The following is a 144,179-nucleotide window of genomic DNA, read 5'->3' on the forward strand; positions in this document are numbered from 1 at the left end:
TCAGAGACAGCAGTTGCTGACTTGGAGCTTCCCAGCTATTACAGCAGGGGAGAAAGGCCTAAAACATAACTCAGCACCAGAAACAGTGTGTGTCTTTAAACCAAAAATCTTTGCCTTTATTCCAACTGTTGTGCTGAGACATAATCTTTCTCTCCCTGTTAATTACCATTTTTACAACAAGCTCACATTTCTAAGCAGCTCTGTAGGCCAAGGTTGCAGAGAGATATTAGACACAATTTTCACATTGTGCCAAGAAGAATAACTGCTGCTGGGCAAAAAGCCTGAAGGACTCTTTTGACATCCCAATTTTAACCCGGGTTTAAAGTTTCGGTGGCTAGAAAGAATTATAATCTGCCAATATAGCAAATTAGCCTCAAAGACATTGGAGGACATAACATGAATTTTTACATTGCCCCTATTCATATTTGCCCTACATCTAAATATAAAAGAAGCTCTATACTTAGGAAAAAAAAAAAAAAAAACCAAAACCAAAACATACATAAAACCACAACGAAACGATCAAAACAAAGATTTTGGTTTTTAATCTTAAAAAGTTTTTTTTTAAAATTTCTATATTATGGTACGAAATAATTCAAAGATAGAAATTTTGATTTATGCGAGACTAAAGTTTTGAACCAGAAGGAAGCAGGAGTTTGGCCGGGGGGACCCGGGGCCAGGCAGGACGTCCGCGTTTCCAGCAGGTCCCGCCAGGGGGCGGTGCGAGACAGGGGAGCCCTCCGGGCCCGCGGTGCGGCGGGAGCGCGGCTGGCTCAGGGATCGCTGGGAACGGGGCGGGTTAGGGGCCAAAGGAAGGCTGGACACCGGTGGGTTGTTTTTTTGGTTTTTTGTTTTGTTTTGTTTTGGTTTTTTTTGTGTGGTTTTTTTTTTTTTTTTTTTTTTTTTTGTTTTTGTTTTTGTTTTTGTTTTTTCGTTCAGTTCAGGATCGCAAGAATTGACTAAATGTTCAAAAAAAAAGTTTCACTCAGACTTGGTTCATTGTAATCATTCTTTTCTTAGCTCAGGAATTAATTTCTGAGAATGCTAAACTAGTGACTTCTGAAGGGTTCCCGCCTGAAAGTAATGATTGAAATACATTTTAAAGTCTTTCTAGAATATAAACTTGTCTTAACATTTTCAGACAAACTGATCAACAATATTTTGTTTGGTTTTGTTTTTCCCATAAAGGCCAAGATAAGTTGACAGAATGCTTGATTGGCTATCAGCTTGGATTATCTACAAAATCAATCTGCTTTCAAGAGAGAGAGTACATCTCAGAAAGTTAGTCCTTGTTTTTAACTCATGTGTCAGGATTTCTGCATGTCAAAGAATTACAGAATATGCTGAGTTGGAAGGGACCCTCAAGGATCATCAAGTCCAACCCCTGGCCCTGCACAGGACACCCCAAGAGTCACACCGTGTGCCTGACAGCATTGTTCAAATGCTTCTTGAACTCTGTGAGGCTTGGTGCTGTGACCACTTCCCTGGAGAATCTTTACCAGTGCCCAACCATCTTCTGGGTAAAGAGCCATTTTCTAACATCCAACCTAAACCTTTCCTGACACAACTTGAATCCATTCTCTTCAGTCCTGTCACCAGAGAGAAGAGATCAGTGCCTGCCCTTCCTCTATCCCTCATGAGGAAGTTTAACTGCAGCGAGGTCTCTCCTCAGTCTCTTCTCCTCCAGGCTGAACAGACCGAGTGACCTCAGCTGCTCCTCATACAGCTTCCTCTCAAGGATGCTATCTAATGGTTTCATCTCTTTTTTATATTGTAGCATCCAAAACATCCCCCAGCACTCGAGAAGAGGCCACCCCAGTGCAGAGCAAAGTGTGACAATCTCCTGCCTTTCCTGGCTGGTGATGCTGTGCCTGATGCACCCCAGGACACATTCACCATTTATATGGTGTAGTAATTTGGCTAGTATCCCAGGGTTTTCAATGTCTATTAGTATAACTAATAAATTGTCATTAATTGTTTTCTTGGTTCTTTCCTGTCATTCATATTACTCTATTAAAATGTTCTGGTTCTTCTGGGAACAACATGTTGCATACTTTTGTCAATAAACATACAACACAAACATTTTTCATTAAAAGTGTCAGTCTGTTGCACAGAAAGTGAGTGATTACTTGTAATTGATTTGGTCAACTCCTTCTGAGAAATATGACAGAGCAATTGTTTAAATAACAATTTCAATTTTAGAGACCCTATGTCAAGCCTTAGTGTTTTCCTCTGGAGATTGTGTTTACCAGCAGCAAAAAAGTATTAGATCACTTGAGATCTAATTATCTCTAGAAGCATTGAAATTCCTTTACAGTAAGTTAATAGAAAAAACGTCAACTGGTAATGATACTTGAGGACATGTTCCCATCTGATGTCACTTCTAGAAAAGGCACTGAATGCATTTGGGAGGAAAAAAACCAAACAAGTTCTAAGGTAAATAAGCATAGGTAATACGTGGGGTCACTGGTGGATGTAAGCAGCAGAAGTTTAAACACTTTCTTATTGCTCTTTTTAGGATAATCAGAGGAGGCCCTCCACTTGTACTGTAGATACAAGTTAATGTTGCAGTAAATAAATTAACAAAAAGTCAAGAATTCCATAAAAAAATTAAGACTTCCATTAGTCTTAAGTTATTGTAGCAGTCATGAAACAGTAAGTTATAACCATAGTAAATAGAATATCTAATTAATTTAGAAAATTCATTTAGATATTTACATGATATTTCCAAGCACAGTTTGATAATTACAAAATATCCATTGCTCAACACTATCCATTTAAATATTTACATTAATGTATTTTAGGAATGTCTTGGGAATGCTCCTGTAACATGTAATTCCAACTCTTTATTTCCAGCATGGGTTATTTGTAAACTACAGTTTGTGGTTGTTATATTGATTGGCTTCTTAAACCCACAAAAGACTTTCCAGAACATGTACTCTGCCTGTTCACCCCCACAAAAAAAGACATGTACACACCCATATTAATTTGTCGCTAATATTTGATTTTCAGAAAACGTCACTGATAATAAGACTTATCCTGAATGACTGTCCTGAAGGAAATGTAGAATACAGCATAAGATAGTAGACAAAAAAGTGCAAACTAAACTCCAATCCATTAATACAGACATAAGTGAAGGATGGTGGTAAAGTTTGGGATTTTCTTGTTTGCCTGATTATTTGGTTTTGTGCAGGGAAGGTGATAAAATACAGGAAGTGAAAATAAAAAGTAGAAAGATGCTCTTGAATGGTGGAAAATATTTTCCAACTGCTAGGGAATGGAAACTTCCTTTTGTTCTCAGTCTTTATATGGCGTAAGTTGTTTGTAACTAACTTGGACACAAACACTCAAAAGACAACAATTTTGAAACAGCAAAACCATAGTAAGAGGACATAATGAAGGCTATTTCCAGCTCTAAATCTTCTGATTTTGCACTTCAGCAGCTGGGGTCTTCTCCTTCATTGTGCTGGGAGACTTGACATATAGGAAAATGAACGATGTCCTCTTCTTGTGTCCATTTTGAAGGCTTTTAAGATCAGTCTCAATGAAGTGAACAGTATAAAGAGATATCACCAAAGGTACGGGTGATTTTTGAACATCAAATCACAGAAGATAAAACTATCTGTAAAAGAAACATAGCACAGAGATGAAAACTCCTTATTGAAAGCCATGCACTGCATGAGGGATATGCACAAACTTATCCAATATTGCTACAGGCATTTCTAGCAAACTGCTATCTCTATAGAAAATACATTTTAGAATTTCCAGTAGGTGGAAGGAACCCTCAACATGGAGTTGCTCTTAACAGTGGTGCATCCTTCAGAATTGTGAGGGTTTTTTATGCAAGAAAAATGCACGCAGGTCTGTACAAAATATTAATGGTACAAAGAGATAATGATGTGATTAATGTTTCAATAGGGGTTATACTTCTGTAAATGTAATCTGATTTGTTCTTGAAACAACCATATTGAGGCATTTTTTAATGTGATCATTATACTGACATAGATTTTCAGTTCGCCTTTTCAGTTTGGGTTTTTGTTTGTTTGTCTTTTTACCTTATTTTCTATTTGCTGTCATAATAAGCAGTGTTCCTTGCTCAGTATTAAAAACTTTTCTGGATCAACAAAGTTAATTAAGTCAAAATCAGATTTAGTACTGAAATAACCTGGACTTTAAATCATGGCTAAAGGTGGAACAAATAATGGATAAATGTAGGAAATGGGAATTATCTCAGTTGAAAGGGCTTCATTTGAAAGATAATCTCTAAAAGTATCTCATTTATGTGAGATTTAATGTTTGGATAGTCTCAATAATAAGTGTACCTCCATTATGAATTTTGTGCAAAGTTATGGAGTGCACATATGCTGTGCTGCACCATTAGTGGTTTTGCTTGCTAGATCTTACTCTAACTCATTTGTTTGCCTTTTTCACCAACTTTTGGAAACTATTCTCTTTTTATCAAGCAGGGTTACATTTGACACTTCTGGCAATCTATTGAAGGAAGACATGGCTATGAAAGAGGTTGTATTAAAAGACAGATTCAACTTTTCTCAATGTAAAACTTTGGTGGTACCCATTGTATCTACTGAATCTGGGATGGATAGCCAGCCTTAAAACTCAAAATTAGAAAAATCAAAATAATTGACATCTTATAAGCCAGTGTAAACTTTTATTTGGAAGTGAAAGGCGACTAAGATAACCATTTGGGGACTATGATTACTAAATATGGAATGATATTCCAGTCTGCAAGTTTCAGTGCTTCCTCCCAAAGCTGAAGGTCCACAAGTCCTCCAGTTACCCCGATATAATTTCTTCTGTAGGTTAGCCCTTCCCGTGCTTCAGATTGTGAACCAGTAATTGCTTCCAAGGCTGAGATTTTGCACAGGTGAGTGCACTAGTGTGATTTGCCAAATGATCAACAGGTTTGTATCTTATTCCTGTATCTTAGTACCAACAGGTCAATTTTTTTTTTCCACTTTCTGAGATCAAAACTCCCAATCTTGCAGAGACAGGGTTTTTGCTAGCAGCGATTCTCTATGTGGTTCTAGAATCTGGTTGCCTTACCCTCAACTTTTCCTCCAGGCATATGAATTCCTGTCAGGTGGTTTTCAAAATAGCTTGGCTATTGAAAGATTAGCATTCAATATCTGTTACATAGTGGTCTTCCATACAGAGCATAATTTGGCAAAATACTTGAATTTTCTTTCTGTCTTCAACTGGCTGGTTTATGCATATTTTTCATTTTGGAGTTTAATTGCTAAAATTCTCAAGATTTAAATTTGCTGAATTATTAAATAATACTGCAGGGCAATGCAGTTTTTTTATGGTCTGTCCATTAAAAAAAAACGATGGCAGTTTTATCAATGTTTTAAGTAATTATTCATACTGAGACCCAAACAGCTAGCTATTAATGTGAACATTCTGTCATACTGAAGCAAGGACATTGATGGCTGTGTATTTGTCGGAATGCAGAAAAAAAATTTATGGAACCATTTTTATACAAGGCACTTTCCCCTTCAGCAGGATTTTAGTTGAAGTTTTGTTCTATTATTTATTTGCATAATGTAATAATCTGTTGCAGTGCAATTAAAAAGACAGATTGGATTGAACATATATTTGGAAGAATAGGATATATCACTTTCTACTGCTGTAAAAATTCTGTTTAATTAGCACTGAAATTGGCAGCACTTACCTTTCTACCTAAATTACTGTAGGCAACTAAAATGCAATGTTTCCATACCTGTAAAATGTTCAGTATAATCAGGAAGGAGCAAGCTGTGCTTTAGGGTTTTCAGACTCTCCTACAGATGTAGCTGAATGCACTCACAAATAAAATCGTTACCAGTATCAAAGTAGCAGATTACAGAACTGGCAATAGTTTCAGATTTGTTAAAAGACAACACAGCTATTCAATAATTAAGAGCTGAATGCATTACTTTCTTGTTCTGAAAACAAATCCGTTATTTTAATGTTCGATGTGCTCAGTGGAGGCAGGCTGTGGTCTATGTGTGTTTACGTAAGAGAAAGCAAGAGGAAGACTCACTAGGGACAGAAACATTAAAGCCCACATGTTCGCAACAGCTGCACAAGCTGGAAAATTGTTAGAAGCTGGGCATTATCAGTCTAGCAACGTCACCTGCCTGAAAGCCCAGGGTGCATGGTTTTAATGTCACAGTCAAATTGATGCATATGCTGCTGTCTCAATGATTGTTGTGGAGATGCAGCCTGTTGCACCCTTCATCTTTCAAATGATTTTAATGCAATGAATAAGAACTTTCTGCTCAGGAACTCCTACAGAGTTTCAGTGGGATGACTTCCAAGACAGAAGACTGCTTTGCTGAGAAAGGCTGGCAATTGTTGTGATGAAGAATAAATTAGGAGCAAAAAGGTGGGAAAAGCTGAGGGATAAGATAATATTTCTTTACAAAAAATAGTTTCCTTACTTTTTGATAATTTGCCGTCATCTAGCGTATAGACTTCTATCTAGACACGAGGAGTTTTAGTCAGGGGGAGCTGCACTGAAGGAGTTTGCCACCAAAGCACTATGACTTTGTATGAGAGATATCCATCTGCTTGTCTGATCCTTCCAGCCACCACTAACTCTTCCTGCTGACCCTACCTCTTCCATCAGCTGCAGGACATGGATTAATTCCTATGGAATACCTCTTGTGGACCGCCCTTGACACAGCTCAGGGACCTCAGTGGAAGCAGTATGGTGCCCAATTATCAAGCATGAGTAGCTCATTGGTCCATAGTAACAATCAAATTTATTTCAGTAGAGCATGGAATAAAATATGTTTCTAACTTGTCATTACAACATTATAAAATTGTTTCTATTGACACATTCTAAAGCTCTGTCTCCATTTGTCTTTGAGAGGCTTGGAATTAAGTACTGTGTTCCTGCTATGAAATTCACACCCTTTTGATGGGCTCTGAACTGGAGCTCTTCCTGGGGCTGGCTAGAGAATTCTTCAAGGTAACTTGAACTGTGCAGCTTTGAAATAGGTTTTTGTAGTAGGAACCTGACAAGTATCACATTTCTACTTTGTGCACTTTTATTTTAAAGTATAACTACAGTCAGATACTAATATGCCAAACATCCATGCCTTTCTCCTGTCACCTGTGAAGAAGAATTTTCCTGATACAGAAAACTAGTTTTGTTTTTTTTTTTTTTTTCATTCCCAGAAAACAAAACTATGGGTTCTAACTTGAGTTTACCTGGGAAAATTCAAAATTGGTAAGAATAGTAGATTCTAACAGAGATGTCACTTGAAGGGAAAAAACTTGTACTTGTGGGGGTCTTTTTCTGTGTTAAAAACCATGTTAAAATAAGACACTGCCAGGGCTAAATTTATCCTCCCATCAGAAATTGTAAGCCACTATATTTTATTTATAAAATAAAGAGGAGTTGATTGTCTTCCATTTTCATTTGTTTAATGTCTTTGTTCACCGCTCTGATTCCACATGCATTAAGTGTCTCAGAGTTAAGGGGGATGAGTGTATTAGTGAAAAGCAAACAGACTGAACTAACACGGTAGACTTCAGTGACAGGTATGGTTTCATACAGAGGATGTAGGAGCCTAAACAGAAATTAAGTAGATGTTAAGGGTAAAATCTAGTTGCATTAATTGCACATGGTGAGACTGCCTATATTTACAGGTGACTAGGGTCATTTGGTGCACTTAGGATATTCATGGGACTGTGAGAAAGAACAGATATATAGGCAATGCACAGCCCTTTGACAAGACTTTCCTTTAAGTTCAACTAAAGTTCCTATGTTAGTTGGCTTAAATCCAGCTTCAGTTTAAGCTCACCTGAAAGTGAGCTTAAACCAAAGGATTGATCCAGCAGGCTCAAACAGACAGTTACTGCTATTTGTGATGCCTTAGGGCATTTCAGACATGTGCATGTGTCTGACAGATGTGACACAGGACAAACAGGATGTCTACACTGTTCTGGAGCATCTGGATACCACGCACTGGGCCCAAGAATATCTCAAACTAAATGCCTTTTATAGATAACGGAATTTGATGCTTATTGTCCCCCAAAAGCTTTGAAAATAATCACCCACAATAATATATTGTAATATAGCAAAAGAAGGCCACACTTAACCCAGGAATTTTCATGCGAATTGCTCTACAATAAAAACGGGATTTTGTTAACAGATGGGTCATTTTCCCATTGTTATTTTTACGTTGTTCCAAATCATGTTCCCTTCAATTGCAGGGTACTTTACAATCTTCATTGCCAATGAAAACTCACAAATATCAAGTAAGATAGTTTTGCACTGCCCAGTTCTGCACAGCAGGGTGCTTCACATAGCCAACAGATCAACACTTGCCCACATGCCACTGCTATTCCACCAGACAGGGACAGAAACAACTTTATGAGATTCCTTTGAGCTCACTAAACAGAATGTTTTAATCTACTGTCATTTGTACTTTCATTCTCAGCACTGACGATGTGGAAATTAATGACCCATATGCAGACAGAGCTTAAGCAAAGGCTGGCGGTTGCTGCAAGAGCCCCTGAACACTGGAGCACTTCTGTCACTTGCAGTCTGTGGGGGAAAAGGGGTAAACAGTTACATTCCAAAGGAGGCCAGGCAGAAAAGAATTTTAGCATAAAGTCTATGACTCCATGTCTTAACACGGACCTCACCTTAGCTAATTCAGTTTGTGTTTCCTTTGGGCTCCTGTTTACGTGATTGGTACTTATGGAGATTTTCAATGTAATTTTAGCCAGATTCTCCCATCAATTAGAATATTATAAATGGAGCATGACTTCCAACCTACTAACTTGGTGGTGTAAAATAAGCAAAAACAAGGAGAGAAATCAATTCTAGATTGCCTGCATGCCTTCTATCCATTTACTACTATGCCATTAAATCCCCTCTGATTTTGTTTTGTTTATTCTTCTAGTTAGTATCCTTTCAGTTAAAGAATTCATTTTGGCCTTGTTTGTTATTCTTAGGCTCTTGGAATAATCTAAAATAACTGACTTCAGTATTGTATAAATGAACTGGTTTATAAGCCGGTTCCACTGAGTAATTTTCATTAATGTAAATACTTGATACAAATTAAGTGTTCTTCCCTTATAAGGTTTGATTTACAGTTCTAAATTACTTCAGATTTACCCAGCAGGATATTTAATAATAATAATAATAATAATAATAATAAACAAGAAGAATGGAAATCAATGAGTTTTCAGTTAAAATAGGTAAACAAAGAACTTTGAAGGTTGAGAAAATAATGGGAAATATTAAATTGAAAAAAATCAATACTAATAGTGTGACACTTTTGAAGAGGTGCTAAGTGTATACAAACATTTATAGGGCAAAATATGTACTATGGAGAAAGCTTTATAACAGTGCCAATCTGGAAAGCACAGGACAAAGTTTGTGAGTGTATGGAGACAGAATTCCTCACTGAAGAAATCCAGTTATGGTGAAAGAAAAAAAAATTAGAAAGTGTTATAATCTCACTTGTTTTTAGGAAACACAGCAAAACCTTAAACAGAAAAGATTCCACGTTTCATCTAAGAATCACAGTGCTTTGTACTAACAAATATTAATCCATGCCACCCCCAACCTGTATTGCAGGAATCTGAAGAAAAACAGTAAACCAAATCAAAAGAATCTCAGAAGTTAAAAAGCACACAGACTCAAAAACAAAGATGCCAAAGAAAAGAAAATGCCAGGGACTCTGGATTCCTTCAGGAACTTCTTTGCTGTTTTTTTTTTTTTTTTTTTTGTTTGTTTGTGGTTTTTTTTTGTTTTTTTGTTTTTGGTTTTTTTTTTTTGTTTGTTTTGGTTTGGTTTTTTTTTTTTTTAATCTGAAAGATGACCAGATATTGTGGTAATGGAGTATAAAAATATATTAAGAGTTATTTTCAAAATAGTAGCAGTGACACTGGCTAAACAAAATGCAAATCTGATTATCGGAACTTTCACAAAGGTTGCTGTTTCTACCATCAAAAAGAAAACAAAACAAGGCAAGCATGCGCTAGAAAACTCTCCTGGAATATCTTGTAGGGGAAAATTCCTTGACAGACTTTAGGACAGAGGGTATGACCTTAAGAGTCAACTTTCAAAGGCTTTCAGCTTTGGCTGTAAATTGAGTATGTTGCCTGCAGGCACAAACAGAATCTATGCGTGCAGATAAGATTTTGCAATGTTCTCAGATCACTGCTGGGTCAGTCACTCACTCGCATGTAGTAGATCTGCAAAAGACCATTAAGGACTCTTGTAAAGTTGCTATGACAAGTCATTTCCTTCTCTAATTCAAGCATTTCTACAACAGACCATGCTAATCTATGAACAGCTTATAGCATTAACATGTTCAGGAATGTTCCACCCCCTAAATCCAGCAAGACACTGTTTTCTATCAGCAAGAGCAGATGGCATTAAGCACTGAGTTTATTCCACCAGCAGGCTCATAGCTTTGCAGTACTGGGAAAGTAATGTCATTATATATTTCTAATGCCAACTTTAATTTCATTGTGACTCTATCTTCAACTTACCTCTTTCATTATAATTTCCCCAACACTTTTTCTTTTTTTCTCCTGGTCTTTCATGCTGGTCCTTCTCTTTCTTTCTGCAAAAATCCTAGCTCCTACTCCAGCCAAAAGTATCTGCTCTGAGTCTGCAAAAGGCTGCAGTTTTTACTGCACTTTCTGGCATCCTTATACTGAGGGTTTATTTTCATAAGTAGTTGATCTGGAAGAATTCAAACTCTTTATTCAGCTTTCTTAAATAGAAACTTCAAATTTCAATTTCCTGCTGTTATGGAGAAGCACTACAAGATAAACTGGCACGCTTGCCATTAGCTGGAGAGGAAGGGTGCATGAACAGAAGTTGGAATGCTTTATTCACAGAGGATATTCTTTCTTGTGATGCTAAAGTGGCTCCTTTAATTAGTTTTGGGAGGCTTCTCCCATCACCTAGAACAGATGCAAGAAGGTAGCCTGAGATTTTCAGCAGTGGGTGGCAGCGATGTGTGCAAAGGAGACACAAAAGCTGTGCAGAGCATGAATACACAACACTTCCTAAAAAGCATGCCCCACCCAAGTTTCCTGAAATATACTTAAACACCCCAAAAATCAACTATCTTTTCTGAAAACTCTCATCACCACCTTTTAACATCCTCACAGTGTGTCACTCTGAATAAGCAATCAAAGGGAGCTCTGAATAAGCACTTGGAGGGAGCTCTGAATGGCCACCCCCTTTCTCCTCCTAGTGGAACCTTCTTCCATACCCACTGAAATTTGTCAAGTCACTTACGCAGTGATCAAAATTAACACAAGAACCCCAGTGTGTTTTGTTGCATTAAAGGAGCTGCCACTATAATTTTAAATAACCAAATTCAGGTGGTCTTTTGTTTCAAGCCTCCAGCAACCACTGCCAAATCCATGTTGCAGAAATAACCTCTTGATTCAAGCACACATCCTTGCCTTTCCTTTATCCTTGATGCCACCATTTCTTTCCTGCAACTCAACACATAGATTCTGTTTTCTTTGTATTCAGTCTTGTATTAAAATGCATTGAGAAATCACTGTGTAGCTATAATTATTTTTTTTTTCTCTTGCCCTCAAAAGACATGCTCAGGGTGCAGTGAGGGCTGAGTGCTCCTCAAGTGTTATAAATGCACTAAACAATGCCAAAACCATAGAATTAAGATGAAATCTTAGCTAGAAGCTTAATGCAAAAATGAGGGAAGTGTAGAAAAGATCATCAAGTATCTGTGTTGGAGCAGACCAAGTCATAACTACAGTATCTGTAGATTTTTTTTAATTAGCAAAGAAAAATAATTTTTTCACATCATTTTATTAAACATAACATATCCAAATATGCTAGTGGTTATTTTTTTAAGCAAACACACAGCCCCATCAATTTTTCATGTTTCTCTTTTTTTTTTTTTTTTTTGTATCATTACAGTGGAAGTTGTAATATGGGACAGAAATGTATCATCAGTAGACAGAGGAGAGGAGGAGGCTGCTATGACTTTTGCTAAATCGCACAGACACAGCACACATAGCAAAGTGTACAGCCAGTGTTTAACAAGTATGCAGCACTGGCCAAACACTGTCCTCCTTGGTGGAAAAAGTGGGAACTTTATGGCCAGCTCAGAAGTTCAGTCTCTCTGATCTGTCAGAGGTTCATATGGCTTAATGGACCCTGTGCAGCTGCCTGCTTGCTTTCTTCAGAGGGCTGTGGGTTTCTGTTCTTTGTACTTAACAGACACAGGCTGAATGGTCAATGGCAAGGAAGGTTTTATTGTTATACATTCGTGATGTAAGCATTATTTCTGACACATATAATGGAAAATTAAAATGTTTTCTGTACACTTATATGGTGTGTGACTAGGAATATGAGGCACTATTGTGCTGTGCTGAAGCAAAGGCCTAAAGCAATGGAAACACCTATTTCTTCTTAGTATTTCTGCCACCATCACATCATTATATTACTAGATAGACCTGCTGTTGCTCCTGCTGGTAGTGTCCTACTCAGTACATGCATAATCAGAGTGGGTCTAATGATTTGTAGCGAGATCAGAGGCCACAGGCACTGGCATACAGACTGATGATGTTTCCTGTACTGTGCACTTTGTTGGGCAGAGCTCATTACCAAAGGAGAAAACCTCCAGCCCTGCTGGGCGGACAGGGATCCTGTTCTGGTTTCCTGCAACCAGCTTCCTATTGCAGGCATCTAGAGAACACACAGGATTTAAATTGTGAATGGCCTCATTTATCCTTTGAGTAAATAATAAAGTTCCACAGTTTAAAACTCACATGGCTGACTCTTGGTTTTTCCCCACTGAAAAAAAATAGCAAGGAAAGGAATTCACTGTGCTCAGACCCGTTGATTGGACTGAAAAGCAACTCAGCTAACACTGCAGCACCATCTCCTCAGGTCCATCAGACTTGTTAAGTGCCATCTGAAGGTCTGCTCAGGAGCACTGAGAGCAAAAGCCTTTACAACTATCTGTTCCCACTGAAAATAACTGAAAAAATTTTGCAGCCTAGGTGGGAAAAATAGTAGGGATATGAATGAAATTAACTCTGACTTGTCTAGCAGTAATTTAGTAATTCTAAAGAATAAGAATTTCTCTCAAAATTATTTTCCACTGTCCCCCCCCCAGTCTGACTCAAACATTCATTAGCTAAATAACTGCTTTAGATTTAGTGTTTTGTCCTAAAGATCTAGGAAACTTCAGACTTTGTGGCTTTTTGGCCTCTCCAACTTTGTACAGACTAATTCAATCCAATAATCTTCAAAATACTTCAAGTAACTCTTATTGACCACACAGTAAGCTATATTTTCATGTAAAATTAGTTTCATTTTCCTGACTGTTAATAAAATCATTTAAAGCAACCTTCAGTAATGTAGTGAAAACAGGTCTATTGATTGACTTCCTGTAACACAAGTTATCAATTGTCACACATGTGGAGAGGGAAAAACAGTACAGTAAAGAAAAATGCCTGATCAGGAGGAATACATCTAAGATTCAACAAGCAGAGTATCACTTTTACAAAGCACATCCATCCACAATTCTTCAATTGACTGTAAAGAATTAATAAACTTTTTTAAAATACAGTTTCAGCCTTTTAAGAAGGATTTAGTCAGTGAGGCACCTTGCCACTGTACTGCAACCCTCTTGCTGCTTTGGTGTCTGCAGACACATTTTTCTGTCTGATTTTATGCTTGTCTCTTCTCCCTCACTTCAGCAGTCCACCAGACCACAACCACAGGCACAATGGGGAAATGTTCCTAAGATGTGGTTTCTGAAATTTGTCTCAGTTTTTTTTTTTTTTTTTTTTCCTTGGCTTATTCATTTCCATGCTCTGAGCCAATCCTGTTCCCAGTAAATGATAGTTGTGTGAATACATCTGAGTGCTGAATTTGGCTATTTCTGTTCAGCTGGTTTCATAATGACTTTTTCTGACTCAGCACTCATTCTGGCAAATAAATTCAAATTCTACTAAGTAGGGTTGCCACTTAGCAAATATTTTTTTATTAGTAAATGGATTTATTCCTACTACTTTGATTCTGTTTTCTTTTTCTCTGACATTTAAAATCAAATCCTCATTTTTAAGAACCCTCTAGAGTCTACACTAGATTAAATTTTCAGGTGTAAGTAACATATTGTTCAACCTCAACAGAGCTCAGTTGTGCCTGGTGCCTACTCTAAGCAATTTAAAGAGTTACTTACAAGATAAGAACAGCCTTTCAAAAGGAAAAAAAAATTCTAAACATATCCTTTACAGAATGCAGACACTGACAGTTGTGCAAAGGCTATATGATAAAAAATGCTTGGGAGATCCTTGCTGCAGCCCTGCTACAGAAGACTCAGTGCTGGGGTTGGACTGGGTGCTCCTGTGATGTCAAACAGAACAGGTCCCAGGGCAGATGCACTGGTGGCATTCCACTGCCACCAGCCTCCAGGTAAACACAATCTTCTAACTACTCTCTGTCCTTTGAGCCCAACCATCCAGCTGCTTTTTAACCAACTATCTGTCCATGCATTCGCAGTGTAATGATTCAACTTAGTTCCATGAAGTTTAAAGGAGACTCTGCTGGAAGCCTTGCTAAAGTCAAGGTAAATGGCACGCACTGCTGTCAGCTTGGTAAGGTATGATTGATCAAGCCCCAGAAAATCCATGCTATCTGTTGCCAATAATTTCCTTCTTCACCTACCTCAAAATGTTCTTCAAGAGGACTTGCTCCATGGTCTTCCCTGGGATCAGCATTCTGGAGACTACTCTAACTGGTAGAAATTGTTCCAACTTCCATGTAAAATGGATTGCATTTCATGCTCCTCTCTACTATTAGATAGATTTGAAATCTTCACAGTGGATACAACATTAATTAATCACTGAACTTCATTTTAAGTTGGTGTCTTCAAGAGCCCCATTCATTAAATTCTACTTCTTTCATAAGATTTTTGTCCATTGCTTGACAGCAGATTTTAAGGCTTAGTTTATAAAATCCCATCAAAGCTACTGAAATCTATAAACATAGGTGAAGGAAGCTTTTTTTTCCCCCCAGGAGATAAGTGATGACCATAATTAATTCATTTGAATTCAGTATAAAACAATGCCTTTATTTTCATTCATTATTAGAATGATACATTTATTTTTACACTCTTAACTGTCTGTTGTTAAAGAACCCTGAGTTATGGTTTGAAAAGTTAAATACAAAAAAAGGTTAGAAAATACATTGCTTTGTGTATTAAATCTGTGTTTGGGGTATATGCCCGATCCTAGCATATGAGTGCCCACTAAGATGTTCGAAAGTTGGTTTTGCAAGAAAAATTCACTTGACAATTCAAAATTCCAACTCAGAAAATACATATTTTTTAAGCATATTGGTTCTTGCTTTCTCCTATTATTTTTATTCTGTGATTGTAAACTGACAGGGACTGTTGTTTCTGTGTTTAGACAGCACCTGGGCACTGCAGCCCTGGTGAGTGACTGAGGCTCCTGGCAAGAGTGAAAGGCAAGGATCTGTAACATATATCTAGTTGCTAAGTTCTGAGACACTTCTAGCTTGTGTGTCACTGCCAAAAACTGCTTTTCCAAACCTTATTTCCTTCCTTCCCTTCTCCATACACATGTAGTTTAATATGATGAAATGGGGATTGCAATAATCTGGTTTGTCTGGGAGACAATTAACAAGAACTCAGCTTTTCTTTTCTCTCTTCCTGCTCTCTATATCACACTTCAGGGAAACACACAAAATTTGGGGGTCCTGCAGCAGCTTTGGAGATAGAGATAATTCCAGACTTGACTGTGTATTTTGGCATTGCATATTGATTCCATTAGAAAGAATAACTATTTTTTGCCTTGGCTTCTGAATCAGCCCAGCCACAAAGTTTCAAGGTCTGTGAATATTTCAGCTTGCTATCATAGTCTTTTCTTGTGGTCCATGTGCTAAAGAAGACCAGTGACAGTATGAGGCATTTTCATCTCAGCAGAAGCTTACCAGAATTTAACAGGACAAAGAAGAAATATTTCATCAAATATAAGTACTCCTCCTCTCAAAATCCTCCTGCAAATTTTTATATATATATATAAAGAGTCTTGTAGAAAAAAATGCAAGAATGCTATTAATGCAAAGTGTACAAAAGCCAAGATTTAGCTGAATTTCAAGATAGTAAAAGGGATGTAACCTCCTAATTACATCTCTGAAGACTATCTGCAGACTTATCAGCCAACAAAAAATGAGGATGTGCTTTAAGAACTGTGTCCAGTTTTCAACTCCATAACTCAAAAAAGACATGCACAGACTTGGGAGGATCCACATGAGTGCCACAAAGATGATTCAGTTCCTGGAGAACCTGACTTACAAGGAAAACTGAAGGAATTAGTTTCTCTCATGAGAAGACTCATGTGGCCTCGTCAAATTTTCTAGTACTTAAAGGGCAGTTAAAAAGCAGACAGAAGGTCACAAGGACACACATGGAGAGGACAAGGGACAATGAGCTCAAGCTTCATAAGGACAGGTTTCATCTTGATATAAGAAGTAATTTTTTCACAGTGAGAACAATCAGGAATTGGAACAATCTCCGAGTTATGTGATAGTCTCCATCATCGTAGGTTTTAAGATACCACTGGAAAGGGTACTAGATAATGTCATTAGGGCTCCATTTCACATGAAAGTTTGAACCAGATGAACTTTATACCTTTTCCAACTTAGGCTCTTTTATTATTCTATGACCCATCTACTACATTTTGTTAGCATTTGGATATGCATTATTAATCAGTTTACTTTTGATGGGTTCTTTTTTGTTTGGTTGCTTTTTGTTTTGTTGTGGGGAGGAGTGTTTTGTTGGGATTTTTTGTTGTGGCTTTCTTTTTTTTTTTTTTTTTTTTTTTAATTCAGGAATTCCATCCAAGCCTGAAATTTAGAAGCAGATGGGACAATTTACCATTCGCTTGCCTGAACAAGATAACATCAGAGATCTCTCCAAAATGTTTTATTATCTCCTTCGTCTCATCCTCCTTACAATTCTCCTGGATTCTGAATCAGATTTGATAAATTATTTGAGGATTTTGTTTTGACATGAACAATTGTCTTCTGCCATGGCTCCAATTCATAGTCAACACTGAACAAATGGCACATCTGCCTCACACTGTGATTTTTTGGCTGTCTAAAATAGCAAAATTATCATGGTGCAGTGACCTCTTTTTTTTTCTGTGATGAAGGATCATGCTGATGTTTTTTAATAAACTAAATTGTCAGGAATAAGAAATTGCAAAAAAAAATTCTACAGTTGAGAAATCACAGTAAAATGAGAGGAAAGGATTATAAATACCAACCAACAAAATGTAATTTGTGGATCAGCTTGCATAGATTTCATACTGTCTTCATTTGACGTAACTTTTTTAGATCCCCAAGGATCTAAAAACACTATAAATTCTAATTATCAAAAAAAAAAAAAAAAAAAGACTCCAGAGGATATTCTGATTTATTCCTAAAGGCTGGAAAAACTGCATCCTGAGGTCAGAAGTAACTGTCAAAAAAAAAAAAAAAGAATTACAGAGAAAAGATCTTGTGTAACATAAGCCAGGAACTCATGAATAATTGGGTATGCATAGTTAGGATATATGTACCAAGAAGAAAATTAGGAGTTCCAAGATATGTGAAATAATTTCTTCAATAGCTCATTAAAAATATTAATATATCACACCCACCTTGTTATACAAATTTACCAGTCAAATATTGAATTTTTAATAGGACAATTGGGTTAATAGGTTGAGAATTTTTAAACTACTTTCAAAAAGTAGAAAAACATTACTAAATTAAGAAGTTCAATGAAGAGTAACAGAAATGGTCAGAATGTTGGGACTAATTATAAGGTACAATTAAAAGTGTTGAATACCTCAAATTAGCAAGGGGCTGACTGAAGGACAATGTAACCAGTCATAGACATTTCTTTAAAATGTTAACCTCAATATGATATGGATAAAGTAAAACTGGAAAAAAATTGAGTAAATATCAGTAAAAATTAAGAATAAGCATTTCCTGGTTTTCTTTATGAAAAATTAAGGAAACTGCATTCCACAGGGCTATTTGGTACATGAAGCATTATTGTAAAAGTGCAGATGTATTGTATGAATCAGTTGGCCACTTTCTTATTTAAAAAAAGTTTTTTTTTAGCAGAAAGCGATCAAAAATTCATAATATTGTGATCACTGAAAAAGTAATATTTCCAGTAGCTCAAGAAACAAGTCAAGAAAGAGTTTCTCAATGCTGCTGTAGTTACCATTTACTACAACAGTGAACAAGTGTTTTGGCGAATGAGGGTGAGCCATGGCATTCTCCTGGATTCCTGGATAAGGTTGCTACAGAAAGAAATTCTGACCAACACAGCCACGGTCTCACGGCCAGTACCAAAACCTCCATGAAATTATTGAAGTCTTTCCATGGACTTATATAGACTCTGACATCTGCCAGAGTGAAGTGAACTTAGGGAGATAGCACCCAAAGTTCAAGAAAGCCCAGAGGACAAGGTCCTGACCTTTCTATGTCTAACCAAGGGAAAGGAGAAAAAAAAAAGAAAAAAAAAAAAGAGAAGAACAGTAAGGGAAGAGGGCAGGCAGAGGCACAAAGGAGAATAGGAACTCTGGGCTATATACCTCTTGGAGAAACTGATAGGGAAGGGAAGAGACATGATCAAAGGAAGCTGGGTCAAGGAAGAAGGAGGAAGATGAACCTGGCACAGGAGAGGGAAATGAATAACACAGTTGGAAGCCCCTTCATGGCGCTCTGATTAAAGCTGCAAGGGTTCAACATCCTCCAAGTACCTCTCCCACTTTGTTATTCTTATTGCAATTTCCAAGAAAACTGAAAGCAAAGAAGACAAAGAGAAAAGCTTTTCCACTGGTGGCAAGAAGCAAGTATGCTAGTCATGAGAAAAAGAGAGAATGCAAATCACAGAACAATAAATTACAGTTTCTTGCATTCATAAGTTAACACTGAAGATAAAGTTTTAGCTCAGAAATACACTTTGTGGTCAAAGTGAAAGACACCTAATCCAAAAAGATCATTATCTACAGGTGTGGTAAAAATGGTCCTCTGTTTTTGAGCATGAAGCAGAATGGGTGGCCTTAGAAAGGGATTATGAGATGGGGAATAAAAGAACATCCACATCAGAAAACAGATGAAATCCGTAATAAGAATAAGCCTACATTATAAATATTTTAACCTAAGACTGCACTAAGCCTTAAAATTTTTCATCCTGGGAGATGGTGAGCAGACCAGCTTTGACTATTTATGAAGACACAGTTTCTCACCCAGGCACGGGTCATGGTCCAGATGGCAGGTGCTTCTCAGAGCTTTCACCAGCAGTGACTTGAGTGCAAGGGTTTTGCCTCTATTCCCCTGCCAGCCAGTCCAATCACAAATATTTATTCAAATGGGATAAACAGTAGAAACAATTTTTGGAAGAAAAAGAAATTCAGTTTATTAGGACTATGGAAACTCAATGCTAGATATTTAAAAGAATAATCAAGTCACTTAAGTCCAGCCATAACATTTAGATTCTATTTAATCCTAATGTATTTTTGTAACTGATTTTTGATGAATCAGACTTCTAAAATTTTTTACATAAACTGTTCTTTAGACTTATATGCAAATACTATCCTTTGTAAACTGAAATGTTGGCATATATTGCTGCCACAGTTTACAAGTAGCCTAACTATTTACCCTTCAGATTACTCCTAGATTTTTTGATTGTAAATAGCATTCAAAGAAAAGAAAGTGCTACCTTTTGGTATACTACTACAATAAACCCTTAGAGATCACAAAAATTCCCTCTGTTAACATTCTTGCAAGAAGGCTAATCTGAACCTGATGGGTTAGCTCAATTTTGTTCTGACTGTTTGCTTAACATATGCATTAAGAACAGTTTGGGAAATTACCTACATTATATATGAGCTACTTCAAAGACTCCTAGAGTTTGTCAAAAGTCATGTCATCTTGCAATGTTCCTAGTTGATGAAAATGGTATTCTTACCTCCAGCTGAAGTGAGACACCTGAATAGCACAAAATTCAAAACAGGCAACAAAGCAATCTCTTAAAGGCTTGCTGATCTCCCATACCAGGTCTGTTCTAGAAAAAGGGAAAGAACTTTTCATTTTCTCATGTGCCCTGCCTGCTACAGCAATGTGTACTTCCTAAACTTCAAGACACTTGCTTCTATCTACTCCCATAAAAGCTTCCACACTTACATGCTTGCCCTTGTGCTACAGATATTTTCATCCCTGTCCAGTAAACTGGAGTGGTAAAAAAAGTCAGAGAGGCTACAGAAAACAAAAGTCACAGGATAACAGGATAACCTGTGAGACAACAATTTAAATATAGTGAAGGGCCCAAAAATGGTCTGTTAGAGCAAAAAGTCTCTAACCTCACCTTTTAAGAGGAGCAGAGATTGAAACTTTATCTTGCATCACCTCAGATTTCCAAGAGATCTTCCCACACTCTACATTGCGGGTGACAGTGAGAGCGGTACTTTCAGTGAAACATTGATAATGTTCATTCTGAATTTTGGTGCAGTCTATAATTACAATCTCCTTCAGAGGCTTTCAGGTCTACTTAACTTAATTTATGTATTTTTCAAAGTAAAGAATCACAAAACACTTCTTCTGAGTACAACATCCTGCTTAACATACAGAAATACATAAACCCCTCCAATAACACATTGCTACATTAGGCACCACACTGCAGGTCCAACATCATGAAACACAATTTTTAGCTAGTACATATAAACACCCTCAAATATCACATTTGAAATGCAAACATACAGGATAAGGCATCATGAAATAATATACTATGTCTCTATCTAACATAATGTAACACAAAGACAAAGCAATACTTTATTTTTCTCATCAGCCAATTAAATCTTGTTCAAACAGGCACTATACATAGGATTTAAGGAGTGAAACATTTTCAAGAGTTCAGACAAAGCTCTATACAATACTAAAATTTAGATAACAAATGTAACAAGGTTTACCTGGGGACACTTTTAGTTCATTCCCACATATGTTCCTTAAATGTACTTTGTCCCTTGGTGGTGCAGAAGCAAATTAACAACATGGGAAATCTACTAAGGAAAACAGAAGGTGTACATTAATTTCACACCTAATTATTAACTAATTTTCTCAGCCTCTGCCAGAGTAATCAGCACTTGAACAGCTTCACTTGTTCCCAATGAGCCTCTGCAGTGCCTGTGTTTAAAATTCCATGGGGGCACAGTTGCAGCAGGATGAATAGTAATGATTGCAGGGAGCTTGAGCCTGGTTTGGGTACTCTTTCCATGGGGCCAGCACTACATTCCTTTATAGTACCAAGAATGACTAGGACACTAATGGTAGAGCAGATAGATGTAATTTCTTTCTGGTAGATGTGCTACATTAGCATAAGACTGAAGGGGAGGATGATGCAGGTGAAGTAGCGCCATTGGTTTTGTGCTGCTGTAAAATTTTAACAGTATTAAGACAAAGTCTGTGTTATTCACCCTGGAAAAATTATTTAAGATAAATGAATCTGCATGATGTACTATGAACTAAGGCTTTGGTGCTCTGATACAAACAATATGTAGTGTTGGGATATGACAGGTTCAATTAACATTAAATAAAACACAAATCACCTTTGACAGACAGATAATGTGAAAGGCTGACAGGAATTTTTCTACATGCTGCCTCCTTTGCCGATAAAACTTCTAAACATACAGCACAGTTCCTTATATGTTTGATCCAGATTGTCTTTCACTTCCTTCTGTACCCCATGCAGGTTTTAATTTGCTGTAACATCTGTCTGATAAAAAGTCTTACATTTATACAAAATAAGTGAAAATTTGAAAAAAAAAAGTGCTTATATAAAGATACAATCATCTTCTACATCCTATCATTATGTTATCCTAGGTAACAGAAATTGATATATAACCTAGAAAACATAACCTAGAAAATTGATATATAACCTATTGACCTAGATAAAGAGGCACGTGTGAAAAATGGAAGGCATTTAGGACCAGATTCCTAAGGTCTGAGAGTAAAATTAGGATGCAGCCTCCTGTTTGGCTCTTTACACTTGTCTCACAGTGCCCACTGCCAGTATCTAACTCAGCTCTAGAAACAGGGAACTCAAAACAAACCTGCTTCTAGGAGAATTTTTTAGTGGCTGAGAAGCAGTCTAGGCTGAGCAGGGCTTTCCTCTTCTGCTGAAGATTTGTGAAGGAGGTAGCGATTTGCCAAAGAGGGAGGGAAATCCAACAAGTGGAAAATTGACTCTGGAGAGACACTTGGGTAGGAGTGAGTTGTGGGACTGTCTCTATTGTCAGGACTGATCATCCATTTTATATTAAACAGTGTCTGGAGAAAAGTACAAACACTCCCACATCAGTACTTGCTACAGTCAAGCTTCATTGCTGTGTCAGTTTTCAAGGAATTTGTAATTCCTTTGGGAAAGGAATGCTTTCCTTTCCTTCCCTTCCTTTCCCTCCTCTGTGGAGCTCACAAAATAGAAAGCTGAGAGAGGAAGGTTTGCCTAAAAAATGCAATTTCAATGGTTCCTTTTGGCTCTTAGGTCTATTCTGGAATTAAATCAACAAAATGAGAGCCATGCAGTCTATTTCTGCAGAGGTCAGCTCATCTCACTAAGCTTAGGATCATATCATAGAACAACAGAAAATTAATTTAGTCTCTAAATTTACTCTCTTAGCTAAGTATTAAGTCTTTGATGGATAAGAATTGGGATGTCGTGGTTAACATGCAAAAAAAAAATCTGCATGGGGTAAATGACAGAAAGAATAAAAGGTTCTGGTCTGCAAAGTGAGATTCTTGGCATTTATTGCCTTCAGAAACAATTGAGAATGTGCAATAACACTCAGGAGTGATCTTCAAGTAACCTCTGAGGCAAAGCATTACAAATATAAACTAATTTTAAAAGACAAGTGTAAAAACCATAAAATCCTAGCAGAGCTTATTTACTGTTTTATAACAAGATCTATGCTTCTATAAAACTTTGTGGAATTGCGCCTAATTTACCACAGGTTATTTCTTGAATAAAAATTAGGAAGAAAGGGAGTAATAATTTCTCTATAATTTTATATTATTTTCATCACAGTAGGTAATCTACCTATAATAAAAATCCACTATAATAAAAATCTGTTTTGTAATACTATGTTTATTGTATTGAGTTATATGCAATATAATACACATCAATACCATATGATGCATAAGCAGTAAAATAAAGATATCAAACAATGGCATTACAATTATTTAGTGCAATAAACACTATAAAGCATCAGAGTAGCTAGCAAAATTATTCTAAAAACTAAGCAGGTATTTTTAAAGTGTTCTGACAGCTTTGCCAAGAACTACTCATCTGTGAGTATATCCTCTTTCCTCCTTAAAACTGGGGTTGAATCTTCCACTGGTGTATTTTGATAGCATAAATCAAGTTAATCAACCTACAACAGCCTAGAGTCTACATCCACATGAATTCTTCCCTTCGCCTACTGCATTATTTTCCAATGCAAACTCAGGAACCTCAGATAGGCAAAAAAGAGTGCACCAAAAGGGAATCAGACTTTAAAATAGTAATTATCACATTCTTAGCATACTTTTTGTATTACAGGAGTGCTCAAAGGATTCCAAGCAGAATAATCAGTCTCCAGTCAAATCACAAGTCCACAAAATCCATCTGACAGATGACAAAGGGATGAAGATTACACTCAGCCTTATCAAAACAGAATATGCTCCCATTTGCTTTGACTGTAAAGCCAGTTATGAAGTTCCAACCCCCATCAAGAGTTACTTTTACTCCAGAATTACAGTTCTTTCCCCCACAGTAGCACTGATTTGCACACTGCAGGTCTGGTATAGTAAACAAGACCATTCACAAGTCTGGGAAAAAGATACCTTCTGAATCAAGAGACCTGAGTCTCATCTTGTGAATTCAAATAAACTTCTAACCCAGGAGAACAGGGACTCAGCATGTGTTTGTTCTGGGAACTGCCCCAGAGAGGTGCAGAAAAAAAAGAATTGAAAAGATGAATTTTCTGAAGAGGAGAAGAGGGATCTGGAAAGGCTGGACTGATGGACCAAGGCCAGTTTTCTGAGGTTCAACAAGGCCAAGTGCCAAATTGTGCCCTTGGGTCACAACAACCCAGCAGTACAGGCTGTATGATAAAATATGCATTACAAAATTTGTTGCAGTCAGTGAGCAGGTGTATCAAAATGCATAAGTGTTTGTCTTATTCTTCAATGAAAGGAATTCGACTGACAAAATCATGTCTCTATTGGAATTCCACTCACATCATGAGGGCACTAAAAAAATACCAGTGAAAATATTAAATATTCTTCTTGTTCCATGGAGATTATTTTTCATGTCAGAGAAATGTATTTGCAAATTTACTGAATCAAATTCATCCTTAACACTAATATTCACTGGAATTATATTGAGATGATGGTGGCATATTAACTTCAATAATCAAAAACTATAACACTTTTTTTTTTTTAAGAAATTAGATTAATTATCTTAAGGAATGTGTGTCACCAATAAGATTACATTGCACAACAGATTCTGTTATGCAACAATCTTAAAATAAATTTTTAATTAAAAGACAATATTTTGTGTATGAAGGCATTCAGGACTGGTGTTTTTCTTCATCCATTTTTCTTTCAGACACCGTATTTGTTCACAGAATCTCCAAAAACTTTTCTCAGATGTAAAATTCTGTTAGGATCACAGACATTATCTAAGCGAAATGAAAGAAAAAAGTAAAAACAAGTGTTTTCTGGAATTTAAATAAACACTGTTGTTACCAAGCAATGCTTTGACTATTTCTTTAAAACATCACTTTGAGGACGAGGTCACAGTTTGCTAGGACACAAAACATTTGAAAAACAAAGCACACAGTTCATGTTACTGAAAGTACACAAAGGAATAAAAGCATGGCAAAGGATGGGCCAAATTCTGTCTTCCTGAGTCTGTGTTATGAAGAGTACAGCTTCATATGAGCAGCAAAGAGCACAATTTGCTTACTTTTCAAGCATTTTACAACATACCAAAAATGAACTGAACAAAGTTATCTGTGCGTCACATCTGGTCAGATTAATCTGTACTTGTAGAAGAGACTCTTACAAGAAGACTATAACTTATATTAACAAGAGAATATAAAACAACAGCTTACACAGCAAATTCTCCAGTACTTGACTCCCTGCAAATATTAAGATTACAGACAGCACTTGGTTGATGATCCAGGAAGGAAACTGTATTGTGTTTGATGCTGGGATTCAGAACTATAGCAGGATAAGCCATTGGGTAAGGAGAGTAGTTTATCTGGACTGGTAAAATTTCCAGAAGACAAATGGGAAACAGGAAAGAGAAGGTGGGGTCGCTCAACACTTAAACCACAAGCAACAAAATTACTTTTGTTAGTAATTAGGCTTTGTAGTTAGTGTTAGGCTTTGTAGAAATAATGGTGTAATAAAGGAAGTGATATCAATGACACATTTTAGGGAAATCTAAGAGGGAGCAGAAATGCAAAGAGGAATACCAGTCAGTGTCTGCAAAAGAATACCACATCAACAGCTCAGAGGAGCTGATGAATGAATTCTGAAATGTCAATGTGACAAGCACAGGAATGAATGCTGATCTTGAGAGGAAATCTTAAGGAAGTTACTTTAGCAGTACTTTACTAAGGATGACCATAAATTGAGCAATTATGAAAATATTCAACTTCAGGATATCAAAGTACTGTTTTGAGGGGTAGCACAGTCATTGGTAAAGACAAGAAGAAAGATGGACAATTCTAAGGCACGGAAATATTTATATACAACTACTAAAAGGGCCACCAGGTTTTCTGAGCAACCTCCTTAAAAAGCACAGTGTAATAAATTCTGTCAGTATAATTTAAAATTGTAGCATTTGTGTTCCATGCATATTTAAGAGTGGAGATTACTTTTAAGGAAAAGAAAAACTCTTCCTTACTTTTCTCTTGGGATGAAACATTCAGATCTGAAGGCATGCAAGGATTAGGATTTTCATTTGGACCAGTGAAAACTCACAAGGAAGCCCTGTTTTGCACTTTCTTTAGAAGCATGGTCATTGTCAGCTATACAACTGACAGAATCACAGAATAAGGATAGAAGGGACCACTGGAAGTCATCCGGTCCAACCTCCCAGCTCAAGTCAGGTCATGGCAGAGGATTGTGTCCAGATGGTTCTTGAACATCTCCAGTGAAGGAGACTCCACAATCTCTCAGGGCAACCTGTTCCAGTGCATGGCCACCTGCACAGTAAAGAAGTTCTTCCTTATATTCAGGTGGAATTTTCTGTGCATCAGTTTCTGCCCATTGTCTCTTGTCCTGTTGCTTGGCACCACTGAGCCAAGCATGGCTCTATCGTCTTGACACTCCTCTTCAGATACTGACAGACATTGATGAGGTGCCTTCTCAGGTAACTCTTCTCGAGGCGGAGCAGGCCCAGCTCCTTCTGCCTTTCTTTTTGAAAGAGATGCTCCAGTCCCCTCATCATCTTCATAGCCCTCTTCTGGACCTGCTACAGGAGATCCATGACTCTCTTGTACTGAGGAGTCCTGCAGCAAAGCGGCATTTCTGGGACAGCAGTACTGATACTTGAGCCCTTGTCCTGGATGCATTGTGAGAGCAGCCCTGGAGCTGACAGAAGACTTGCAGGCAAAAAATCACCTGACATAATGCAGTTCTGTTAGCAAAAGACAAAGGGGAGGAAAGCCCTGCTGCAGAGACGTCTTTGCGGGCTTCCATGATCATCCATTTAAATTGGAGTGGGATCTGCTACTCCCTGACCAGGCAACTGCTAGCAAAATGAGAGGAGACAAAGTTCTCTAAATTATTTCATATTTCTAATGTTGATGCAACTACCTTGCCTCAGTAGCAGAAGCATTTCACAACAATGCATTGTACCACATCTGAAGCAAAAGGAGAAATGTTAAAGTTTCTTTTTTAATTGAAACCCTGCAATGCTGTGAGATAGTTTGCCTGCCTGACTCCAGCAGTGATTTTAAATTATTAAGATCAAATGGAGGAATGGTACTGAAAGAAACCCTACAGATAGGCTATAATCTTCCTTCAGTGATCACATATAACATTTGTAGTGTTTTGAACTGCTAATGTAGTGTCCACAAATGAGCTTACAGTCCACTTCAGAAAAAAAAAGCATACAATACAGGCTTCAATGAAGACAATGAAATGTATAATTTTAACTGCAAGCAATGGTAAATTTTTAATTAAAAATATTTAATACTTTAGGAATCCTCCTTTAATTTACTAATTTTTATCATACAAAAGAATAAGCAATTCTGACACTCCAGGTCAACATAGTTTCTTCATATTTTCTAGTGATATTGTACATCCTATGTCTACAACAACAATATCTACATCATCAAATTTTTATTTAAACATATTATTAATATCCATAAATACAAATACATTTACATTGAAAGAAATGCTGTATTATAGGTCAATAGGTTCAAAAGTCAGACATTCTCGCAAGTCCTGAATATTGCTGCCACCTTCAGGAAACACATGATAAAAAAGGACCAAAATATTAATTAGAAAAGAAATGGGAAATAAAGTCAAGATCTATGATGCCATTTGGTTATTATGTTGTGAGATTAATTTTCATAATGGCATATAAAGATAATTTTATTATCCTCAATTTCCAATAAAGACCTAAATCTGATGCTAAGCGACCTGCCTAAGGCCAGTCAGAGCTAATAATACATGTCCTTGGCTCCTTGAAGTTTCACAAAAAGAAAGTCGTAGATCAGAAAATTATTTTATTGGCATTTGGATATTTACATTGTCATTGAGGCTTATTTTGTCTTTGATTCTTTGAGGTAGTTACTTAGCATTGTGATATAAATTTTATCACCTCAGTTCCAGTAGCTACTTTTACAACTGCAAGCAGAGCATCTATTGAAAACTGCATCATAAAATACAGATGGAAAAATCAGTACCTATATATTCACTGTTATGTTTTTAATCAATAACATTCCTGATTGGTATTGGACAGGCTGGCTCAGAGCTGGTGCTTTACAATGTTATGCAAGAGTCCTATCGATTTCCTGCCAGTCTCTCACTTTTCAGAAAAAAAGAGATCAAGAACAGCAAAGTAGAGATCTTCAGTCTTTTTGAAATGCCAGCATAAGTGAAGTTTAATCCCCAAATAAGCAAACGGACCCAATTTAATTTTTTGATTCCTGTAATAGTTTACATGCATCTCCTACCAGCTTAGCTCCCAACAGGTACGTACAAAGTGATGTAACTTTAGACCTGTCAGGACACTTTACATTTTCCCTGTCATGGAACTGATATAAATTCTGTTTGCATGTGCTTTAACACAAGACTTCTAAGTGCAGCTGATCGCATCAGTGCTCCAGCCTGCAACCCTCGTGACCATTTACCCACCAGTAACTTAGTGTTTGTATTAACGGAAATATCTATCCAGGGGTTAGTATTTCCCCAGAGTGCACTGGGAGGAAAGGACAGATGGTCTCCAAAACAGAAAATTTCCTTTGGAGATTATTTAAAAAGATTTTCCCATCAGCCGTAATATTTTAAGCAGTTTCCTTTTTGATATTTATGATTAGATTATGATCTAATGATGTCTTAAAACATGTTCATTGTTCCTCCTAATTTAGGAAACTGCCATAAATGTGATGTGAGAGGGCAACAAATGCCACAGCATTCATACAAGGGTTGATGAATTGTCCTCATCTTTTATTTGGAGTCTTAAGAACTGCTTAAGGGATGTCAGTGTGCAGAAAGGCGGTGACAATTTCTTGTTCTACCTCCAGAACCAGAATTCACACTTATTTCTCCTTTCTTAACTTATTTATTCCTTTTCATATCTTAGTCCCAGTTTGGGAAACTTTAAGTGAGGACACCTTGGCTCCTTCTGATCTTGATTTAGTTCTGAAATGGGAGTATAGAAAGTTGCTTTTGTTTTGGTTTGGTTGGGTTTGTCTTAGTCAAGTGGAGTTTGCCTTCCCTTTTAATTCTTTGGCATATAGTCCTTTGAAAACTGTATCAGCCAAGGAAAGGCTGATAAACTGGAATTTCAATAGATACTGGCTATGCTAAATTTTTTAATCAGATACTAACCCCCAATTTCTTTAGTAGGTCCTACATATAGAGTTGGTGAAAGTCTTAGCTAAAGAGTCTTGGAGAAACTAACAGCTGTGCATCAACTACATAAAATCAAAATTTCTCCAAGCCTTTACGTGTCATCCAGAAAAAAGGGTGGTCTTGTTGTAAGTTAGAGTGAAGGAAAAGAGAAAAGTCAGAAAGAGCAGAAAGAGGGGAAAGAAATTATTTCCCAGTTGTAATGACATGGGCACCAACATAAGCTGTTTCCACTACTATCACCAGCTTGTAAAGAAGATTCTTCTGTTTTTCACAGTTTCCTTTTTTTCTAGTCTGCCACATTGAAGACACTGCAGAAACATTTTAAATTTACAGAAATTTGGCATAAACTGATTTCTGGGACATGTTCAAGGTATGGGGAGAAAACCATATCAATTAAATTAAACTTCTCTGTAATATTTAAATTACTTACATTCCTATAATGTTTCACGGTTTGAAACTCTGCTTACTTTATATGCTACACACTCTAAGAATTTGTGTATTGTTTCCTTTAAGTTTCTAAAATTACAGAAGTCAGCACTGTGACTTTCTAACAATGCTGAGATCTTATGAAGACTGTGCCTTCCTGAACAAGGGTTAGGAGCCAGGCTTTCCTGTTTGTACAACTGAGGGAGAACATCTGGAATATTTTTACCAAGGAGAAGGAATTCCTAGAGTAAGAGAGAGTGGAATTTCACCAGTGTGAAATCCACACTTACAAATTCACAGTGATTGCAACCTCTCTCACGTGACAGACATCCATCCATTTAAACATACTGTACTTCAGAATGGCGTTGTTCACTTTGCAGTATCACCCTTGGAGTGGTATCATCCTCTGCCTGGATGCATCCTAATAATCATGGCCAATGGCATCTCAGGTCTGCCAGCTTTGCTCACAAGAAAGGGCTCCAGGTTCCAGTGGCTGCAAAACGTGGCTAAAGAAGCTGAATGCAATACAGAGGTGGGAGAGGGTAGAAAGGAATGATTTCAGGAAGGATTTCAGGAACATGGCAGGAATCGTGAGGACATCTTTCTGTGATGCCACTACAAGTGCAACTTTTTATAAGATAGGGAAGGTTTGTTAAAATGGAGGCTCTTTCAGTAAGGACTATGAATGCTGAACACTATGTACACTGATTTTTTCTATTCCTTACCAGCTGTGAAACTGAGATGCTGTCACTTAAATCAGTGCTTGTGAAGTGATAAAGGAATTTGAATAGAAGTGTTGCACCACAGCACCTCTCTGTTGGTATGAGAACAGAAAAGCAAACCACTCTCTTGCCTGTGAAAGAAGAGCCTGGCATGGATGTGGAATAAGCTGCTGTAGTGTGTAGCCCATTCCAAACAATGCACTTAGAAGATGGGGAGAGTGCATGGCCAAGCTACCAGGACTCTGGTCAGTTTACTGGAGCTCCTTTGCAAGCAGTAGTAAGCAGACAATTTTTCCAATTTTATTTTGCGGGTACCTCAGCGCACTGGCCACATCCAAGCACTGAAGAGCTCACTGCTAAAGCTATCACAGAAACTTTGCTGCAACCGATCAAAATCCGGTTTCTGAGAACCAGCAGTAAAAGAGGTTTGTGTTTCTCCTGAATCGTCCCTTTTCAACAGAAATACTGCAGTTTACAAGCATAATTCTACTGTGCAAGTGGATCCCCACAATTAAGTAGAGCTCTGTTAACCAAAGGGGTACAGGCCCAGTTAAAGGAACAAGTCCTCATGGAAGGCTAGCATTATATGGAAGATTCACATTTAAAGGAAAGATCATCATGGATGATTAGCATCACCCAACATCAGATTCATTAGAAAAATGTACGAGGAAAGGATAATAATGCATGCTGAAAAACATCATGATGAGTGTTTACAGTAACCAAATTCTGGTTTATTACAGCTGACCTAATATAAATTATTTAGTATCAAACTGCTTTTGCTGTTTTTGTGTTATGCATTTATTTGTTGGAGAGAAAAAAATACTATGATATTTTTGTAATATCTCCTTCATTACAGGAGGGAATGGAGAGTCAAAGAAGACCGAAAAATTCCTTGCCTTTCATTATTTTGTTTACCGAGACAACCTGCTCCCCTGCTGATGTAAATTGGGAATAACGGCATCACTGCACTAGTTTGATTTCAGTGGCAAACCTGGGGGCCACCACCCCGGGCTGAACAGAGAGGAGCCTGAAGCCAGGAAGCGCTGAGTGCTCCTGAGCTGTGCTGGGGCTGCCCGCATCGGCAGACACATCGCGGCCGGTGGCGGAGCGGCTCCCCCCGGGCAGAGCCCTCACGGCGGCCGCCTCCGCTACCCCGCCATCCCGCGCGGGCGGGGGGCGGGCGGCCCACGCGGCCTCTCGCGATGTTTCCAGGGCCCGGCGAGACTCAGCGGCGGCGGCGCCGCGGTTGCCAAGGGCCGCGGCCGCCCAAGGTGAATCGCGGCGGGCCGGGCGGCGGCGCGGGGTGCGCGCAGGGACCGGGAATGCGGGGATCTCGGGGCGCGGGGGGGGAGAGTGGCGGAGCTGAGCGGATGCGTGGGGCGAGCGCATCCGAGATGCCCGGGCAGAGCTCGCCCGCGCTGTCAGCACTAGCTGAGGGAAGCACCTGGGCAGGCGTAGCCTCTCCTGACGACTGGGGACAGACCGGCTGCTCTCCTCGTGCGTGGGTTGTCCCAGGAATCCTGGTTGCCGCCCAGCCCTGGTGCGCAGCCGAAGAACGGGCGGTAAAGCGCCAGGAGGGGCAGGGATTCTCGCAGTGCTCTCGTTCTGGGCACTGCTCTCCTCGGCTTGTTGCTAAAATTGCCTCCCTGCCCAGGCGGAGGTTTGTGTAAGGATAAATGCTGGCAACATCAGGCCGCTGCTGAATCGTTGCCTGAGTTGTGGGACCTTGAAAAGACTGCCCAAACTGGGCTTTGGGTGAAGCTGTAATTTAGAGAGCAAACGACCGGTTGGTTAAATGTTGCCTGGAAACAGAATGGGGGCTGTGCCTGCTGGGAAATAACCCCCAAAGCAACAACCACCAAAAAACCAAGCACAGCAAACCGCAAACCTTTACAAATGAAATGTAAGACACGTTTCTTTGTTAGTGATTACATAAGTCAGTAAGATTTTTCTAGGCAAACTGGAGGTGAAGCTGCGATAGTCTCATGATTTCTCTCTATGAAGAACCTGAGCAGGGCTTTGCACTGACTGCCAGCACTGGATACCTTGCACTTCTAAAAATGCCTAGTTATACCAAAATACTTGGTGATTTGTTTTTTCCCCAGGGGATTAGGATATTTTCTGATGTTTATGTAGACCTAAAAGTGCATTGACTTTAAGTATCTTGGAATTCTATAAGAAAAAGAGGGCTGCAAATCAGTGATTTAAGATTATTGCAAGGGATTTGGGGTGTTTTGTTTGTTTGCTCTAAGTTTAGTTTAATGAAATCTGGTAAGATGATTGAGTTAATATTGAATAATGATAGATCAAAGTAAAATGTTCAGCAACTGTGCTACTTACTACAGAAGAATGTTACCTTGATGAACTATTACCTTTCATAAAAGATAACTCTTCCAGCTGGTGCTATATGGCGCTTTATTTTTTTCCTCTGGTTGATACTATTTGATATTTAAACAGTTATTTGCTATATTGTCTCTTCCAAGTGTGTGTGTATTGTTTATTCACAGGTGTTTAGAGAGTCTTTATTTTTTAATTCAGAAAAGTCAAATATCGCTAAGGAATTTTTCCTTAAATAGGCTAGAAATATGTAAGCTAAAACTGCCACTGAGGTTTGAAAGTCTTCCATGGCATATTAGGATTTTTAAGGCATTGATTAGTCAAGATCAAAAATGAGCTTGTGTATTTTTTTGCAGCTCTTGAAAATTGAACTGATTGTCTGTCTTCTGGACTTGGCAGATGTTTCCAGTTTCTCACTGTTTCTTCTCTTCCTCCCAGTTTTTCCCAGCAGTTTCTGTTTAATTTGACAGGACCCTGTCAGGTCACTGCTGTTGATTAGCACAGAGCAATGGAATTATTATGATAATTTCACCTGGCCCTTGCAAAAGCTGACAGCACTTTCAGTCATGGGCACAGCAGTAGCTCTGAGTAGAGGGATTCCAAAGTCAAAACTGGGTAATAATAGTGGATGAGAAGCAGGTGAGAGACTATTTATAAAGTTGTCTTATCAAGATATAGTCATTACATCTGTTAAACCTTCCTTCCTTTTTATTTTTTTAGCTTACTGTGTGGTCTTGTGCCTCTGTCATAGGCAAGTGCAAATAGGAATATTCAAGCTTTTCTTAATGTAATATCTCCTTTAAGAATATTATGCTACAATATCAGGAGTTTTAGTGAAACTGATTTGATAGTTTTGTTTTCGGTTTGTCTTAAGATAAGCTCTATCAAATATTTCCTGTCTGTGATTGTGTCTTTTGATAGAAAATCCTGTTGATAACAGTAAAAAGTGTCAATTTAAGGGATTTGTGCTTTTCTTAGCATCTTGAGTAAAAACAAAATTATGAGAGTTTCTTATTCTTCTATTTGTTTTCTACAGATGTCTCACTTTACCAGTGAAGATGAAGCTCTATTACAGTCTATGCTTAGACAGTTGCTGCAGAGTGTGAAGGAAAAAATCACTGGAGCCCCCTCAGTAGAATGTGCAGAAGAAATTCTCTTGCATTTGGAGGAAACAGATGAGAATTTTCACAAGTAAAAATATTTTTGGCTATTTTTAGTCTTTTGAAGAAGTTGGTATGTCTTAAACTGTACTATTCCTGGGTTATGTCTACTTTATATTGCTTTATAAATGTGTGTGTATTTATACATATATAGATATTCCTGTCACTAATCAACTTTCAGAAGATGCTAATTTAAATAATAAAATCAGTGTTGCCATTTTCTTGGTTTGCTTTTTTTCCCATCCACTCTTGCTAATATATTTTTGCTGTAGTAGTAATTCATGAGCTGTTTGTGAGAGAGAAATTTACAAAGCTCTGATACATGTGCACACATAATGTACTAAATGCACATGTGAAAAGGAGTTAGAAGAAGTAGTCATTGAATACCCTTGGTATATTTGACACCTGCTAGACAACATAGTCTTGATTTTCAAAATAGAGTACTTTTTCAGAGGGCCATTCGGCTTCCATATTTAATTGTTCTCTCTAGCCTATATTGCTGAACATGTCTATCTTATCTATCTATTCCAATCATTCTTTTAATGATTTATATTTTAAGTAAAACAGAAGTGTATCCCCATCACACTTCTGTTAAATCAGATTTGACAGTGTGACCTTACATGCAATCTAGATTTCCAGATCCCACGCTTCTCTTTCGTTTCCATGATGCTATAACTTGATTATTTTTTTACTACGTGGGAGATTTTTAGTACAGAGTTTATGACAAGCCAAGACAATATCAGGCTGAAATAACCTGAGGACATTTTAATAAGAAACAGCTCTGTGACCTGACTTCTGAGAAAGCTGGTTCCCTGTCAGTTTTTTCAGAAGTGGCATTATTGACATTCTCTTAAATTTACCTAGGTATTAGCATTCCTTTGTCTGTGGTACGAGTTAGGTAAAAGTAAGTATGTGAAATAGAACTGGGGTTTATCTAAAATTTCACTGTAATTTTAAAATCTTGACATTTGCACATGTTCTGGAGATTCTTTAAAAAGCATTTTAGCTCAGTTTTAGTTTTTGTTACAAATGTATTGAATTACACTGTTGCTTGTATGCTTGTAAATTTTGAGTTGTAGGTTGCTGGGTGACAAGCATGAGAGCAAAAGAATTTGGTTGTATACATGTCAAAGTTGCAAGACATGTAATTCTGAAAGAAAAAAAATATTTAGAGAAAATATATACAATAAAGCTCAAACAAAAAAAAATTGAAATTATTTCTGTCATTTTTTTTTCTGAGAACCTAATAGAATACCCAGGGTGATGGAGTAAGGTCTGTAAGTGGTTGAAGCAATGCCTATATAGCTTTTGCTTTTACAGCAGAGAAACCTTGACATCCATTATTCTTTCTTGTATGTTAGAAAATTTGTGATCCTAAAGATACTTTCTTTTCATGAGAACACTTTTAATTTACATTTAATGGAGAATCAAGTGATCTTTAAATTCAGAACATGAGGATTACTATCTGGTACTGGGAGGTATTCTTGTCTTGTTTGTGACCCATGGCAGTACAGACTGGTTTTTGTGGAAGGTCAGAGAGGTCGTATGGTCATTTATAAGTGAGACCATTAAGAAACTTTCTCCTTAACCAATCCATCCAGAGTGCAAGCTCTGTTATTAGTAGTACGTGCTTTTGGACTGTCCAGTGCTCTAGTTCAGGTCAGCATTTTGAGCAGTACTGTTTCTGCCTCAGGCTTATTTTGGTGCAGTAATTTTAGCAGATTTTGAGGCCTTACTTTACCCTTTGTTCCCACTTTGATGTAGAAAAGACAGAAATTCAGGACCCTTAGAAATCTAATAAAAAGGAAAATTGAATTGAGTACAAAACTTCTGTACACTAGTAGACAACAGGATTTTAAACAGCATAAGTAGCATGTTACATTAGAGGTATTTTTAACACCCAAGTGTGATTCCTTTATAAGTCCTACCAGGTCAGTCTGAATTGATTCTGCTTGTAAAGAAGTAGTATTGTGATTGCTGAAATGCATAATTGTTACAAAACATTATAAGGTGGAAGAATAAGGCAGAAGATGAAGACTAGAACCTCAGACATAAAAGCAGTGGTGTGAATAGTTATGTGGTTACTGTATATTTCAGAGTGAAGGAGTCACTGCAAAAACATATTCTTTGGAAGTGTTGCCCTTGTAAAACAAAGGGGGGACCGTTTTATAAAAGCTTTCATGCAGTGGAGAGTTTTGTGCAATTTCACAAATGAAAACAGAAATAATATTTCTATTACCTTCACTGAGACCAAGAACGGAAAGGTAGGGGAAAAGAAAAATACTGATACACCTGATGGAACCTGAAGTAGGCAATCCATTGAGGAAGTATCTATTATGATACAATTTTGTGTGCCTTGTTGTTTGTTTTTTGGGTGTTTTAATCCAAGTTTACATGAAGTAGTTGCACATCTACTTTTGAATCAATGGAAATAAAATTATGTGTGTATTGTTACTATGTTATTACTTTTTTTATGTTGCTGTTTGCCTTGCCCTTTTTACAAATCACAAAACTAGCCAAAAAGAAAAGTTGATTTATTCTGAGCACTACTCTAGCAATTTCTGTAGCTAATATGAATTTGGAGGACCCAGGGAGAGTCTTTAGTTTGAGATCTCCCTCTGACTATTCTGTTCTGTTCTGTTAGCGAGTGCCTGTGAGTATCTGATCATAAGACTGCAAAATGGTGAATCCTTGAATTTGATATGTTTGTGTAATCACAGATGGCTATTTTGTCAGCTTGACTGAGATCTGTGTATATTCGTGACACATAGAGTTTCATAGGCCATAGGTGTTCTCATATGCTGTAATTTATAAACTGTATTTTCTGTGTATTTCCTAATTTTGTATGTATAATGCATAAATAATATTACCACACAGTTTATGCTGCAAGAAATGTTTCTTTTGGAATTTGAAATTTCTTGATACTCTTTGTTTTTTGTCTACAAATCCTTTATCTTTGTCTGAGTGGATTTTACTTTTAGAAGCAGCACAAAGTGAAAATGTGCATTTTGGTAAACTAGCTATTGTTTTGTTTCTTCTATTTGGTATTGTTTCTTCCTACAATATGCTGATACTGACCATATTGAAGAAAATCACATTGTAGTGTGTTATCTTAACACTCCTGAAGTTTATTTCTATGCAAGTCATAAATTCTTACCTCAGGGTAACAGATCTACTGGGAGAGAAGATAGTGGTTGTTGATCTAATGTTGAAAATGTTTCATGGTGAATTCAAAGAGATATAACATTTTAATTTTGAATATTACTTGCAGCTATGAGTTTGTGAAATACCTTAGACAATACATAAAAAATACTGTGGGACCTGTGATTGAAGAAGAAACAGAAAAATGTACCTCTGCTCAAAGTCAGGGTGAAATATCTGGCTATGACACACTTGTCCAACATCTTACTAAGAAGGCCCGTGAATCGAAAGAGTGAGTATATACCTGTAATTCACATCTCTATTTCTTCTTTGTCTTAGTCTTCCTTTTGGTTTTCCATAATGTGTTTTGCAAAAATAAGATCTGAACCAATAACAGTTTTGAACCTGTAAACTAAATCAGTGCTAAGAAATTCAGATATTACCACCCTACATTGCAATTTGTCATGCTTTGTCTCACCCTGGAATTAAGGTTGAGAACAATTGCATAAAAAAGATAGGTAGCAAATATGTGACATTTTTGAGGTATTTAGGATTTTAGCATCAGTGATCATTTTTATGTGTTGCAAAATAAGAAAATAGGAAAATAGATGTTAGGATGACAATTTTTTAGATTATGCTCTTTGTATAATTTTGTTTCAAGGATCAGGACCTTAGGGTTTTGTGCATATTAAAATTGGTAGAAAAAACTCCAATGAACTAAATATGTATCATATATTTTTAATTTGACATGTAGGAAGATATTAAAGCACAATATAATAATCTGTATCTTTAATAACAGTAAAATAAATAATTGTAGTATTAAAGTAAAAAATAATTTGAAATAAAACATCAATGCTTTACAATAGGATGCTTTTCTGAAGTATTTTTTTATTTTGAATTGCTTCCCTGTGGATATTATTTTTCTGTTTATGGAAATTAGAAAAACCTGGGTTTTGTTGAAAGAAAATTATTTTGTGTGCATGACCTGTACTCAAGATCTGGAATCAGGATGATATGTTCACTTCTACTGGTTCTGCTCAAGTTTTATAGCAAAAGAAAAATTGGATGTTGAACTACAAGAAACAAACAGTAACAAGGATGAGAACTGGCCTATTTTCTCATGGACAGAGTCTCCTTTTTGGTGAACTAATGTTGTTCTTTCTTAAGAACATCCCAAAATGGAATTATGATAGTGGTATTTCATTCAATGGTTTTGGAAGGGAAAAAAAACAGAGTTTTGTTGTAATTTTAAAACATCATTAACTGAAACATGTAAGGTACATATGTGCTTCCTTACTCGGTTTGGATTTGGTATTCATTAATTTCTGTAAATTCAATTAATTCAAGTCCAGTTGCATTATGTCATGTTCAGTTATTCATGATCTAGTGATTTATTTTTTTCTTTGCATAGTGATTTTTATGTTCTTATATATTAAAATCATCTTTACTTTGAAGATACAGAGAAATGATACATGCCTTGAAGAATGTCATGATGGTTGTGGTAGAATCTTTGATAAACAAGTTTGAAGAAGATCGGATGCATGATAAGGAGCTGGCTAATAAAGCAAAGAAAGAACATCAGAGTGGCTATTACACAGACAACTGTTCTGACAGTGACTCCTCCTTCAACCAAGTACAATGGGTTTTCTCTCTATATTATGAAATAAGCATGATACTGCAAAATTGTTAAGTCTCTGTCAGTGGAATGGCCCTTGAGTAAGATTAATTTTTCCCATTTTTTAATATCTTAAACCCAAATTATTTGCTTTTCTTTCAGTTTTAAATACTAAGCTTATACTAGCTACTTAAGGCATCATATGCTAGATATGATGCCCATATGCTCCAAAGTACCTACCCAAGTGTGGTATACAAAGATAAAGATAAAATCAGTACATTATCTAACTTTTGTGATTTTACTTTAGAAACCAAATAACATACAGCTAATTTCCAGACTAATGTACTAGGCTACATTTCTTGCTGAATAAATTATTATAAGGAATTTTTTGAAGGTACAGAAAACTTTGAAGTAAAGCAAACAAAATATGTCATAGTGATTATCGTAAGTTTAACTTTGGGCAAACAGCAGAAAACATTTGGATTGTTGACTTTACAGTAAAATTAGTATAAATGTTGAAGTCCTAATTATTGAAAGTTAATTAGATATCAGAAAGACTGATTATTTTAATCTTCTGCTGTTCAGTTTAATAAAATATACTAATGATCATTTTATAATGTGTATTACAGAGTTATGCGTTCATGAGTCAAGAACAATTGCAGCTGCTCGCAGAAAAGCTTGACCCTAGTCAGCCCAAGGAAGTAAGTTTAAAAACAGAAATGAAATGTTTATACAAATGACTGTTTATGGCATATTTTAGAGTAGCCTGTATGTACATAATGTTCACATATACCTAACTGGAAACTTGTCTTTGTTGGTTCATCTAACTTACCTTCAGTGCAGAAACTACTTTGCAGTGCAATATTTCATTGTTTGTAACCATCAGATTCAAAAACTAGTGTTACAACAAGTATCTATTTTTTTAGAGGTCTGTGTGCTATAGATTGGCATTTTTAGTTCAAAAAAAAGTTGTTCCATGATAAATACAGTTACTGAACATTATTTATCCTGTATTCATGTCCCTTGCCCTTCTTGGTAACTTCTGTGTTGCCCTTGGAGTTACCCCTGTAAGAAGAGAGAGATGCCTGCTGATTTGCCAACAACCTGCTGCCAAATGGAAAATATAAATCCAAGTTAGGTTTGCTGTTGTGTCAGTGGCAGTACTAATTTTTGAAGTTTGGAGAAATACCAGTTTGAGTGTGCTGTCTTGTTAGGGCTTGTCTGGCAGGCATTAAACAGGCATGGTAGGTAGAAGATGGTACTAACCATTTTTTTATTAGAAAAGCAGGTAAAAAGTCTGATGCTATTAAATGTTATTAAAATGTCCTGCAGTTTCTTTCAGTAAGATGAAATAAGTTGCTAGAGGTAACAGTTGTCTGAATTGAAAAAAAAAGTTACTTGAAATTACTTAGAATGCTGATGAAAATTCAGCAGTATAACACAATGTCTAATATCTGTATCTGCTTCTCCTAACTGAGAGCTTTAGAGAGCTATACTCCCCCGTTTCAAAATATTTGATTACAGGCAGAAAATAGAACATCAACCTTGCTTCCAGTATTGAAAACCCATTTAAAATGTTTTTATTACTTCTTTGAATGCACACATTTTCCCCACTCAGTAATGTAGTGTTTTGTCTAAATAGCCATAAAAAGTATAGCAGAAGATAAGTATTTGTTATTCCTTATCTGTTCTACAGCCAGGTTCTGTTCCTTCCTGTCCTCCCTCCCTCTGACTTGTAAATTACGTATTTCAGAGGCTGCTGTGAATGGATTTTTGGTGTTTATCTTTTTGACTGTTCCAGGTTCGCCAAGAAGCCTTGCAGACGCTGTGCTTGGCCCCTGCCTCTGATATCCTGAGCTCTGAGAGTTGGCCAAGTCTGAGTAAGCATCTGACAATCTCTCTGGCAGATCCTGATGCAACATTCAGTGTAAGGGAATGTTTTGTATCTAATTATCAGATTTGTATCCAAAGAAAGGGCTACCAAAGAGGTGTAAGAAATTACAGCTCTTACCTATTATAAGTAGTCCAGCAGGGTTCAAGATATTTTATTACTTGTGTATGAATCACATTAACTATTTTTTGAAGTAACAGAAATACGAGATTCCAGTAAATTTTGGTTTAAAGGACAGCAACAGGCTTTCAATAGGATTTTGAGTTGTCATTTGCATTTCTTTTAATGGCAATGAAGACAATTTCTTTTAGCAGAAATGTACATAAGAAGAATGGACAAAACTGTTCTGTAAAATAGGTCATGTTAATATTTCCTGTTCAAGTCAGGTTTATGCCCCATGATGATGAGAAAATGATACACAGTAATATGACACAGGCAGTGATGAGGAAAAGAAATGACAGCTGCTTAAATGGCTTTTAGATTATTTATTATGTCAATTAAACTTGTTTGCTTCTTCAAATTTTAAAGTGATTACCAAATAAATAGGAAAGTTGCCCCAGCTGCTGTCATATATTTCTCTTTCACCTGAGTTCTATAATTTCTTTTAAAAGAATGATAATTATAAGTTACTGATTCTTAATGGAAAAGTAATGTTCCTTGGTCTGCTTTGTAACTCAGTGAGGCTTTGCACTGGTACTGTAGTTCAAGTATTTGAATAAAATTTCCTTTGAACTGGAGATTTCTGTGATCAGAAACTATATTTTTATAAAACATACATAACATCTGCACAGATGTCTAGCTTAATAATATATATATTAAGAATAAATTATATATTGATTATTTTGCAATTATAATACACAGTTAATGAGTATTTAATACATTGCTTGCTTTTTTCACCCTTAGGAGAAAATTCTTAGGTTCTATGCAAAAACCTTTTCTTCTTCTCCATTTAATATGACAAGAGAAGTCTATACAAGTTTAGGTATGTGCATTTCATTACATTTCAAACTTCATGGGTCATGTACTTTTTGAAAAGTTAAATTTTATAATGAAGACTGTATAAGACAATCTGTTTTGTTACTGTTGTCATGGAGGTGAAGTGGTTTTTGTTGTTGGGTTTCTCTCTTTTTTGTTTTAGCAACACACTTGGAGTTGTACTTTCTTTCTGGAGAATATTCTCTTCATATTTCAGCTGGTCTGGATGTATCTAACGCAGATGTAAATCGTTTACTTAAAAAGGTATAAATGAACTTTCTTTACCTTTTCTATCAGTACTGAAACATTATGCATTAATTATTTTTTAATTTCAGTAATTATGTTTTTAGGTTCGCCTTTTAAATGAGTACCAAAAGGAAGCACCATCTTCCTGGATTCGACATCCAGAAAAGTATGTCACCTTCAAAATCCTGTAACTGTTTCTTAATTTAATAATTTTTGACATAAAATAAGATGCATGTAATTTTAGCAAAGGCTTGATGACAGGATGTGCAGTGGCTGGTCAGTGACAACAGGGGAAATAAAAGTAGAGGGTAGAAAAAGTAAAATGAGGAAGTTGCATAGGAGTAGTCATATTAAGCTGCTTACTTAGCTTTTGGAGTGTTCTAAGTACTTTTGAACAAAAAATAATTTGGATGCAAGTGTAGCAAGTGTAATACACTTAGAAGATGTAATAACTTAGGAGAATATAGATGCATATTAGTTTTATTTGTGGTATTACAAACAATGCCCACACAAAAGCAAGTTAAAGATAATGCTGTTGGTATTTATGATTTATCTGAACAAGGTTTTATGAGTAGATTGTTCTTGGGTATTACTGGTGGAAGGACTTAAGTGGTATTTTTCTTTCCTGTCCATTTTTTCCTATTTGTGTCATAAGGTACATGGAAGAAGTAGTAGAGAGTACCTTGTCACTTTTGTCAATAAAACGCAAGCCTAATCATCCTGCCTCTCCAGATTTCTTGAGTCCAATGCACTTCTTGGCTCTGCTAGATATCAAAGCAGTGTGGTTTAAGAAGTGGACGGTAAGCAAACAACCTGCAACCCAACAACACATAACTTGTTCATGTCAGGCATTTATTTTGAAAAGTTACGGTTCTGACATCATGGACCTATTGTGTCCTATAAGAGCCTATATTGAGAACTGTAATCAAGGAAGTGCAGGTTTTTTTTAGACTTTTGTGTCCACTGCTTTTCAATATTGGTCTCCACCTCAATTTCTGTTCATGAAATTTAGGAGTATTTTTTGTGCTTTGTGTCTTCACTCCCTTTGGAAGAATTAACTGACAGCCATTAAAAGATGCAAGTATTTTTTTGGAAGAAGTGATGAGCATGAAAGAACACATATATATTACACATTACACACAACTTGCTAACTTCAGTGGACATTATAACTTCTTCCAGCCTACCATATATAAATTTGGGGTTTACTTGGCAATTTCAAAATGCATAGGTTAGCATTTCTGGTTTTCTTTTTTAACTACATGCTCTACTACACTTTTTTCTAATGATGTAGGGTTTTTTTGTCATAAATGTGCTGCAAACAAAAGTCTCAGTTGAGTATAATACTGGCTTACTTGAGCTGGAGTTCAGTACATTGAATATATACTGTATATGAGATCTCTACTAGAACAGAATCAGATATTATTTCTACTTTTTAGTTAAAAACCAGAACATTTCTTTGTAGTTGACATTACATCTTCTTTGTCATTCAAGCATGCATATTACAGCAGAAAAGTGGTATTTAGGCTTCTGGAAAGGAAATATAAATCCTTGGTAAGTACTTCTATTAATATACTTTATTGATTATATATGCAATAATAGTCTGTAAATAAAATTTATTGATAGAACACAGGGTAATGGCTGAAAGAGGGTAGATTTAGATTAGATATTAGGATGAACTTCTTTTTCTGTAAGGGTCGTGAGACATTGGAAAAGATTGCCCAGAGAAGTTGTGGATACCTCTCCTCTGGAAGTGTCCAAGATCAGGTTGGATGGGGGTGCAGATGTCCCTGCCCATGTCCCTGTTCCATGACATTGTTTGGAACTAGATGATCTTTAAGGTCCCTTTCAGCCCAGGCCATTCTACGATTCCATTAATTACCAAGGCAAGTTTACTTTTGCGACTTAGTCTTTTTCTGCACATAGTGGTTTGGACTTTTTTTTTTTTTTTTGTAGCTATTCCATGTTCTTCAGCTAGATAAGCCTTTTGGATTTTTGATTTTTTTTTTTAATTTATCTTTGCTTTAACGGATTGATAAATGCAAAGAAGCGTATATGGTCAGCTCTGTGTAAGGGGAATTCAGATATTTTATTGCAGGTGTTTACTTAGGATTATAAGTTGTTAATTTTTTATGTTTCATATTTAGAATTATTTCCAAAAAAGCATAAAAATGACAAATGGTGCATGATAAATACACTGAGCTAAATTTGGATTTTTGTTGAAAAGGGGCTAAAAAACCTGCCATTGTATTCTCTGAAGCATAAAGGGTTCAAAGTCAGCAAGATAAATCAAACTGGGAAAATACATTTTGTAATACTGATATTAATGCTATCATATATTTTGTATGGGCAGATCTCTTTACTACAGTAGAATTTTCATTGTTCCTAATAAGAACACTGTAGATGTGAGATCCATTCATATAAACAGGACTCGGCTATGTTTTTTAAAATCTTGTCATACAAATGAAATCAAGTGTAAAATATATGGGACCAATAAAACCTAAAGATGGAGAAAAGGGCACAGACAACTATAAGAGACCTTTAGCTTTTCTATCTGTGTGTATAGAACAGCACACAGAATGCATGATCTATGCAACAAAGAGTTTGTAATAGAAAGTCCATAAGAAGGGTAGTCTACTCTAATTTATAAGCAAGGGGAAACATCCGATTAAGGTTGGGGTTTTTTTAATTGTGTATGTCTGCATATTTACACTTGTGAATAAATCTTGGCAGCTTCAAGCTGTGAGAAATCTAATTATTCTCTTCAGATCATAAGAAAATAGAAGAAATTAACTCTATCCCACCTGTAACCAGGACAATGTGCTTTATGTTTCCTTGCCACAACAATGCTTATAGCTTTTAAACCTTGATTAGATTATAGTGCTATGACAATGATACACCACCAAGAACAGTAATAGCACTGACAGCACCCGGTAACCAAACCTACAGTTTAGTAAGTGTATTCAAGACAGAGGTTTTCACATGTGGAAATTTAAAATCTTCTGCAGTAATGACAATAGGTCATCCACAGATTGCTGTTGACTTCTCAAAACACTTCCATGTTCTCTGTACTCTTTTTCATAGACTGTCTTTATGTGTATAGAACTGGTTGTGTGGTAATGTAATAATAATGGTGACATATTTTAATAGCCTTATAAAATTTTGCCTCCTGGTTAATATACCCAAAGCGCTGAAAAATTAAGTCCTTGAAGTGAAGTGGATATTTAAGTTCTTGTGTTAAGGGACAGTACTTGGATACAAGAGAGAATGTGTTTATTGTGAAATATCATGTGCTTTATTACTTGGTGTTTTATTCCACAGATTAATGCAGCAGTCCAGCAATGTCTTGATTATTTTGAATTTTGCAAGGCAGCAGTTAATAAAAATTCCAAAGTTGGTGACTTTTCCCAGCAGCCCTGTAGTGAGTATCTTTGCTTGTCTCAGATTATATGCTCATGCATTCACATTCTTTAGGGTTTTGAGCATGCTACCTCAAGAGGAAGACATTCTATCTATTCTATTCCCCAAATGTTGTGTGACTGTCTTTTAAGAGAAATCTAATAGCAGTGGTTAATTACTTAAGCTGTCTTTATATCCAAAATGATCTGCTTGTATTGCAGGAAGCAGCTAGGTACTGTAAAGTAAACTACAAGAGTAAAGTTCTAATTTTTTTGCTTTATTGTTATAGGTGATATGCAGAATTTTTCTTACACTGGACCAGAATTACAGTACATCTATTTTGTTCATTCACTGTGTCTCTTAGGAAGATTGTTGATCTATAAGGAAGGCCAGAATCTCTTTCCAGTACAGCTGAAAAATAAAAAAGGTAGGGGGAGAGTTGAGGAAAATGGAACCTGTTCAGAAAAACTGTATCCATTCTTGATATATATTTGTATATTTTCACTGCAATATTGTGGATATTGAAGAACAATACTTTGTTCACCAATTCTGAGCCTGGAAACTTTCATAAAGATTGTGTGTGTGTGTGTGTGTGTGTATCTATATATAAGCATCTACACACAGTTCTTTATTCTTTGATGAATGTAGTTGACTGGATTGCTTATGTGTTTTAATACATCAATTTTGTGTCGAAGGACAGTTGGATCAGTGTGTTAGTGATTCAGTTTTTCTAGGTGTGAGTAATAGCTTCTGTCAAACCATTTGATGTAATTGGTTGGAAGAGAGACATATCTAGGGACCAAAACTGTTTTTCAGGTGTGAAAGAAAAATCAGTATTTCAAGCTAAATGCAAATTGAAAACAAGTGCTCTGAGTTTAATTTGTTAATTAAGATAAAATAAAAGTAGAAGAAAACTTTCATACCTGTGCAACAGAGGTGTTAACAGGGACACAAGATATGAGATGGAAAAGCTCTTTAACAGACAGAGAAATCTATATGGTGCAGGGTTGGCAAACAGAAGTGTGTGAGGGCAATTGTAGCATTCCATTGCTTTAGTGTCTCTATTAATTCATTGTAGAATTCCAAACGTTACTGGATACTCATTATGTGACTTGTCTTTTGTCCCTCTGGTTAGAGGATCAAGACTTGATAGTTCCAGTGTAGAGCAGCTGTGAGTAAGGAACTTCTACTAATAAAGGGCTTTTGTCATTTATACATTACCTGTGTAACACCCACCCAGCAGAGATCCAGGGATGGTGGTTGCTTATTTCTTTCCCATAAAATGTAACAATCTTGCCATTTCTCTTCTTAGTAGTGTCCTTCTCAGCTTCATAGATGGCAACTCTTTCCTCACATATTGGCTGATTTATTAACATAATTACATTAAACTTGGAGCAGTTTTTCCGTCTTGCATTTAGCTACATTTGTTGTTTTTGTTTCCGACCTGAAAAAGTGTTGTGTGACACTTTCTCTCTTTTCCAGTTGTTTCACTTAATCTAATAGTAAGGTAATGTTTTTTTTTCTACAGCCAGTATTTTCAAATGTTGGCTGCCATTTTTTACAGTGAAAGACATTGTGAAATTTCAATTGGCTAAATTGAGAGCAAGATCAGGTCTTACAAGTTGATAATGAAATACTTAGTAGAGTCCCAAGGACATGTATGTCCTTTGCTTTATAACTTGTACATAATTGATTTCCTCTATACAGTAAAGCAATCTTTACATATATTTACAAAATCTATTTTTTATTTGGAAAATTAAACTTAGTCTTTAATTTACAAAGTACTTTCTTTTTTTTTTTTTTCCCTTAATAGCTACTGTATCCATAACTGATGTGTTGGTATTATTTGTTCAACTTATTTATTACTCTCCAAGTTACCCAAAGACAGCTTTGGCAGCACATACAGGTAAATGCTTTTTTTTCCTTATATGCTAATATATTTACTTATAACGAGGCATATGATAACGTCTTTTGCAATTTTTAATTTGTGTCTGTTACTAGTGCAGTTTTTCTCTTCCCTTCCATGCTTACCCTTTCTTCTTCCCTCTATGTTGAATCAGGACTTAACAAAATTAATAATAATTCAGAAGTAATTACATAAATCATATAGAGATATTTGTGTAAATTGAAATATAAATAAATATTTCTTATGTTCACCAGAAAATTATTCTCCAGAAAGTCTTGTTATGGAGATTCTGCAGGTTTTTTGTGATCAAACAGGATGTGCTGCTGAGTGCTTGTATACGGACACAGTGATAGATGCCCTGCTTCATCCTGTTCAAAGTTTGCTGAATGGCACAGAGGTTTGTAAGAATCTTCCCAATGATTTTTATATGTATAGAATATTATACTTTTTCCATATTTTCTATGTAGAAGGTTTATTTACTCGTGTAATATAGTAGCTTCTGTGGTATTTTATACATTGACTATCATAGTGTTCATTGAATAGTTTAGTCCGTTACTATGATTGGTCTGACATGGAAGTCTTGTGAATAGTAGCAAAAATTATGCTGTAGTGAGACTGTTCCCTTGGGAAAAAACACACTGTTTAATTTTTTTCATTTGTTTTGGCTTTTTTCTGTTGTCACTTGGATATTTCATGGATGAGTATTTTCTCTACCTTCTATTTGAAAGGCAACCTACTTTTATTTTTTAATTCAGCTGGCAACTTGTAAGTTAGGTATTCTCAATAACTAGAATAAATAAAATATATAATTCTCCATGGAAAGCTACTATTTTCTAGATTGATTTAAAAAAGGGGGTTTTTTTCTCCTTTTTTTTGTTTTTTTTTTTTCCTTGTAAACATTTTTGTAAGGATTATTAAAATATTGGGAATTAGTGCCCTTTGTGATGAAGATTTCTGTGTAATGACATTTGAACATAAACTGTTAACTTACTGTGTTTAAGACATTAAGAAATCATCAGAAAGATGACCTTCAAGTTCTGCATACCTATGACAGACTTGAAAAAACAGCTTTCACAAAACCATTGGATTTAAAGCTTCCATTTTCCCCCCTCTTCCAAATAGGTGTATATAAACTGCCTTGAAACTACTTTACTTGATGTAGCTGATATTTTGGCAAGGATTGCTGCTTCAGAAGATGGTCTTTCTCTTCTTCTTTATGGAGAAAATGAAAAAAATGCCAAAGACAGGTAAGAGTGGATTAATGGATGGCATTAGTGAGCAGTTCAATGAATTACATTGTTCTTATAAGACTCATTTGCTCATCTTTCATTTATCTATAACGTGATACATTTTGGTTTTGTTTGAGTAAAATATCTGATTATAAATTAAAGTAGTAAGTATTTTATAGAAGGTATGAAGGAGATTTTAATGTGTAGAACCAAGGGAAATGACAGTGTAAAGAAATACTACTAATAAGGGAGATTTTAATGTTTTTCTTCTTTTTCTAATTCATGTGAGAGCTTTCCTTTCTCTGAATATAATTCCATTATATTTGTAGTGTTACTTTTCAGACCAAAGACCTCTCTTCTTCAATTTTCTTTTTGAATTTTCTGTTTGATTTTAGAATAAGCATTTAAACTAACCAAATTTATTGAAAGGCTAGATTTAATGTAGCATTAACATTTCAGTACATCTAGTAGAGACAGATCTAGTATAAGAAGTTGCCATGTATAACACTGTACCTAACTTAGGATCAGTGTGTTCCTATGAGTGGAATATAGTTAGCTGATGCTAAAACTTGTAACTGCAGTAAAACTGAGATGTGCCTTTGAAAATAGTGAAGCTGCAGGTCATGAAGATATTTGGAATGTATGTCTTCTAAGTGGAGAAATTTCTGAATTCTCTTCCCAACTGGACTCCTATAAAACATTGAGTCTGTGTAGTTTATGATCCTGTGGGTTATGTGGAAGGCAATGGATGTATTTTTGCATTGCATAGAACTATTTGCCAAGGTGTCATCACTGTATGTTTCTTTTCTTCTGACTGGTGTTACAAGTTGTAACATAGTTTGTCCCTCTATAGTGGGTCTTAGTCTCTTTCCATAGCTTCTTTTCCCCTAGAAAATTTAAGTAAGTTTAGTCAGAGGATTTGTTTCAAGGCTTACTACAAAACAAAATTTTAAATGTATTATTTTATTTCTAGTCCTACAGCTGCTCATGTACTTGTTCAGTTCACAAAGAAACTTCTTCATGATGACATTTCTCTTTTATCTGGATTTGAGTTCATGCCAGTGGTTAAAGGAGCTTTCATTGTTGTATGCCGTCAAATGTACAGAACTTGTGAAGGCCTACAGATGCTAATTCCTTATGGCTTGCATGAATCTATTGCAGAGGCCTGGAGAAAGGTAAATTTTGCTTTTGGATTGGAAAAAATCTTACTGTGAGAGGTTCAGCTTGTGTAATAGTTGTTCTTATAGGTTAATTATTTTTAAGTAGTTAAATAGTACTTGAAAGTGTTGTAAAAATGAAGTTCTACTTGCAAATTTTCCTTCTGAAAGTGAACCTAGCAGAAATTTAATTTGAGACTTCTATGCTTAAGATTAAAACAGGAACTATTGATGCATTGGTAGACCTGTCATTCATTGTCCTTGATGGTCAAAGTCATTTGATGTCATGATAACCACTGACCATCACAGATCTTGCCTTCACTCTTGGTTTGGGATATTTTGAAAGAAAATGCTTCTGAGATGTGCTGTTATTAATTTTTTAGTTAAACTGGTTTGTGTCAGGTGGGAGATACAGAGAAAAAAATAGGAGGCTGCAATTATTTGTTAAATTCCTTCTGCCCTATAGATCCTGCCCTATAGATCCCCTGTGCCCCATAGATCCTGTCTGACCCATGGATCCTGAAATCCTGCCTCAAATAGTGAGGTGACATTGAAATATTCTCAAGAGACCATAGTGAGAAGTGCCAGGCAGGAGTTTTTGTCTTACCTGTGTACATGGATTTGTTATGAAGTTTAGATTCTGTACTTCAGTTTGATTGCTAGTCCAATATTTGATTGCTTTTTTCTACATGAAAGAAAGAGCTTGGATCCAACCGTTCTGTGTATTTTGCTTTCTGTTATTACAGAATGGGTAAGATGGGAAGGGACCACAGTGAGTCTACTGGTCCAACCTCCCTGCTCAAGCAGGGTAATCCTATAGCACATGGCACAGGATTGTGTCAGGAGGGTTCTTGAGTATCTCCAGTGGGGGAGACTCCCCAGCCTCTCTGGGGAATCTGGTCTAGTACTCGTTCACCTGGACAGTAAAGGTGTTTCTCCTGTTCAGATGGAACTTTTTGTGCATCAGTTTCTGCCCATTGCCTCTTGTCCTGTTGCTTGGCACCACTGAGCAGAGTGTGAGTCCCTCCTCTTGTCACCCTCCTTTCAGATACTGACAGATATTGATGAGGTCCCCCCTCAGTTGTGTCTTCTCAAGACTGAACAGGCCCATCTTTCTCAGCCTTGCTTTATAAATAATGATGATCCAGTCCCTCATCATCATCAGTTCTATTTTCATTGTTCTGAAAGTCACATGCAGTGTGAAAATCCTTGCGTATTGTAAAAATTTACTTAAGATGGAGAAATGATGGCAGATCCTGCAAATGCAGTTTTTCAAAAGTTCACAGGGAAGAAAATTCCAACATTTGGAATCATTAAAATAACATTGGCACAGTTTAGGTAAAGGTAGCATACTAATCTTCAACTTTGGCTTCCAGCTTAACAGGACGCATATTTAAACTGTAGGCATTAGGACTCGTAGTGGAAAACCAAAGTCTAGCTGTGTTATTCACTTTACCCTGAAAAATGGGACTATCTTTTTATATCTTAGAGAGGGATCAGATCAAGCTGGAACAAAGAATGGACTAAAAGACTAAATTTGTTTTTTTCTGGAGGCGAGGAAGTGGGAGGGAAAATGAATGCAAGGGAAAAAGAATGGAAGAGTTTTTCTTCCTTCTTCTTGTATGCTTCTACTGTATGCTTTTGTAATGATGAGATATTTTAAAAATTCAGTCACAATGTAAACTAAGGCAGAAAATACCAGAAGGGAGAACATGAATAGAAGGTACTTAAATCACCAGTTTGAGGGTATTTCTCACTGTTTTATATATTAATATTGCCATGAAACCATACATTGTCTTGAAAATAAAATATATTATTACTGAAAATCATAATTATATCACAGTAAATTCTGTTTCTCATCAAAAAATGTTGGTTTTGAAACTTACGTTATTCTTTGCAATGAAAACTTGAGGATTTTTATTGAATTAAGGAGCTTAGTTCACTTGATCCATGCTGTCATTTATGTAACTCAGCAGTCTTTTTTTTGATGCTTTCCTATTGTGTAACTTGTCAGTCTTACTCCAACTTGCCTGTTACTCTACTTAGTGTTTATCACAGGCAGAGTGTTGAAAGCTTTTGATGGACATTTTCAGTTCTTTCCTCTAAAAAACATAGCATTTACACTTTTTACGAAATACTTCTTTCCACATTAAAATCCCTTATTATGGTATAGAACATAATTTAGACAGATTGTCTTGATATGTGCAAGATAAGTAGACTGAATGTGTTGAGTGAAAACAAAGTTTACCCTGCAAAATGCTATTTATTCACTTCACTTTGGTAATCAAATATAAACTGAAGTAGAATCAACATATTCTTGACTTCAAGAATCAAGAAGCTATTACAGGAAAGTCAACTTCATCATCTTACTACTTTTAAAATTATTTTCTGTGATTTTTCAATATTAAAACGCCTGAAGTTTATAAAATATCATGCCGCTTATAGTATAGCAAAACCAGTGGACTATGGTGGATTCTTTCCAAGCCGTAGTGTAAATTTTTTAATGGTGGGACTGGTAATTTGTATCCTTTTCTTTTACATGTCTCCTGGAGTTTTAAGACTGATGGAGAAAGAAATTACTTTTTTTCTTGGCAGATTCTGATGAAATTCTGAGGCAGAATTTATAAAGATGATAATAAAAGGGGAACAACAGATCCAGTATGTTTGACTAGTTCAATAGAATAATCTTTGTTGATTTATTGCATCACATTTATAAAGTAGTAAATTAATAACTTCTCACTTTTATTTCAATGGTGTAATTTGCTTTTTATCCCATAAACATAAAACAACTGAAATAATTAATTTGGAATATGCATTCTTTCATGCCTGTTATTTTCAAATATAATTTAAATTATCAAGTATAAAAATATGTATATATTTATGGCTGTAACTCCAATGACATCCATACCAATATAGATAAATTTATATAATTTATAAATAAAATAAAAAGTGGCAGAATAAATCAATAAGTTTGGCATAGTAACTCCAGAGGCTGTTATTTCCATTACCTGTGACAGAAATGGAATAAAGAGCTGTATTACAATTTTTTTTTTCCTTTTTTTTTTTTTAAATATCGATTTTTGATTTGGGAGTCTCCAGTTGGAAAGTAAAGGGGTTTATTTAAGAATTCTAATAAAAAAATTAAAATGTACTAGCTTTAAAATTGTTTATACCCAAGGAAGAAGTAAAAAATAAGCTTTTCTGGAATAAAAACAATATAAAGGAATAGTGTATTCTGTACCTGGATGGAATAGACTGGACTATAATCAAATCAGTGTGGTTTCTTTCTTTTGTATATAACAAGAGAGTGAACAAGATCTCTTGTTTAAAAATGCTGTAAATAAATATTAAGGAGGTGTTTGTTTATTTTTGTTTTACAGACAAGTTTGCTTTCAGAAAGAGTCCCTACTCCTGTAACTGATGCAGACTCCACTTCATCAATAAGTCAAGAATCAAAATCCAGGTAACTTGATACTTGATTTATGCACATGTATAAGTGTGAACACACACTGCTGCTTTAACTACAATTGAGACATCTTGTACCCCCATGTCTTTGTTGTAGTTTGATTCCAGCTGGCAACTAAATACTGCACAGCCATTTACATCCCAATAGCATGGAGAGGAGAACCAGGAGAAAAAAAAAATTATGGGTTGAGATATGAACAGTCTAATAATTTAAACAAAGTAAAATATGGTAATACTAATAATAGAAATGTTACTAATGGTAATAATAACATTAATAGTAATGAAAAGGAGAGAGAGAAGTAACACACAAGAGAAACAAGTGACACACAACTCAATTGCTCATCACCCTCTGACTGATGCCCAGCTCATCTCTTAACAGTGATTTTTGGCCAACTTTCTGTCCAACTCCCTGCAGTTTCTGTACTAAGCATGACTTCCCACACTATGGAATATCCTCTTGGCCAGTTTGGCTCAGCTCTCCTGGTTGTGCTCTCTCATGGTTTCTTGTTTAACTGCTCACTTGCACAGCATGGGAAACTGGAAAGTTCTTGACTTTGATAAGTGCTACTTGGCAACAACTAATATTAGTATGTTACCAAAATTATTCTCATTCTAAATCCAAAAAACAGCACTCTACCGACTACTTAGAAGAAAACACACTCTATCCCAGCCAAACCCAGGACAGTCTTTTTTGCCAAAAGGATAGTGGTAGGTAGAGAAACTATCCTAGCATAAGTTTCAGTAGAGCTACAAAATTCTTCCTGAACTTTGAGAACTTTCTTGGCTTAGAGAATGGTGTCTGATCTATGTAAAATTGACTTACAGTTTATTCTCTCTGACTAAAGAATTTGGTTTGAGGAAAATGTGAATTAGAAAGCACAGAACAAAATAGCTGTCTATCTTATGCCTTTGATGTGGTGCTAATTTAAAATGCTGTTCTGCTGAATCATATTTGCACCTTCAAAATATAATGTAGCAAGATTGGCAGCATTTTGGCTGATATCAAGTGAAAGGGATCCTTCCTTTTGTACTGAAAATTAATGTCCCTTTATAGAAGTTTATATTAATTAAGATGAGAAATACACAATATTTGGCAGTCTGAAAATTCAGGACAAGGTTGATTTTCCATTTATTGCTCTTAGTATGTGAAGCTATTGTGTAAATTATAGCACCTTTTTTGTATACCAATAATTCTATACCAATTTCTTGCAGAAACTTTTAGCTCCTCAAACGTGAGTCCCTCATTTTACATTGTTGAGAAATTCTGTGCTTGTTTTGCCAACGTGTAACTGCCATGCTAATATCTTAAGACTGTATAGAGTCAGATTGTAAGTCATACATCTGTTTAAGGATATCACAGATCTTTTGGGTTCCCCATTAGATCATCTTTCTCCTCTATGCTCCTAACTAACCTTAGTTGTGCCACGCTGAGTTTGAATGTTCACACAAGATGCAGTCTAGTATATTATCTTTTTTCCCCAAGTGCTTTTTTAAATCTAACATAAGCTTATAAATTAAGCATGGACTCCAGTTAGTAAATACTGTTGTTTTTCAAAGTTAGGAATTGTATTTTTTCTTTTTTCCCATGCTATTTTACATACAGTTTTTAATTACTGTTTTGTTACTCTTGCAGCTTGTTATGGGAAGAGACTTTGTTAGATGCCTTGTTAAATTTTTCTACCACGCCCAAAGGACTATTTCTGCTTCATAGTACAGATGCCATGAATGACTGTGTGAACTTTATGTTTAACAGTTTATCAAAAAAAATCCAGGTAAGCATTGGAGTCTTTGTAGTTTACTTTTCACTGTAAAGTTTGAAATGCTAGAAAAAAATAATTTCTGTACTTCTAAGTGCAAATTTTTTTAGACAACGTTGGTAGGTCATGTTGAAATCTAAATATGCTAGACAAAGGTTGAAATATAAAAAAAATAATCAGATAATGTGCATTTTTAGGCCAAAAAAAGTAATGCCAAAGCCATCCTACTGAATGTGTGCAAAAACATTATAATACTAATGGTTTTATTTGCTCATATTGCATGTCTCAACCACAATATTTTGTGTTTAAATTTTTATAAGATACTTGATAAAGATGTTTGGTTAGGAATCTGACCCTGGTATGTCTGTAGAGGATAATATCTATGAACTGTTCAAGTCTAAACATAAAGTGGATTAAATTCTGTAAACAAGTGTAAGAAAGATCAATATTTAAGAGATCATTTGAGAGTTTCATGTCTTCTGAATAACTAACACTGTGCTTTTATACTTCTTATCAACAGACAAATGAATATGAAGATTTTGGTAATAGAATCATTATTACACAAATGGCAACAACACCAATGGCTGCAGTGGCTCTGCAGAATTCAGGTAAATTGAAGGATGAGGTTATTGAATAATTGCATGCTGTAGTCCTTCATTTTGGAAAAGGACATTGAGAAAGATGTTAAAAAAAGATCAACTGTGTAAAATAATTACACAGTATTAACAAAAACTGCTAAATGTTTGTTAATTATTTCTTGATGGAAATTCTCTCCAGCTTTCAAGTTATTGATTAATCTTGATGCAGCATTTTAGGGTTTGTTTTATTTTTTCTTCTGATATTATGCAAAATCTTTACTTCACTAGTTTGGATTTCCAGAAATTTCCTGTATGCGTATGAAGGCATCTGTACTGTTTAAAAATAAGTTTGCAGGTGCTTCTTATTGATCTGCAGATCAGAATTAATAACTGTTGATGTCTGTAATTTTTATGTACATTACCATGGTTGCTGTCTGATAAAAGGATGAGGAGCTGCAAGGGTCCAACTGTCATTGGTGCAGTTACACATTAGTGAGATGTAGAAGAGATTGTGGTGCAAGAAGAATTGTCAATTCAGACAAAGTCCCTTCAGAGTCAATCTCAGATAACCCAACTGTTACCATATCATCAACAGCCCAGGTAGCCATTCTGTTAAAACTAGCATCTCATCAGTAAAATGAAGGTAATATCTTAGGCTGCTAAGGAAGTCCATGAGGTACAAAAGTTGCAAATTGTCTCTCTGAGAATCTAGAAGTGGCTGGTGTTGACTAAAAGACTGTCAGAAAGGCATGCAAATTCTGCCAGTCAAGGAAAATGATTCGTTTCTTAGGTAGTTACTATTTATGCCTCTGGATTTTTCACAAAGCAGGGAGCAGATCCACTGAGGAGTTACCCATCTGTCCTGTTGTAAGGTTTTCAGTCAAATTGCTTCTTATGGCCCTTTTATGCCCTTTGGCGTCAGGGACAAATGATATACTGAAAATAATCAGCATTGATTTTCAAACCCAATTTGAAGGTTTCAGAGTTAGATGGTTCTTTCCCCTTCTATTTAAATATTAAACATTTTAAATTTTAACAATTTAAATTCAGCTGGTAGTGCTTCTCTCAAAGTTAGGGTTTTTCTAGTACTTTTCACTGTGGTAGGGTATAATTTATTAATGAGTTATAGTGAATCTGTATTTTTAGAAGCACTGAGACAATACTAGCTAAGCTTTGATCCATTGCAGTTAACTTTTTCAAGAAGGTCAGAAGCTAATTTATATAGAAGATATATAAATATAATCCTACTCTAGTGTAATAGTCTTTGGAAACCATTGCTGCAGATTGTAGATTGAACATAAGCAGACTGCTCTTGAAAGGTGGTTTTGATTAAAGGATTGAGAATAGCAGGGATAGTAACACTAAGGCAATCTGTGTTGTGAAATTTCAAATAGAGAATTTTGCAAATCTTGGTTAGAATTGTGGTGTAAAATATTTTTAATATGAAACTCATTATTAGAACAAACATCATTTGTTTTAGGCTTCATAAAGACACTCGTAACTGAATTATGGGCTCTTTTGGAATGTGGAAAAGATGATTTGAGAATAACCCAACCCAAATCTACTCCAGTTGACCCTATTGACCAAAGTTGTCAGAAGGTGAGAAATTATTTAATCTTATGCTTTTGTATGGAAAGAAACAACGCTGTGATTCAGATAGGATAATACATACCTTTCTGTAAACTTTTATTACAGCTATACCTGCTTCTTGGTACATGTGTCAAAATTGGTATAATACACTAGTTAAATGATGACTGATACAGGATTCTTGTGTTGCATGGCAGTTCACAATGCCAAGAATTTACTATGAAATAATGAATAAAAATCATTACAAAACTAAGTCTTAAGTGCTGGCCATCAGTTTATGTTGAGATTACTGTAATAAAATCAGGAAGAGTGACATTTTAGATTAATCTTTGTCTCAAGATTTTAGAATTAAGTGGTAATGAAATACTGTAATTTTCAAAATTGCATGTACAGTTTAATAGATAATAGATATTTCAGACACTACTGCCCTTTTAGAATACATAGATGCTTACCAGGGTATACAGTCTTATTTTGGACATGTCTATTTATGTTAAGTTCAGCCTGTAAAGGATAAGAACAAAATTAATGTAAATAGCAAATAATTGCTAACATCTACCTGATTGCACTTAACTGATTAATATTCCCTGTTGTCCCTCCTTTTTTTCTTTCTCTAGTCGTTTTTGTTTCTGGTAAACTTGCTCACTTACCCAGCAGTTTTTGAGCTCCTGAATAAACGAGATATACCAAATAAACCCATGTACTCATTCCGTGAAGTACCCACAGATATAATTGTAAGTATTTTGAAGGAAAAATAATTCTGTGAAGACATTTTTACCTGAGAAGATGTTATTGTTATAAAAGAGTAAGTTTTTTTCCTATTGAAAGATTTTGAATTTTTCTGCATTTTTTATTATATACAGCATGAGGGCAGTATATGCACATATCACTTCATATTAACCTAAATTTCATTCTGAAATCTTAAAGGTAATATAAATTTTGATGCCTAATTTAAAGATCATCTTCCCTGACTTGTGTTAGAATTGTGTTTTTTCACAGAAAAAAAGTAACATAAATAATCATGTTTGTATATGCATACAGTTACATATGGGAAAATACAAATACTTATACTTTATACAGCATTGCTCTATCACACTATCTGTGGATTTAAAAAGAGTAAAAGAAAAAAACCAAAACAAAATGAAAATACAAAGGCGCCATACCTCAGGCTATTTTTTAAATAGGACACATAATTCACACAAAAGAAAAAATCAGTAATTGGAAAGCTACTGATTAAGACATACTTCAGAGAAATAGCTTCACCATTTTTGTATTTAATATTATTTTGTATTCAATCATTCTACTTCAGTCAATTACAACTTTTTTCTCATCTACAAAGCACAGACAATTTATGACCTTGTGTGGCAGTTAAAATCAGATTCTTTCTCTAATGAGCTGCACTTTAAATTGCTGTTATGTTGAAGTTTTTGTCTAGCACAGGCTCCGGGTTTGTGATATTTTAAGTTGTTTAGACAGAGTTTATCATAATAGTATATGTTATGTTTGAAAGGGATTTTTGAGTTCTTTTTTGCAATATGGTTTGATGTTTTCAGGAGGAAACTGCATGATAAATTTCATTTTTCCAATCTACTCGATGCTACTGTGTTTACTGATGGATAGCTTTGTTCAGTTATCAAGTTTTTTAAGGAATTTGGACTGAGTAAGATAAATGTGCTGAAGATGATAAGTATTTGAGAGCATTCAAATTGTGGTAGATCTCAAGAATGATTTTTACAACTTTTGAAAGCCAGTGTTATTTTAGCTTTAGAGGCGCTTGAGTATTTTTATGAAATTTTCTAGGTTTTTAGAAATGCCAATACTGATACAATTGTTCAAAGTTCCCCAAGGAGATGTTTTGGATGAGACTTGTCTCACTTAATTGCTGTGCAGCAGTGTGTATTCTAAGCCTAGCCATCCAAGATACACCTAGCTGTGTAAGATAGGCATCCAACATTATATATTTAACAGAAAGGAAATAGTCAGATCCTCTAATGTTAATTTAGTGTATAATGGCTGAGTCTAAGTACTCAGAAAACTTCTGAGTAGTTAAGAAGTTAAGAACTTCTTAGTAGTTAAGAACTTCTGAAGTTAAGAAGAGATACAGGTTTGTTATGACCATGTTTTTGGGCAGTGATTCCAGAAAGCAAAAGGTAAAAGATTTTGACTGGATATAACTACAAGAAGCAGAGTAAAAGCAACTTCTGTGCCACTAGAAGATTTGATTGGAAGACCTAACTTCTTTGTGTGCCTTATTTTTTCTCTATTTCTGAATTGTGTCACATTGCCACAGAATGTCACTTGTTTATGCTAAACTATATTTGCTAATGCACAGAACCCAGGATTTACACATTTTTACCTCCTTTATATTTTTATCTGGCTTGCTGTATCATTTAACAGATTATCAGTTGATAACAACTGATAATTGTGATAGTTGATAACAACTTTTACAACTTTTAACTGTAGACTAATCAGATTTTCATTTGTGCTCTTAGGAAAACTTTTCTTAATGCATGCAAGATTTCTCTTCACTGTGTTTGGCATGTAAAATTATTTTAGAGAATGGAACACGTAACCATGGCAGGTTTTCTGCCTGCCTCCAGTCTTTGAGTGTATATATTCAGGGGAATCTAATTTGGAAGGTACCCTCTAGACCTATAACTTTGAAAGACATTAGAACAGGTGATTCTCTTCAGTGATTCTGGGGAATCTTAGATGGTTTGTCTTAGGTATGCAAAGTAGATGACATCTGACCTGTAATATTTAAGCTATGCTCTGTAGCTCAGCAGTGCAGATCTATCCACACATTCTTTGGATGTAATCCTGTGTTAGACCTTGTTCATTATCTTCCTTCCTAAAATCCCAAATGAGAGCTTACACTCCTTTCTCAGTAGTCCTCTCACTGTGCCTGCTCTTTGTACTCTTTTGCAGCTCCAAGCTTTGATTTATAAATGAGAGAAGGAAGTTGATGCCAGAGAAATATCCCTTAGCATTTAACTGTTTGTATGTACAAATATCTGAAAAATCTTAATTCCCAAACAAATCAATTGCTTGCATTATCAATTTTATGAACAGCCTTGAGGTCCAAGTTGAGTTTTTTAATTAAGAATTTTATTGTAAATATACTTTGTGGAAAAAGCTGTCTCCCCCACTGCCCCAAAAATCTAATTGGAAAAGTATGTATTTTAAATAAGAGTACATTCTATGAAGACAGTTTGCAATGAAAAGTTCTAGACTTTTTTTTTACTATTTTAAGTTTTACTCATGATTTTTACTTTTCTCTGTTGAAAACCAGAGCTTTTGTTGATTTCATTGAAGTATAAATCTTAACTTTCCCTTCATATCTTATTGAAATGACTCATTGATGTAATTAGGTGAATAATAACTCTCTCTTCTATTTCTGAAACTGTATTTATAAAATGTGGAGAAAATAAAACTTTGTATTTAATTGAGATTAAATAAAGGTCATAAGGATTTTGTAATCTGTTTCTTGTGATCGTAGCACAGCAATCTCTCTGACATGATAACATCACTGAATGTTTTTGTTCATTCCTTAGTTTTTTTTTAATTAAATAATTATTTCAGAAGCAGTTTGCAAATGCAGTGAACCAGAGGGGAAGATAATTGGGTTGGCTTTGTGGAAGAAGTGGGAAGTAGCCACAAGTCATTGTCTGTTGCATGAGATGCTCCAAGATGAAAGGTGTAAGCCTCAACATCTGAGCCAAGCCTTGTTAAACCAAGACTAAATGGCTGTGTCTTGAAGCATGTAGTACTAACCAGTGTGAGAAAGGGTTATTATACTAAAAGAGTTGCTGTTCCCTTCATTAAAATAGGCATGTACACACTTCAAAGATACAAAAAACATTTCAATTTTTTTTTGTGGTTTAATACTAAAGAAGAACTAGAATAGTCGATATGCAAGGATCTTTTTGTATGTTTATATTTTTAATAGATTTCTTTTCCTAACCTTCTATGTGGTTAGGAAATTTTTGCCATTTTTGCCTTCAGTTTTGCTGTTGACTTTTGTGTGGAAAACACCTCCTGTTACAGAAGTAATTTCAGTGTGTATTTTAATAATAGCTTTCATTCAATAGTAAATATCCCTGTGAAACTATGATGTGCGTAAATTATAAAAGCCTACATGGTTTTTCACATTTCTCTTCCTTTGACAGGATATCATTGACAGGCTTATAATTTTGAACTCAGAAGCTAAAATTCATTCCTTATTCAATTATGAACAATCCCATATATTTGGTCTGAGGTAAGATGCATGTTTTTTATTCTCTGGTCACATTAACTAAATAGGATATAATATGCTTAGATGTGTTACTTCTGACAAGATAACATTGTTTGGGTTTTATTATGTATGAAGGTGAAATTCCCCCCTTTTTTACCATAAGAAGATTAAATGAAAAATGGTCTACCGAATGAGAACAGTGACGTATCTAATCTTATTATCTGTAAATGGATATATTGTAATATAAGAAGCAGTGATAGAAATTGCATGTTATTTTGCCTACTTGACTGTAAAAAACAAGTTGTACATCCACTGTACACCAAAATACTAAAATTAATTTTTCTATGTTTATGTCATTTTGGTTTATGTAGTCTCCCTGTACTTAAAATTGTTTTTTAAGTATTTGTTTAATTATCACATATTTAATAAAAAATTAGTTTAAGGAGTGTAGCATTTGGTTCCTAATATTTCTAGAAACTAAAGGTACAGTTAAAAGATGCTCACACTGTTATACTCATGTATTGTAATATTCAGTGCTTTATAATTTTAACATAGAAATTAGTTTCTGCATTTTTATTCTGTTTTCCAAGGATGACTATATAAATCCTTGAATTCACAATTTCGTTAGGAACTTATTTTAGACAGTTGAAATAAATATCTATTGGATTGTACTTCATAATATGAAAAACTTTGATTACCTTGCTTGAGCAAGGTAACTGATTAAGTTCTGAAACATTAGCTTTTTGCAGCAGCCATATTTGTATTTTAATATCACAGTAAAATTATTTCATACTATATATGAATAACCATAAGATGCTGTACAATTTGTTGATAAGGATGAGCATAGAGGAGATGAACAATGGCAGAGATTGGAATTGGGAGATATATGATTTTGACATATAAATCAGAAGTTATAAATGCTGGTTTGGAGAAAATCACTAGTTTGTATAGGAATGAGAAGTCTTAAGATGAAATTTGAAACATAAAATATTGTTCTTCATTTAGGATTAGACTGACTACCTAGAAAACTTGATAGAACTTCCATTGATTGAATTAGGATCAAGAGAAAATGAGATGTTCTACAGTTTAAAATAAAGGGTGGTTGGGCACTGAAACAGGCTCCCCAGGGAAGTGATAAAAGCACCAAGCCTGAGAGAGTTCAAAAAAGCATTTGGACAGCACTCTCGAGCACGTGGTGTGATTCTTGGGGTGTCCTTGGGGTGCAGGGTCAGGAGTTGGACTAGATCCTGATGGGTCCCTTCTAACTCAGGATTTACAGTATTAAGACTTATTTAGAGTATTAAGACTTGCAAGTAACCATGGCCTATGTTACCTGAACATCAGAGGTATACAGTTAATTTCAAAGTTCCATGATCTTTCCTGTGAATGCTACTGACTGCAGACATCCATGTTCTGTAAAATGAATCTTGCCTTTGTGTAGTTGATTTGCTCCTTGACCGAATTTCATCAAGAATTCTAAGTTCAGTGGAGTTAGACCAAATAATATTAAATGCTTAACAGATCTGAAAATGTGGAAATTATAGAAAAATATCTAATTTTTCTTTGCTGTTATGTAGAAATTAAATATCTAGGTGATAATTGCAGCATTGAAAAACAGTACGATTTTGTGAAGCAATTGTCTGGAAACATTTCTGCTGTACTTAATACCAGTAGTACAGCCAATCCCACATTCTTTTAATTGTTCACAGATCTACACAGCCATACACTATATATGTGGCCCACCCAGAGTTGAGTGCTGAACTTCAGATCTGTTTAACTTACAGGTTATACTGTGAGGTTCTGATTTTCTTGTTCAAAACAGTTACATGTTTGCTTGATTGTTAAACAACTTCTGCAATTTAGAACCACAGTTTCCTTCATGTGTATACTGAGCTTCAGTGTCTTAAATTACTTTGGTTATTAGCTGTATAATTGCATATAAAGCATAAAATACATAGGTATTTTCATAGTCTGTTTAATTAAAAATGCACAGGTGTATATATTTATGTTTGTAGTGTTATTATTGCATTTTCTAGTGGATAGTTTTCTTAATTTTGAATAAATATGAATTCTGAATTACAATTTTGAAGGACAGTCTGGTAGAGGCTCTGCTGTCAACATCACTTTTCAAGCTTAGCCACTGTAAAGGCTTCCCTTTGCATTAGAAAGCAAAGGGAAAACATAGAGAAGCTAGATATGGTGTGCATAGCCAATATCTCTTAGTCTTTAAAGAATACTCCCTATGGTGCATTCATATAGATTAGGGTTTGTGTGGTCAAGGGTGAAATACTCAGTTCCACCTCAAGCTCTAGCTAATTTCAAATCTGTGGTTCCTTTGGTTTTCTTCTTGTTGTTATTGTTTGGTTTTGTTAGGGTTTTTTTGTTTGTTTCTTTGGGGTTTTGTTTTTGGTTTGGTTTTTGGGGTTTTTTTTGTTTGTTTTTGAGTTCTTGGAAGTATCTTGGCCTAGGATGGTTCTTCAGTGGTTTCAGACAGTGATCTGGTATTCCATTAATTGAATCTATTATGTGTTTCTGAGATGAGATTTGTTTACTTGAAGGTCCTTTTACGCTAACTGGAGAAAAAAAAAGGTGTTATTATCATTATTATTATTTATTTAATAATAAATTCAGAGCAGTAATTAAAGCTATTTTTTAACATAATAAACAGAGAGTATTTTCTTAGTTAAATGATCAGCTTTATTTCTCTGATACAAGTATACCCATCAGTCTGATTTTAAAAGATATTGCATTTGAGAAAAAACAGTTTTCTTAAAATGTGACACTAGAAGTCTTCACTACCTCCCTGTTAAAGCCAAGCTCTTTGAAGAGCTCTCTAACTCTCTCTAACTTATATTAATAAAGGAATCTTTCAGATTAATGATATTATATATTATCAACACAATTTGTCCAGTATTTCAGTAAGTAAATGCATTCATGGGTTTTGAGTTTTTACAGCCTGCCAAGAAAATATATGCGTTATATATATATATTCAAAGTCTTTGCCTGAAGCATTATTCAGGCATTTATATATTGCTGTTCTCTCTATTCAGAAAATAGGTTTTCTATGAATGCTACTGACACTGTTTTGTTAGCTGGATTAAAGTGTGGCAGAGGAAAAATTTCTAGCTTTGATAATTAGGTTCCCGTCTCTAAACAGTATCAATACCCCAAAATAAATTAGAAGACACTCAATTAGTGTTGGCTTGAGTGAAAAACAGAAGGAGAAACAACATTATTGTACGTAGACTGTGGGCAGTGGGAGGGGATAAGAGTTGGTAGCTTTGCAAAAATTCCCTTTACTTAATAGAGTGCTTTTGTAACACACTGTTCCTGGAATCTCTTTTTTGTGCATATATGGTAAAATGGCAGTAATGGGCATTTGAATACTTTAAAGAGGAAAACTAGACCTTTTCTTTCTTTGGCTATCTTATTTTTTCCCCAGTGGCTTATTTTGAGCATAAGTCAATAAAACTCCTAAATATTGTGAAGTCAAAAGATCTTTTGTATATACATAATGAATCAGAAGAACCTTTGTTAGCTCCACACTTGTTCACTGAGGTGCCTCCTGCTAATGAGCATCAAGTGACAAGGAGAGCACTCTGTTAAAGAGTTTCACCTTCTGCAGGGGAATACCTGGAAAATTCTGACAGTAAACCCTTTTCCTTCAGATATGCAAATTGTGACTGTTTAATTTTAAAGATTCAATGTGTTTGCCTATCATTGGAGATATTTGAAGATAACGCATTTTGTAGAAGTGTAATTTGAACTGTAATGGAAAATAGATTTATTTTAGGCTTCTGTAAGGCAAGGCTGAAAACCCAGTATTTATTACAATGCTCTGTGTGAATAAATGCATTTCCGTTTCTGTGGAATTACGGAAAATTGTAAATATTAGTCTAAGTCATATGCTCATCTGAATCAGCCTTAGGATTGTAAAGCTACTGTCTGCTGCAAATATAAAAATAATATTGGCTTGTTATTTTCAGGTTTGTGTAATAAAGATTTTGACATTGTTAGGTCACATTTTCTTTGTTATATAAAATACTATGGTGAATATGTTTTTTGTTTATGTTTTCTTGCTTACCACATGAGTGCAGAGAATGATAAAAATACATTGTATCTATTTCTGTTGCCCTAAAAAACTAGCATAGAAAGATTTAGGAAAGAAAATTTAAATGGCTTATATTATACTGACATCAAAATCAATCAGCATCTTGAAATTTGCCTTAAAGCAGTACATATCTGTCAAAATTTCATCTAGAGCACTCCAGTGAAGTCTAGGTGAATGAATTAAATGAAAAAAAAATGTGATAGGCAAAAGATAACTTGGTGAGTTTAGGAAATACAAATAATAAACACCCCTGCATTCTTCTCCATTACTTTTGTCAACTGCATTGTAAACAACCCCCTTATATAATTGCATTTTAATAGTGAGCTAGCCTCAGCATATGAAATAGATCATTCCTTAATTCCATGTATTTGCATTATGTGTATTGTTAATTAAGCGAATGTGTGATTTGAATGATTGCAACACAATGCTGTTTATATTTAGTCTCCCTTTCTCAAAAAGCATTATGAGTAGCAGAATCCAAAGGTAAAAGGGGACAGGGTCTGGATTAACAGTGACTACTAGTGATGGGGATTTGCAACAGGATTATGTGAGAATGCTTCCACATTATCTGTGATCATGTAATTACACAGTTAATTCAATTTTTTGCTAACATATACTTTAATAGAAGTTTGTTAGGTTTATTCATTTAAAACAAATAATTATTAATAAAATAAGAACAGTAGATTCTGTGATCAGATGTCACTTGTTTGTTGACTTTTTTTTCTTTACTTAACTGAGGGAAATTAAAACTCTTCACGTCTGAGTCCTCTAGACTGGCAAGTGATGCTCATGAAAAGCACTTTTGTTTAGCTGGGAAAACTTTTTATCATTAGCAGTCACATTACATGTCATTTGTAGCTATGTTGGGTAGCTGAAATGGTGTAGGCGCTCTTTTGAAAATCTTTTCCTGTGGAAAACATTGTAAGGAATATATTAGTCCCTGAGTTTTCTTTCTGGGAGAAACATGACTGCCCTGAGGTAGTAGCTTCCAGGGCCACAGGCACCAAAAGTGTAACTCCTGTATCCAGAAAGTCGTATTTTTTTTCAAAACCATGCATTGCCCTCAGTGGAACAATTAGAAGCCTCAATGCTTTAGCTAGACCAAGTGCAGAGGCAACCTATATCTGCTCATTGCTAATGTGTTCTGTTCAGTTTGCAAAGGCAGTGTGCAAAGCTTTGCTTGGCTGAAGCTTCCAAATGCCCTTTGTGTTCCAACACTGAGTAGCTTTTGCCTTCTTTAGGATATTTTTATTAACCATTGCCTCTGTCTACTGGTCTGGCACTTGATAATAATTGCCATTCAGTATTTGGATCCACATTCTCATTGAAGCTTAGGCTCTTACTCAAAGCATAATAAAGAATAAATCAAATTGTTATGGTAAGCTCTGATGTTAAATGTTTTGAGACTGTCACCCATGATGATGACACTGGAATTGTTTAAGGCAAGTTTGGCTTTGGATTTCATTTTTGTTGTACATAGTCATTTAGTGAAAAGGAGGTCCTGCTACAGTAAAGAGGTTCCAGGTCTTGTGTTATTGTTCTTCAGTTTTTAATATTTATTCCTGAGAGATGAAAAAAAAAAAAGCATCTTACACTGTCCCACAGCTGAGCTCTCTACAAATATCATGCTATTTCTTTTGCACTGGCCTGATTCAGCCATGCCTATATCTGTAGAAGGCAGTAACTACAAGCCAAAAGAAAACCTTTTACTAAAGACCAGTTTAGTCCTCTATTTCAGCATCGTGTCACTGTCTATAGCAGAGATGTAAGCATTTTGTGTTTAGTTGGCCATTTTATGCTGCATGCACACATCTATTACTGAGATTGTAGTAGAGTTTACTTTGGATGAGCTGCTTTCTTTTTTTCTATATGATGGAAATTTTGTGCTGCTTATAGCATAAGATTTTATCTTGTTTCTCTGGACTATGTACAGATTGGGGTTAAGTTTTTTAATAGCACCCTACATAGGTGCTGTGTTTTGAATTTGGGACAAAAAGAGTATTGATAACACAGCATGTTTCCACTGACATTGTGCAAGCAATGGCTCAGCAACAGGGCTTTCTTTTTTATCAACATTACCCAGCAAGTAGGCTAGGAATGTGCAAGAGGTTGGGAATGAAAACAGCTGGGACAGCTGATCTGAACTGACCAGAGGATGCTATATGGTTTTATACCATATAGCATCCCTCTCAGTAATAAAAACTGAGGGGCTTGGAGGTTGGTCTTGTAGGTCTCTGGAGACTGGCCAGGCACGAGCAGCAAGGGAGTGAGCAGCAGGGTGGGTGCTTAGTTGCTGACTGGTGTCGATCCACCACAGACTGTTACAGCTGCTGTGTTCAAGAATAGTATCTTGCATCTTTCACCACCACCTCAGCATTAGCAGATATGCCTGAAATGAGGACAGAACATCAGAGTGGCTTTGGAAAGAACATATATTATGAAAGTAAGGAAGAATAGTGTATGGTGGTGTAGTGGGAACTGCAGAAAAATAGAATCGGGTTTACCATAATAAAGGTCCTGTTTGAGGGAAACATGGTTTGACATTGGGAAAAAGAACAATGAACATACTCTGTGTTCTTAAAAGGAACTCCTAGAAAAAAATATCGAGATGTTAATAAGCTATCCTCATAATATGTATTTTTAGCAACTCTGAGTAAATCATGGGCAGTTTATTATATTATTTTCAGCCAAGAAAATTTAGAGACAGCATAAAAGTTAGCAAGGTTTATTTACTAGCTGATTTATACCTCACAAAGGACCTTTTGTTGTGTCATAATTAAATAAGTCATTATGATTGCACATACCAAAACCAAGGAGATAGCCTGTGGAACAAAAAAACTAGTTAGAATGCTTTCTTTTAGATTAGGGATTTCTGCAGTGAAGTATTAGTTGTGAAAGTGTAGTTGAAGTGGTAGAATCCAGGAGCACCTTTCAAGAAAAATGGATAAGGCAGGAAATGCAGAATTCAGAACAAAATTACTTATTCCTAGCATATTTTCACAACTATGATATGTATTTTGGTATTTATGAATTTCTTTGAAATTACCTTTCTGTAAAGGACTGCTTTCAGATAATCTTTTATTTTATATGCATTGCAGTATGTTCTTGGGTGTATGGTATATCTTACTAGTAGTGATCACAGAATTATATAATCATAATTGAAAGGGAGATGGAAGATTGCGTAGTAAAACTGCTCTGCTCAAAGTGGGTTCAACTACAGAGCATTACTCAGGGCTGTGTCCAGTCTGGCTTAGAATATTGTCAAGGCTGGTGATCCTGCAGCATCTTTGGGCAGTTTGTTCCACTGTTTTACCACCATGACAGTATATTAAAATGTAATTTCCTGTCTTTCAATTGATGCCCATTGCATCTCGTCCTTTCACTGGGTATCACTGAGAAGAGTTTGACTCAATTTTCAAACCATCCTGTTCGATATTTATACACGTTGACAGGATCTCCCCTGAGGATCCTCTTCTCCAGGCTGAGCAGTCATAGCTCTCTCTGCTTTTCCCTATGTCAGATGGCCCAGGCCTTAATCGTCCTCTTGGCCTTTTGCTGGACCTGCTCCAGTGCATCCATGTCATGCATGGCATCTGGGGAGCTCAGAACTAGACCCAGCACTCCAGGTATGACTTTACCAGAACCAGTAGAAGGGCAGGGTCGCCTCCCTCAAGTGACATTTGGCAGCACTCTTCATTACGCAGCCCAGGATGGTGTTGGCCCTCAAGGGCATGTTTCTGGCTCATGTTCAAACTATTGACCATCAGGACCCCCAGGTCCTTGTCTGCAAAGCTGCTTTCTGACTGATTGGTCCCCAGCCTGTATTGTTGCATTGGATTCTTCCCAGGTACAAGAACTTCTTCAAAGTGTATCTCCCAATTTTCAGCAGTATTCAGGTTGGGAATTTGTCTTCTGCTTTCTAAAGAAAATTTAAAAACATATCTCAAAAATGTATGCTTTAATCTTATTGTATTATATCTGTAATGTTTTATACATTCTCATAAGCATGTACTTCTTATAGATGAGGCATTGAAATGGGGAGTCTGATTCCAATTCTTATGTTCCAAAAACAAACAAAAAAAGAAGAAACACTCCATAGCTGTATTCAAGCATGGTTACAAATATACTTACTATAAAATGTGTTTTTCTTTTTTTTTTTTAATTGGAAACATTAGTCTGCACATTTATGACGTTGGATAGTAATTAATGGAATATTACAATTAACCAAATAACCTGTTCTTCAATAATAGCATTTTAAAATGTATGTTTCTATATAGGTGAAAATTTCATTTGAATGCCCAAGCAGCAGCTGCTCACACTAGATCTTGTATATTTCATCATTTTTTCTACCACTGTTTTATCTACCTAATTTTATTTGCTCCTGGTTGGTTGGTCTTGTTTTTGGTTTTTTTTTTTTTTTTTCCCACTCTGTCTTGCATACCAGAGGAGATGATGTTTTACAGCATTCTCAGCTAGTAGTCTTCTCCCAAGTGGTTTTAAGCTGCTGGAAACAGGTCTTTGCCATTTATTGTACTTCACAGAAAAAAATATACATCTTCATAATGGTTTCAGTGCTCTTTTCTGTTTTTTTTCTTCTAAATAATAATAAAAAATATAGTTGAACTGTCATTTCTTCTTCTGTGATTTAGAAAAGTGCTGAGAACAAATTGATGTCACAAAATAATTAATGTAAAAGAAATAATGTTGAAGAGTACTAAAACTGAAAAGATCAAATTGTTTAAAAAACAACAGGAAAAAACCGAGACATATTCTCATCTTGGCTGTTTAATCCTTGGCCACAACTGTATGAATTTGCAGGTATTAAATTGAGAGAATGGCTTATGAATTTTTGCTATTGTCAGTAGAAACATATTAGGAATTACACGGAAGAAAATAAGCTTTGACTAACAGACTATGAATTTAAAACAGTATATTTTCTAGTTCATATAAAATCTTATGTGAATGCAAAATATAATGCTGATCAGCCTTAATTTATGTTGCATTTTATGACTGTGTTAAAACAGGAAATAAAACCAGTAACAAGAATGTTTAGTTACATTGTTTTCCTTGAACTGGAGTCCCTCAATGAAATTATTCTATTGTTGTCTTAGAGTAAATTGATTAGTTAAAAGAAAAAGTAATAATATGATTTGGATTGCTTTATTTCAGATTTATATGAAAATATATTGGAGTACTTACCCTGTTAATTTGCCCCAAAGTTATGAAAGAAAATTGTATATAATGTACTGTCTTGTGCACTTCTTGTTATTAATTTCATTTACCGTTTTTGTTTCTCTGAAAAAACCTAACCCAGCAGATTTGTTGGTTATGTTACATGTTAAATATTTTATTGCTTTTGAACTGAGTTAAATGTGATTATACAGAAGGGCTTAAAAGCCTCTTTTCTAAATGAAAGATATTTTATAACTCCCTGCCTTCCTTCCCTTTCAGACAACCTAATTCTGACTTGCTTTATTAGCCTATTATTGTATAATTTCCTTACCTTTCACATGGAATGTCTTACTAAGCCTGTATCATTTTTGTTACACTGTGATGTAAACTCAAAAGCAGACTGAGCTGACCAGTGTGTATTTTCTCTGGTTGTTCAGTGCACACAAACACAAAAAAACTGTTGGGAACCATTCCCTGTTTGCTTAAGGTTGTGCCACTTGAGTGCTTAAAAAGGATATAAACGAGTGTTCCTGACCTAGTTGTGTATGAGTTTTTTCAGACACTTCAAGTGGGTTTTTTTGTTGTTTTTTCATCCTCTCCCTTTCCATTGCAAGATCTCATAAAAATGTTCATCCTTGTCTTTCTGTGCATTACTGGAGTCCTGACTGATGTGCTACCATTTCAATGTGTCCTTCTGCAGGCTGTTAAATGTGCTGTGCTGTGAGCTCAATACCCTTTTACTCTTGGAGACTCAGTATAAAGTGTCACAAGTTTTACTAACTGCTCAGGAGGAAAATGTCACAGAAACTTCAGAAGGACCAGGGTAAGAAGTGAATGATATAAATGTTATTTTACCTGTCAAACTCTTCTTCTGAGAACAAATTTGTGAATGTCTTAGTAGCTTTAAATGTACAAATGCTGTCACTTAAGCTGGTTTCTAATGTCCATAAGTTTCCTTATATGCAGTTTGTCAGCAGTTTTAAATTATGAAAAGATACAATCGGCAAGATACAATAGCCTTCTCTTTCTCCCATAATCACCCCAAAAGTATAAGAAATAAAAAAGCAATTCTTTTTTTAATCATCAGAACAACTCTTAAGTTGTTTCTAAAATGAAAAGTGTTTAAAACTTGTGAATGTAAGTATGCCTTTTAATTTTATATATATATATATTAATGTTATGTATTTAATATAAAATCAGGGTATTGTTTTAATGTTCAGGCATCATCAGTACTTTATGTTTTTTAATGGGGGAGTGTTGTTGTTGTTGTTATTGTTTGGTTTGTAGCTTTGTCAACTTTCCAGCAGTTTATTTGTAACTTAGTCAACTCTCCAGCTTCTGTGACCTTCCACTGCTGTCTTCTAAATAAAATTACAGTGCATCCTTTCAAAAGGAAAAAGGCATTTTTGGGACAGAAGCAGACATTCATTTAGTTACTGACATTTTTTCCTTTCTCACAGCATGCTGAGTTTTAAGTATTTTCCTCTTACTGTTTTTTATATGGGACCATTACAGAATGTAAGTCAAACAGTTTGGGTGAAAATGATAGTTATTTCCTATTTGAAGATGAAAGCTGCTATTTCCCTACAAAGGCAAGACATTTATTAAGAAACTTGGTGAATAAAAACTGGATGTTACTGCTTTCAGAAATTTTGTACTTGGGCTGCACAGTGACTTCAAGACAGCAAGGTGTTTCTGTTTCAAGTAATGAATAACTCTGCTTATTTGTGACAGCAGAAATATACTGGCAGGCCAAATAAGGAGCAAATTTTTATGGTCCATTAACTGTCACTGCCCTAATTATATAATTTTTATGTGACATAAGAAAATTTTTGAGATTTTCTACTCTTTTTGGTCCAGTAATTGCTCATTTTTTTCTAATCAGTAGTAGGTAGGGTAGCACAAAGAGCAATGCTCGGAGATATCTCAAAATGCATCATGTTTCTGTTTATTTATGCCAATATGTATTCCAGGCTGTGTTTTAACTCTGGTATGTTTCTCAAAATATTCTTGCTTCTTTAAGTTTTCTGAATCAAACAGTCAGTAAATCAAAACTTCTAATTTTTGGAGGTTTGTTGTGTTTTGTTTGGGTTTTTTCCCCACAGAGTTTTTATAATTGATGGTCTGTCAGTGGAGAGAAACCATGTTCTTGTAAGGATTAATCTGATCGGAGGACCACAGGAAAGGACTTTGCCTTTGAGAGAATTAGATAAGGTTAGAACTGAAAGTTTACCAGGTTCTTTCTGTGCAGCGTTCTGCTATTTCTCCTGGCTCTGGAGCAGCCACCATGCCTGGCAGGGCACCGTGGCTCCTCCGGTCCCAGTCCCGCCGCTGCTGCCGGGCACCGCGCGCTCTGGGAAGGTGGGTCGGCTGCTTCTACCGCCACGCACAAGGGACCTCAATAAAGGGGGTGAAGGAAGGACCAAATTCCCTGTGGCAGGAGCTGAGAGCATTTTATTGGTGTGCTCCCAATCCCTGTATTGGGGAATATGGCCGCATGGCCTCGGCTGCGTGGGGGTTTTAAGGGGGGGTGGAGCAGGGGGGGGTCTCACATGGTCTGGGGAAGCCAATAGGGATGCAGTAGGGGATGGCACTGGGGTGGTCCCAGGGTGTGGCGTGGCCCGGGGGAACCAATAGGGGCAGGGCAGGGGCGGCGGCGGGGCCCGGGGCTGGGGGCGTGTGGTGTGGAAGGCAGGCGCCAATGCGGAGGCGGCAGGGGCAGCGCCGGGGGTCCGGGGCGGCCCCGGCCACGGGGGAGGGGTAACAGCAAGGAAGGACCCACAGGCAGGGACAGGGGGGATGGGAGCCAGGCCCGCATGGTAAGGCAGCTCGGGAATCGGCCACCGCAGGGGGAAACCCAGGGGATACATGGGGGTACACAGAATTTGCTAACGCACATAGAACCCCGACCTAAACCCAAAGTCCGGGATGCAACATTTCTGTAACTTCTGCCTTCATTAACTGAACATTTTTGCGGATAATTCAGCATGTGAAAAAATATTTAACACCAGGCCCCTTTATCTTTATGAAGTGTTAATATTTTAAAGAAGTGATATACTGAGCAAACATATTGCTCCTACTATCTGGGGATTGTCATGTACCTAGGACATACTACCTTCAGACGACGTATTTATTTTGCTCCATTTTAATGTTACTTTTAAGCGAATACAATTTGTTTGGGTTTTTTTTAATTTTATATTTCTGTGTTTCCCTTACTAGCTTTCCATTTTTCTTGGTATTATTTGATATTTTTTCCATTCTTGAGTTTTCATATGCAGTATCTAATACCTGGAGCTTTCATCAATGTTCTAACAAAGGAGTGTTTGTTAAGCAACTTCTTTAAATGTTCTACTTCTCACTGGCTGTCAGTCTCATAAAGATGAAATGCAGATTACTGTCAGCACAACAGAGACACCTAAATCAATGTATAAAGTTGGAAATGCAATTTAGTAGTTTTTGGGGCTTTCTTTTTTAATATTTTTTATAAAACTTGCAATTTCCTTTGTGGTTGAAAAAAAGGAACTGTAAAATCAAAACTGTCAGTGGTATATACACCATAAAAATTATATTCTCAAATGCTTTTTGAGTGTTCTATCTTTTTTTTTTTTTTTTTAGTTATAGCACATCTCATTGGAAATTGTAGTATCAAACAATTTTGGTGCATAGGCAGTAATTCTGGGAGCTGTACTTTTGTGTGTTAATCGAGAAAAAACTATTAATGTTTCTGCTAAATTAATTTCTTTCTGATTCTGTTTCTAGGGCAGTGGGCTATATCCTTGGCCAATGTTTTCATCATTCCCTGTGCCAAAGTGCTATCTTGCAGAAATTCCTAGGAAAGCTGAATTCAGACAAGGTACGTAGAAAGTGTGCAAGCAGTGTAGATTGCATGCAAGTATCTCAGTCAATTTAAAAAATTTCTTCTTCCTTCCTCCCTGCACCCTGCTCCCCACCCTCACATCCAAGTGATCATAATCTCATTAAGTACTTACGGTTATTTCAGTGCTGGCTGCAATTGTAGCTAAATAAGTTGGTTTGGTTTTGCTTGTCTGGCTTTGTGCAACTGTCAGTCTACAAAGCTGTTTGGTAATCTAATTCTTATGCACAGTTCAAGATTAACCTCCTGGCTTGTCTCTGGTGGGTGACGCATAAGGTACATTTATATCATGTCTCTAGTAACTGAAGCAAGACAGTTTGCTTAAACTGCAGAGTTCTTAGTACACTATTCTCGTGATTCACATCCCTGTGTTTACTGAGCTTGGTGGTGTGTGAAATAGACAGAGCTTAGGATAGTTGGCTTCCACATTGAACATCAATTTGGAATGTGAACAGACTGAAGAATCCTTTGAAGAACTACCTAGGCACAGCAGTTTAATTCACACAGAGAAACTTTTCTAAGGTTTTAGTTTGCATAGACAATGCAAAAGAATCCGATGAATGGCTTGGTAAATAAATAATTCATCGTATTTGTTCATGTTTACTATATCCCTGAGATGAATTGCTAGAAATTGTGAATTTCCTTATCAGAGACAGATTTACAGAAGTGATAGAAATTCTACATTAACTGTGGACTATAAAATAGTCTGTTTGTATATATCTGGGGGAAAAAAAAAATTGAAAGGTGATTTCCTGCTCTGACCAGAGGAAAGGCCATATAGTTAGAAAAGAAGGAATTTTCTGTATCTTAGCTTTTGTAATACTATTCCAGGCTTCCCAAGGTAAGTTTCATAAGACAAGAATCAGGTAATGGTAAAGTGGGTGTCTTCGAGGAGGCAGTAGTGTCACTCTTGGGTTGGAAAAACATATTGTATTGTTATTACTATTCTCAGAACATGTTCAAAGGCTCCCTTGGTTCTCTTGTTCAGAATAATTCTGTTGCTCATCATTACCCAGTGGGCTAATAAAATAGATATTACAGTTGTCACGTTTGTGGATGACAGCCAACTAAGAAAACTTGGGTAAAACTTTGGCTAACAGTAAATTTGCTGAAATGAAGTTTCAAAGGTTTACAAATGAGTTTGATGAAGAATTGAAGTCAAATAAATATTTTGATTTGGAATGGCATTTTTGATGTTAAAGGTAACTGAAGTAAAGATTATATAATTTCAAAATGAACAGAACATTTGGTAGTGGAGTCAAAATATTTCATGTTTGTTGTTTGAAAATAAAAGGGAAATAAACCACTGAAAGTGTTCTATTTCAGTACTAGGTTAAAAAAAATAACAAACCACTGAACTTGCCAGACTGAAGCTTTCAGGATGTGTAAGTTATTTTGAAAGAAAGCATTAGAATAAATAGATCAAAAATTAAAATAATGAAGTTCATAAATTTCTATTGTAGTGCTTGCAAAAAAAGAAATCAGGACCATGAATAGAAAATGGGGAATATCTGAACTGTATTTTTAAGCACTATGATAATGACTTCGGCTGAAGAATATTGTCCGTAAATGTCCTGCAATGATGCATTCACTGCTTAACATTTCTTTAAACTTGGGTACCCCACTATTCATTAATCTTATTTTCTTCTGAACTCATACATTCCAGAATTGGTACAAAAAAATCTGTGGTTATTTCTTATCAAAAGTATTTTGATAATTTATCTCAGCCACTGTTCTCTGAGTTCTTTGTTTAAACTTCTAACTTGAATGGGAACTTGCTGCCATGTTTCAGGTTTGGTTTTATTGGGGGTTTTTTGTTTGTTTGTTTACTTGTTTATTTTGTTTGGTTTTGTTTTTTTAATCTGATTTCATTCTTTTTTTGTAATACTTGGTATTACAATGTCTTTAAGTTTTTTAAAAATTTTCTCTGTGAAAGAATCAGCCGTATTATCTTTCCTGTTATCTCTTATAATGTCACCTAAATGCCTTAATAACCTACACTTCTTTGACTTGTACTCCTTTTTATAATTATCGTGGTATTCATGTATAAGTCTGTTGCCTTTTACTTTTAAGTTCACATAATTAAAAAAAGATGAAAGAGTAGTAAGGTCTACGAGAAATGCACATGAGGTTTCCTAAATTATATATCTCTAAATGGATTTGGTTTTCTGTACTAGTCAAATAAATTATAGTCAGGTTATTCATCTCTCAATTTAGATTTTGAGTAAGATATGCATGGATTTACAGATCTTAGTTATTAATCACAGAAAAACACTTCTGCCACAAAGCACAGTCAGATGAGAAGGGGCTTGTTGTATTTCTTATGTTTTATAAAACATTGATAAATTTTTCTGGGTCTTACTTGCTTTAGAAGATCTAAACAAGCTAGCTGAAGAATTATTTGAAGAATTATAAAGCAGCATCTTTTAGAAAAGGGAGACCAATTTAAACTTGCTATTATGAGGTAGTGGTTCAGATTTCATACATGTGTGGAAGTGTAGCTTATTTATAGTGCAGTTTCATAGCTTCATAAACTAGTAAATGTGGGGGTTTGGGTTTTTTTTTTTTCCATGGGATTACACGGATCAACCAATGCTAGCACAAAGTAAGTACAAGTAAGGGATGGGATGGCAAAATATAAACATATATGAAGAAGAGAGCAGAAGTGCAGCAGATTAATTAAATTGACATTAGCTTCTTTTCAATCATGACCATATTTAAAAGCTTGCTAGCATCAGTAGAGGAAGGTCTTAGTCATTCTCTTCCTCATATTTTCTCTTCTTTCTATTTTTTTTCTCCTTCCCCTGTTCCCTCACCTTCTAGCTTTCACATCATTCAGGAGGTCTAGTATTTTTCCAGGAAAAAAATAAAATTCAAGTCATTAATTTAGGATAACCAGTGAACTCATTTAGTGACAAACCAGAAAAGAGAAGAAATAAAAGCAGGACTTCTATTTCTTGATGTTAGTGTGTTTAGAATACCTCTAGTGGTAGTGTGACAGCCTGCCCTCAGTAACACATAATATGTATAGCCCAGAACTGTGTTGTTGCTTAAGTTTCAGCTACAAGGTAATACTGTTGGGCAAGTAATAGTTGCCTACTAAATTGTGAAAGCAAGCTGACATTTTTTTGATATCATGAGTTTTTAGAAGCAATTGTCATTCCAAAAAAACCCCAAGGTTTTTTTTTGTACTGTAATGACCTCCTGGCAGAAGGGATAGTCAACATTTAATGACAAGTTAAGGGAAGCAAGTGGTTTACCTGGAAGAAAATAAGCCGCAGTAAGTTTCCACCGTATGATACCAGTTTCAGTTTGTACTGGATATATTAAATACATGACTGCACCACAGTGTGCTGGTTGCATGGGTCTCTGGTACGCTGACTGATTAAGTCTCAGCTTGTAGTCTCTGATCCTTGTCTGCCAAACTGAATTACTACAATCCTTGAAGAAGTAAAATAACTATTTAACTTGTATCGAGGAGTGTGTCTTTGCAGTTCTAGGATTTTCTTCAGTACTCAACTGTTTCAGAAATAACAAAAAAGGGCAGAGAAAGAACTAGAAATCATACTGATAATACTGTAAGAGTTAAATCCTTCTTCACATTAAATTTTCACAAGTAAGCTGTTCTAAGCATCACTGCGTGTTATTTGGGAAGATACTGAGGACTTATTTATTTGAGGAAAACAAAGAAATTTCAGGTTAATTAATTTGAAGTCATTATTAATGTTAATCATTAAGTTACTATAATAAGATTGTTTTGAAATGCTATGTATCATATAATAAATTCCAATGACAGGGATACAATCTACTAATTAAAAATCATTAAGGTCTTTAGATGAGCTTAAAATAAATGCAAAATCATCATTCTGTTGAAAATATTCTAATAATCTTAAAAGAATATGATCCTTTGAGAAGAGTGCTTTGACATAGAAATGCTATAAAGAAGTACAAGTAACAGCAAATATCCATAGACTGGCTCAAACAATTGTTGACGCTTGTCATGGTTTAGGGCAAATTTAGGGAGGAACTCTCCAAAGGGGTCCCTCTAGAAAGCAGATTCAAGTGGCCCCTCCCCCCACCAGTTAAGAAGAAAAAATCTTTGAGAGAAATGGAAAAAACTTTATTTAACAAGCAAAGTACTCAGAAACATGAAAAATAAATAATGGTAATGGTTGAACTGCATAGGGATTGTACACAGCTGGAGTGAATACATGTGCATTTGCTTTGTGTCAGGTACCATCTTTTTTTTTTTTTCCTTCCAGATGGCCAGAAAATATTTCATAGCAGCATCAAGTACTCTGGGAACCAAGTAATCTGGTAGTTGCCAAGTGCCCTGGCAGCCAGGAGGAGGGCAAGCTGTGTCCTGGGGGGCATCAGGCACAGCATTGTCAACTGGGCAAGGAGGGGATTATCTCGCTCTGCTCTGCGCTGCAGTGGCCTCACCTTGCGTGCTGGGGGCAGTTTTGGGCACCACAACATAAAAAAGACATTAAGTTGTTAGAGAGTGTCCAAAAGACGGCAGCGAGGATAGTTAAGGTCTGAAGGGGGAGCCTTATGCAGAGTGGTTGAGGTCACTTGGTCTGTTCAGCCTAGAGAAGAGGAGACTGAGGGGAGACCTCACTGTTGTCTTCAACATCCTTACGAGTGGAAGCAGAGGGGCAGGCACTGATCTTTTCACTCTTGTGGTCACTGACAGGACTTGAGAAAATGGTTTGATGCTGAGTCAGGGGAGGTTAAGATTAGACATCAGGAAAATGCTATTCATCCAGAGGGTGGTTGGGTACTGGTACAGGGGAATGGTTACAGCAGCAAGCCTTTATGAGTTCAAGAAGTGTTTGGACAACACTCTCAGGCACGTGGTGTGACTTTTGGGGTGCTCTGCATAGGGCCAGGAGTTGAACTTGATGATCCTGATGGGTCCCTTCTAACTCTGCTTATTCTATGATTGTATAATAGAAAAGCAAAAGCCATGCACACAGAGCAAAAGAAGGAATTATTTCACTGCATCCAGGTGGCAGGCAGGTGTTCAGCCCATCTGCAGGAGAGCAGGACCCCATCACCTGTAATGGTTATTTAAGGAGACAAACACAATCACAGAATCAATTAGATTTGAAAAGACCTCAGATGTCATTGAGTCCAGCCTTTGACTGAACACCACCATGTCAACTGTCATCATGTCAACATCACTCAGAATCTTCCTCCCCTTGCTCTTTCTTCCCCCCACTTAATATACAGAGCGTATCGTATGGTGTAAAATAGCCCTTTGGTCAGTTTGGGTCACCTGTCCCAGCGGTGTCTCCTCCCAGCTTCCCACGCACCACCAACCCCCTTGCCAGGGTAGCAGTATGAAAGCAGAAAAGGAAGCTCTGCTTACACAGATCTCTAGAACATCTCTAGTTTAACAGCTCTGTGTTTAGTATATCCAAAAGCATAGCCCCATACCAGCCACTGTGAAGAAAATTAATTCTACCCCAGCCAAAATAAGCACAAAATCCCATCAGTAAATAGAATGTTTTGTATGAAGCAGAATGCTATCAGCTTTTTCTCCAGTTTAATTGTCTTAGGAAAAGGCATATTTATGTGTTCTTTTCTTATGAGGTCTGCCAAAAATACATGTGACAATGGAGTTGGGGCTATGTGATATTTCAGGTCCCTTTCAACTCAAACTGTTCTGTCAGTGTATGATCATTATAGAATAACTCTAATTTTGCATTTTTTCTAGATAAAGATCTTGACAAGCTCTTAAAACTTTTAAAAAGTCCAGAGAAGCCAGCTGGGTGGGCAGAAATTTGTAGAAAACACTTCTGCAAAGTCATGAAAACCAGACCAGATAGCATCAGTGGACCAAGTAAGTATGACTTAAGAAGATTAACAAAGAAAGCAGACAAAAGAACACTAACAAGCAACTCTTCTTATTTTTTTATTGAGGAGTACGTTATCTATACAAGTAGTCCGTAATTTTGTGTTATGAAAACTATTTCAATGGGGTTTTCCCAAAAAAGTAAGGTTTATGCATTTTATGCCCTATTTTTCTCTTTACAGCTGTTATCCCTCTATGTTGTCAGTGAAATTTGACAGCTCAAATACAAGTCTTTGTTCCAGATCTCTAAAGGGTCCATTATTGAGATACTGAGAAAATGAAAAAGAAAGCCTGAAAGAAAACAGATGTTTCTTAGAGATTAATGAATGAGTTAACGTGGGTTGGGAAATTATATTAATGGGCAATTTCTGTAAAAAAATGTCAGAATTAAGCCATACTAAACATCAAAGAACCCGTTCATTCAGGTTTTTCTTAATTTTCATATGCATTTCTAATGAACAGTGTGATCATGTAGGAGCATTGCTATAGTTCAGTTAAAAAACCAAAGCAGCCATAGCAAAAACACAGATCACCATATGATAAATCATCAGACGTAAGACATAATAATTCCCTTGTGATATCATATAAGCTTGTATAGCCATAAAGAAGGAAGATGTTCTCAGAAATTGCTGGGTTCCATTCGCATAGGAATTCTGATTATGGTCAGTATGTAGTCTAACTTGTTTACAGGTGCCCAAGGTTTCCTTTTATGTTATTTAGATAAGCATTTAATAAACTGGCTGTTGGAAAGCTCTTCAGATGTTCTGTATCTGCTTGGAGATATTTCAGAAGCAGCAAAATATCTGCAGCTCTGTGGTTTGAGACAACATAATGTTCACTGAATCCGTTTTACAAGAGACAGCTGTGCTGCTGTGTATCTTTTGCAGCATATGAAGCTCTCCCAAATTTCAGAGGAATGAGAGACTTCAGTCCAGATGCCCAGAAATCAAAGCTTTCTTTATAGTTACAGATGAAGCAATCTCCATGGTTTACAGAACAAAGATGTACACTTGTGCTTTCTGTGCTGGGCCCATTCTAAGGGGGACTGACATTAACAGGAATTAAACCAGAAAATAATGAGCAAAGATAACATTAGATTCAAGGACTGTATAATGTAATGAAAATTGATTTGTTAAAAATATTCAGTGATCTGGTGTCAGGATTATCAGATGCTGAATCTATAGAACCTACTTGAGCTCTATCAAAAAAATTTTGACCAAACTGTACAGTATCAATATCTCTAATTCACCCTTCCCACGTTGATTACTCTCCCATTGACTTGGTCAATACCTTTGTGCTAAATGCTCTGGTAATGCATTGCTTTTGGGATGTCCATAGACTAGTGTATCCTCTGCTAAAGCATCACCTCTGACTGTAGCTTTTAAGTAATTTCTGTGCTCAAACATCAAGATCTGGTTTTTGAAAGGCTTTATTGAACTGCTAAAAGGAGATACAAACCTTCCTCAGGCCAGCATGTCTTTTAGTGCATCAAGACTGAAAGGCTGGGATTTTTCTCGGTCTCCTAAAAGAAAAACGTTGTAGACAAACAGGTCCTACAGTGTGTTTTTCTAAGCACAATAAGCTATGACAAAGACATTCTTCCAGTCATTCCTTCCATAAGGATGCCACAGATCTGTGGGTGTTAGGGTGTATAGCTCCTTGTTTTCTTTGGGTCCCTTATCAGCTAGAGAACCATGGGGAGAACCTTTGGTCAGGTTATGTCTTGGCTTATTTTGGACTACTCATTGGCCTCCCTCAAGTGTCTTTAGTACATCTAGAAAAGAGTTTTCTGTGTATTGGCATCTAAGCTTTGGCAGAAAAAGAAGCAGGCAAATCAACTCCTCTGAACAATAGCTTAGATATATAAAGAAAGTTACTACTCTGTATGAATCTAGGCTTAGCATAGCTCATGTTCAGATAGTTCACATTACTGAGAGGTGGTTTGTGGTTTTTGGGTTTTTTTTTTCTCTTGGACCAGAATCTCACCTTGACTATTTTAGCCATGCCTTTTTCAATTGTCTTCTCCTTTTTGTCCTTCAGGTACAGCAGAAGGCATTTCTGTTGTTTTCCATTCCAGCAACTTTTTTTTTTCATCTGTTCCCAGTTAACATTGTATCAGCATCTGACTTCTGGGCAGATTCAACATCCTTATTCCTCTCCCCTTTCAGAAGACTTTAAACCCAAAGCAAAATAAATTAAGGGTGTTGCAGAGATCATATCAATTATATGCTCACATTCTTCTCTTCATAGTGAGATAGTCTGTCCCCAAATCCTGTTCTTCTCAAGCTTTATATTCATATGTGATGTGGGTAGGGATAGTAAATTCAGATAAAATTACTTGCTCCATAGAGTCTTTCAGATTTTCCATCACCTATCTCCCTGAGGATCTAGATTTAGATCTCCAGTATTCTTTAGGGCCTATTAATTTACCTCCAAATATTTTTTTCTTAATAAAAACCAACCAACCAAGAAAAGAAAAAATAGCAGCTCTTGAACTTGCATGTGAGTACTTACTGTAAAACATAGGAATTTTCTCCAGCTTTTATAAGTGAAATGTTTGATGGAAGCAGAGTGGTTACAGTCAACACAGTGTTCTGGAATCCTTTAATGTTTTGTGAACTCTGCATCATCTGAGATAGCTCTATCAAAACATGTTGACAAAAAATACAATGATCCTTTGAGGCAGTGTCATTGTTTGTGATGTATGTGTGTGCCGCAGCCTTTAGCAATTGCAACAAAAAATTGAAACTAACTTCAGGACTTTCCCCATAGGATAAAGAACCCATGACTATTGTATGCTGTCGTAGTGTTTTTAGTTCAGGATAACAAAATGATGATATTGTATTTTCAAAAGAAGCTTTTAGAATAATACAAATTAGATGTTTGTGGTTTTATTTTTATGTCCTTGATTTTCCAAGGAAGTTTCTGTTAGAATTTGAGTGAAACAGTGGGTCTTTGTCATGCAGAAAGAACAATTTGCAAATCAGAAATTCTTTCTTCTGACCCCCAAATCACTTTGGAGCCAATGTAAGCAGTGGCATGTGAGTGCATGTGAATGTGTGTGCAAGTGTGTAAAGATTTGGTTTGGATTTGAGGGGCTGTTTTTTACATTAATAAAGAAAATGCTTGTATATTGATATAACATATGCAGTGTTCATCTCTAATGGAAGTACTGTCAGAATTTTTATTATCTTGTTTTCAGAGAAAATGTAGGTTGTTCATCTGTCATTTTAATGTACAATAATTGAAAGTCCTTCTTGTTGTTGCCATCAATAATGGAATTGCTAACTCTGTTTTTCATATACTTATTAAACTGAAGTATGGTTGATGGAGTTAAAAATTTCTGACACTACTCTTGCAAAAAAGTAATCTGTCCAAGATTTTCACTCTTGAATTTCTAGCCTCTAACAGAAGTCACAGAATCACAGAATCCCTTCCACTCAGCTGAGTTGGAAGAGACCGTCAAGGATCATTGAGTCCAACTCCTGGTCCTGCACAGGATCGTCCCCAAGAGTTACACCTTGTGCCTGAGAGCAGAACTGCTGTTAAAAAAAAATCCTTTGTATTTTCTTTTAAACTCCTCTGAAACATCTGGATCATAGAATGTGATCCAGTAAGAGTAGTTATATTAGAGGATTTAAAAAGGTCTGATGCTTTTTGCATTTTTTGACCGTTTGACTTAAAACTTTCAGAGTAGGAATTAGATTAGTGCTCATGGTTGTTACCTATTAAAACAGTTTTAACCACATGCTTTTTTTAAAGCAGTGTTCTTATGCAGTTTTGAAGCTGTTGCAATTACCTTCCTTTTGTACACTACTTCTTCAAGGAAAAAGAAAACCCTGGAGGAAAGTAGGTGTTTTATAACCATACTGCAGTAATTTAAGAAATTTAAAAACATTTCTCTTTATTTTGTGTATGATTACACGCACCTAAATTAAAATTCTCTTTATTTTGTGTGTAAGAATTAAATTTCCATGAGATTATTTCTAGACTCTTAAAAACTTCAATACTAATCCAGCCAAGCTACCATAATTTAAGAAAATCAACATTTTCACTGTGTTGGTAGGCCACATAAACTTTACCTGAATATTTGGACTTTTACAGCAATACTGACTGTACTGTACAATGAACCTTCCTAAATGTCTTTTGTCTAGTTTACAGTTAAATGAAGAATCACTGAACCAGTTTCTACAGTGGTGTCCAAATGGCAGCTAAATGATGTAGTATTAAAAGAAAAAAATTAAAATAGCTACTCGTCATTTCACATGGCCATTCCTTTGGAAAAGGCAGTGTCCTGTGAAAACCATTTATTTATTTATTAACCACATGTGTTTTGAGACATATTCTTGTGTGTCTTTGTCTCTCAAACTTGATGAAAATATTTTCAAAGATCCTTATAGGCACTTAGATAAATACTTTCAAATGGTGGAAATAATTTAGTGCTTGAGTTTCAAAATATTGCTTAGCAGTTGAACTCTCACTTCTGTTAACTCAAGCATTGAATCGAAGTATTCACCTGCTAGGTCAAGCATGTGGCTGCCTTATGACAAAAAGAGAAGAAATGTACGATGTCCCAACTTGGTTTTAAATTTTCTGAATTATGGGATATTTTAGTCTTAACATAGTTCCCATTTATTATTATAGTATGGCATATTTTGGTAATCACTGCACTAATAGTCATACAGTAAATATATAACTAGTCACAAATTTAATGTCCAATTTCTGCTTTTTGCTGTCTACAGATTCAGGAATAGACACATTTGCTCGTTTTACACAAATATTTGTTATATTGTTTGTGGGCCAAATTCCACTAAGCATATTAGTGAGGATTAGTGAGTTGTATATTCTTTAAAAAAAGAATGAATTGTTACTCTTCTGTAAAGTATATTGCTTTTTTTTAGCCCCATGTATTTTATTATCCATGATTAAAAGTAGCTGTGTTATATTTAATTAGCAGGTTTTTTTCACTATAAGAGTGCATAAGAATATAAATTACATGTGTAGGTTTTTAGTCTTAATTTAGTAGTCCTTTGCAATGAAAAATTAATTTTGTTACTGTTGGAGTTGGAACTCTAACTGTAAATTCATGTTTAGCTGTTGTAGTGAGACTTCTTTAGCATTACCGAAACACAACCTTTTAAAAACTTTTTTTGGACTCATTCGGTGTAATTTCTGTAAATGTTTCAGGCAATTAATCAAGACAAAAAAAATTTGTGATTTAATGTCAGTATGTTCGGTTAAAATAATTGGAAGAAGAATTAATTATCTTTATTATGTCTTTTTCTTCATTATTTTTCTGGCATAACAAGCATCAGAGTGGAGTGGGTGGAGGTTCTGTCTTTCTTCTCCTCCTCATTCCCAAAAGAGCTTGCACTGCTCTTTAACTGCTTGTGTCAGTTTTCCTTGTATCATGGCTAGCTCAGGAGATTTCTAGCTTTCTCCATTGCCACCTCCAGTATGTGTCGTTGCTCTGCCTCACTTGTGCTGCTTCAGCTGCTCCTGCCACTGTCTGCAAAAACAGTGTAGTGGTACTGGTACCAGTGGTGTTCTTTATGGTCCCTCCCAACCCCTGCCATTCTATGATTCTTTGAACTCTTCAGTTTAAAACCAGCAAATCCACCTGGGCAGTGGGTGCCTGGAGTTATGTGCAAGAATGAGGGAACAGGAGCTGAAGCTTCATTGCTACTAACTGGAAGGACTGCCAGGGAAATGGTAACATGGTCTTTAAACAGGAAATCCCACAGATGGCAGCAGTTGTTACTCTCTAAATATGCTACCTTGCTTTGCATTCTTGTGAGAAGTATCAGTATGTGTATCTGTATGCTTTATATCCTATTTAAGGAGCCAACAGCAGCTGTTTTAGGATAGCATTTACTTATAAAAGAAGTTCATTGTTGCTATCCTAAATTCCTAATATGGCTTACCTCATATGGTCCTCCTCTGTGCAGTTTGTGTAAAGGCTTCCTCGTAATCTTTGTTTAAACTTGTATGGTGTCATGGGTACAGTTGCCATAGCCTCAGACTTGCAGAATTGAGGAGTCAGGGACAGTGTGGGTAATTGTCACCGAGAGGTCTTGCGAACTTCCTGGCTAACATCCTAACAAGGTGGGAGATAAGATTTCCTCCACAGTGAACAGATGTTAGCATCAGACTTAGCTATGCAGTATCTTCAGACTCAAAGTTCCATAGCAAGAACTGAAGAAGAACATTATGGTCATCATTAAATACAGAATTTCCCAAATTAAATACTCCTATTGCATACATTTAAGAGAAGAATTTTTATCTTGTGATGGCATAGGTAGTTTTATATTGAGTTTTTTTGGAAACAGCCCTTAAACTTCATGTGCTTTTGTTAGCATAATTTTGGGATGGTGTCAGCATTTTATTCTATGTGGGTTGTTGGGTTTATTTGGGGTATTTGGTTGGTTGGTTGGTTTTGTGGTTTGTTTGTTATATTGTTTTCCTTTCCTGTCTCCATACACAGACAGATGTGGTAAGATATTATAGTTTAATTGTAGTTAATTTTCATTTTATATTGAAACCATCTAACAAATTCTGAAGTAATCCTTGGAGGATATAAAGATAATATGAGATTCTCTTTCTGTTTACACTGAATAGATTCTCAGTAAAGCTATTAAAATTTAATTTAAGTTAGGAATGGTGTTAGGAATGTAAAAGTGCAATGCATGTTTTGAGTTGTTCCCCCATAAAAATATGAACAAATATGCAGGAATTTAAATAGCTTTCCTTTCCTACATATTGTCATTTAGTTAGGTGACATAGTTCCATATTTTGTTTGTTGCCTCAAATTTTTTAATGGGTTTTTACTTCTTGCAGTTTTGGCAGAATTAATTGAAAAGTTCGTGTCACATCTTTCTGAAAGCAGAACAGATTGTTATTTCAGCATGGGAAGCTATAAAGGTCAGTCTCCTAATAATTTATTTCCATGCAGCTTCTTCATATTTAAATTGCCTTTCTTCTAAATGTATCTGTATCATTTTGGGGTTGTTTAAAATGTTCTTTAACAGCTGAGAAACTCATTGCTTCACTGCTGGGAAACACCTCACTTTGGAGAAGAAAATTATGTTCTCGAGTGAGCAGAATAGATAATTATTAGTGATGGGCTTTCATATTTCTGTACGAATAATGGAAAGATGAAGATGCAGAACAGGTGAGGGTGCGATTCAGAGTACTTGTTGGCACCTATTATAGATGATTTGCAAAGCTGGTGGCATAAATATTTAAGATGATCTAAGCAATCTGCATCCTCCGAATGGATGCCTGGCCCAGCAAAGACAGCAATCCTGCTCTTCCTTCATTATGATAGCTAAGTGCTTCCATCCACTGTGAAAGATCTCTAAAGAGAAGCAGTAGGCTTAAAGATTTTCTTTTAATGATAAACCAACTCTGTCTAATATTTATTTTTGTATTTTCTTAATGAGGGTTTTTTTTTTTTGGGGTCTTACACGGGCTCTATTGGACATTAATTCTGGATAAGTTTGCCTGTTCAGTTATCAAATAAAAGCTCCAACATTTAGCAGGTTATCTAATGAACAGTTTTCATGTGCAAATGCTTTTGATAGTCCATGTGCTTTAGTGAAGAAAAGCTTGGAAATGAGAGAATAAGAAGTCTTCTCAAGGATAGTCAGTAATCTGGTGGTAAGAGGTAGGCAGAGGACTGAGTTCTTTCCCTGTCAGCAGCAACATTATCACAGACTTCTTTTGTGAAGAATTCTCCAGCCTAGGAAAGAGTGATGCTCAGGCAAACACCATGTTTCATCAAAGGTTTCTTTTAACTTTTATAGGAAAATAGTTCTTAAAACTTCATAGCACCTTTTTCAGATGGGTATAGCAATAAGGGTTAGCCAGGAAAGTTAGTTTAGGCCAATAAATTCATGCTGACTGACATGAAACAAAAGTCTGGTTCTAAAACTGAATCTGTGATCATATTCTAATTCTACTCAGAAACAGTAAAAGGGTGTGATTTTAAGAATTGGTCATATAGCTAAAATTATTTTCGTTTTGGGTTCTTTTTTACATCATAAAATAAACAGTGTGGCCTTCCTATGAAGGGAGGGTAATGCACATTGAGAAACCAGAATGCATTATGCTTCCTATGTTTGTACCAAAGGGATAACAAAACACACTCAAATCTTTATCAGATCTTATTTGTTTAAAATTAGATTTCTCACTGATTGAATAACGATTGGCCAGATTTCTGTACATTTCCCAAGGTTTTCTGGTAGTCTTTATGAAGTGTTGCAATTTCTTCAAGGGGAATTATTGAATGCCATGTTATTTCACAGTGTGTTTTTCATATGCTCCTGTAAGAGCCATCTAACCTAAATCCTAAAACTAGTTACAGTAGAGACATTTTTCTGTATGAGGTTAAGCTAACAAGTTGTTAGAAGGTAACATCTTTCTAGCTCCACATCTTAAGTAAGCCAACATGAACTTGGCAATTGTATGTATCCACCATTCTCTTTCCTAAAATTTTGGTCTGAGGAATTGAAAGCCAATTTGTAATAGTTGTTTCATTTCAATGAAGAAAAGTCACATTTTTCATGAAGGTGGATTCAGCAGAGCACATAGATATTCAGCATTTATCATGTTTCCTAAAATTAGAATTTGATTATTTAAAAAAAATGACAGCCTTGTAAACCTGTAGCTAGTTGTAATTAGAATAACACAGTCATCCATCTGCTGTGGAACCCCTCAGGATTTCAGTCTCTTATAAAATTTGCAAATATGGAAAAATTAAATTAGATTGGGTTGCTACCATTTTCAAGATAAGAGAGAAGGATAAAATATCTGATAAAACACTATGCAGTTGCAATCAATGTTCAGTTATAAGCAGTAACACAAATCTTACGTGAAGTTTACTTTCTGCTAGCAGCAATGATACTGCTGTGATGTTTATTCAGATGACTGAATATGTATATATGTTAATGATCTCTTTCTAGAATTAATAATTTCTAGTTTGCTTTTATTTTTTCTTTCTCCTTTATAAACCCTGAAATATTGACAACCAAATCATTGATGTCTATCTGTAATAGGTAAAAAAATGGCAAGAAACTGAAATTTGCTGTAGCAGTAAAATACCATGCATTATATATTAGGGATACGAAGTTCCTAAAATAGCCTCTTGCTCTTTCTGTTAGCAAATTGCAGTTCAGTGTAACAGAAACGTTTTGTGAAAATGTCATCATTTTTTCAAGGTTTCAACAAACCCATTTATCAGAGAAATATGAAATCATCTAATGTATTGGTGTCTGTGCTTCTTAATTGATCCCCATGATGTGTTGCAGACTCCCCAAACTTGGGACTGCTGCAATGTTTTGTGATCAGCAGGGTTTTTTTTGGGGGGGGGGAGCTCTGCTTTTGCAGATGACCTTGTAGTTGAATCCTCTGTTTCCACTGGACTTTGTCTCTGAAACATCTCTGCCCTATACTGCCAAGGGGACAGAAGCTCAGGGATTTCAGGTCTTGGCCATAAAACTCAGATGTCATGATGTGTTCCTTCTCCTAGATGAGCCTAAGTTCTCTGACTGAACGAAATCTCATAGGAGCTTTTTGTCATTTAATGAGCTCTTAATCTTTGAAGGGTCAGGTGGGTCAGGTAACAAACTAAGAAATTTTAAAAACACCAGTGGGAAGGTATCAGTATAGAGTTGTTCAGAAGGAGCAGCAAATGTGAAATACAGGATTACAACCTGAAATCGGGCTGAAAGGGAAGGAGAAGGAAGGAAGTTTTTCCATTCTTTCTGTGTCATTTGATAAATTCACTTCTTCAAACTGTCCACCATTTTGAAGATGCTGTTATCAGAAAGCATTTTCTAGATATGAATATTTTCATCCAGTATTGTTATGCCAAGAGTACTGATGACATAACAGATACTTTCGATAGTCAAAGTACAATTATGCATGAGATTACTTCTGAGAAGCTATCAACATTCTCCAGCAATCACTCTTGGATCTTGTTTACATTGTCTCCATTCCCAGTTCAAATCCAACAAAAGGCATGCTTTTCTTTGAAAAAAGATTATTTTATAGACATTTCTAACAATGAGTGTGAGGTCAGACCATCAGAAGTGTTCTAGATTAGTAGCCTGGTTGAAGGAGGTAACATAACGAAGAAACAGTATAAAAATGGCAGAACAGATTATGGAGAAAAACTCGTAGATTTTGCTCTGCTGCAAGTCCAAATAATGTTTAAAATAGAAAATTTTCATAAGAGCATCAGAATGAGAAAGGATAGTTACTGACAAAGCATAAAGATTAATGTTGTCTGCTTCAGTATCTGCAAATGGATAGGATCAGTGTTTAGATACCTGTTGCAGAGTAAGTGAAAACCTGCTGGTTTGTTAACAAAAATAATAAATCATAGGAAAAAATAATGAGTTCCATAATTTCAGTTTTTATGGACAAAGCCATGGACTAGAAATCTGATAGCAAATATAGTTATATACTTCTAAGTATTTTAAAGCATTTTTGGGAATTAGACAGGTGGTTCTGGCTATCATGGTATTTTCAGCTGTTTGCAGAACCTTTACATAAATATTTTCTTTGAATCAAAAGTCTTTTTCATCCATCGCAAGAAACCTAATCTTTCTTATTGTCACTGAAGTTAAAATTTAGCATCCGTTAGTATATTCCAAATATTATTTATATAGACATAAAACCATTTGGCCTGGGCACCAGGAAGTGAAAGATCTAAACCAATAATGTGAGTGACAGCTTTAGTAATATTTTTTACTTGTGACAGAAGGGAAGGCAGTGGTGTCTTTGGCGTAACAGCACTTTAAACAGGGAAATAAATTAAATATTATCCAAATACCATACAAGTTACGTGACATATGCTGTAAAGCTGTTTCAGCTTGGCATCCTGTCATTTCAGTGTGAATGCGATGTAGCCCATTTTCTGACTTAAACACATAAAAGCTTTGTCATGGTAAGAGGGAAAATGAATAAGAAAGCAATCTTTCATATAAATTGTAAACTTAATTGAAGTGTAGGCTGATCAGAAAGAATGCCACAGGACTGTGCATGGCAGTTAACTTATGCTGGAGTGCTTATAGCTATAGACTGAGTTTAGTAATTTAAAAAATCATGCCTCATGGGAGTCTCTTTTTGTGCTCCTGAATGCTACATAACATTTTGAAAAGTGCTGCCCTTCGAGGTGATTTCTAAGAATTTTCTTAAATTGTAAATCAGCTCCTAGAGAATTACAATATCCTTCAAGTCACTAATTTAATTTTGGCTTCTGTTTTACACTGTTTTTCAGTTTTAAAGAAAAAAGTGTGAAATATCTGTTCAACATAGATTTTTTTGCTTTAAGATAAATAAAAAGGAAGCTGCCAAAATACATTGTTTATTCCATTAGTAATAGCCAGAGTGCTGTATCATATTATTCGTTCACAGTTCAGAGAGGTGGTCTGGCCTTTGACAATGATTGGCATTCTTATTTAGAGAACTGATTTTTCTCCATGCCTATTTGTTATGAAACCTTTTGCATTTCAAGACAGTTATATCAGGTGTATTGAAAAATATTTGTCGAAGAAATTTTGTATAAAATTAACTCACTGCACTAAACCAGATGTATGGGCATCATCACAATAGTACAGTCACAACAAGCAAGCTTTTTGTCCATGGATTGCAATATACAGTATTTAAATATTCCACTTGTTTTTCATAGCATTTTTCTAAGTTTAAGGGAGCATGTAAGGTTTCTAGGTCCAGTTTTTAATCACTGGAAAGTAGTCCTTTGTGTATTCTAAATCACTTTACAGTGTTCTTAGCCCTAGTCTTCCCAGTTTGTTAAGTAATAAACAAAAGGGAAAATAAAACTTTTGACCCAGGACAAAGAAGCACGATTTTTAGATTATCAGGATATAGAGCTGTGATTATGTTGAATACAGTGGTGTCTGAAAGCAAGAAGTTTTGCCTTGATAAGGTACTGTGTGATAGAGAATTATTATTCAGTCCAGACTTCAAGTTATTTTTATCTTCCTTCACAATACAGAGGAAGTGAATATCAGAAGGAAGTGTGGTGAGAAAAAAAAGCCCTTTCTAGCCACTAAGAAATTGTTACAACAGAGAAGAAAAGTCAGTGAAAATCAGTGAAGTCACACACAGTGAAGTTTAATGTTAATGGACAATGAGCCTCCAGTACTTGGTGTAAACTGTTACACACTGGTCACCGGGCTCACACAGTGGGCTGTGATACAGCTTTTTTTGTTACACTTGCTCGACTGGGATATCTGCACTGCCACCCACAAGAGGATCCACCTCAAAATGGTAGCAGGAGTGCACTGGAGCTTAGAGGTCATTGCTCTCCTTTCCCTCTGCTGCCATTTAACATGGTGGTGTTAGTACTGAATTAGTCATTAGCCACAGCCAACTCATTTATATTCCCCCTATTATCTAGGATGTATGTATGCCTCTTGCCTTCCCACTTGCACACACAAACTTGAAAATATATTGACTTCAGTATGGCAATTGCAGCCTGAGTAAACAGGTAATTTGGAACAGGAGCTGTAAAAAGTTATGAATGTTTCAGTTATTTAAGTGGGGTTTTAACTGAAATGCCCTGTGAACTTATATGTATGCTTCCAAAGATTGCACTGCTGGTATGCTGTGCAAAAGATATTTGAACTTCTGTTGTTCGGATTGCAGTAAACCTCTCTAATGGGCATTTAGTGTTTCAGTCCCATTAGATTATTGAATAAGATCATTTTACTCAAAGAGCAGTTGATATTTATAATGTATAAATATATTGTCAAAGGTACAAGGTTAACTTCTCACAACCCTAACACTTAAATTATTGTTCTCTGTGAAAGTTATAAAACACAGTGGGATTTTATTCTTGCTATACTTGCTCTGCTGAATTTTATTGCTTCATTGTTGAGTGTATTTTGCTGTATTATTTTCTTCATAAAAATTTTGCCCTCAACTGATACGAATCTGATATGATCTGAATTTTTACCTCATCTGATATGAGCAGATGGAATCTTATTTTTTTGGTTTTTTTGAGGCTTTTTTGGGTTTTTTTTTTTATTTGTTTGTTTCCCCTTGAGTCCTTTTCCCCTGAACTAGCACCTATTTCATCTTTAATACCTTAGTTCCTGTTTGTGTGCCAGGAACAAAGAGTGTTTACCTACATGAATAGCCAGGGAATCCTTCACTTTGATTTCTCTGTCTGAGGATATAGAAAAAATACATAAGTTACCATGTGATCTGCTTAATTAGATTTTTACATCTATCATTTACATGAATATACTTTAACTTCTGCTGCCATATATATTATTTACATTTTAAATAAATGTTGACAGTTAATAAGGGTTTTAATTTGTTTAATTTCTTGCTGTTTTTAATTAGAACTTTCAAATAAGTATATTCAAGGTTTATTCCCTCAGCTTTTTAATTCATAATATTATTAGACTGCAATTTTATCTGTGGTATAGTTATCCTAGATGATAACAGATACCTGATAGGGAAAATGCCCATTTAAATTTTAATTTAGAATTTAAAATTTTGAGGAAATGCTACAACAGTGGTTGCTTTAAATCCTTATTTATTAATTTTTTCTAGCTTGGATTTTAACTTTAAATAACTGCATAAAATGAGGTATATATTACTGCATGAAAAAATGCATGTAAATATAGGATATAATTAATTTATTAAATCCATCAGTTTTAAAGTTTTCTGTGATTGATACCAGAATAGAATTTTTTTAATAAAGTTGGAATTACAGCTAGGAAATTTTAAGGCCTCTGTAATGGAAGAAAGTGGATCAGAATAGGCTGCCTTTTCTGATTTCTAGGCCAGAAAGGATAAAGTTCTACTAAGATATGGGGCTGAAAAAGATGTTGCTTGCTGTAAATCTAATGATAACCGTCATGATAACTATACCAACCATGAAGATTTCCTTAGAAAGATGGTGATTTTTATTTAAAAAAGAAGTCTGTGAAGAATGTGGATTCTTTATGAATCCTTTCCAAACACTACGAAAATAATTTTGAATAGGAGACAGTTCTCCAGAATTGGTATTCATACACATAAAGAGCTTTACATTAGCATTCAGTTCGAATCATATTTCTTATAATAGTTTATTTAATTTATTTTCTTTTGTTTTAGCCATGGATGCAGATGTTAAGAAAGAAAACCTTTCATCTGTGCAGCAGCTTGGTGTTGAAATGACAGTCAGGTACATGGTATTAAAATATTTCCCTAGAGTATTTCTAGGATTTGTTTGATTTTCACAGAATGACTTTAATAATACTTAATTCATCAGCTCATTGCTTTATAGCATTTAAATCTAAGATAAACTTTAAGAAAATGAATTCTAACTGCAATTGAAAAAGGTATTAGTACATAATTAAATTATTTTTATAGTTGATGTATGTTATTATCCTCTATTTTTGTAAAGACTAATTGTAATGTGCTAGTAAGATTTACCATAAAATTGCATTATCCTGAATTATGTGTCTTTTTTTTCCCTCGCATTACTTCTCTATATGGTTCTGTTTAGCTAAGCTTAGTTATACACCATTTAAACATTTTATTTGGCTCGTAATTTGCAGAGCTGTGATGAAGGAAAAGCTTAGATATTTGTACTTGCACAGATTGCTATCTTTAGCATTAATGTTTGAATTCTGATTATAATAATTACATGTACAATAATTATATAAAAATCTAAATAGTGTATGTGAAGAAACTGAGTCGTGTGTGTTAGAGTACTTATTCCTCCCCACCACCATCTCTAAAACTGAACTAAAGCGAATTTGGGTAAGGATTTGTAACAATGAGCAGCAGATGTTTGCTATGTATTCTTTCTAGGTAGAGCACAGAAGGTTTTATTTAATTAGTTATGTGTATATCTACAGCATAGTTTTAGTGATGAAAAACTTTATGACAGCTTAACATTTACAGGTTTATTAAATATGAGTTCTTCCTTTTTAGGAATTAAAAAAACATTTAAAGAGGTTTGTTTTTTTTTTAACTTCTTGAAATAGATATGGAAAATACTTAAACTTGCTAAAAGAAGATGCTGAAAATGGGCTGTGTTTCGTGTTAATGAATTGTGAGGAGTTTCTGAAACAACAGCAAAGAACTGTCATGTCTTCACTTTGTATCCTTTCGTGATGGTATAAGTTATATAGTCTAAAAATTTCAGTGGAATTTGAATTCCTGGTTTGTACCTTTATTGGAGGTGTAGGTGTGTTATATTTATGGAAAGAAAAAAAAATTTAAAAGAGCACTTTTACTTTGAAATTTCATTAAGTTACATTCCCAATGCCCTTAAGAAAATGTTGACCCTTTTGTTCCCATACTTTGTTAGAAGTGCAAATCTCATTCACTTTTGTCAGCAACTATTTTGGAGTGGGTTCACATCTTTGAATGTGATAAAGAGCCTGCAGCAATATACCTCTGAACATTAATGAGTATTTGTGTTACTCCCATAATACCAACAGTGTTAATGATACTGCCCATGTAGTGATAAGTGATAAGTGTGATAAGTAGATATAGTCAGATCAACAGGAGTGGTTAGACTTTTGGTTCTTTCGGATCCACTGTGGAACTTCCTGAAAAAAAAAAACAAACAGATAAAAGCTTTTCAATGAGATTTGCTATATTATTCTCTGTTTTGCATACCTTTGTTAAATTTGCATACCACTATTAAATTATACTTCAGGTGTATTAGTCAGAATATGCTGAATCTCATTTTTAAGGCTTTTCTTTTACTTTTTTTTTTTTTTGATAATTTTAACTCCTGTTTTATTCCTCCACTATTTTCTTTTCTTGCACTTTATAAGCACACTCATTTTGGTGCAGATTTTTTTACATTTACTTGCTTTTTGTTTACTTTTACTGATTTAGCTTGACTACGTATGGACTAAAAAAAATTAGTATATGTTGAAAACAGCTTAAATTGTTTCTCTTAATTCAGTTTGAAAGACAACTGTGCCTTGATGCTGCCTTCTGTGCAGCTCTGTTCCCCTTGGCCATGTCTAACAACCCCAACTCCTGGCTCGGTGTGCGTGGACCTTGGAAGGAGGAGAACTGTAGTTGCTGCAGGAGAGTGAGGAGGAGATCTCTGCCCAAGTTCCTTAACCTTCCTGTTCAGGCTGCTTGCAGGAGCACTACGCTGGTTATGACTGGTTTGCATCTTCCATCTTCCTCATAATGTCAGGGGACAGGGAGAGGACACTGACATTTCTTCAGCAATTTTCATGTCTTCTTATTTCAGCATTTCTCTGGCTACCAAGACTGCATTTATCCGTAAGAATTTACAACCTGTTTCATTCTGAAAGACTCCTTTGAAAGTTCACAAATTAGACTTTATTAATCTCCTTAGTTTTGTTTTTTTCTTGGCTTTTTTTTTTGTTTTTTTTTTTCCTAATGCATTATATTTTCCTTAAGCCCCCCTAGCTAAATACATAACCCTGAAAAATTAATGGAAAAATGTAGATCTGATATTTGCTCAAATTTTTGTTTAAAAGGATAGAAGTAGCAGGTGGATTGAAGACCATGTTAATAAATTTTAAAGCTGGCAGTAAAACAAACTTTGTTAGTGGCATTAAATTCTGTGTGAAGCCTGTGATACTGCTGAATGACCTTTTTTTTTAATTATCAGATTCCAGTAAGAGAGCAAGTCTGTTGATCTGATTTTTTGGTTTTTTTAGTGACAGTTTTGAAATTTACTTAATACATTTGAGAATATATAGTAAATTTTAAAAACTATTACTGCACAAATACTGTATGATTGACAATTTTAAATTGTCAGTATCTGGATTGAGGTTGTAATATAGGAAGAAGCATCATTTCTATCTTTCATTATGGGAGTTCCCAGCTATTTAAAATAAAACCCTTTGGACATTGTCATGTTGTGTTTTGAACATAAACTCTAAACTGTAGTCTGTACCAGAGAACTCTGAGGTACAAGAAGCACAGATTAGATTCTGTGCTTCTTCTGCATGGAGGCTTTTGTAGCAATACCAAGTGATCTGTCTTGTGACTAGAAGGGATGATGGTTATCAGTCCATTCAGCACTGAGTCTGGCCTGAGGTTGTTCCAGCATAATGAAATTTGTGCTGAAATTTGCTGTATTCTGCGAGTGCTGAAAAACCACTGGTGCCAAGGATTCATTACCTGGAACTGGGCATTAATATCCAGAGCCTTCCATAGTGATAAAACCTCTGCTCTTTTTGCTGCACATAATAGAATTTCACTCACACCCTCCACACATGCTGCAAAGATATGTGCACACAAAAAACAACTCCAAATATCATGAAGTTCCACTCCACCACTAAATGGAGGGAAAAAATTCAGCAGAAATCAATCTTTTTTCTTTTTTTCAATTTTCCTGTTTAAAATATAACAACAGTTTCTCCATCCCTGTTTTGACAATTAAAGCTTGTATACAATAAGGAACTAGACTACTAATGCAGAGTAACAATCAGGATATATTTATTAACACTTCTCTTTAGTTACCTACATGTTTTTCTTGATGGAAGTACAATATATTTTGTTTATTCTGTCTCTAAAATAATCAGAATTACTTATCTTACATATAAAAGTGTATATTTTTACATATTGTTCTCAGCAAGGCATTAAAAAACAACACATTTCTGTAGTCTGTAATCCTGTTCCTCAGTTTCATTGTTGATGGTGATGATGTTGTTGTTGTTAACCAGATGCATCTGCCTGTTACAACAGTGGAATATGGCATCCATCCAGTTTATTTCTGCAGTGCTCACCACGTTGAAATGTTGCTGAAAGCTGAGTTGCCCCTTGTCTGTTCAGCCTTCCACATGTCTGGTTTCACTCCATCCCAGGTAACTGATCACGGTCTATTAAATTATCATCAACCTATTGACTTAAATCTACAAAATCAAGAACACTGAGGAACTACTGGCCATTTTTTCTAAATGGCACTTGTGTGGTGGTTATAATACTAAGGGTAAGAGATAAGAACACATAGTGATTTAGAGCATCTGAAAATAGAAAGTGACTGACTCATAGAATAATACCAGTGTATGGGAGCTGATGACCTTTTATTACATGTTCATGCAGAAAAATTGATAAAAATAATACATACTAAATCCTCAAATTTAGCATTTAAACAAAATACTTTATTCCCTGGAATAATTATCTAAATTTTCCATAGGAGAGAAATGGGTAATGTACAGTAGTTATATACTAGGAAGCAGTTTCTGTGATATTAGAGAAAAATTAATTTTATATGAGCTACTATAAATATTACAATCAGGTAACACATTATTCTTTCATATTAAAGAGGTGTTACAACAGAAGAATAATTATCTATAACACCAGCTTTCATTTTGCCTACTTACAACAATTGTTTGGTAGAATGGACAGCTATGGATGAAAAGCATTGTTTGTAAAGATTGCAATCATGGTGAAGGGTAAAGAGCTCCATGCAGTGAGTTAGATTGTCCGTGCGAAGGACACCTTGCCAGAGTGAGAAAGTGTATTGCTGTGCCAAGGCAAGAAAAATACCTTTCATTTTATGCCTTCAAAATCCATTTTTCCTGCAAGATTTGCAGCTGAAAAGACTCTTTAATGGGGGAGGTGCCAGTGTGGTACAAACATTGCTCAAAATAGTCAGGTTGGGTTTGGTTTTTTGAGGAGAGAAGAGTAGCAGATGAAGGAATTTATCTCAGCATAGGAATGAGGTGCTTGTAATAAGGTTCCTGTTTTAGGATGAAGAAAATACATGGGGACAGTCACTCCTTCAGCTATTTTTGTGCAAGTTACACTATTTTATTTTTTTAATTGTGTGCACTCAGTAATAGACTAACTATTGTTCTAATGCTAATAATGATTGTTTTCATTTATTTAATGAGTTACTGAAATGCCATTTGTGGGTGCCACTGTATCTTCTGCTTGATTTTGCAGTACTACTGCAGTATTTAAAACAAACTGTGAACTGTGGAAACAGTTCTGATATATTTAGGAGATTGCGTGCCTCAGTAAATACCTCAAAACAGATTTACTGCCAGACTATGGTTATTGTCATCTAATTGGAATCGTGGTAATTCTGCTGCATATTTTTAAACACTTTAAAGAATGATTAGCAGAAGATTTGTGGTCTAGAACCAAATTAAATGTACATTATACCTCTTAATACACTGTAATTTAGAACAGGGCAAAGGAGTCACTGTGTTCATACTCTCTTCATTAAATGAAAATGTGTTTTAGAGAAGGACCTAACATTCATTTATAATGCAGATAACTACTTTAATTGAAAGGAAAACCCACATTGAACATGTCTTCATCACTGTCATTACCCTTTAGGCCACATTTAAAACAAAATCTTGAAAAAAATCACTTTTGCTTTCATTGGACTTCAAGTCTCAACCTTAGGAGGTGCCAGAATCCACTCTTACAAGTGTGGATCGCATGGATACAGGGTATTATGTTTAGTCAAACTCACTAGGAGTCTATTCAGAGGCTGTGCATTAAAAATTGTGAATCTTGGCTTCTTTTGTACTTTAGCCCTTTCATTTTCATAACCGGGGTAATGTTATAGGGAAAAGGTTCTGTAGTGTACAAAAGAGATAAAGCTGATCAATTATGACTGAATGTATATAATTATTTAATTATATATAATTTCATTCTCATCTAGATCTGTCTGCAATGGATAACTCAGTGTTTCTGGAATTACATGGACTGGAGTGAGATCTGTCACTACATTGCTATATGTATTTTCCTTGGTCCTGATTATCAAATATATATGTGTATTTCTCTGTTCAGACATCTACAGCAAGACATCCTGAAGCACACAGAAGCCCGAGATCTTCAGGTTTTTCTGAAAGTAAGTGTTTCTTAATTTTTCAACTGCTGAGGAGAAGCAAAACTCTGAATACTGAGGATATATATTAATATATATTAATATATATATATATTAATATATATTTAATCTGAAACTCTTACTGAGTTTCACTTAGTCATTTTACACAAGTGAAATAATACTTGTGAAATAAAACAATTTTTTTATTTGTTCCCTGGCAGGAAATTGTGTATAGTATTTTCCAGAAAATAGCTTTCCTGCATTTTTTACTGAGCATTTTCCTTCATGAGCAAAGAAAATAGTCACATGAAGTCAGGAGGACATTTGATTCAGTTCCCTGTATGTGAGCTCAATCTCATTGAACAAGGTGCTCTCCAGAAAAGTGGGTTTGCACAGTCGTCACTTGCTGAAGCTTGTAGAGATGTGGCACGAAGCTGATTAAACTGGTAGTTTGAAGAAATGCCAATTACTGTATAACCAGCCTCACAATTTTATATTCTTTCCCAATTATAAATTACGTTTGGGGCTGGGGCTTTTTGCAGGGTAGTGCATAGCTGTAGCTTCAGTCATAAATTGATACAGTATCTTACTCTTCTTCACAGGGACATTTTTGTCTTTTTTGCTACTTCTTTTTTCACCTGTCAAAATTTTTTTGAGAACTAGCTATCTGCATCTTAGTCTGTCCTAATAATAATTTTCTGACTGGTTTGCATCCAACTTACTTATGCTTAAATATGCTCAGCCCAATCAGCTTCCTTGAAAATGTTTGGTACACAGTCTTGTTTTGTTTTCCCTGGTTTTGGACAACGTGTCTTAAAAGGTGTATCTTGATGGCATTGTTGGATAGAATATGTAATACATAGAAGAAAGAATTCGTACATTGCCATATGCAGTATAATCAGACTAAAGGTTTGGCATCATACTCTTAAATTAATGAGAAAAGAATGTAAATTAATGCAGTACTGGAATATAGGCAATTTATTGAGTGACCACTACAGAAAAAAAAGGAGTGTACTTAACTTGTACTCCTGCTATTGATAAGTCTTAATGAATTGAAACTAAAAAAAAAATTGAACTGTAGAATGGTTTGGATTGAAAGGAACCTTAAACATCATCTAGTTCCAATCCATCTTCCACTATACCATTGAACCTGGCCTTGTACACTTCCAGAGTGTTCCACAACTTCTTTTCAGTGACTCACCATCCTCACAGTAAAGTTCTTCCTCATACCTAATCTAAACCTACCCTCTTTTGAAGCTGTTCCCCCTTCTCCTGTCACTACATGCCATTTAGTTCCAGATATATATCTGTGTGTGTGTATATATATATAATTTTATATTCCACTGTAGTCAGCTTTCTCACAGTGCATGAGGAGCAACTTGGAAGGTAAAATCTTACTTTTGCTTTGCTTCTGTGTAGAGAAGAAGAAATATAAAGACTATTTTGAATTCCTGTTCAGATGCCAAAGTGCACTTTTCCAAGCCTGCGTAGATGTTCTCAGGAGAATTCTACTTAGCAGAGATTCACAGTTAATACACCAGAGGTGCAGCTTATGTCCACAGAGACTGGCTCCAGAGAGTTTTTTGCAGCACATGCTGCCAGCAGTGGTAATACTGATTAGTAGATGATGAGTACACAACAGTAACAACCCTTTTTACACTAAACCATTCTTCAGGATCCTGTGTTCTGTTGGGCATCCTCCTTATCCCTCCAATAGAGTAGCCATGAGAAGGAACATTATCTGTTTGTTTTCTGAAGGCACTTTCTTTTACTCTGTGTTTTGGAATTCGTAAGAATTATTCACTTTTAGTGGTGCAGAACAGTTTATTCTGGTTTTATTTAAGCACTTCATGAAGATCTTCTTTTATCATTGATTTAAAAAATACACATCTCCTGTTTTTTCTTTAGAATCTAGCTGGATATAAAAGCCACACTTATAAACTTGTGCCATGTGCTGGTGTAAAAATCTTCTTTCAAAAGAATATTTTAGTACCTGGTTTTCCCTTCTTAAAGCTTACTTTGTTTACCTCAAAAATCTTCAATAAAATATTTTCCAAAAATGAGGTAAACAACATCTGAGTGAAATGAAATTCTCTGATACCAAGTGTGTAATTAGAAAAAAAAAACCAAAAACTAACTGGAAGCAGATATTGCCAAATCTGTATTTCTAAATAAAACACAATAAAATCTATTTTAAACAGCCAGGCTCTGACTATCAGAACAAAATGATTCCAAGCTTCTTTAGAAACTTGGAATTCATTAAATTGGAGTTGTACATTTTTTTTTCCCTAGCTAATAAATGCTTTCTCTGTGTATCTGTACAGGAGGAAGCACTGCATGGATTTCGAGTGAGTGATTATTTAGACTACATGGAGAGCTTGGAGGAGATCTACAGACCAATGCTGCTGAAAGACATGAGGACCATAAAAGCACAGAACACATAGCTGAAGCAAACAAGCACTTTATTTGACAGTTTTGATTACATCCTTTAAAAGGATGCTGATTGATTGATACCTCAGTCTCACCTAAATTCAGCCAGGCTATTGAAATGTACATACTGTAAAATAAATAAGTGCTTTCAGAATACAGTTTTTCAATAAGACATAACCTACTTTTGATAACGAGATTTTCCCAGACAGGTTATGTGCACAGCCTCATTTTCAGTTAGCAGAAGGCAGCTTCAGAAGCCACCTATAGGATGCGGAAGTTTCTTCCTTCTAAAGCCTTGAACCTGTTCTCAACTCATTGTCTCTTTGTCATCTCCTTGTAGCACCATCCTAAGCCTTTTATTGCTTGGGTCTGACAAAGGGATTTTTTTTTTAATATTTAGAAATGACTGCTATTGTGTATTCATGTACACGAAAAGCCAACAAATGGAAACCAAATTCTTTGTTCTAACTTTGTGGATTATGTTGAGAAAATGGGATGTTTGAATACATGCAATGAAAAAAGACTTGATATTCCTGTCTTAAAAAAAACCCAAACAAATAGTTTTATGTAATAAAGCATTATTAACCTTCATTGTGAATGAAATTAGAATCTTTAAAATTATTATTTGGCTAAAGAAGAAGGGAAAATACTGTGTTTTGTCAACACATGCAATAACATTTTCTTTACAGAATGTCCAGAATCTCAAAATATTATGATAATAAATCAATGATACAGTGTTTTGGAAGTCCAGTGGCAACCATGAATGTTGAATTCCGATTTATCCAATATTGTCATCATATTACTGGGAGACAAACTAAACATTACTGCATAGTTCCTGAAAAACAACTTTGCTAGATAAAATGGATATATATTTACACTAATTGAGCACATACTCAAATTCAAATTATAAAACACATTAGAACCTGCAGCTGAACTTCTGAAATTATATGCAACCTACGAGTGAACGTTGAAAAAGGTTTTGCCATTAATTTCTACTTTCCTGACTGTGCATTTCATAAGTTCAAAGTTTAGGTTTATTTCCTGTCTAGCAAAGATATGTTTTAAATACTTTTGCACTTTTGTGAACTGTGTTAGCTCACCTACATTAATAAAAAACACTGGCAAGTATGAGGAAGGAATTATGACAAGAACTGATAGAGCCAAGTGTTTGCCTGACACTGAGGCCAGTGAATGTTATGACTCGCAAGATATCTATTCTTTTAGCCTTAATAGCAGTTTCTCTTTTCTTAAATAACCTTATTTAGGCATATATCTCAAACTAAGAAACAACAAATAACAAACATCCAAGTGGTGAATAACACTCAAACACTAATGTAAACATATTTCTAGACAGACCCCAAGTGATTAAATATCCATTATGAAGTAAGTCACCAGTTCCTTTGGCAGCAGAAGAAATATTTCAGGAAAATAGCCTTTGTGATAGGCATATGAGTAACCCAGGGACTCTTGCCATATAAATAGCTGTCATTCCTTGTCACCCAGCAAAGAAGAGAGAGATACTGCAGAGCTGACCCTAAATATTAACAACTTTCATCACTATTGCATCAAATTAATCCAAAGAGATCCAGTACACAATAACCAGAAAGAAGAGTCAGATACAAACAGTAGAAAGCAAACAGCCTGACTACCAAGCAGTGCTACTGATAAAAGCAATTCTTGCATTGTTTCCAGGAATTCAATTGACTGCAGCTTTCCCATCTGCAAAACAGCTACATTTTCATACAGTCTGTATATGCTGAGATGATTAATTAGAGAACCATAAAATAGTTAGTGCACAAAAATCTTATGTAAATGCTAAATCTTAATGTCTGGTAATAACTTAAAATTCTATTGTGCCCTATGACAGAAACAGGACATTGACACCTATTACAAGTAGACTGAAATAAAGCTTCTTTAGAGCAATGATAGTCTGAAAACAAATGACCATTTTAGCAACAGATACCTGAAGACATGCTCACATGCTATATTACCTCTAGTCTTATCCAGCTTTGCTGGTTTATATATAAATTTCTCCATTCAGCTCCCTATTTTCTTTCAGGGAGCTATTCTACTGAGATGTAGACAGTTTCTATTTCAAAATCTATTAGTATTTTTCTGGTTTCCTCTTCCTCTTCCTGCTCTTTCCATCATGATTGTATTTACCTCTGCCAGGCTTTGTCTCTATGTTATTTTCAGCTGTCTCATTGTTCCCAATCCCCAGTGACAGCCCAAGCACTAAAGGATAAGAAGTATTTCCTTCCTTGTACCTAAAATGTGTAACTAAACTTGATTTAAAATAAACATAATGGTGTAAAACCCCAAAAACCAGACACTAAATAAATCCCCAACTTGGAAAAACTGAGAAGCCAGTTGTAGGGAGACATGACCCACCCAAATATACTGTCAGCAGTCCTGACCCAGGCTCCTACTGGAGGAAATGGAGCTCTGCTGCCTCTGCCTGTCATATTCCCCTGACCATCAGCTGGGATGCCATGCTGGATAGAAACATCTGTATTGTTTCTAAAAGATACAGAGTTTCCAAACCACCTCCTTTAGTCTCTGCAGCAGTTTTGGGATAAAAAACCAGTAAAATCCAAAAATACTTTTCACCTCTTCATGTCTGCCCAGTTGTCTTTTGCCAATTTTTTTTATGACAGTTCTGCAGGTACAAAGTTTCTCCTTTACTATATAGTGTTCATGCAACAAGAGAAATACTGACAGTGAAAGCAACTAGAAACTTTAAAACAAAATATTTTAGATGTGGTAGGGGGAAAAATAGATCAATGGTAAATAGTTGCACTCAAAATTCTGGGTTTGACTGTTTTAATATGTCCAGCTCAATCGCTAGGAGAACAGATAAAAAGTCTCAGCTTTTCTAAGTCATTTTGTGTTGTCTTAAAGTACTTTTTAGCTAAACCACAGCAATGGTCCATAGATTCAAGAATAGGTGGCAATTTCAGCATACATATTCCCTTTCAAATTATAATGTCTACCTATATATCACATTGGACTAAAACAGAAAATAAAATTTTACCTAGTTTGAGCAGATAAAAATTAAAAACTTGTTTGAAATGTAACAGTGTATTTGTGCCAGGAGAAGTAACTATCATTTATTTCCCATGAGGAAGTCATTTGGAGAGCTGCAGTGTTTGTACTGTTTCTGCAAAACTATGGGCTATATTTATGACACTACTGGCATTTTGTTTATTAAGTGATCATACATAAGTAGACAGAGATATGACTCTTCTGAGCTAGATTACTCAAGGTAGTTTCAAGTAATTTAAAATGGCATTTCCATTTACACAGATCCTGTCCTTTTAATTTTTATTCAACATCTAAGCTAAAGGAGAACAATTCTTTACATTTCAGATTGTGAATAAGGTACCAGTTTTATTACTTCACCTAGCAAGAACTGATTCAAAAAGTTTTGTATACTCAGCAGTGTATAGGGAAAAAACGTATTCCCTGTTCCTCTGATACCAAAACACGAGTAAATGAAAAAATCCCCACAGCTCCAGAGCATAATGTTGTTTGATTCTGTTTCATCACAAAAAACAAAAGGCCTTAAAGCATAACATACAGAGCAATGGTGCATAGGGAAGTTTCAACATGGGTTGAAAAATTAGTTTAGATGGTGTTAAATCAGGAGCTGATACCGGGCTAATATTTCATATGGTCAGTTGCCTGTTCAGAAATAGAACAAGACAAGGAGAATACATGAAATTCACTTAAAATTATGAATGAGGAAAGAAAGCTTTTTTGGATTAGGTTTTTAAGGAAACAAATACCACAGGAATAAAAACTCCAAGTGAAATTAACCATTTAAAAGAAATTAGGGTTTACTCTCTCAGAAGATTTCATCTGCTCTTGGTATTTTCTCTGCTCTAACTCAAAGCCTGTCATGGAATCAGATTCATCCATGTTGTGGGAATTAACTCCTTTAAAATTTGACTCAGCTTTTAAAATGCTGCTTTAGTTTTAATACAGACATTCACAAGCACAACAATCTAATTAAACTTCGTCTCCTCAAAACTTTTGATGGCTTAGATACGATAAATTTTTTTTTGAGTTATCCAGGCTATCTATTGCCACAGTTTTCATTTAGGAGGCATATTTACAAGTTGTTTTTTTTCAGATCAACCTTTTCTTGATTTGTAAAACCCACTGTTGTGAACAATGCCATAATGTGTATACTGTCACAATTTCTGCAATGGATTTTCTAGGCAAAGATTTCTTCTCCAAAAAAACTTATTCCCCAAGCTGATCCAGGATAGTGTTTGGTTATACTGTCCTTTTTACTCTAGCTCTAAATCAACAGAGAAAAGCCTCCTGCTAGAAAATAGGAAACCAAAGTTTGGAACAAATACAATTTTGGCAAGGAATTCCTTCTGAGGGAAACTATAGACCCATGAAGCCAGTTAGACCATCTGTCTAAATCACTTTGGAGTCATTCAGATATTTGTAGGAAATTAATTTTGTACAGAATCTGGAAGTGAGAGGAAACCATGGTCTCTATATATCCCAACCCTTTCAGACTCCCATAAAAATTAAATTTGATGAATTTTCAGCCAAGTCACTTGGAGCCATGCAACTTTGTCCGTTAGAGAAACTAATTTTATATCCTGAATAATTGCCTTGACCTTCAACATGCAGTAGACTTGAAGCTTCCAAAACATCCTGAACTCAAGGAGTGGGAGAATTATCAGTGTAGTGTTTAACAACCATCGTTCTGTTTTTAGCCTGCAACACTGCTGCATCTACCACTCTGGCTATTCTTGGTGCCAGCTGTTTCACCCAGCTATGGACAACACCATGCAACTAACTAACACGCTATGCTGAGGAAAACACTGATATCTTCCACCCTGAATCAGCTAGTTCATCCTCTCTGGTGAATAGTAATGGGACAGTTTGGTTCAACAGAATTTTGACAACAGATTTCATCAAATATTTTCCAAAAGTACAGTGATTATTTTCAGAGTGGCAAATCTTTTAAATGTCTCTCATATAAAAAATAGTCCACCTCTCCTTCAGCACTGCCCCGCAAAATTACAAGGAACTATTTAAAACATAATACTCATTACAGAAAAATGGTAATACAGAACTCCTGGGACATGCTGTTTCAGGCAGCTAAAAAATCTTAACAAGCTGCTACCTTCTGTAATTCCTGCCTCAGCGGTAAATACTCTCACTGCTTACACCACTCTGATTCCTATCAGATCCTTCCACTAGCTGCTTTATATAATTAAAACAGCAGAAGGACATAATCTTATTTTGTAAGGGTTGTTTTCTAGATGCTCAGGTGGGTGTGGAAGCCCCATCAGGGTTGCAAGGTGAACATGTAACATGAGTAATAGTGTGCACAAGGAAAAATGTCTCCTCCACTTGTGTCACAAGCACTTAAACTGTCATTCGTTACAGTAGAGAAGATGAAAGTGTCAAAATCCCAAAGTAAGAATAGTTTGTTTCCCCCAACATGAACCGATCTCTACTGTAAATTTCAGCCACTGAAGAAGTTTGAAAGATTTACAGAAATACGCTAACATTCTTTATGGTACATCATGGTCTGGATTGTGAGCAGCCAGTTTGACTTGACTTTGAAGAGCAGAGGAGGTAAATGTAAGAACTGGTCTTCCAAATGACCCTTTCAGAAGACAAAAATGGGCCAGAAACTTGAAAAAAAAACCCAAATATAGTTTTCTGATTCTAACTAAGTGTTCTGGTTTAGGGCAAATTTAGGGAGGAAATGTCCAAAGGGGTCCCTCTAGAAAGCAAATTCAAGCAGCCCCTCCCCCCACCCGGTTTGGGAGACAAAAATCTCCTTAGAGAAAACTGGACAAAAACCTGTTTATTTAACAAGCAAAGTACTCACAAAACATGGAAAGAACAATAATATTAAACAATGGAACCTCTCTGGGTGTTCTCTGGTGTTCTTCTGGGTTTTCAGTCCAGAGCAAGTTTGAACAATTCCAAGAAGAAAAACCACAGTCCAGGGAACTTCACTGCCTCAGCTAGCTAAACAAAAACTAACTAAAAAGCAAAGGAGAGCTTTCTCCTGCTGTCCAAACATGCTGCAGACAGCAGCAGACAGTCTGTGAGAAGGAAAGCTGAAGCTCTTATGTTTTTGAAAACAACCACCTCAGACATTCCACTGCTTCTCCTTCTCCCACTCTTCACTCTCAGATCTAGTTTTAAAAGTGCAAAAACTAATTTCTGGGCTAAACAGACAAATAGGGATACAATTCAGCATCATAAATTCAATCCAGGACACTAAGAAAACAAGCTCAGCACCGACAACAAAACAAAAGTTTTCCTTCAGGAAACACCCTGGTAAGACCCACAGCAGATTTTCTTTGGCACATAGCTTTTATGTCAGCTTGATGATTGAACTGTCCTTTTCTTCCACTATATACCACAGCTTCCAGTGTCTATCCCTAATGTCCTTGTATACCCATGTCACCTGCAGCTTTTTAAAAAACAACAGTGAAGTTACACAACAATTGCAAAAGTAGAAGATAACAAACTCATCTTAGAGGTACTTTGGGGCACAAACTGCAAAGGGGTACTTCAACAATTACTTGCACATTCCAGATTGATGACAATACAGTCAACTCAGATTGATGTTGTACTCTCACAATGTAATTTTTGGATCAAGCAAATTTGTTTTTCAGCCTCTTTCAGCCTTTTCTCCAGTCTCTCTGACATTAACCACAGCCTCTTCACACAAGGGTTTGTTCAACTTGCTACTCTTTAAAATTTGTCACAGGTCCTAACAGAAATCTGTCTGAAATCTGTCATAAATTGAATACTCTGAGTGTTACTTAAAAGTATGAGCAGTATGGAGAACTCCCCATATATGTCTTCAGATGTCTTTTGCCAGGAAAGGGTTGTGCTTAGCTCCTCATTCCAAATCCCTCCTCATGGGCAATGGCATGCAAATCAAGTTCTCCGTGCTGCAGATCCAGAGCTGTAGAACATGGAGAAGAATGTTTGGTCCCTCTCCATCTTACCTCATGCAAGATCTTCAGGAAAGAGCCTTCTCTTTTGTATTTGTACCAGCAGTTTCTATTGTAATTTCAAAAAATTTCAGGTCATAGGACAGAATGTATGAAGAATTATTTGAAATACAGTAGCAATTTCATGGTTTGTGTTGATGAGAAAAACATTATTCACAAAAAGAAAGAATGTGCTGCTCACAAAGACCAAGGGACATAACTGCACATTATCACTGTAGCAAAACATTTAACTTTACTTCATTGGCCATGTAGTAAAGGCCAATGTTGACACATTTTCGTTTTATTTAATCCCAATGACAATTTCACTAAGATTATATTATTTGCAAATTCTACCTCAAAAGTTTCATCTGTGAATAGAAAAAGCAATGCTAACATTTACTAAATCTTTTTCACAAAAAAGGTAAATTAAGGAATTTAGCCTAGATGTGAAGGGTAAGTTAATATGTAGCTTTAGACATATTTAACCTGTTAGAAGAAATTAAAGCTTTGTGTGTTCTCTTGCAAATATAATTTTAGTGTCATAAGCTCAGTGCACAAAGCAAAGCACTCAGTTTAAAACTATAGCTTGGAAAAGTACATGCTTTCCTCTGTTGGCTTGAAACTAACATTATATTACTATACATCATTACCTGTACAAAGAACAGTATTGGGAATTTTTTTAGAAATATCTTACTTTTATTAACTCCAGAGCAACTGACCTAATAAGATCCCAGTTTTTGTTCTGATAGAGCTGAATTTTAGGTAAAGTTTCTAACTGGGTATCAATATGTAGAGTGAGAGCTCATCAATTTCAGCAGAACTTTGAGCAAACATACTTTGATCATTTGTGAGGTGACTGTGCAGTTTCATAGATTGCAATTATTATCAGTTAAAAGTTAGATTCTTTCCACAAAGTAATCAGCCAACAAAGATTAGCTCATTATGCAAATACAGGCAGTGAACACTGTGTGCACAGTGGTGTAGCAAAGATGCACTGGCAGCAAGCTACTTAAAGTACAGAGCGAAACCAAAGCTTAAAACAGTAAATGTAATAATAAAAAACAATTAGAAGGAGCATAAAGATTAGGTCTGAGACTAAGAAATTAGAAAAGAAATAACTATCAAATTAGTATGCCAGCATGGAGCTGGAAAGCAAGGCCCTTCATAAAATAATCAGAGCACAACAGAGACCATCTGAATTTAAAATTGCAGTTTCAATGGATATGAAAGCATCATCTGCCTGCAACAACAATCAGCCCCTAGGGGTACATGAGCTCTTACCCTACTGTAGAATGGTGTTTTCTGTGCAATGGCTTGCTATGTTTGCACAACCATAAATTTTTGACAGAACCCTTCTTTTTAGAAGTACCAGTGTATTGACCTGAGGCAGCTGTTTTGAAATATCTTACAGTGAAAGTTCTCTATAAACACATGGCCAGTATTTAGAAAACCTTCTTTGCCTTACCCAAGATCAAGCTCTTCCTACCCTCCCAGTCTGGCTGTTCTGGAAGTGGTGGCAACTATACCAAGAGCAAATTTTCAGGCAAGAGTGATCAACTTTGAACTAGCATATCCCATTTGAACTTCCCATATCCACGTCAGCCTAGCCAGTTCAAATCTCACCAAAAAACTGCAAACTCTAACACCTTCTTATAAAATGGAAGTGCTCAAATAATTCCAGGTTTTTCAATCAGAAAAAATAAATCTACTGGAAGTCCCAACTCTACACATTTGCTTAGATACAGTTATTCCAATAGCACTACAACAGATAGTAATTCTTGGAAACTAGCTCAAGCAAACATACTTGTTTCAAAGTTTGGGGCACCACTCAATACCTGGCATCCAATTCCTTGTATAGGTATTCAGATTGACATATACACTCAGATCCTTCTGAAGGTATTGTTCATATCCTCAGAAGATCAAAGCCTTTAAAAATGGTGTTTGGATGTTTCACAGCCAACCATGGGTGTGTAACATAAGAATTTATTCGGTTTTGCTTTACAGTATTTTGGTCATTCAGTCAGTTCAAATATACATCACTGATACATTACCATTCAATATCTAACTGCAAATTGTTCACTGCTTTATAATATGATCTTCAGGCTTTATTCACAAGCCACCAATAATTCCTATCTCAACTGCTTTTTGGAAAGCAGGAAGCAATAATGGATTTTAATTAGCCACATACATTAGGAAAGCATTCATTCAGAAGACTGCTTTGTTTCTCACTCTCTTCAAATTGTGACTAATCCCATATAATTCTGCAAGAGCTATTCATTTCTTTGTGAAGAGAGAATGCTCTTAAAGAAAATCTGTTCAGAAATGCAGCAATGCAGCACTTCACCTGGTCTAGAGATGAAAGGTACAAAAGCTCTTAAGGAGCAAAGGCTGTTCATTGAAGAGAAGGAGTTCAGACTGGAAAAAAAAATTAACACCCCTCACTAGCAAAAATGTAGGGATTAAGCACAGGCACAGTTTGATAGAAAACACATTTCTTGCTGTATGGTAGACTGAAAGTGAAACACAAGTATTAGAACCTGATATAGGTGAGACGTTTGCAAAAGAGGAATTGCAGAGGAATTAATAACAAAATATTTTGGTTTTTCAGATTTCCAAGTAAACACCAAAAGTTTATTGGAGAAGGAAGAACTGAAAGAAAAAATCCCAAAAATCCTCAAATTACTACAAATAAATAAAAATGGGACTAAATAGTGATCTTTTGCCGATTATCTTCTAATAAAACTTAAAGTTTCAGTTCCATACAGCTGTCAAATGCCAACAGGAGAAATGTATTTATAATTTATGATCTTGATAAAATTATGATACAGGCCATTTCCCATAACACCAAAAGAATTAAGATCCAACTACTTAAGAGTATTTTGGCTAATCTGCCTTTGATATTTTAAGATTCACTTCTGATCTAACTCTGTAGACATTTCAGCCTGTGAAACTTCAGGCAGGGAGATCACCAAACTAAAATCAAACTAAGATTTACACCTGGCTCTTCTATAATTGCTAGATCTATACCAAATAATACCTAAATCTTGGGTATAATCTCAGCCTGCCTGCCTCTGCGCCAAAGAGGTCAGTAAAAGAAATTTATATCAGCTACTAGTGCAACATGTATAACATTTTTAAAGAAACTGTAAGGATCTGTTATTTCACAACCTAAGGCCTCTGTGTTTACTAGGAACACTTTTTCAACCTCACCTCTTTTTCTGTACTGTTCGTGCACATGACAGTGATCCTTATTTGTACTGCTTCAGTTCACCTCGAGTCCACTTTGCCCATGACACCAGAGCCGCAGCAGACTCAGAAACAGCTGTGGATTAAAGCAGTAGAGATTAATCAATTATAGGCCAGAGTTCTTCAGCATAAGCTTTATAGCTAATGACCCACCCCAAATTATATCAGCACTTAGACAAGCACTTATTTGCATAGCATTTCTCCTTGTTCTCCTTCTGCTTTATCTCCAGGAGCCAGGCAGGAGCATGCAGGGCCGCAGGCTGTGCAAGGCCCAGTTTGTCCATGGCTCCATGATAACATGTGCCACTTCCAACATGGGTTCAGACCTGCTGAGTTCCCAGCACATCCTTTGAAACACAGGAGTCTTTGGGTTTTTTGATATAATGCCTTTCTGAGCCTTTGCTGAAAACTGAGTTTGTATTTTGCATTCAAACTAATATTTTAAAAATTGAAAGAGCAGCAATGCAGGTGCTCCAGCAGCCTAGTGTGGGAACCACACCAAGAACAAAGCAGTAAGAATACTTTGGCCATCCTTTCCAGGTGGCTGGATAAATTATTAGTACAGTTTCTTTCTTTATTTTTTCCTCCTCTTTTCCACAGCATAGGCTAAAAAAATCTTATTTTCTTCCTTTTTTTTTTTTTTCTTTTGTTCCTCCCAACACCTGTTTTGTGACAGAGTGAAACAGTGGCAACTTGATAGTCTGGCAGCTGGCCATTGTCAACCTCACACAATCTGGTTTCCTCTGATATTGCTAATCACATATTTTCTGCACTTTAAGAGGAAATCAAATACATTGTCTCCAATTCTTACAGCGTCTTTCCTTTTCTTCCATACAGAAAACGAACAATGATTTTTGGCATTTTCCAAATTTTTTTAACACTGGAGTAAATAATGTAACTGTTTGGGTTTTGCTGCCTTTTTTTTTTTTTTTTAACGATAACATTTACCTCATTCCCATCCTTTCAGATGTTACTTTCCCAGTGTACTGATGAATGGTGCCATACAAGTTTCACTATTTCCACAGCGTCATCAATAGCCAAGTTCAGCTTAAGGCAATTTAAGAATTCAGCTGTGGAAAATCTCATTTATTCTAACCCACTTGAAAGGATAAACCAAATCATAATGTGTGATCAACTGAACAGATAGCAGGATTTGCTACATGGCTGTATTAAGAGGACATTATTTCCAAATGTAGAGAGAAAAATATGTCTATGGCAGTGAATACAGACTGAAATTTTGAAGCCTTTCCCAAAGTCCTGTTGCATTCATATTTAATATCCAGTTTTCAAAGACATATAGCCAAAAAATTGATCAAAACATAATCAACCAAACCTTAACCAAACACCTGGGTAGAATTTTCTTTAGTGATGATACTTGTGGGTACATTAGTACAGCAGAGGATATCACAGTGATCAATTCTGCATGTTCTTTTCTGAAGTATAGAAACAGTTAACTCAGTGATTTGTCTTGCAGACTTGCAAAAACAATCCAAAGACACCTGTATAATAAGTTATAGTCAATTTTCACAGGCTGATGCACAATTCTATTTATGATTAAGCTACCTGAACTCTGCATACAGTACTTGGCAAAAGAATTAACAGACGTTTGCTGATTTTCCTTACCATTTTTCACAACATACAGATTCTTCTAGCAGGAGATTCCTGTTTTAAACACTGTTCAGGATACACACCTCAGTTCCACTACTGCCTCTTCAGTGAGCACAGGTAAGCCAAACAACATTCTTATTATACCCTAAAATAAGTTTCTCTCCATATTGCATACAGACTGATCAATAAGTACTCATTTGTGCTTATGGTCATAGGGCCCCCTCATGGTCCTGTGCCTATACTTTCAAGACATTTGTTACCATCCCAGGACTGTCATTTGAGGTCCTTAATGGTTCTAAATTATCTTTGCTCTGAAGTGCAAACTCAGCAGACCTTATTTCTGACTGGTACGCACATTTATTACGGGGCAGCTGAAAATTTGTTCTTTATAACTGTGTTTCACTAAGAGAATATATGAGTACAAAGCATGTGTTTATTATCCTTTATTTTGTCATGGAAATTATATATTCTCAAAGATAAAAACTCTCCCAGCCCATGAACAGTTAATGACTTTCAGTGACATTTGATGTTCCTGACCAAAAAAGTACTTGGAGAGGAGATGTGCCATCGGTATTTTTGTTTCACAAAACACCCAGCAAAACACCATGTCCTTTTCTTTACCCAAAAGGGTTTCATTATATTTCTTCCCCTGTCCAGCTGAGGGGAGGAGTTATAAAGAAGTCTTGGTGGGCACTTGATATCCAGCTGGGGTGAACCCAACCATACTGGTCTGGAAAAAATAAAAGTATCTTACAAATGTTGTCTCATTTGACACTAGTTATTCTGTTTTGAAGGCATTTTACTGGTGCAAACTCTTCTATCTTAAGCAAAGCAATATTGGCTACACCACAGCAGACCTGAATGCTGTCTACAAACAGCCCCAGGGGAGCCATTACCACCATCCATTGCCATAGGCCAGTGATTGCAGTTCAGGAAGATTCTTTCCCTGTTGATGCATCATGCCAAGTCTTGCAATAAGACTGAGTAGAAGCAAATTGAGCTATATGCCAGGATGGGGGGGGGGGGGGGGCAGAAATTTTAATGATAACAGAATCTCCTTTTGCATCAGCAATATTCCCAGTAAATTTTCTCTTTTTTTTCTCTTTTTCCATGGATATCAGAGCAGTAAACAAACTTCCCCAGTTATATTCTTTAATAGAAACGAATAGGTTCTTCTTTCAGACCTCATAAGGAGTCTACCATCATCTATCAAGCACTACATTTCTTCTTCCCCCTTAGAAAAAGAAAATTCAGAAGGTTTCGATCCCTCCATTTTTAATTCTGCTTTCCCTTCCCCACTGTCCTCACACAAACAGCAAATGAGTAGGATTACATGCTCAGGAACTGACCTTACCCAAGCTCATTACCCCTGTACCGCCATCACCTGAGCCATGACTGCAAATTAGGGGCAAGTGAATGGGAACTGGTGAGAAGCTGAGGTTTGTCAGCCAGCCAGCCATGCTTTCTGCACCTACTGTCAGAACTGAACTTTCAGTCACTTAAGAGTTTATTTTGAGTTCACACTGGCCTCTGATGAACTCAGGGTAATTTTCCCATCTACTTAAACCACACTGATAACACACTTGTTGTTCTTCCACTTTTATTTATATGTAAAATGGAAGATTTGGTGGCATATCTTTCATGGAAGATTTGGTGGCATATCTTTCACATGCTCAGCAGTACTTGCTACGGGGAAAGGACTGAAAAAATAACAAAAAGGAACAATTATCTTGCTGTTATCACCTTGCTGTTTTAGCAGCATGCTAAGAGCTACACATGTAAAAAGATTACAGAGTGCATTGCAAAGCTCTAACATTTAATTTTGTTTCAAAATATCCAAGCAACCTTTACTAATTGCATTGATGGTTACAAAACTGATATCCCTAAATTAGCAATGGATTATTACCAATATTTTTTCTCCTTTCCAAGAAAAGCAAAGTAGTTGTTCCAAAAGATTTAATTAAAGGTGCATTAAGCCAGAAGTATCAGAAAGAAATACTTACGCTATTAACATTCCAGTTTCCATTAACAGCAGGTCAGTAACAAACTCAAATTTTTCACTACAAGGTAATAATAAAGAAACATAGACAATTATTTATTCCTTCCTTACTTAGCACAATTTTCTTTCACTCAATTTGTATGTCACTGTTTGTTCTCTCTATCCTGCTATGTTGACTGCAGTGATTAGCTCTAATTCAGTCCTAAGTTCTGAACCAGATATTAACATGCCATACCCTCACCTACCTGGGTCAAGGTCAGCTCTGCCAGCAGCTGGATTTCTGAAGGTCCCAGATGATTAGCTCATTCCAGGCTTTTTAATGCCATCCTGCCTAAGTTTTCTAACACACCATGATGTGGCATAAAATGGTCCTTTTTTTCTGTGAGGATGCCTGTTAATCTAATAGCAGCTGTGAGAAAGAAGGGAGACTTTGCAAGCAGGTATCAATTTTGTGTATGTGGTGCATCAGGGAAATCTGACATTTGGTTTTTCTTGATCAAGAATTGATCACTCTTCAATTTATAGAGTAACTTGGTGTCTGAGCCTCTTTGAGGTATTTAGGATCATCCTCTGGGCTCTCAGAAATATCAGAAACATAATCCCTTCTAAAAAATAACAGCCACCATCAGAAGTTCATAAATTGAGAAAGGAGGGAAATATAATACGTCCATTTTTCCTGGCACTGTGGTCTTGAACAATAGAAAGCTATTGCTTTCTCTGATAAGCAGTGAGACACTTCTTACAGAATGCCATTGCTGATGAATTAATGCAAAAGTAACACAGACAGCTAAAGAGACAGACAAGGAAAACAAGGAAGTGTTCATATTGCTTTCCCTGTCTTTCCCCTGTAAGAACTGATGCCATGCTTCCAGGACCATTCAATTACAAGTTGTCCCTTTTTTGCTGTCAACATAACTGACACTCATTTTATCAACCCTCCTATTCCTCACACAAAATCAAATTGTTCTATACCAAATATGTATAGGAAGATTACATTTCTGTAAATAGAAGTAACAATTTGTGATCAGTGCATGCAGAAATCATTATGGATAAATGTGTATGGATATGTGGATAAAGTTGTCAAAAGTTAAAAATTTTCCACCCTCCTCAATTCTAACAGAAGTTTCAAGGCAAAATTCCTATACATTTTTTGCACTTTGGGAAGAATGAGAAATCACACCTTTTTCCATTATTGTTAAGTTCTCATTTATTTTTTAATAACATTGAAGCTTATTTATGGCTTCCTGTTTATCTCATTACAAGAGCTGATTCTGTGCAAACCTATAAAAGACTCCCAAACACTTTAAAATCTTTGTGAATCGCCATTTAAGGATCCAACTTGCATAGCTGAGACATTGCCTGATTTTTCAGCAATGATTACATCACTTATGCAAAAGTGATATTCCACAATAACACAGCATTAAAAGGAGACTGAGTTTCAAATGTTAGATTGTTGTACTCTTAAAAACTAGTCAGAGATATAAATAGACCTAATCAAAAAAGTCCCCAGCCAATGCTTCTTCCAAGAAGTTGTGAAGATTTCTGCATACCTCATACGATTCTGTAACTTTTATGATCTCTAACTGAAATAAATAAAACTATTTCTCTCCCACATTTTGTAATTTATTTCTGCATGCATCCCAACTGACAATGGGGATACATGCAGTCCTCTCACTATTCATTCAGCAGAGACTGCAGAGTAAGATATATATAAGATCCTGTCAAAGACCTACACCAGGAAAATATTTCCTTTAAATTTTTTCTTTCCTTACTTTAGCTTCAGTAAAATCAAGATAAATCCTCCAAACACAGCCTACTGGGTATCTTGGAGTCCATTCAAAAGCCTTCCCTGAGGCTGTTTAGGTTGTTCCTTCCTTCTGTAGGCATTAGGGTATGAGGCCACCTTCAAGAGCTCCTTAGCAAATATTACTATACTAAAACTTCTCCTACTTCCACAGATAAGTATGAAAAAAAATAAAGGAAAAAAACCCTTTTGGTTCACTGATCTCCAAGTATCACAACTTTTCATAAAGCATAAAGCTCAAAGTTCGATTTCAAGAGAGCCCTTTGGGACAATGTAATTTCTACTCTACAGCAGCACACAAGGAATGATATGTCTATGCTGTCTACTGGCAGCACTAGATTATACTAGATCTCTTAAACCTGTTGTCAGCTCAGACTGAATACTGATGCCTTTCTGTACAGGTTGGCACAATTTGATGAGAAAATCACATTTTCCTGACTTTAAGTCAAGCCACTGGCATTTTCTAGTGCATTGAGCTCTCACTGTCTCACCAGGGGCACATTTAGGGGCAGAATATTCGTAGCAGATAGGTCTAAGTGCAACTCCTCCCCACAGTTTCCTCACCCACTGCAGCACCTGCAGGCTGGACATGTACAAACTCTTACAGATGCCACCTTTGTGTGAGAAAGATCTTTCCTGAAAGAGGCAATAATACTGCACTGCAAAAAATTCCCATTTTGTCTGCCTGTTATGGCCAAATATCTTACCTCTTATACCTTTATACCACTGTCTCCCCATCTCATCCTCCCTCCAAAATCAATCCTACAATGATTTACAGCTGCAGAGGATATTGGCTCTTTCCTATAACTCAATTTTTCCTTCAAGAAGAGATGAGAAAACTCCCAGGAGGATGAATGGAATGTTAAACCTGAGCAGAGACAATGCTCTCCTAACAAAGTTGTCAATGCTTCATCAAAATATCTGCCAACTACAGAAATTAACCCATATGAGGCTCTGCTACTAAGACTGCAAAATGAGGATTAAATTTGAAGACTGGCATTAGCAATAAGAAATGTGAATTTACACAAATAAGTAAAAGCCATAGTACTCTAACAAAGAAAGTGAAGCCTTAGGTTAAAAAAAAAAAAAAAAAAGGCAACAAAAAAACCCAAAGCAGATATTTCATCTACCTTCCCCTGAAACGCAGATATATGGAGTTTCTGGCTATAGCAATGTAGGAGTAGAATAAAAGCAGATGGGCTAGATAAAAGCTGAAATAGGCTTCAACTTGAAAAACATCCAGAACAGGTATTTTAAAAGCCCATTAAGAAGAATAGACTATTCAAAATATCCTGAAATATTATTCTGCACCTTTGTAAAAGTTCAGACGCATTTCAGTCCCAGAAATGAATAGCAAAAAGAGCAAAGTGGTTATCTTTTCTGTTCTTAGCCTTACTACAAGCATTATTAGTAAAAGCCTAATCTCCATTCTAGAATCACAAATTGAATTCAGCTGAAAAGATGTAATGCATTTGGCCTATAGTTCCTTTACACTCAATAAATAGACACTTCAACTGCTATGAAAATTGTTTCAAGCCACATCTAGAAAGCACAGCCCATACCACAAATGACATTATAAAAGCAAGTGATTTTCTTCAATTTTTAGGGCAAGCAATGTCATGACTTCAGACTTCTGTGACATTTCTGAGTTAGCTAACAAGTGCACTATAAATCCAGATGTTGCTAGCATTGCAAGGAAGTGAAGCTTATTCATTGCTTCTGGTTTCCTTTGGAACTGATAGTCCACCTTGGGATGTATAATGATCAGATCTGCAAGAAATTAATCTTACTAGGGTGAGTAAAGATGGCACACACTGTTTAGTTCTCACCACTTCAAAAATCATTATTCCCTGCTGGTTTTTCAGTCAGAAACAAAGTGAGCAACTTTCTTCTATTTGTAGTGCAGTTAAAAAATTTCCACGTTGGAATGAAAACTAGCCAAATCTCTTCATTTGGAAACTAAATTAAATGATGATAGAGACCATGCTAGATGAAATCAAACAATGATAGGAACTTTTGACTGTCACTAAATCTGTGACCTACCAGGCCCACAATGACTCCATAGATGGCCAGACACATACTGTATACAAAAATGAGGCAATGTCCTTGCTAAGATGAAGCTCTCAATACTGGGTATGAAACAAATCCACCTCGGCAGAAAACTTTGTCTGCAATCAATTTTTTTTGTTGTTGTTGTAGTTGAGCAATAAATAAATCAATCAAAGAATATGGTTTTGTCCTCCTTAGTCACTGACAGACTGTATCATTTGTATGGACTAACATGGCATAAGAGGACAAACGTGTGTTAGCATTGCTTGTCAGTCCATATGTTCTGCACAGTGATTACATAAGGATTACCATCCACAAAGCTCCCATTCTATTCCATGTTGATAGCAAAGAGATGGACTATGATGCATGTGGCCAACAAGCATGCATAGTAAGAAGAGATCTACTTACTGCTACCCAAGTTCCAAACAGCAGATATGGCACCAAACACTTTGGCAGTAAACTTTTGCTCAGGGAAAATACACTGCTTCTGGACATCCAGGCAACCCTTTACTTATCTCTTTACTGCTCTGTGAGGGCCCTTCCTTGTTTCTACCCCAAAACCAAACCACTACATAGTCAAAGAGCAATTCAACTTGATCCCAAATCCATCCCAACTCCAGCTAGCAATGCACGGAATATAGTCTTACTTTAAAACTGCCAAGGAGATGGATGGATGATTTTGAGGGAATTAAAATGTAAGAGTTCAGGGATTCCTAAAAAGCATTAATTCTCTGAACAACCTAACTGTAGGTAAATTGAGGATTAAGAGACCTTTGGCAGTATGGATTAAAGCACCAGTAAGAAAACAGCTTCTACAGAAAAGCCATAAATCTTCATGCTAAACAAGTGATTTGTGATCAAGTATTTGACCATAACACAGGCCACACACCTCACGCAACTGTCCAACCTTGCTCTATTTGATCTATGAATCTTAACATAAGGGTCAAGCAGTAAAGGCTTCTCATGCTTCTTGATGGCCATATTTAATTGCCTGCCTTAAGAAAACTGAAAAGCAGCAATGTATTCCTTGTTATGGAAACACATCTGCTTGGGTTCTGTCTTTCTTTAGTAGTTTACATTTTTCTGCTACTTTAATAAGATACTTAGTTTCAGAAATCCCAATTGCTAGGTACTTCTGTATTGTAATCTATTTACCTTTTAATTTGCTTCATATTAAAATAAACATCAAATTGTCTGGGTTTCTTAAAATCTCACACTAAAGTGGAAAAAAAATACTGTTGAGTTTTTACTTTTTTCCCCCCTCTTTATCTAAGAGTTAAAATGTTCTTTTTTCTTATTGAACCAAATTTTTAGTGTGCTCCATTGTAGCCATTTAATTTCTTCATTGATAGAGCCCTGCTTTAGCACCCACAGTCTGTTCTAGCACAGGAGGGAACCAATAGTTCAAAGTGAACTGATAACCTACATGACACATTCTCATCTCCAGATGCATTTTGCAGAAGTGACCTGTTTTTTTGTTAGTTTTTTTTTCAAATTTATTTATAAATAACTGAACTTACAAGAGGAGAACTTCAACACACAATTGTTAAATGTAATAGCATAAAATGAAAATCATTGTCCAAACTGAAATCCTTTTTTTAACCCTAACAAGAACAGAATTCTCCTTAAGAAAAGCACTCATTTTACACATTTTTTTTTTCTTATTCCTATTCATGTGTCAGAAAGGTTGGCCTATGCTCCTAGGTTTATTCTTTTTATTTTTGTTTTTCTTTTTTCAAAATGGTCTTCCATGAAAAGAAAACTTTTACATGAATGATCACTGGTTTGAATTAGTCATAGGATTCCTGCTATGCCAAAGATCTTGTTTGGTTGTTCTAAAGGACAAAAATATCTTCTTCCTTTCAGCCTTCACAATGAAGCAAAATGCCCCACTGTATACATATTTTTTCATAATTTCATCTACCACTTATGAGATGACAAACCTTCCCACCTGACACATCAGGTGACACTATGTATCATTTTGTTAAAAAAAATTCCAGCACCTTACCAGAAAGAGGCATTTTATGCAGTGTAGTCAAGGTTTTCTTTTGGCAAAACCTTCTGCAGTAAACATTCCTCCCTAAGATTTTGGTCTGTTAGAATACATATTGAAATTCTCCCTAGAGCATTTCTTGCACCAAAGAGGAGTAACAGCTAATATTTTGCTTCTCTAAGTAAAAAAGAGTTGAGACTCTCCCTCACATTTGTAAATAGCTAGTTGGAATGAAGAAATAAAACATGAGCACATAAGTATTTTCTGATATTTACTTGTTACAGGCTTGGTCCTTCTGTACAGTTTTTCCAAAGTTATATTCCATTGTAAGAGGTAAGTCAAGGCTTTGGCACAGAAGATACTACCTGCATTCAAATGAAATGTAAATGACTGTTCTGATTCATTTTGCATTCTTGCACTGTTATTGGGAAAAGTCTGAAAGAGAAGATAAAAGGAAAGTCACAACCTTTCTTTTGTAGTCAAATGGTATCCCACATAGATTACAGGTTCCCTTTTTTGTGTTCATGACTTTCCAACCTACAAAACTGAATTAGATCTAAGATTCTTTGAAGGCACATCAAGGTTTCTGCAGGACCCAATCAGACTATTTCCCATCATTATTATATTAACTCACTCTGTCATATTTTCTGAGTAGTATTTTAATTAATTCCCATTTCTTTCATTCCTAAGATCCCTAATAAAAAGTTCTTACTAATACTCTATACTCTTGAACTTCAGGACATAGGAATCATTTATACAGCACCTGCCTTATTTTAAAGGCTGTCTCCTGTCATTTAGATGAACATCTGTGTACTAAAAGAGTTTTTGCATTTCCAATCCAAGAAGGCCCACAATATGCATGTTCAGCCAGTTTCTGTGAGTGCAAGAGTTTTAAAGTTCTACAAAATTTTCACTTGTTTAATTAAAATATGTAGAGGGGGGGAAAGAAACAAAAACACCTCAGGAAAAACCCAAACAAATTAATAACAAAAATCCACAGAAGAGGTCAACAATATTTCACCTATAATACCAATACCTTCTGAAAAGTACATAATCTGTACCTATACTTAAAAACTTGAGAGATTTAAAGAGGTAGATTTTTGTTCCCTGTGAGATTTGTTCTCCGTTGCTGCAGTGGGAAGATCTAGTGTGGTGCACATGGGAATGTCATGGGAATGTTAGGGGAATGTCAGGGGAGCAGGCACACCTGCCAGGAGCTCACAGCTTTTGCCACAGTGGCAAATGAGACCAGGGTGAGGCCAGAAGCCATATCAACCAAGCACCCCAACCCTACAAAAGAAGTCCTTGGGGAGTGCCCATAGCCAGGGTGTGGTGTGTCAGCAAGGGCATGGATTGACACCTTGAGCAGAAAGGGGCACAGGAAGTGAGTGGTGCTGAACTTCAAGCCCTGCTCATGACTAGTTCAGAATATTCCTGCACTGCATTGGGACAGAGCCAATCTTCCTCCCCTACTCTCCTGTAGAAACCTCTGTTTTACCTGAGCCAACTTTTTGGACAAGGTTTCCACCTTGAAACACAGGGTATCAAGGAATGGCTTTGAGAACACAGTCTAGACGGTTCTGAATGCCAGCTTTGTCTTGACATTCTATGGGAAGCCAATGATCACATAAAAAAGCTGGTCTGATGTGCACTTGGAGGGCTAACTCCTTCACAAACAGAAATGCTATTACCTCAGCTGGGTAATCCATTTCTCTGGATGGGAAGAGGTGGGGGCCGCTGCAAGAGACTCATGATAGGAAACATTAAACACTATTTTACAACATCTGCAGAGCCACAAATGTGTCTGCTACCAGATTCAATTACAGTAATCATCCTGAAACACCCCGGACTGGAAAAGCTAAACACACCATCTCCTGTTCGAATGAGCCAGGGAAGAGAGATATTCTGCTGTCACTGTGCCTGTTGTCTATCCAGCCTTTTCATAAATAATTTACCAAGAGCATTTTATGTATCCTAGGATAAGGGCCAAGCACTATGAATGTCAGTGTCTACTGACAAGGTAGATAATGCAGTACCTTTTATTGGGCCAACAAATAAAATATTATGCTTTAGCTTTCAGGTCAAAAAAGCTCTGTCTTTTGGATGTTGTGAGTATTTCCAGAGTATAGCATTTAAATGAGGCAACTGATTTAAGGCATTTCAGCAGTTCCACATTAATCACATCTTAGGGTTACATTAAAAAAAAAAAAAAAAAAAAAAAAAAAAAATCAAGCCTGCTTGGAGAAAAAGACAAGCAATGTCTGCAGGCCCTGTTTCCTCTTTTAGAGAACCTGTCCTGATATCTCTAACCTAAAATAATTCTATGCTTTTATTCCAAAGTGTTATACAGCCTGTGTAAAAATTTTCAAAATAAGGATCAGGTGTGAAGATACACAATGAAAGATTTAACTGCCTAATTAATTTGAAAGTGGCTCAGGAAACCTGAAAAAGAAGCAGAAGATTCTTAGAACATCTTTCAGTGAAACAGATGAGCATTGAGAGAAACAAAGTAAAGAAAGAAAGAAGCACTAGAGCCCCATTTACTTTAATATAAACTAAGCTAGCTAGAGGAAAACTAAAAAAAAGTCATCAGGAAGAACACAAACAAAGACAAAAATTCCTGTGGGCCTACTGCCCTTATCTAAGCAATTAGTTATCTGAGTAACATGACAAATTTCTTATGCATAACTAGCTTTTTTGGTGAAGGTGCATTAAAGATCAGATCACATTGTCAGTAAAGATTCAAGGACAGGAAATGCAAGAGAAAAATTTTAAAATTTCCAAAATGGTGCTAAAAGTATCTTGCTTGCTGCCTTTGATTGAAATTTTGAAAACTATAATCATCACAAGTATAGACAAACCTTTTACCCGTCTTATTCAGAAGAGTAATATAAAATGGTAAGTTGCCTTCTGAAACAGTGTAGAAGAACTGCAGAACCTGAAAATAGAGACCTTCTGTTAAGGGGGTGAGCTAGAAGCCTAGACAAAATGCTGACAAGGGCTCCTCTGTAACCTCTCAGCAAAGCTGTAGCTGGCCAGGAAAACTAGAGCAAGGGCTTACATTCCTCCTTTGTCTGAAATCCCTCAGCCTGTGAATAAACAGCTTCCCTTAGGAAAGGATTGCTCTTAGGCCTTCACTTAGTAAGATGTCTCGGGCTGTTTTTCCAGATAATTTCATTCACTGATGCATCTTTGGAGAGATAAGAAATAATTTCATTATTAAAAACTCTTGATGCTACATGTGAAAAAAATGGATTATTCTCATCCTACTTCATAGTAACCAGTAAGTCTCATATATACCTTTCACCACTTTATGATCCATTTAATGCTTTTACATCTCTTACAGTATTGTCCCCAAATCCCTTTCTCTTCTCACAAGGCTTAATTTAACTGCTAACCCCAAGATGATGACAAATCACTATAATTTTTAATTCTTTTTTCAATGGCAAATTAGTACTCTCTATGCTAAAAGATGGTAGTAAGCATTCTTTAAACAAGTTTCTTTAGTTCCCAGTGTAATGGAAGAATTACAGCTAGCAATATGCAGTAGCTTTAAAACATAGACACTGGCTCACCAGTACTTTGGTTTAAAAAGATTTATGGAACTCTCAAAATCAGGAAACTGCTTAACCTATGCTATACAAAGGGCAATTTTACACCTTGAATGCACAAGAACATTCTATTTCTTTACAATGAAAGCAGGAGATGTAGTTGTTTAACGTCTTAGACTCGAAAGCCTGTCATTAAATTAGAACAAATTAAGAAATGTAATGCACCTAAGCAACAGTTGTTTTTTGTAATTTGTAGATTAAATGTTCCTATTATTTGAAATAAGTTTGAAAAAAGTACTTTCAGACTAGCAAACTAGCAGACATTTTTTTCCTTATAATAGTCCCTCTGCTATTACCTAAATATTTTCTAATATATTACTCATGTTGTCAAAGTGTTGATTACAATTAGCAAAGCAGCATTATAAACAGTATTATTTGTTTTGGTGGTTTTTTGGGAGCCTTTTTCACCCAGATGTTCTGAACCTTTTAAAAGGCATAAGTAAAAATCATAATCTGATAAAATGAAAGTCTCAAAAGAAGAAAAAGAAACAACATCTTCAGGTTAGACAGCCAGATTTTCAAATAGAACATCTGATGTCTCTCTTTGGGAGATCAGATGATCCCAAATATTTTGGTAAGAATACACTGAGAATCTGCCCCCTTTCTTAGCACTGGGTAAAACAACAGGACATGCAATATCCTGTTATAACTAAAGGCGAAATATTTCTTAGTCCACATGAAAACGGTGTATTACATTAAAAGAAAAAGCATTTCCAATGTTGTCTCCTCTAAAGATGGCATAGAAACATTTCTAAACTTCTTCATAAAACAACATGATTATGTACTTGCACAGGGGTTCAGTGCCAGAATTTAGGATCAAGTTTAGATGCTCTGCAAAGATACTCTACACCCATGCTGACCCAGCTCTCAAAATTTCTCATCCTCATCCAAATATCCAACTCTCTTTTTTTGGGGGGTGCCTTTTAGAAAGATCATCCTTAACTTCCTCAGCACTTAGAGCATTCAGTGTTGATATAGTCTTGAGGAACATATCAAAGTATTTCAATTTAGAAGTAAGCATCTTTTAAATCAGACATGGATAGGACTTGAAACAAGCTAAACAAATAAGTGGCAAATGCTGATTTCTTAGCATTTTCACATATTTTATGCCTTCTTGATCAGACATGTTTGTCAAATACTGATTACAGAGTTTAGTGAATTTCTGTCAGTCAGTGACCTGTGAAATACGAATGAACAGATGGGATCCTGTCATCTGATGTTACACACCATGAATCTCATTATCAATTATGTTCTAGTCCTAATTTTAGATGTCTACAAAAGTGGCTTTAAAGCTAAATTTCAGGATCCATGTTTGAACCTTTTTTTTGTATACATGAAAATATCAACTGCATTCAGTTGCCCTTCCTGAAAGTTTGACATTTCTTTCATTGGTAACAGTGAAGCACTGAAATTTTGAAAACAAAGGTTTTCCTATTAAGTGGTTTAGATTAAGATTATACCAGTCTGTAAAATTCAATAAATGTTACTATTTCCTGGTAAATTATTTTAAAAAACAGTTTCAATCTGCTCCAATGACTAAGATAAAGTGGCAAAAGTTTGCATTTCTTAAAATAAATTGTACAAATACTCAGCTTCACTGAAAGCTTCATCTGTCATAAAAGCAACATTTTCTCCAGGATATTTGATAGTTTCTTAAAATTACTGAAACTCACCTTGAAGACAAAGATATTTTTACTTTTATATGACTGTTCAGTCCTTGCTACTAAAACACTTGAGAAAGGAAAACAAAATAATAGATATTACAATCTGCTGAAGGTCTCAGATTTAGCTGATGACATCATCTGAAACTTACTAGCACTGTTTTCTTCTGAACAGTCCTTCCCTGGTTTATGATAAATTTGTATACCTCCACACACAGATTCAAAAGGTCTTCCAAAATTACTTTTGCCTGTACAGTATTCCAAATCCTCTGTCTATCTCATGTGCCTGCCACTCACACTTCTGAACTTAGCACCTGACAGACATAAAAATCTGTTTGATGGAGTTAGAGACACAGCTCTTCACATTCATGAATGTGTGACAGCAGCTTTCAAGATAATGCAACACAGCTCACTTGACAGACATCATAGTTTTGGTACTCACATTAAAAAGTGATTTGGTTTCCACATCTTCAGAAAGCAAACATATGCTTCCAGTCTGAACAAAAATTAAGTTTGCTTTCAGAGAAACATTTAACAAGAGTGAAGATTCCACTTAAATGTTTCAGAGAAACATTTAACAAGAGTGAAGATTCCACTGTTTATCCAATTCCTCTTGTGACAGTGCAAGGATGCTGACAAGAGGAAGGAGAGAGGGAAATATTCTGCTCTGTAGTATCAGCAGTGCCACTTGGTTCTTCCTGAGACAATTAAGTCTTTTCAATGTTTTAGAGATGTAATTGTAAATAAAGCTCTCTTTCTCATGCAGCTAAGTATTCTACCTAAGAGGAGTCTGGAGATCACTCATCCATGCAAGGTTCATAGAAAAAACTGTGAGTACAATGTGTTCCATTTGTCAATACTAAGAATAAGAAAAATACAAAATAGCTGTGGAAAATATTTATCTGCTTAGCTAATAAGTTGTATCTATCTCCACAGAGAAGATTTCTGGTTGTCTAAACAAATAGACCTTTTATTTCTGTAGAGACTTTAAGGCATGGGACATACATACCAAGTCCATTTCATAGGTTTAAGGCTATTTTAAAAGTCAGACTATGCACACATTTCAGAAATGTTCCTCAAAACAGCGCTGTAGTCACAAGTCTCAGAGCACACTAACTCTTCTTAAAGTAGCACTCTTCTAGAACGTGTTAAAAATAATTGACAAATAGAATATGCAAATTAAATACTTACTAATATTTGCTTTTTATATGTCCAAATACACTATGTTATGTCTTATCTGTTCGGTACACTTCTGTATTCTTGCTCTCATAAATTTTGTTGAGTTCACATTCTCAATATTAAGTAGCACTCAATGCATAAATTGCATGAAGTAGAGCAATGCAAAGGCAATAAGATGAACGAAGAGGCAATACAAAGAGAATGAGCATGCCAGGAATTTTGCTGCCTCCTTCAGACATAGTTGTTTACTGTTAAAAGTGCAGGTGTTTTTCAGCTGTGACATAAAATCAAAATCTTGATGACTTTGTTCTACTGGTAACAAATGCAATGTGCAATAATTACTAAATTTAACTGAAATTTTCCACTGCTTGACTATCCAGTGAGCAGGTCAACAAGTTAATTATGTTTGGAAAAATCTGCAGTACCCAGAAATACATATTTTAACTGTTGCATGACTATGTAAACAAATGTACCGATGGATAATTTTTCCATTCTGTAATTTAAATGGTTTCTGGTATGGTCTATTTTTTTTTTTTTTTTTAGCCTTAATATTTTTTGAGTCTAAAAGCTTTACACTTATTTTGTGTTGTGTTAGGAGCTTTTGGAACAGAGAAAAGATGGCTGTAGGCATCAAATTGCTTCAAAGATGCAACTATTAATCAATTGATTTGAACACAGGCCAAGAACATAAAGAGGCTTGTAAATTATTATGCAGAGGCTCAAAAGAATGATACATTTGTGATGATACTCAGCAATACTATACAGAAATAAAAATAAAACACTACATAAGTGTTTCAACTGTAAAATTGATATTTTTAAATTATTATAAAGAAAACTGATCCTTGTATCTACCATGTTAGATACCATGAGAGAAATTTTGACTCTTAATTGAAGGAAATATGTTCCCTTAACCACAACATGCAGAAATTTAAAATAGTTTAGATTGTTTTGTTTTTAGAATACAAATTATGAGAAAAAATTTACATATAGCACAAGCACTTTTAAACGGTCTCTAAAGTAGATGAATATAATTAATTTTCACCTATGGAGCCAGCAGTAAAGCTTCCAATTAGAGAACCATGACCCAAGAAACATAAAAGCACAGATCCATTCTAGCCAAAAAAGAGACCACTGCAATTCCCTGTTCTGCCTTTTTCAAAGGGATAAATAGTATTTAAATTTCCTGTGGCTGAGAAGTAAATTTTTCATCAGAAAATAAAATCTGAAGAGTTGATTCTGTAGCACGATGAACTATTGCCATGTTTAACATGCAAACATCCTTTACATGCAAGTGTTTTACACATAAAAAGTGGTTACAAATTGTGTGACAGAATAATAATTTACCTCTTTTAAACTAGGGCAATCACAATTATTGAATTGTGATACTGAAATAATAATTTACCTATTTTAAACTAGGGCAATCACAATTATTGAATTATATAAACATATAATAGTGTTACATTAGCCAGCTGAGTACTTCCTTATTAGTTAATAGTTATAGGAGCTCACAGATATTAGGTTACCTCTAAGAAAATAAATTCTTTTTGCATGACTTCAATAGAAATGGATTAAGAATTACAAAGGAGTACTAATAAAGATGCTGAATATCAATGCTTGGACATTTTAAAGCCAGTACTTTCAGCAGTTTTTTCTCTTAACCAGATTTTTAGATGTCTCAGGGATTTTTTATGAGATACCTTGCACATCTTACAAATAGAAAGAGAAAATGAAGGTTAAAAAGTCAGCTTTATAAACACATTCTGCATAAATTAGATTAACTAGATTTATGCAAGAAAAAAAAAGTTTAAATGTTTAATCTACCTGTTAATATTGTCTGGATAGTACTGCAGTTTTCCTTACACATAACCTGATAACAATTATCTTGAAGGTAAATATCAAAATTCACATAGATTTCAAGGAACAGTTGAAAAATAAGAAATCATTTTGTAATCTGGTTTAGAATTATCACCAAGACATTGAATATATGCATGGAAATGAAAGAGGGTTAAAAGATACCTTGAGTTATAACAGCCAATTCAAACCAAAAATCACAATGTCTTAAAAGTCTACAACTAATGGACAAAACCTGATGAAAGTGAGACTTTGATACATCTGGAAAGTAAAAGGAAAGACACCTTTTGCAATTTGTGGCCAGGAATTCATGGCATAGTCTTAAGTGGCAGTGCTAAAAATATTTACAATGTCGAACACTTAAAATACAGCAGGCATGCTTTTTGTGTTTTCTTATATTGCTATTAGTTTTTGACACTGAAAGACATTCTTTAAAATGTCAAAGTAGGATATTAATGAGCATAGGAAGCTTTTTATTTCAAAGTAATAATTTGGAATTGGTGAGTCAACAACTGGAGTGATATCATAGTCACCAGCACTCTTGTAGCTCCTGCCTTCCCTGTTAAGCCTTCTGATAAGGGAAAAAAAACCTAGCTATTAAAATTCACCACCAAAGGAAAAACAGTCATCACCTAACTTCTAATCTTTCCCTTCTAGCAAGTGTTAAAAGAAAATACAGTTCCTATTCTTTAATCATATACAGTTCTAAATCTCAAAATCCCAGTCTATATTTTTGTCTGAGAGTGGCATCCAAGTCAAAATCTCTTCCGATCTCTCTCCTCCCAGAGTCTGGGATATCTTCTGTTCAAGCATTTCACTTCAAGATCTAACTATCCAATCTCATTTGTATCTATGTCTGACAGGAGTTTGTCAGAAACACAAGATTTCATGTTCCCTCCATCTTGAAGTTTTAAAATCTCAAATTCCCATCTGAGCACTGTCATCAGAGATTGCATTAGCAAATGAAGTTTAAGAGAATTTAAAACTTCATCATTGTTTTAATTTACTTCCTTCTTCAACACTAACAAGCATATTTTAAATCCATGGGTAGGATTGTTTTTCTTCCCTCACTTTTGAAATACATATTGTAAAGAGAATTTCTTTCACGTACTCATCCAAGCAACGATGTCTGAATGTAAATGGAGGTCTTTTATATGTAACTGCTTTTATCTTCCAAATCATACTTGCCTTCTGCAAAGCAACAGAATGTGCTGATTCCTTTTCAAAGAAAACTTTGTGACAAAATGGCTCGTGCACCTGCCAGGGTAACAAAGGATGTTTTTTGTTAAACAAAACCAGAACTCTTCTCCCCTCCCCCACATTATCACTGTTAATTGCTGTATTGTTTTGAGAAATAAAAATTCACAGAGAAAATAGCAACTGCGTATACAGCACTGTGTATCTACAAATTGTTGGAAGCTAATTGGAAGAAGCTTAAGCCAGTTGTTCCAGCACTTGTATTTCACAGTGCAGAGGCTTCACGAAAACTAATTCTTTCATGTTTCTGGCTTTTGAAACCTCGATTTTCTTATCAGTTTACTTCACATGCAGTCACTGTTGATTTTCAGTAAGCAACACAGCACAAACTGTTATTTGAATTAGAAGAGTCACTGATTCAGGCAGAAATAAATTTCTTGGAGAAATGTCAGAGTTTCAACAACACCCACACCCCTGTGGCTTCACACCAGGTGTGCTGCAAGGCACCAAGTGCAGTAGTTTCCCCTCCTATCCCTTCCTTCAGACCATAACCCCAGATTTTAAAAACAGATTTTTATAAGCAACTGAAATAAACTTCTGTTCAGTTATGATTGAATACATTGGGGAAAGGTGAGACATGACAAAATAGAGGACAGGAAAAAGACTCATGACCACAGCAAAAAGCCCAAAAGGAACCCTAAAACTGGAGTTCTGGGAGACCACATTCATTAGCAGGAAGGCAGAGCATTAGCATCTTTTTTACCTGCAAATAATGTTATTTCTGCAAATTAAGAATAGTCCCTATAAAAAAACGGACTACCACTGTCGTTTTATTGCCTCCTTAATTTAAAATCCCATGTTTTCAAATCAAAGAAATAGAACTGAACTGTGAATTAAAAATAACTCCTTAAGGTCAAAGACACCTCTAGTTTCTCAATGTAACAGAAGAAATGGTTCTATGGGGTTTTAGTAAAACAGACCAATCATCAGTGCTGCCCCACCAACCTGAACTAGGAATCATTGCCAAGAATCACGCAAACCTAACACAAAGACCTCACAGAAGCACTACCTGCTCCTCAAGAATTTCTTCCTACAAAAGTATCTGTGGTAAAGTCCCATCGACACAAACAGGCCCAAAACCTCACTCACAGATCCATTCTCAAACAGTACCCCAAATGTGTCTCCCAAATTCAGAACTTAGTTTCAACCTTAACTGCAACAGATTTGTTATACACATCTTTCTGTATCCAGCTCACAGAGATGAGGTTGAGTGAATTTTTTTTTAAAGCAAATGACAGCTCATAAATGGCTGTAGGTATATATGTTTGATTAAATATCAGTATCTGAATCATTCACCAGAGACAACCTTTGCACTCAGAAGTGAGCAAGTCAGAGTTAATTCCATCTCAAAGCAAATGTTCAGCAACATTAAAATCAGCTGCATTGAAAGTCCTAAGGCATCCAATTCTCTCTACTTGATGAAGAACAGAAAATTTATACTGTTTCAAAGAGCTAGAATTTTATCTTAGGAGCTCTTAGCCCATATTTAACGCAAAGCAATGCCCTTAAAGCTACATTTCAAAACAGGTTCCATCTTAATTTTTATAGAGCATATAAAATTTAATGTGCTTTCTTAAAAGGTAAAAATCAAGTGATAATACTTTCATTGCACCCTTAATGGGTTTACTTAATTCACATTTGAAAGTGGACAAATTTTTAAGGATATTAAAGTATTAATTTCCCCTGCTTCCCCATTAGAAACTTACTTCTAGGGAAAAAATACTATTTATTCTTTTAGTAATGGAAAACCAGAAAGAGCTCAGTCCAAATCTTTTCCAAGGGGAAGAAGCAACATACAGGAAGAAAAATAAAACTCCTTTATAGCAGGTGCACAGCTCCAGACAAGCTACAGTCCTGGGTGGTGGTTTCATACAAGTGTGGGCTGGTGTGCAAGGACTGGTGATAATAGGAAAGCAAGTTTCATTAGTTCTGCTACTAATGAAACAGTTTGTTTTAGCTTATAAACATTCTGGAAAAATTTAATGGCTATTAGAACTTTTGAAGATTACATTTGATCATTAAAGTGTGAAATAGAGAAATTTATGTATGTTTTAATTGAAAACTTAATGTAACCTTTATGGCAGAGTTACCTCCTGATATATTTTCAAATGTCTGCAGAAGTTTCCTCTGCTGTGCATATTTTACATATGCCAGGAGATTCTAACTAGGAGAATTAGATGGTGGGGACAGAGAAAATTAATGGAGATTCAATTAAGATGTTCATAATTAACATTTGAGAGTGATCACTTTGTCTTTTCTACCATTTCTAGTGATATGAAACACAGGGAAAAAAAGGTGCAATCCTAGAGAGGTTGTTTTAGTACTCGGGAGAGTACCTCTCCACATAATGTATACTCAAAGTGTAGACTCAATGGAGTGTAGGTCATCTCCTCAAAACTTCACCTGCAGCACTCTAAACAGAATTATTCTATTGCAGCTAGTCAAGTTTGTACTTATGTGAGAAAAAACAAAGCTATTGAAGCAGCAAATCCTCAATCATCAGAAGGACAATTCTGCTCTTTGGTGCATCTGATGTCATATAAACCTTGTGCACAAGCCACCTTGCCCCTAGAGACTGTCAGTTATAGGGTCAACACAAGAGCTTAAAACCATTGCCCCTTGTCCTGTCACTCCAGGCCTTGGAAAAAAGTCTCTCTCCCTCTTTTTCATAAGCTCCCTTAAGGCCACAGTCAGGTCTCCCCAGAGCCTTCTCTTCAGGCTGAACAGCCCCAGCTTTCTCAGCCTGTCACCAAAGAAATGCTCCAGTCCTCTGAGCATCCTCATGGACATGCTCTGGACTCACTCCAGCAGGTCCACATCCTTCTTATGTTGAGGAGTTGGACACACAATTCCAGGTGGGATCTCACCAGAGCAGAGGGGCAGAATCCCCTCCCTTACCCTGCTGGCCATGCTGCTTTGGATGCAGCCCAGGCTTTCTGGGCTGCCAGTGCACATTACTGGTCATGTCTGGCCTCTCATCCACCAGTAAGTCCTTCCCCTTAGGGCTGCTCCCAATTCCTTCACCCCTGAGCTTGTCATTGTGCTTGGGATTGCCCCAACCCAGATATATATATATATATATATATATATATATATATATATATATATATACACACACATAGTCACAACTGTGTCTCTGACCATCATCATCACACTGAGACCCTGTACAACTCACCGGGAGCATATTGTGAGTCAGACAGTTCCCTCACCATTTGCATGGGAGAATTTGTATTCCTTTCTCCTCATATTCAAGGTGTAGTCCAGAGCAGCTTGTCAGGTTTCAGCAAAAGCTCTTGCCTTGACTTTGATGGTGCAAGTTGATCAGAAAGTCATCGATTACTGGCTTTATTTAGATCGAAAATGTTTGTAAGAAATAACATAGGAAAGCTCTCTCTCAAACAAAATATGTGTTTGCACCATCTAATAGATAATTGCTATCTACATTGCTGAAGCCTGTGATTCCTTTTCTCCATTTGAAATAGTTTGAATACTCTGTCAGAACAGATGTGGTACATTCAACTCACTAGAGCAGGACAACCAAACAATTCTGTGATTTCCACCTTATTCAGATAGCAAGAAGCAAAGCGGACCAATCAGACTGCAAAGAAAATCTCTCTTCAGTGACACAGTATCTCTTTTATCTTTATAATTTCAAACATCACTGGTTTTGGATTACCTGTCTCCCACAAGCTTTCCTTACATCATAACGTTTCTTCTTACCTCAGTTATCTGGGGATTCTCTTGTACATATTTCAAAATTTAAAATTTTTATTCACAATTTTTTTCATCCACAAGATAAGAGAATGAAATAGTATTATCAAGACTCAAGAATATTATTAGAACTGGGAAATACTTTGAATTATTTTGATAGAAAATTAAATTTATGAAATTCAGCTTGCAGTGAAATTTGCTGTGAAACCATTTACTGTTTTATAATTACAATAACACATTTAAACTGAAAAGTGGATTGAAAATTAAAAGCAGATATTTTGTCTCTTCTGGCATTCTCAGAATAACTTGGTTTTATAACAAAAATAGTCTCTTCCCTCATGCATTATGATTGTAAAAATAAAATTTATTTCAGAAATGTATTGGGATAAAATGGGATAATTTCCCATCAGAAACACCTTAAATACTTAATGCATTTTAAATTATCATGAATTTTTTGTATTGAAGATTTTTGTAGGATTTTTGTGCATTTTTGGATAGCTTTTCCACTCTGCTCATAATTTACACCAATTCAGTTCTTCTGTTTTGAAGTCAGCTATTAAAGATTTTGCATAGCAAAGCAGTGACTCTCAATATGTGAATCCCAGGCAAGAGCTTTTCCAGACTTTTGATTCAGAATGGAATTATGCATCTCTATTTAGTGATTTTTTTACCAGTTTTTGTGACATTTAAGGTCTTAAAAGTTACCCAGAAACCCCTGAGGAGATCAAACCTTCTGCTAGGTAACGCTCAATTAACTATTCAAAGAACCTTTTTCTCAAAGAGCCTGAAACCTAGGATAATCTGGTTCTCGTTGGCCAGAGTTATCTCCTTTTTCAGCACTGTCAAATTGATTCTTGAGACATTTATGCCTCCAAGGTTTCTGTCAGGGCATTCGGTAGAAAGTCAAAAGCAGGTTTAAATGTCTAACACAGAGACATCTCATAGAAGGTAGAGACTTAAGCAAATGAGAAAACCAGGGTCTTTCCTGTCTGTAAAATACAATCTAGACAGCAGTTCAAATCTTATATGGGTCAAACCACTCTCATAAGATGCCTTACCTGTTAAGGGCCTGAGGAATAACTCTGGGATTTCTTTAGTACTGTTTGCATCAAAAAATCACAGAAGTATGTTGAAGAGGGAGAGCTACTTTAGAAGAACATGTATAATTGAAAAATATCTTAGGCAAATGCTCTAACAAATAGACTAGAGTAAGGCAGCCAGCTGTTGCTGCTTCTCTCAACTTCCAGGATCCTCTACATTTTTTGGATAGTGGTCAAGTGCTGGCAAATATGTTTCTGTAACTTATCTAAATGCTCTGACAACCAGGTTGTAAGACTGATGCTTATCAGCCAAACATCTTCAAATCCATACAGTCACACAAAAGTTTCTCTTTGAATCTAGGCTAATTACATTACAGGACACCAGGTGATCGTATGTAGCACTTTTTCTTTCCAAATCCCAAATATATACATAAGAGAAAAACAAGTTAGATTGTTTTAAATATGAGCGTGTAGTTGGAAGTTTACAGGTATGTTTATGTGCATTCGGGCTCAAGCCATTATTTATAAACCTATCATTAGCCAAACCAATATTAATACTTAGAAGACAACAAAATAATATATTCTTCTACTGGAAATCATATCTTCAAAGACAAATTTTCCCCATGTTATTCTTTTCTCTTGGATCAAAAGCTGCATTTGAGACATTAAGATGAAGAATTTTCCCTTTTAAATTAAGGAAGGTTTCAATTCTGATTTCAGTTTGAGAATGATGACAGCTTGTGAATTACAGGTTCCTGTACACTTCTCTGACTCAGATTTATCAGCAAGGTCAGGCACGGTAGTGCGGGAATAGCATTGTAAATACAAAGGTGATTGTTCTGTCAGCTAGGTGTAAATTGTCCCAGCAGTGCACAGTGAAGCCTTTCTTTTATGTGTAAATTAATTGCAGTAACTATCAAACTACAGCTGGTAAGGCAGCCAGCTGGGCATAAATAGGAATTCCAGACTGCCAGAGCCTTCCTGCTGGAAAAACAATATCTTCACAACATGAGTCTTCAGCTGTTTGAGATGACAAACCAAAAAGGGAAAATGCCACCTCACACACCTGACTTGGAAGTGAGCATCTGAACAGCTGACACTCAAGATAGGGCCAAAAGCAGAACACAGAAAAATCCTTCATGGCTGATTATATGATACAGCACAAGATGAAATGTTTGTGATTTCATGGTTTTTCTTGCAAGCTGAACTTGAACTACATTGCCTCTAAATAGAACGGCTGGTTTCTATAGCTTTTAGAGTTATTTATCCGTTCAACCACTTTTTTCGTCTTTTTTATGGAGATGAACACCAGTTAAAAGAAAACAATTACACCACAGATTGGCAGCCCCATGATACAAGGTGTTCAACAACAATAACAGGAATTTTGAGATTTTTCCTCTTCATACGTACTCTTGCACCTCAGTGACACAACCATCCTTTGAACTGGCTCACTGAACATGCATTAATGAAAATAAATCCAGAGAAAAAAGTTATTACAGTCAAAATATGAAGCTGAGGTAAGAATCTCAAGCAAACATCCTTCTTTTCCAGAAAGCTCATAAAATGTAATTCTAATACAGTGTCAAAGATATATTTGAATTTTACAGTCGTATTGAGTTTTAAAATTGTCGTTTTATTGCAGTCATTGACTGAACTCTTAGTGTTCAGAAAGAAACCAAAAAGGCCAGTTATATAAATTATGAATAATGGTAAAAAATACCTCTTCAGCATCAGAAAAAAAAAAAAAGAAAAATCAGAGTCCTGAGTTTAATTTACTTCTACACAATAATACAGACAATGGACTTCCTTTTGTGTGTGTTTTAGAAAATTTCTCATTTCATCAAAGCTGACATGGGGAGGAGTAAACCTCTAAATCTCTGCATAGACCACAAGTGTGGATCGATTCAGAGCTTAAGCCAAGGTGAAACAGAGAGCAGAAACCCGCAAATTCATTTATGTCCTGTGTGCTTGTGAAGAAGGGGGTTGTTCCTGGTTGAAAACACACTGATGAGAACATCTGTGCTGGACACTTATCTCCCTTTCCCTTTGCTTTTAAAGCCTGAAAGTTCATTTGTACTCTGTAGAGAAAGCTGATTTGGCAAAGCATTTTCTAGGCTATGCTGATCATCCAAGGTATAAATAACAGATTGAGAATAACCTTTCCTGGAATAAAGCTTTCATCAATCAAAACAAGGAGGAAACACATCCACTCATTTACAAACAGAACATAATCTATTTTTGCTTCTTTGCACCTGCTCACTTGACAATCTGTCATCAAAGAGGGAAGAATGCAGTTGTGATTAGGAATTAAGAGTACAGATCTCATACTATTGAAATTCCCCAATGGGCTTGTCCACTTCTAAAAGATTACATCACATTAAGAAAATTTATGTCTGTATGTCTGACACAAGATTGTGCTTGTCTGTGTCAGCTGCTCCTATACCAAGCCCAGTGATCACTAATTTAAGTTTTCAGGACCATGTATAAACGTGCCCACAAGCCTAGCTGTAATTACACAATAACAACAGAAACAGCTGCTAGAATTTCTACTAGAACCATATTTTCAAGATATAATCCCATCCTTAGAAAAAAATCTTAGCTTACAAAAACACCAGCATTTGAAAATAACTAAAAGGTGATCTTTTCAAATAACTTATGAAAGAAAAGGAAAAAAGGAGGGGAAAAAAAAAAAAAAAAAAAAAAAAAAAAAAGTCAAGGCCAGAAGAGAATGGTGAAGGATTACAGGTCTTGGAGCCTGGAAGACGAGGCCTACGGATTCAAGCTGCTGGTAATTCACAACTTTAGCTTCCTAAGGCTGCTTTGTGTTATTTTAGATAGATGACAAGAAGTAATTTTTTATGCTTGAATTAAAAATGTTTCCAAAATATCTGCCCTTTTCCTCAACACTGAATATGCATTCTGACCATTGAGAAAGAGCATATTCTTTAAGAAAGCTCAATGACAAACATAACAAAACAAATTAACAAAGTAAATTAAAAATGAGCCCCTAAGTAAAATAAAAATGTTTCTGCAGAATGGTTTCTGTGATTCATATACCCCTCTAAGTTTAATTAGATATCTCAAGATGCATTCTTCAGTTATAAGATAAAATGCAGTGGAATATATCCTTGGGAGATAGAGCCAATTTTCATCACTTTAGTTGTTGCATGGACAGAAGACAACAGGCATGAAATTGTTCTTTTAATCAAAATACCACTTTTCCATTACAATCAGTTTTGACAGAAAGTGATTGATTATCGAAAATTAAAAAGCAGAAGTGAAAAGTCATACTTATTTGTGCATTGCAACATCACAAACCAACCACTTGGTAATCCTTCCTGATACACAAATCCTTTAGTTAAAGATATAAACAAGGTACAAATATGCTTTCAGCAAAAGTGTCACTTTAGCTACTATTTTCTATCTCTCCACGTACATTTGCATCATTCATTCCTTTACCTAGAAAAAGGTTTTCACAAACAACAGTTTTCTTGGATTTTGCCTTTTAAAAAAAAAAAACTCCCACACTTAACTATTCTTAAACAATTACTACAGTTCTGATTCTCACTATTTAAATGGTATTTGAGGAACCAAGTGGCCAGTGATCAGACAAAACCAGTTCTTGATGTGCATTTTAATAAATATTTAAATCACTAGAAGATGTAGGACAGATTTCACTGCCAACAAAAACCCTGTGGAAATCAGCATCTTTTCCAAAATTGATACCTGAGATAGTTAAAGTGGTATAGACCTACTTATTAACTATGTTAGTTGGACAATGTGCTTGTATATGTACTTACAAATAAAGCATTTACTCATAGAATCACACTGTAAAAGAGAAGTTTCTCTCTACATATATATTTATATGCATATTTTGTCTGTATATTTACATGTATTCTATATACATATACCTACATACATACCTTTAAACAGGGGCAGCAGCAATTCCTAATTATGTTGCATGAATATTACTGTGCACTCAAAATATAATTGTGAGTTTTCAGTGCATCATTTCAGTCCAAAAAGCTCAAAAAAAATCAGCATGAAGAGAGATAATAGTCCCCTTATGAGCAAAATGGCATTGTTTCTACAATATCAAAAATCTTTTGACAATGTGTATGTTACATGATTTTTAGAACAGACATTTAATTTACCAAATGTATTTGAATAACTATTAGGAAAAAAATTTAACTTCTGAATGACCAAAACATCTTTGTGACATTATATTATGCAGGAAATGAGATTTAAAATTTTAAAAAATATTGTTTTTACATATGAAAACACTGCTGACAGTCAAAAAAGTTAAAGTCTTTCAACAGCTATCATGTAGCTGCCAGCAAAGAATGCATTTTGATCATTGTGATCTTTAACAATTTTTTTTATTATTACTTTTCAAGATATGTGTCTATCTTGCCTCTTAAAATAATCTCAAAAGGGAGGTTCTTAGAAAAGTATCTTGCCCATTCTGGCCACACAGCACCCATCTACCACCTTCCATCTCTCCCAGAGAAGGCAATATGTAAGGGAGAAACAAAAAAAAAAAAAAAAAAAAACAAAAAAAACAAAAAAACAAAAAAAAACCCAAAAAAACCCCAAAAAACAACAACAAAAAAAAAAACCACCAAAAAAAACCACCAAAACAAACAAACAAAAAAAACCCAAAAAAAACCACCACACCACAAACTGCAAATGATGAAGTAAAGAAGAGATATCAAAGTACTAATGAAAAAAAAAAAAAAAAGCAAAATATCCCCCTCAGAACTTTATCAATGAACTTCAAGTCAATTTTTACTAAGGTTCTTTGGGTGTTTCTGTGATGAGCAGCAATGAGTTCCACCCTCCTTCTGTAAATCAAATCACATCACTTTCTTACCATTACCTGAAGACCATTTCTTACTGCAGCATTCATTGCTGGAGCATTGCATCCTCTCACACCATAAGCTCAGCAAAATTCTCACATGTAGGTGAAAACAAAAACAAAAACAACAGTTTTACAGGTTGGCAGAGCAACAAACCTGTTATCGGAATTACCAGTGATTCTACGCCAGTCAAGAACACTTTTGGAGGGGGCAGTTCATCAGCAGGCAGGTCAAATTGACCAAATGACCAAACTGCTTTGAACATTGTGTGTTACACCTTGAAGAAGTCATGGAACATAGAAATTTTTTGAAATTCTAATTATTGTCAGTGAACATACAGGGGCTATCTCTACTAGGCAGAGAGTAACCAAGAAATTTGTGCTACTGAACCAATAGTATTTCAGAGTTTGATCAATAGTAGTAGACAAGTGCTACTGTACATATTTGCTTGGACTTTGCAGCTAACCAAGATCCTAAAAATGTACAAATCTCCCAGAGAGCAGTCATTCATTGCTGCTTTCTCAGTCTAAATGCATATAGTCTGAGGTGTTAAATACATTAACAAATAACTTTTTAAATTTACCCTTCAATATAAGCAGCTGTTTCTCAATATGGGCCTTGTGAGACTGTTTTATGGCTGAAAATACATTTGTTTACATTTACCATGTATTAATGCCCAGGGTACTCTTGTGCAATGAATTGTATTGCTCTGAAGGGAACTTTGGAAGGCAATCACGAGAAATAACCAGTTAATGAGGAGCACGTACTAAAATAAACTTCCTCAAGACTTCTTAGATGAAAGACTAATGATTGATCAAATTAATCATACTGCCAACCATTTTATCCAACGTTGTGGATGAGTAGGCAGCCATTCTAAAGCAGAAGCAGCCATTAAATTAACTTGCAGACAGCCTCATTCCCTCTAATCCAAGGGCTGTTGAGGATGGTTTGAACAAACTTCTGTCCTGCAGGGAGGAGTCCCAAAGAGGACTACAGCCTCTGTATGTTTCAATTTCATAAGAAAGTTGCTTGGAAGAACTGTAAGACAACGAGCTGACAACAGTGACATCTGTAGACTGATACTCTGGTATGTGTTCTTTTTCAATCCAATAACACTTGACAATCTAATTTCTTTTTTTCAGATTGTTTCAGGATTAAAATTGATTAAATCAACTTTGTTCATTCCAAATGAAGCAGGAGTGACACTTATTGTCATGGGAAGGGATAGAGTGGTGTCTCTGAAAATCTTTTGGTTGATGACAAAATTTATTGCTAAATTGGTTCAGAGGCAATACAGGCCTTTGGGTTTTGAAAAAAAGGGTTTGGATTCTCAAAGAACAGCACAGACTTGAACAGCGGTTCAATTTTATTTCTCATTACTGATCTGAGAGAAAAAGTAATGAGCTTTCTATGCTGTATTTGACTAGATCACTAAAGATTGCAAAAATTGTCTTACCCCACAGTGGACAGCACTGAGATAGGGAGAGTGAGCGTAGTCATTCCAATTATAAACATATTTATTAATGCAAACTTTTGGTAGGCATTTGGGTCCAAATGTACTGAACAAGAGCTTTCCACAGGCAACATTTTGTCTTACTTCCTTGTTTACTGCAACCCCAGGATACAACAGTGTTATTATTTACAGGCATAGTAAGTCAGATGGGAATTGAAAATGCATGAAACAATTTTCAGAAACATAGTTATGCTTAGTAAGCTAAGTTTGCAACTGCAGAGTGGTTGTTTACTCTTTCCTTCATCTTCTGGATATTTAGATGAAATATGACCTCTTGAGAAAACAAGACAAAAAAATTAATGATACTTAGACCTAAACAGTGTGCCTTTCCTCATGCAGCAGCAGCAGATCAGCATTTTCTATCAGTCATGCAGAGCTTTGCTTAGAGAACCTGTGTGGCAACAACTTCATGCAGTGCTTTGAAAAACCTAAAAGCTAACACTGAATTCTGTACATGTCAACTATTATTCTGTATTTACTTCATTTTTTTTTCCTATAGCTACTGTGTTCCTCTCCATCTATCTGATTCACAAAGGACTTTGAAATGCCTTCCTCATAAAATTTCAAGAAGGAAAGAAAGTTTTAAGAAACAAGCCAGCAACAGAATAAAATTTGAATGGAAGACAAAGCTTTTCTCTTTTGCTATTTCAAAGAGACAGAACCCCAGGCAAGGGAGCCATATGATGAAAGTAAATCCTATGAAAGGGAGATGATCCTCTTAAGATGTTGTTTACTAATAAGATGACCACCTCTGTTACAGGATATCCTGTTTAACACTCAGTAAGTATTTGAAGACATGTCTTCTCTGAACACATTATATTCTGCCATGTCTAGTCGGACAACTGAATGATTGCTCCACAAAGTATTATCATCTAGCATCCCTGAGACAAGAAAAATGAGAAGAACAAATATTCATTCCTCTTCTATATGCTGAAAAATGGGCTGCCACATTAAGAAAACCCTCTTTTTTTCCAGTAGAGACATAAGTTTAAGACAAACAATTCATTTGCCTGCTTTTCATCAGCAAAATCAAATACATTTTTGTTTGTAATGATTTCTGAAAGTTAGTTCTAGATTTAGATTAAAAAACCCTAGATCATTAACAAACAAAAATGAAAACCCTCTCCCTGTTCTCAAAAAACTCTGAAGAATATAATTTTAGATTTCAGATTAAGGGTATGACTCTAATTAAGAACTCCAGGGACAGGTTGCCTTCTAACAGCTACCCTGGGGAAAGTGGGACAATACTGAAGACAGACCAGTCTCCATGCATATGAAGCCAGCAGACTTTTAAGCTCTCCATTTCCTTCTTAATAAAGCTCAAGCATTCTTGCATTAACTCCCAAGCAAAAATACCCACTCTTTTCTGCTTATTCTGACCTCATTATCATCCTGCCAATTGTTTAAGAGGAGATTCTTTTTCATTGTAAATTCTCTTTCAAACTGTACTGTCCCCCATGCCTGCTTCCCTTTGAGGGCCTCTAATTGTGCAGACTGCAGACATTTGACAAGCATGACAACTACTTTGATTTAATGCCACAAGATTAT

The 144,179-nt window shown here is 35.7% G+C and overlaps 1 protein-coding gene across 13 annotated transcripts; it reads left to right on the plus strand.

The window, feature by feature from the left end:
- Positions 1–31,050: 31,050 nt before the first annotated feature.
- TBC1D32 (TBC1 domain family member 32) lies at positions 31,051–102,995 on the plus strand. 13 transcript variants are annotated; one of them, XM_053974172.1, is made up of 35 exons: positions 31,051–31,595; positions 33,698–33,852; positions 37,093–37,254; positions 38,418–38,595; positions 39,207–39,278; positions 40,379–40,504; positions 41,372–41,450; positions 41,607–41,707; positions 41,794–41,855; positions 42,345–42,489; positions 43,181–43,240; positions 45,008–45,107; positions 45,375–45,512; positions 46,899–46,991; positions 47,246–47,388; positions 48,114–48,238; positions 49,194–49,395; positions 52,758–52,840; positions 54,476–54,614; positions 55,120–55,207; positions 56,658–56,776; positions 57,379–57,495; positions 60,931–61,019; positions 70,979–71,101; positions 72,384–72,492; positions 74,038–74,131; positions 79,875–80,000; positions 86,850–86,933; positions 94,149–94,218; positions 95,027–95,142; positions 96,139–96,293; positions 97,709–97,849; positions 99,792–99,852; positions 101,248–101,435; positions 102,153–102,995. In XM_053974172.1, the coding sequence occupies exons 1-35, from the start codon at positions 31,527–31,529 to the stop codon at positions 102,270–102,272; spliced, it is 4,032 nt and encodes a 1,343-aa protein (XP_053830147.1). In that variant the 5' UTR covers positions 31,051–31,526; the 3' UTR covers positions 102,273–102,995. The 13 variants fall into 13 exon arrangements, 10 of the variants coding, with proteins under 10 accessions (XP_053830147.1, XP_053830150.1, XP_053830148.1 ...); XM_053974175.1 differs by having other exon boundaries at positions 47,306–47,388; XM_053974173.1 differs by having other exon boundaries at positions 41,661–41,707.
- The last annotated feature ends 41,184 nt before the right edge of the window (positions 102,996–144,179 follow it).

This window comes from Vidua macroura, chromosome 3 (assembly GCF_024509145.1).
Source record: "Vidua macroura isolate BioBank_ID:100142 chromosome 3, ASM2450914v1, whole genome shotgun sequence".
Classification (NCBI taxonomy): domain Eukaryota; kingdom Metazoa; phylum Chordata; class Aves; order Passeriformes; family Viduidae; genus Vidua; species Vidua macroura.

Bases quoted from the DNA above. Each gene is read 5' to 3' on its own strand.
- TBC1D32 (XM_053974172.1), top strand. From the start codon at position 31,527: ATGTTTCCAGGGCCCGGCGAGACTCAGCGGCGGCGGCGCCGCGGTTGC. The intron at 33,853-37,092 runs GTAAAAATATTT...TATTACTTGCAG, and splicing joins ACAGATGAGAATTTTCACAA to CTATGAGTTTGTGAAATACC. The intron at 49,396-52,757 runs GTAAATTTTGCT...TTTGTTTTACAG, and splicing joins TTGCAGAGGCCTGGAGAAAG to ACAAGTTTGCTTTCAGAAAG.